This window comes from Arvicola amphibius, chromosome 9, assembly GCF_903992535.2.
Source record: "Arvicola amphibius chromosome 9, mArvAmp1.2, whole genome shotgun sequence".
NCBI classification, from domain to species: Eukaryota; Metazoa; Chordata; class Mammalia; order Rodentia; family Cricetidae; genus Arvicola; species Arvicola amphibius.
The window spans coordinates 117,846,983-117,976,756 of record NC_052055.2 but is presented as its reverse complement, the minus strand read 5'-3'; the positions used below and the strand labels follow the sequence as shown (position 1 = coordinate 117,976,756).

General features: G+C 50.0%; 2 protein-coding genes across 5 annotated transcripts; both read left to right on the top strand.

The window, feature by feature from the left end:
- Nucleotides 1-18,527: 18,527 nt before the first annotated feature.
- On the top strand, nt 18,528-19,595 carry LOC119823438 (glyceraldehyde-3-phosphate dehydrogenase). Its single transcript, XM_038343452.1, has one exon. The coding sequence runs from the start codon at nt 18,594-18,596 to the stop codon at nt 19,593-19,595; it is 1,002 nt and encodes a 333-aa protein (XP_038199380.1). The 5' UTR covers nt 18,528-18,593.
- Nucleotides 19,596-50,603: 31,008 nt separating this feature from the next.
- Agpat3 (1-acylglycerol-3-phosphate O-acyltransferase 3) lies at nt 50,604-122,347 on the top strand. 4 transcript variants are annotated; one of them, XM_038341785.2, is made up of 10 exons: nt 50,604-50,931; nt 72,560-72,620; nt 105,910-106,136; nt 108,787-108,956; nt 109,641-109,802; nt 110,623-110,776; nt 111,525-111,627; nt 117,348-117,423; nt 121,772-121,970; nt 122,172-122,347. In XM_038341785.2, exons 3-10 carry the CDS (start codon nt 105,959-105,961, stop codon nt 122,258-122,260), a joined length of 1,131 nt encoding a protein of 376 aa, XP_038197713.1. In that variant the 5' UTR covers nt 50,604-50,931; nt 72,560-72,620; nt 105,910-105,958; the 3' UTR covers nt 122,261-122,347. The 4 variants fall into 4 exon arrangements, with proteins under 4 accessions (XP_038197713.1, XP_038197712.1, XP_038197711.1 ...); XM_038341784.2 differs by lacking the exon at nt 50,604-50,931 and adding an exon at nt 51,193-51,333; XM_038341783.2 differs by lacking the exon at nt 50,604-50,931 and adding an exon at nt 51,799-51,892.
- Nucleotides 122,348-129,774: the final 7,427 nt, after the last annotated feature.

The following is a 129,774-nucleotide window of genomic DNA, read 5'->3' as shown; positions in this document are numbered from 1 at the left end:
GTCCATCTACTTATCTGTGACTTCAGAGGACAGGTGATTATCACAATTTTGCATGCAAAACAACCATCCTTCCAGGGTTATAAAGTCCTTTCAAATGTGATACCCCTCTGTTGGCATCTCCACATGGTGTCATCTCACCCTCGATGACGTTCCCCTCACTGAAATCACCGTTGAACCCCTTGTTGGCAGGGAACCTTGGCCTGCACCCTGAAGGAGGAATGGGGCACTGGGTCAGTGGGCACTGGGCCTCTTCCTGCGTCACCTCCCAAGCTCCCAGGTGGAGTTCCAGCATTTGCCTCGAGGGGCAGCCTTGGTTCTGGTTCTGGCAACAGCTAGCTACCAGCATCTCCAGTTTCTTGAAAGCAGGCTGTGGTTTCCAAGGAAACAGGGTTCCGGGGTGGCAGGGAGGAACTTTCCTCCCAGTGCCTCTCAACAGCCGAAGTGCTGCCTCTGTGACCTGTGTTCCAGCTGTCAGTCTCCTTCCCACCGCTGCTCCTAATTATGAGCTTTCTGGGCAAGTGTTTTCAGCCCTTTCTTTTACTAAGTTCTGACTTGATAAAAATTGAAGGAGTGCCTGAGTATAAAATAGGGGTGCTGTGACTCAGAAAGCTTCAGGGACCAAGCCAGGCTTAAACAGGAAAGGGAATTCCCAGCTGGGCACCCGCACTAAAATGGAGACCACTCTGATTGGCTCCTACAGTCCAGACTCCAGAAGGCCATCCCTATAGCCCCGCCCTGTCACAGCGATGTCGGGAGCCTCTGGGTTGAAGAAGTATTTTTCTGAGGCTCTACCAGGTGCAGTCAAGGCAGGAAACCCAGGTTTCCCCTGTGTGATAGGTCAGCCCCCTGATCCAAGAGGAGACACACAGGGCCCATCCAGAATGGCCTCTGTGGGTTGAAAAGGTAAGGTAGGGCAGGTAGCTGAGGATGAGCTGGTGTGGGACGCTTCCTTCATCAGGCTTGGAGCGTGGTCTCTCTCTGTAGTGAGATTTCATTTGTATTTTAATATCTAAAGCTTGCCTGAAGATCAGAGAGTAAAACAGCCCCACTGGTCAGCCTTACAGACCAGGCAATGGTGACATACACCTTTAATCCCAGTAGCCACATAGTTTACGGTAGTGGCACGCGCCTTTAATCCCAGCCCTAGAGAAGAACATAAGACCGGAGGAGATAGTTCTCACAGTCTGATTCTGAGATTCCTGGAGGCAGGATTGCTATTTTGGACTGAGGTAAAGATGAAAACCAGTGGCTGGCTGTTTTGCTTTTCTGACCTTCAGAATGAACCCCAATATCTGTCTCTGGGTTTTTATTGATCATGCTACAACTGTCCCCGGGTGTCTGGTGTCTGTCTGAAGTGATGAGAAAAAGGTGAAGATCCCTTAGAAACAATTTGGGTGAGGGTCTTACACTTGGGTATGAGTGAAAGGCGGGCTCTCCCTCTCTCTGAAAAGCCCAATGCTGGCGGAGTATCCCTCCAGGCCAGCATAGCCCTGGGTGTTATCGCATCAGCTGCGGAAGCTAGAAAATGGGCTCTGAACATCCCCCCTTCCTCGCCCACTGGCTTCCTAGTTCTTACTCACAGTAAAGGACAGGGAGGAGAGGGAGAGAGTCAGGGACTTGGTCCTTCCTCTTCCTTCCCGTGGGTGTCTCTACATCACTGCCGATAGCTGCAGCTCCACCTCCAGCAGGCAGCCAGGACTTGGAAACCAGGTGGAAGCCATTGTCTGGAGACAACGGCCACAGCGGGAAAGTCCACCTGAGCCCAGAAGGGGGCGCTGTTGATTCAGCTACCGAAGAGCACCATGTGGGCAGAGAGCAGGTACAGAATACACAGGGCACAGACACAGGCCCCGTGCAGCATCCAGGCCGCTTCAGGCACATGAAACCAGGTCCAGACAACCACACAAAGCCTGGATGTGTGTGGAGAGGGTTGTCTGCACTCTAGTTCATTCTAGTCCACTGATTCCACAGGCTTGTCTCTTGAACATGCGTGGAAGATAAATGATACAAAGAAGAAAGGGCTTTTTGGCTCACAGTTTTGAAGGTTGCAGTCCGCAGTCAGCGCCCTTACTCTGTGGTCTCTGACAGACTCATCTGATGATGGTGGGAACTGATCACCTAGGATATGAAAACAAGCCTAGAGAAAGACATTGCTGAGGTCCCACAGTCCCCTTCAACGCTGTCCCTCCTGTGTCCTGAGGACTTCCCATATCAAAGAGCATGCCTCTAATGAGCAGCTCAAGGGGACAGTGCAGGGTCACAACCATCTGCAAACCCTGGTCTGCCCTTAAGTCCCCTGCACTTCTTTCAGGAAAAACATCTTCTGCGCGGTGGGCAAGATGAACTCGGGTGACTGTTGGAAAGGACGAACACTGGTGTTCTTAAATAATTCTGGCAATGCCTTTGCTGGGTTGAATCTGCCTAAGTGACAGACTTGCAATCTCCTGTCCATGTTTAAAGTGTTCAAAGTGCCGGGCGGTGGTGGCCCACGCCTTTAATCCCAGCACTCAGGAGGCAGAGGCAGGCGGATCTCTGAGTTCGAGGCCAGCCTGGTCTACAAGAGCTAGTTCCAGGACAGGCTCTAGAAACTACAGGGAAACCCTGTCTCAAAAAACCAAAAAAAAAAAAAAAAAAAAAAAAAAAAAAAAAAAAAAAAAAAAGAAGGAGAAACTAAAGTGTTCAAAGTGTGACCTGTGGTCATGACCTGAAGAAGATTTAAAGATGACAGCATGGATGACCGCATGTGTGGAATACATAAACCTCAGGTGTATATAAAGTAGCAAAACCTTATTTGAGGCCGACTTCTCTTTGGGCGTTAGCCAGAGTCGGAATGCACTATTTTATAGAAGAGCTTTTTTCTTCCTAAATCTCAAAGTGCATGGGGTGGCTTTTCTCTGGGAGGGGAGACTAAGGACAACAGCGCCCCCCCCCTTACAATGTTTAAACAGTTTCATGTGGTGGCACACAAATGCAAAATTCGCCAGTAGCAGCTGCCCTGCAGGACGGCTGCGACGGGCCGGTGACAAGGGCGGTGGAAGAGCTCCCAAGACAGAGGCGGAAGGAGGACATTAAGTACACACGCCACGATGCGGCTGTGGCAGGCGAGGCAGGAGGTGGAGACCGCCTGGAAGAATGCTCTCTCCGAGAGCTTTCCACACAGACGGTCACAGTGTCCCATAGCTGTGACATTCTTACCAAAGGAAACCACACCCATCGGCAGTGGATGCTCAGCCTGCCTCTTCTCAGCCCGCCAAACCACAGGCTTGCTTTCCATCTCCATGGATGGCCTTCTTTTGGACATTTCATAGAATTGGAATCTCACGGTGGCCTTTGGGTTCTTGACTTGAACACAAGGTCAAGGTTCACTCAGGTTGACGTGTGTCAAACCCCATTCCTTCTTAAAGGTTGTATAATATTCTCCAGGGTGAATCTGCTGTTATGGGGTACCTGAAGGGAAAAACTCTTGAGATGTCTGCATAAGTCATATGGAGTCCTTATTCACCACCGAAGGGGCTGTCCTGTCTGAAGAGCGGGAATAGCGGGGAAACAGCCTCGACTCCCACTTCGGTCCAGTTTTTGAAGGCAATAACAATGTGGTGGTTTGAAAGAAGATAACCCCCAAAGGGAGTGGTGCTATTAGGAGGTGTGGCCTTGTTGGAGGAAGTGTGTCACTGTGGAGGTGAGTTTGAGGTCTCATATATGCTCAAGCCTTGCCCAGTGAGTCGGTTCACTTCCTGTGCCTTCTAATGAAGATATAGCCAGCACCATGTCTGCCTGCATGCCACCATGTCCCACCATGTCCCACTATGATGGTGATGGACTAACCCTCTGAAAATGTAAGCCACCTCAATTAAATGTTTTTCCTTTATAAGAATTGCATGGTTATGGTGTCTCCTCACAACCACAGAAACCATAACTAAGACAAATGGCAGTTGTGAGGGTATACAGAAAGGCACCTCTGGACATCTGCAGCAAGCAAGCCTTGTTTACAGAAGCTGGGAGATAGCAGCTGAGTGGTCTGGCAGTTAACCTATAGGTCAGGGTCACATTGTTGTGGAATTTATAGCTGCTCCAGAGACCAGTTGACTTAGGAATTTATGGCTATTCTGAGGGACCAGAGACCATTCTACCCAAGTTAGTTATTTAGTTTGTTTGTTTACTTATTTATTTATTTATTTATTTATTTATTTGCCTTTGAATGAGTTGGTTTAATTCAAAGTGATACAGAATTCAGAGTACAACAAAGACGAAACAGCAGGCTCTGGCAGGATTCCAGACTGGGTCCACTTTCAATTCACAGCTGAGGTAGGAACTGCTGGACACTAGAGACAATGAGCCATTGTATTATTGTATTATTTATTTTATTATTATTATTTTTTACAAAAGTTTATTACAATGTACAACAGGCTCCAGGATAACACTTCATTCTAACTACAGGTGGAAATGATGTCATAGTGGGGAATCCAGATGTTTAACAGGTTCCAGGATAACACTTTATTCTAGCTGTAGATGGCAAAGATGTTATGGCAGGGAATCCAGATGTTTAAATAGGAATGGAAGAGGGTCACCATCATCTCAGATATGAGGAACAGCTTACTTTTGCCAGATTTCTTAATTCCACCTGTGGCCAGGGGTCCCTTCCCCGCGGCCTTGGCTTTTAGCTCCTCAAGTTTCTTCTGCTCCTCTTTTTGTTTCTGCTTGAAAGCCTCATCTTCCTCAGCCATTTCCTTGGCCTGCTTGTTGGGCTGTTTCAGGGGCTTCTTTTTGCCACCTTCCCAGCCCGACATGGCACCTCAAGACACCCCCTTCTCCAGACCCTCCCCAAGTTAGCTTTAGCACTTAAAATGTTCTTTTTTTTTTTTTTTTGACAGGGTTTCTCTGTGTAATAGTCCAAGCTGTACCAGAACTTGCTCTTGTAGACCAGGCTGGCCTCAAACTCACAGAGATCTGCCTGCCTCTGCCTCTTTCCTGAGTGCTGGGATTAAAGGCGTGAGCCACCACCGCCCAGCCCTTTAAAATACTCTTCAGATTACTTTATGAGATAGTATGACTATAGTTGAGTATACACATTGCATCAGCACTGTGGATGGCCTTCCCGCCATCTTCGCTGTCCTGAGGAGTGCAACTGTGCATGAATGAATGGACATGAACAGGCTGTCACTGAGCCCTTGATGTCCATCGTCCTGGGTCTGTGCCGGAATGGACTCCTGGCTTCTTTGGCTTCTTGCCCGTATCTCTATATGGATTAATTTTAATCTGTTATCTATGGAGTGCACGTGGAAGCCAGGCGACAACTTTCAGCAGTCAGTTCTCTTTTGCCATGGGCTCTGGGCACCAAATGCAGGTGGCCCGCGCGTGATTTTAGGTGGCTGGGAGCCTGTGATGGGCCAGAGTTGGAGTAGGGAGGGGACTCTGGAGACAAGTTCCTACCTCTGGGAGACGCCATCCCCTGTGGTAGGGTACCTGCCGAGGGCTGGTGGAGTTAGCTAATACTGCCGAAGGTCAGAGGTCATTTCAGTGGAACTATTTTTTTTTTTAAATCTAACTATTGGTGCCCCAGGGCCCTGTTTCCTGGTGGGATGTCATAAACACATCTTTTCTCAGGTGTGGGACATGTGTACTCACATGTGTGTGGGAACACACGTGTGCAGGTGCATGTGCATATGTATGGACTCATCAGCAAACACAAAGCCACCCCAGAAGTCCCAGCTCGCTTTCTAAGGCTGGTGGAGACACCGTGGCCTTGCTTTCCTGGGTGACAGGCAGATCAGGGGGAGGAGGAATGTTCCTTCCCTGAGGGAAGTGTAATCGCACAGTTTATTTAAAGGCGGTTATATTTTTGGAGCGGCCTCTTGGAACAGGAAAGTACAGTCATCGCATCGGAAAAGGGAGGCAGGGTAACCGCTGAGTCGCCAGGGAGAAGTTCATTAGCAAACTGGTCAGCTAAGTGTTGTCTTCAGTGTTCTCCTGGAGCCTAAAGGCTGTGCTACAGCAGTAATCTGTGTCTCCCAAAGAGCTATAAATAGCGGGGCAATCAGAGCCGAGAGCTGCAAGGGACATGGAAGGTGCAGAGAATAACAAGTACCTGGAAAGCGGGGTCGTTAGTGCTGAGCCGCTGCACAGAGAGGAGCCGGGGAGGAGTCGCCTTCTCAAGCCCTGTGGTGCCTGCAGTGTCCCAGCCAGCCAGGCAAATGGAGAAGCTGGGCCCTAGAAACCTGCCCACCTACTGGCCACAGTCACCCACTCTTGGGTTAGTGGGGGGGGGATACAAGTCTGCCCTGGGTTATGCCTGTGTTGTCTGGTCCTGAGAAGCCAAATGGTAACCATGTGACTATGTATAGCCTGGCATAGATAGCCCCACCCCAAACAGCCAGGGCAAAAGATGGTGGTACAGAAAAGAACCAGCCTCCCCAAGCTGAGGGCAACTCTCTACTCAGCTTCCAACCTACTCCACACTTTCCTCTCTCCCTCCTTCCTTTAAGATATCCATGTGCAGTGGTGGCACATACCTTTAAATTCCAGCACTCGGGAAGTGAGGCAGGTGGTTCTCAGTGGGCTCAAGGCCAGCCTGGTCTACAAAATGAGTTCCAGTACAGCCAGAGGGGTTACACAGAGAAACACTGTTGAAGAAGAAAAGAAGAAGAAGAAGAAGAAGAAGAAGAAGAAGAAGAAGAAGAAGAAGAAGAAGAAGAAGAAGAAGAAGAGGAGAAAGGAAGAAAGAAAGAAAGAAAGAAAGAAAGAAATACTTAAGAAAGAACTAAATATAATTTAGGGAGGTTATTTCTTAACATAGGTTACGGAATGTAATTTAATTAGATAATTAAGGACTTAAGAAGTAATGAAGAAAAGAAGATGGTAGTTCAGTAGGGGCCTCAGGACTGGAAAGAGACTTCAATGGTCTCTCTGAACTTCATCGTGGACATGAGCTTTCTGAGTCTGGGGAGGCTTGAAGGATCCAGGCGACTTAGGCCAGTATAGAAATGGGTTTTGTAACGTCCTAAAGCTGATGAGGGAATGGGAAAAGAGAGGCAGACAGTGGGGCCTGTCAGGTCAGGTCAAAGCAAATGTGTCCGATTTCTGGAGGAGTCCAAGGGGACATTTATAGTATGCCAGGCGCCGTGTTTGTCGGCTTCTGAACCGTTCACTGAAGAGGTGCCCTGATCCCCAGTGTGCCCACCCCTGTGGGGGTAGAGCTACTAGAGGGTGGGAGCCTCGCCAGCCTCTAACCTCTTCCCCAAAGGGTGCCCAAGGTTGCCTGCAGAACTTTAGGTCTGTTGGTCCTCTGCTAACATGCAGAGTGTTTAGACTCTAGTTGGTGCTGGATCTGGGTGTGCCTTGCCTCCTGGGGGTATCAGGGGTGATGGGCATAGGCTAATGGTCAATGGCCCTGAAACTATATTGGGGGAAAATGATGAAACTGGTCCCAAGGAGGACAAGTATTTCTATATGAACCTGCTGGGCATGGGGGCGGTGGTTTGAACAGCTTGGGGTCCTCTCAGCAGCCAAATGCATCACAGAGAGGGCAAGGCCTGTTAGACTGGGAAGCTGAGACTGGTATCAGGGGAGGGTACAGCCCTGCCTTGGCTCCAGGTTGAGCAGCAGGAACCAGCTTTGTTGAGCCCCTCAGTGGTGGTAGGGGTGGTTGGGGGGGGGGTGGGCAGCAGCCCTGCAGTAAGGCCAAACTGAGGAAGTTTGAAGAAGTATGAAGGATGGCAGGCAGCTTGTACCAAACACTGTCCCTTTGAGGAACTGGTTCAAGAGCTGGGATGTTTCCAAGCCATCCTAGGCCTGCCTGCTTCCTCTCCCTCCTTAACTATCCCAGTAGCTGCTGAGTTCCAAGGACTTTTGATGCAGCCTTAGAATGGTCTGAGCTCACTGTCAGGTGCCCGTGGGGACAAAAGACCCAAAGTCAAAACAAAAATCCTGTACTTGAAGAATGAGGCCAACAGGATGCTGACCTCAGGGACCCACCTGGAGCCTGACCTTTGCTGACCCGTGTCGCATTACAGAAATAGCCAGTCTCTAGAAAGACACACTGTAAAATTTACTACTCAGCAAGATAATGAGAGGCCCACCTGCCCCCTCAGACAGGAACCCACACAGGAGTCCCAGAAAAGATCAAACACCTCCCCCCTCAACGGCTGTAAAAGAACGCCCACCCCCCACGAGAGAGAGCACAGTGCTCTCTGGGAACACTCAGCTCTCTGGTGGTATATTCTCTTTCTCTCTCTTGGTAAAGTAAGGATTTTACCTCCTGCAGCAGCACCCTGCCTGACGCTGTTTCCCAGGGCATTTTGGAGCCGCACAAGAGGACTGCCCTCTGCCTCTCTGGCCTTCTCCCTAGTGCTTGTGGCTGTGGCGGTTGGCTAATCACCCTATAGCAGCTGAAGTTCCTTAGGGCTACTGCACAAAGGGCTCAGGGCCAGGACTGGTCCCTTTTCTTTCTTTCTTCTTCCTTTTTAAAATTTCATTTTTGTTGTTTTTTTCTTCTTTTTTAAAATGTCATTTTTACTGTTTCAAGGATGGGTATTTTGCCTACATGTGTGTCTGTGTACCATGCGTGTGTGTACCAAGGCCAGAGAGGGTGTTGGATCCTATGGAGTTACAGAAGATTGTGAGCCACGTTGTGTGTGCTGGGATTTGAACCTGGGTCCAACAAGACGAGCAGCCAGTGCTCTTAATCACTGAGCCATCTCTCCAGCCCCTGACTGATCCCTTTCCAGAAAGCCTTGTTTCATATTTGAAACTGATAGGCTCTGGCCTGGGCTGCTTTCCAGGGATCAGAAGGCAGTAGAAAGAGGGCAGCCCACTGTACTCTGTAAGGACAAAGAGTCACGTCCTTCCTCCTGGGAACCCCCTTCCTCTCATGTGGCACGGTTGGCAGCGGCAAGCTTGTCCAGGGCTCAGGCACACATTTTGTGAGGACTGTCTGTGAGCCTTCTCCACTTTCTTTCTTGTCTAAGCGCCTGGAGAGGGAGTAGAACATGTGTGACTGTCATTTTCACATACACACACACACACACACACACACACACACTGCGGGAACCATAGCTGAAATGTGCTGTTTTTTTTTGACACAGTGTTTCTCTGCGTAGCCCTGACTGTCCTGGAAGTCACTCTGTAGACCAGGTTGATCTGGAACTCAGAGATCTACCTGCCTCTGCCTCCCAGGTGCTGGGATTAACAGCATACACCACTGTGGCCTGGCTCCCCATTTCCAATCAGATGAGTAGTTTTTGCTTCTGCAGGATGCTGAGACCCTTCCTCCTTGTGACTGAGTCTCCATTTAATACTGGCCTGGCCTGACCAGACTGACCCTTTAGGTTCATGAGCATGGAAAGATCTGAGGAAAATTAGGTTTAACGTTCATGATTGGGGCTCCCCTATTCTCAGGGAACATCCCAGGTTGGAGCATTGCACTGGGTCTTCTGTGGACATGCAAGAGACCAGTCTCCTTCTAGGAGCCTCTTTTGGGCTGACATTAAATCTCAATGGGACCCACACTGGCCCTGGCACTTCTGTTCCCTTGGACAATTCTGGGGATTGGTATGGATTTTCTCCTGGCTACTTTCTCTGCCAGAAAGACCTCTGTGAGACCCCTGATTTCCTCTCTTCTTGCCCAGGCTCTGTTCCCTCTCTAGGCCTCCTCCTCTGCCCCTCAATTCTTATCTACTCTCTGAGGTGCTCAGCAGGCTAGTAGTTGGGAGAACTGACAAACCATTAGGCTATTTTGTCAACACCTCTTGTAAAAGCTTCTGGGATTGTGTGTTGTACATGAGTAGATAAGATACCAGTGTGTTCCTGGAACAAGCCAAGGACATCAAGCCGTCCCACAGACTCAGATACCTAACACATTGTCACGTTCTGCTCTTGCCAGCAATGCGAGTATGACCCTTGCTGCCAAGACTGAGAACCTGAGTTCAGTACTGGGACCCACACGTAAAGAGAGAAGTGACTCCAGCAGGTTGTCCTTACACACACACGCACACACACACAAACACAAACACACACACACGCATGCACATGCTTGCACACACATACACACACACACACATTGTAAGTAAATAAATACATGTAATAATAAGGTTCTCTCTTCTGCCTCCCTAATCTCTGGGGACCGTACTGAACCTGATTGAGGACTGCCCTCTTCTCTCTTATGAGGGCTCCCCCTAACTCCCATAGGCCTGCAAGACTCAGTCCTGCCACGCAGGGTTGTGCAGAGACCAAAGGACACCCAGTCCCTTACTCTCTCTTCCATATGGCTCTGTCGGAGAGTGACCTCCAAGCCCTGGCCTCCCTCTCTGGAGTCTCTCCTTACTTTGGCTAAAGAATATGATTTCTCAGAGGGAAAATAGGACAAAATAGACAAGTCTAGCAGCTGGAGTCCAGGCTTTTAAAATTCTAGGGAAGGCCTGGTCCCCAGGACTGTCAGTGCCAGGAGGAAGGGGAAGCTCTAAGATTCACACACTGCAGCTGTCCCAGGTGTCCTTAGCTAGGCACTGGTGAAAAATAAGAGTATGTGTTTGTATGTGCAGGCACGCGTGCACACACACACATGCTTTAAAAACATATTCTGGACCAACCTAGACCCTCTGCATATGTGTGACAATCATGTAGCTTGATCTCTTAGTAAGGTTTCTAACCGTGAGAGCAGGCCCTCTTCTTGGCACTTAGATGGCATTTGGTACCCTGTTCTCCATGCTGGATTACTTGGTCCCACTTCAACATAAGGGGAAGAGCTCGGTCCAGCCTCAAGTTGATGCTCTATGCTTTGCTGCAAGCCCAACCAACCAATCAATCAATCAAACAAACAAACAAAAAATGTAGCCCGGCGGTGGTGGCGCATGCCTTTAATCCCAGCACTCGGGAGGCAGAGGCAGACGGATCTCTGTGAGTTCGAGGCCAGCCTGGTCTACAAGAGCTAGTTCCAGGACAGGCTCCAAAGCCACAGAGAAACTCTGTCTCGAAAAACCAAAAAAAAAAAAAAAAGTGTTCTGGGGGCCTAGAAAGATGGGTAAGTGGTTAAGAGCAATGGCTGATCTTCCCGAGGTCCTGAGTTCAATTCCCAGCACCTACATCTACAACTCCAATTCCAGATGACCCATTGCCCTTTTCTGGCCTTTTGTGGGCACCAGGTGCACATGTGGTGCACAGACATGCTTGCGGGCAATATACACACATTTAATAAAAATAATTAAAAATAGATGTTCTAGAGCCAGATGTGGTGGTACAGCCAGATGTGGTGATACATGTCTTTCATCCCAGCGCCTGGGAGGCAGAGGCAGGTGGATCTCTATAAGTTTGAGAGCTTTAATCTATATAACAAAGTTTGAGGCCAGCAAGAGATACACAGTCAGACACTGTCTCATAAAAAAACAGACAAACAAAATAGATGTTCTGGGTCTAGCCTGCACCACCAAGCTCATCTGTGAGCTTCCCACTCAGCCTGAGACATTGGATTCTTCCTTTCTCTTGGGCCTTTCAGAAGAAAGCAATCATTGTGAGCTCCCCTAGTTCTTCAAGAGACCAAGTCTCATTGTATCCAAAATGGCAATTACCAGCTTAACAAAGTTGTGAGTTCTTTTTTTTTTCTGTGTATTTTCTGTTCCTTCTTCCTTTTCTTGCTAAGATAAATTAGTATTTCAAGGCCCTGAAAAGCTAGTCAGTCGGTGTTGGAATGTAACATTCTGTAACTTGTGGGAAACTAACAGAAATAGGTGTGAAAGCCTTTCTAATAGACGACAAAAAAGCCTGTCCAAGTCCCACAGCAGATAGAGCTGTAGCCTTTAGCGCTGTGTGGATCGCAGCAGCAGACCGTTACATTGTGTCGTGAATGTAGCTTAGATTCAAGGCTTTTAAGGAGTTAGTAAGTTTGTTATCCTACTGTCTCTTGATTAAATCTTTGTTGTTGTTATTGTTTCTGAGATAGGTTTTACTATGTAGCCCTAGCTGTCCTGGAACTTGCTCTGTAGACCAGGCTGACCTGGAATTCAGAAATCCACCACCACCTGGCTAAATCTTAGTATTTTCAGCTGGGTGGTGGTGGCGCACACCTTTAATCCCAGCACTAGGGAGGCAGAGGCAGGCGGATCTCTGTGAGTTCCAGGCCAGCCTGGTCTACAAGAGCTAGTTCCAGGACAGTCTCCAAACAAACAAACAAGTAAATAAATAATGAGTATTTTCATCCATTCTGGATGTAGTGGCATGCCTTTAATCACATTGCTGGGAGGCATAGGCAGGTGAAATGAGGTCCAGGCTAGCCAGGGCTATAAAGTGTAACTTTGTCTCAAAACAGAAAACTAGAAAGTACTTTCATAGATTAAGGGGCTAGAGAGACGGCTCAAAGGTTCAAAGCAGTTACTGCTCCTGCAGAGGACTCAGGTTCTATTCCCAGCACCTACCATGGTGGTTCACAGCCATCCATAAGTCCAGTTCCAGGATATCTGATACCCTCTCCTGACCTTCATGGGCACCATACATATATGCAAGCAAAAGCATGAAAATATTCCCTGGTAAGAAAGGATTTTGAATGGGGAAGTAAGACTTTGTCTTGAGGGACCATTGAAATTACCTGGCGCGAGTGAGAAGGAAACATGGAACACACAACAGACCCGCTTAGGCATTTATTAGGCAGGGGTGTACAGGCCTGGTGAGGTCGGTGTGCAGAGAGAGAGGGAGGGGGGCGAGGGCTGCCTAGCGCACGTGCACGGGGGGGGGGGGGGTGGGATGATGTGGTTACGTCATACGCAGATGATGGAGGTCACGCATGCGCTCAAGGGTTCACGCAGCTGTGTCATACGTAGGTGATGCAACCATGCTGCTCGTGGGTCAAGCCTGAGGGCTTGTCCACACATGTGTCGCACTGGAACCTGGAAGTGTCAGCTATATTGTGGCTGAATCATAACAACCGTGACTAGCCTTTTTCATGACGGAAAAGGAGACTGTTGGGGAGAGTTCCATGGGCTAACTGCTTACCACAAATGCGAGGGTCTGAGTTTAGATCCCCAGAACCTAAAAAAGGTGGGTGTGGTAGCACATGCTTATAACCCTATGAAATGAAGGCTGGAGACTGGGGGTGGGGGAGTCCCCAGAAAGCTCATAGTAAGCAGCTAGATGCTCTTTCAAAGTTATTGACAAGAAGTCTGACTTTGGAGTGGCTACAAACAAGATATCCTGACCTAGGATATGGTTACTTGGTATTTTGGATATTAAGATGGCCCAAGAAGTGGATCTGCTCTACCTGGACCAAAGGTCATAGAATTCAAGCCTATTCCTGTTCCTTCAAGGATAAGACTGGAGGTTTGACCCAGGGAGTGGCTGTCTACGGGCTGCTTGGCCTAAGGGCTGTTTGGGGGTTTCTGAATGTCCTTCTTAGAGTGGTTTCCAGCTTTCTAGGAGTCTGTTGGGGCCTTTCCCAACTCCTTATGGGCACCCAGTCCCCAGCTTTTCCTTCGAAGGTTTCAGTCTTGAACAGAAACACCGCCTCAGGCGGCTGTGCCATTAAACAGCCGCTGCTGTGGATCCTCAACCGTCCCCAGGGAAAAGCTGTTCCCAGGAACGAGGTCTGAGTTAGGTCAGATAACCACAGGCTCTGCTGTGGGGCTGCTGGACTCTGCCAATGTTGACCGTGTTGACGACCACTTGACCACTGAGAATGAGGCCCCTGGGCAGCAGCAAGTTTGCTCTGCCCCTTCCTCCAGTTGATTTCAGCTGCTGGAGTTTGGACTGCCCAAGAGGCTGGGGTAGGAACAGGAACAGAGCGAGCCAGAATGCCACAACACTAAGAATTCTTTTCTTTAGCTGTCTTCCTTCCTTTCTTCCTTCTCTTCCTTCCTTTCTTTTTCTTTTCTTTTTTTTTAAGACAAGGTGGTGGTTTGAGAAAAAAATGGCCCCCAAGGGAGTGGCACTATTACAAGGTGTGGCTTTGTTCAAGTGGGTATGGCCTTGTTGGAGGAAGTGTGTCACTGTGGAGGTGGGCTTTGAGGTCTTATATATGCTCAGGCTACACCCAGTGAGACAGACCACTTCCTGTTGCTTGTAAGATAAGATATAGTACACTTGGCTACTTCTTCAGCATCATGTCTGCCTGCATGCCACCATGTCAAACCATGATGGTAATGGACTAAACCTCTGAAAACGTAAGCCACCCCAATGAAATATTTTTCCTTTATAGTTGCTGTGGTCATGGTGTCCCTTCACAGCAATAGAAACACAAACTAAGACATAAGGTCTCACTTTGTAGTTCTGGCTGTCCTAGACTAGACTCAGTATACAGACCAGACTGACCTCAGAGATCCTACTGCCTCTACCTCCCAAATGCTGGGATTAAAGATGTGCATCACCACACCCAGAATTATCTATATTTGTTGAATATGCTCATCCCGTGAGTCTTTGCTCAACTTCCAGAGTTGTGAAAATACTGATTTTTCATAATTTTTCCAGTGCTCTTGTAGTTTTATGGGGTCTGATGTATGATTTGACAGAGATGGCCCATGACACCAGAGTGGCTTTGTTTTTTAGTCAGGGTTTCATGTATCCCAGGCTGTCTCTTTATTTATTTATTTATTTATTTATTTATTTATTTATTTATTTATTATGTATACAATATTCTGTCTGTGTGTGTATGCCTGCAGGCCAGAAGAGGGCACCAGACCCCATTACAGATGGTTGTGAGCCACCATGTGGTTGCTGGGAATTGAACTCAGGACCTTTGGAAGAGCAGGCAGCGCTCTTAACCACTGAGCCATCTCTCCAGCCCCCCCCCCCCCAGGCTGTCTCTTAATGGGCTACATAGCCCAGAATGACCCCAAACCTTGGTCTTTCTGCTTCCACCTCTCAAGTGCTAGGATTACAGGCAAGTATCACCAGGCCTGGTGTGTATGAAGGACTGGACCTAGGCTTTATGAACGTTCTCTGATGCACTATCAGCTGAGCCCCAAGCCCCCCTCAGCCCTCATGACTGGCCTTTAAAAATACTTACTTACCCATTCTTTTATTTCAAGTGTATGAGTGTCTTGCCTGCATGTTTGTCTGTACTCTGTATGCATACCTGGTGCCCCGTGAGGCCAGCCAAGGGTTATTGACGTCCCTGGAACTGGAGTTACAGATGGTTGTGAGCTGCCATGTGGGTGCTGGAACTTGAACCTGGGTCTTCTGGAAGGGCAGCAAGTGTTTTTAACTGCTGAGCCATCTCTCCAGCCTCTGATGCTTGGCCTTTGAAACATCCAACACAGCATTAAACTCTGCCTCCTACCCCATGCCTGCGGTCGCCTAGTTCTCTGTGTATGACCTATGACATTTGTCCAGTACAGCTGCCGGTGAGGCGTGGGGTCAGGAGGTGGTAGAGGGACTGTTTGTCTTGGGGGCAGAAAGGAAAGGGTTTATTTGATTTACTCTTCCAGGTCACAGCCCATCACTGAGGATACGAACTGAAGCAAGGAACCACAGAGGAAGGCTGCTTACCTGTGCTTGGGCTCCCATTCAGCCACCTTCCTCATACAGCCCAGGCCCACCTGTCTAGGAATGGGACCACCAGGTTCTTTGATGTCAATTGGCAATTAAGATAATTCACCACAGTCTTGCCCACAGGCCAGCCTGACAGAGGCTTTCCTTCAGCGGATGCTTGCTCTTCCCAGCCTTGTCGGGTTGACAACCAAGAACAGTTGCAGCTTCCTTCCCCCATGAACCTGCATCTTGCTGCAGAAGTTCCCAGAGGTTTCCTTTTATGTGGAACATTTGGAAGGCCCCGGACACTCATCGGCACTGTCAGATTGCCTTTTCAGAGGACGCTGTCACAGCTGTTGCCCCTGCCCGCAGACAAGGGAAGGTTTGGGTTGAGCCTAAGCCAGTCTGCACACCCTCACTCAGGAGGGAGGGGGAGGGATCACAGGTCTCTGGCCTCTGCTTGGGCAGGGGGCTGCTGCTTTGGGCTGCTCCGGACACAGGCTCCTGGTGAGCCCAGAGTCTTCTCCTGAGAGGACAAAAGCTCAGTATCTGAGCCTGAAGTTAGGATCGGGTCTCTGCTAAACAGTGAGTGACTGGCTGGCCTCAGTTTCCCTTAGTGTCCTTCAAAGGGCTCCACCAAACACTCGGGTTCCTTAGTGGCAGGCCATACCCAGAAGCCTACATATGGAGCACGGAGCTCCTCATTTCTTACCTCAGGAAAGACTTACCTTTTCAGGAGGTCTCCCAGCTGCCATTGGTGGACTCTTATGAGTGTCATATGCTGCTCCCCGCCCCCAGCAAGGCCTCTGAGAGCAAATGTCACTGTCTGGGATGGCGGCCTGAACATCAGCACTTGCCTCGTGAATCCAGGCTGGAAGACAGCTTGTCATGGGTCACGGGCCCTCCATTGACATACCTTGTTCCTAGTGCCTTAGCTCCTCAGCTCGTCAGGACCTCTCTTCAGCATTCAGTTCCTTTTCCTGCCCACAAACAAGTCACCAAGGCCAGTGGCCCAGCAAGCCCCTCTCTCTCTCTCTCTCTCTCTCTCTCTCTCTCTCTCTCTCTCTCTCTCTCTCTCTCTCTCTCCTTACTTACTTGTGAGGTAGAAGAAGGTAAAACAAAAGACCAATTATTAGATAGCAATTTATTGGTGTATGTATTGATTTCCTTAAAGCACCGCCGCAAGAGCTCCTTTCCAAACACGGCTTCATTTGATGCCTAGGACAGGCACCTAGAGAAACAGACGGAACGACGGGGAATTGTCCTTAACAACCTGGTTGCAACAGGTTGTCAACTCATTATGACACGTGTCTTTGGGAACAAAAGACTGGCTGCCACACACGCTCCTGTAAAGTCTCACTTGCCAGCCCCACCCCGTGGTTTTATAAAACGAGACCTAGCAAACTAGACCTGGGACCAAAGCATTTCGGGAGCTCTCCTGGCTTGGGTCCAACAGAGAACTCTCTCTTTCCACTCTGCCTGGCGCTTATTCCAGAAAGATTTCATGAAATACTTGCTTTACATAACACAGTTTGCAAAAATGACTAACTGGTCGCTGGGGATGCGGCTCAGTTGGTAGAGTGCTTGTTTAGCATGTGTGAAGCCGTGGGTTCGATTCCCAGCACTGCATAGAATAGGAGCTCAGTAGCACACACCCGTAATGCAGCTGAAATTGTCTGGTGTATATGAGGCCTGGGTTTCTGAGCCAGAGCCAGAGCCAGAGATACTGATCTGGATGGACCCACTGCTACACAGAGGGAACCTGAAGTGCTGGCCATGGGGACAAAGGGGGACAGAGGCTTTAAAGAAGAGCAGATGAGCCCTGTGGTGGTGGAGCACGTCTTTAATCCCAGCACTGGGGAGTCAGGGGCAGGCAGATCTCTGTGAGTTTGAGGCCAGCCTGGTCTACATGGTCAGTTCCAGGTCAGTCAGAGCAACAGTGAGATACTACTGTCTCAAACACAACAAAGCCAGAACAAAAAAAAGAAGAAAGAAAGAAAGAAAGAAAGAAAGAAAGAAAGAAAGAAAGAAAGAAATGCAGACTGTGGCAGAACACCATGGCTGCTGGAAGACAAGCTACTGCCTAGGGGAGCCCTTCTGGTGTGGGACTCAGAGCCTGAATGCAATCTAAGGCGAATGTGCTGATGGGCAATGGCCGGTGAGCAACCAGGAACTGCATCCTCCCGAGGGGCCGTAGAAGTGCCGAGTAACCTGGTATAGGAAACCTTCCGGCTTTGTAGCAAACACAGTAAAACAATAAAAATGGATGTGGGAGGAAGGAAGCAGGAGGGAGAGGGGAGAAACAACGGAAAATAGCTTGAGTGGGACAAAAGGACGGCACAGGAAACAAACTAAGAGGGCTCACTCTAGGTACCATGGAAATCCCAGGAAACAGTCGCCAGCAGAGGGGGTGGGGTTGGGGGCAGGGCTAGGGAGGCAGGGTAGCCTGACCCCTCTTTCCAGGGTTGCTGCCACTGCTGAAGGTCAGTTGTCGCTGGTTCAGGCAGTTGCCCCCGACAACCCCTACCTTGCTATGGGCTTTCACCATGGGTGACTGGAGAAGCCAGGGTGTTCTGAGGGGAGTAGCTTGGGGTAGGGGCCCTGGTGTGGTAGAACCCTGCAGGTACCCATACCGGTGGGGACCAAGTGATGACTGAATTCCCTTCTCTTCCTTTACATCCCCAACTGAGGTATACAGATGTCCTTGAAGACACAGGGGATGAGTTGGGATTACACCCAACAAACCGAGCTGTGTTCTTATGAATGGCTGAGGACGACTGGCAAGGACAGGCTGGGGTTTGGACAGCACCTGCCCTTTCTCCTATAAGAACTGTGGTTTGTTTGTTTGACTTTGTTTTACTTTTGTTTTGTTTTATTGTTTTGAGACAGAGTCTTACTATGTAGACTAGTGTGGCCTCAAGATCTACCAGTCTCTGCCTCCCAAGTGCTGGGGTCAAAGGCATGTGCCACCGTGCTCAACCATAAGCCTTCTTTATCTTTTTATATACAAATATTATATATATATATTCTTACTTAATTTTTAAATGTATATAAGTGTCTTAAAGTATTAGTTTTGGGCTCTCTGCTCCTCCCTGTTCTAGAGACAGCCGCTTCTTTTCGTGCAGTGCCAGCCTCGTTCCAGAGACACGATGGTGAAGGTCGGAGTGAACGGATTTGGCCGTATTGGGCGCCTGGTTACCAGGGCTGCCTTCACTTCTGGCAAAGTGGACGTTGTTGCCATCAATGACCCTTTCATCGACCTCAACTACATGGTCTACATGTTCCAGTATGACTCCACCCACGGCAAGTTCAAAGGCACAGTCAAGGCAGAGAACGGGAAGCTTGTCATCAACGGGAAGGCCATCACCATCTTCCAGGAGCGAGATCCCGCCAACATCAAATGGGGTGATGCCGGCGCCGAGTATGTTGTGGAGTCGACCGGTGTCTTCACCACCATGGAGAAGGCTGGGGCCCACTTGAAGGGTGGGGCCAAAAGGGTCATCATCTCCGCCCCTTCTGCGGATGCCCCCATGTTTGTGATGGGTGTGAACCATGACAAGTATGACAATTCCCTCAAGATTGTCAGCAATGCTTCCTGCACCACCAACTGCTTGGCCCCCTTGGCCAAGGTCATCCATGACAACTTTGGCATCGTGGAAGGGCTCATGACCACAGTCCATGCCATCACGGCCACCCAGAAGACTGTGGATGGCCCCTCTGGGAAGCTGTGGCGAGACGGCCGTGGTGCTGCCCAGAACATCATCCCTGCATCCACTGGCGCTGCCAAGGCTGTGGGCAAAGTCATCCCAGAGCTGAACGGGAAGCTCACGGGCATGGCCTTCCGTGTTCCTACCCCCAATGTGTCTGTCGTGGATCTGACATGCCGCCTGGAGAAAGCCGCCAAGTATGATGACATCAAGAAGGTGGTGAAGCAGGCATCTGAGGGCCCACTAAAGGGCATCCTGGGCTACACTGAGGACCAGGTTGTCTCCTGTGACTTTAACAGTGACTCCCACTCCTCCACCTTCGATGCTGGGGCTGGCATTGCTCTCAATGACAACTTTGTGAAGCTCATTTCCTGGTACGACAATGAATTTGGCTACAGCAACAGAGTGGTGGACCTCATGGCCTACATGGCCTCCAAGGAGTAAGAAGCCTGCCTACCCTGACCACCCATCCCAGCAAGGACACAGCAAGAGAGAGGCCCTCGGCTGCTGAGCAGTCCCTGTCCTAACTCAACCCTTCACACTGAGCATCTCCCTCACAGTTTCCATCCCAGACCCCCAGAATAGCAGGAGGGGCTTAGGGAGCCCTACTCTCTTGAATACCATCAATAAAGTTCATTGCACCCCTCAAAAAAAAAAAAAAAAAAAAAAAAAAAAAGTATTAGTTTTGCTCCGAAAAATACTATGTATATATTATGTGTTTGCTACAATTTTTATATTTGTTCCAAACAACATAAAGAAAACTTTGTGGTTCTGGTTGTTTTGTTGATTTGACATGTGTTAGAGTTGTCTGGAAAGGAGACCTCAATGAGAAAATGTCTCCATCACGTTCATTAGCAGGCACGTCTATGGGAGCGTTTTCTAGATTAACAATGGACAATGTGTGATAGCCCGGATCACTGTGGGAGGTGTCACCATTGGGCAGGGGAGTCACGGGCCTGGATCACTGTGGGAGATGTCACCATTGGGCAGGGGTCACTGGTTGTATAAAAGCATGCTGAGCAAGTCATAGAGAACAAGGCAGCCGGCATCGTTCCTCCGTGGTTCCTGCTTCAGTTTCTGCCTTGACTCTCCTAAAACAGAGTGTGAGCCAAACGGTGGGAGATGAAATAAACCCTTCCCTCCCCAGGTGGGAGATGAAATAAACCCTTCCCTCCCCAGGTGGGAGATGAAATAAACCCTTCCCTCCCCAGGTGGGAGATGAAATAAACCCTTCCCTCCCCAGGTGGGAGATGAAATAAACCCTTCCCTCCCCAGGTTGTTTTGGCCATGGTGTTTGGTCACAGCAGTAGAAACCTAACTAAGATAACTAGGCTGACCTTGAACTTTCAGGCTCAGTTCATCTCTCCTCAGCCTCCCAGGCAAACTAGAGACTGGTGAGTGAGCAGTTCTCTGTGTGTGATATTGGGGGGTGAAATCCAGGGCTTCATATGTGTTAGACAAGTGTTCTACCACTCAGCTATCTCCCCAGCTCTAAAAAAATGAGCGATGTCCCTTCACAGTAGCCACAAATAGCATAAAATATCTCAGAGTAACTCTAGCCAAACAAGTGGAAGACTTGTATGACAAGAACTTTAAATCTTTGAAGAAAGAAAGAAGACACCAGAAAGTAAAAAGATCTCCCATGCTCTTGGGTAGGTAGAATTAACATAGTAAAAATGGCAATCTTACCAAAAGTGATCTACAGATTCAATGCAATGCCCAGCAAAATTCTCCACAGATCTCAAAAGAACAGTACTCAACTTCATATGGAAAAGCAAAAAATCCAGGATAGCCAAAACAATCATGTACAATAAAAGAACTTCTGGAGGCATCAAAATCCGTGACTTCAAACTCTACTACAGGGCTTCAGTACTGAAAATAGCCTGGTATTGGCATAAAAACAGACAGGAGAACCAATGGAACTGAATCAAAGACCCAGATATCAACCCACACATCCTCGAACACTTGATTTTTGACAAAGAAGCAAAAAATAACAATTGGAAAATGGAAAGCATATTTAACAAATGGTGCTGGCATAACTGGATATCAACATGTAGAAGAATGAAAATAAATCCATATCTATCACCATGCACAAAACTCAAGTCAAAATGGATCAAAGACCTCAGCATAAAGCCAGCCACACTGAACTTCATAGAAGAGAAAGTGGGAAGTACACTTGAATGCATTGGCATAGGGGACCACTTTCTAAATAGAACCCCAGCAGCACAGACACTGAGAGAAACAATTAATAAATGGGACCTCCTGAAACTGAAAAGCTTCTGTAAAGCAAAGGACACAGTCAATAAGACAAAATAGCAGCCTATAGAATGGGAAAAGATCTTCACCAATCCCACATCAGACAGAGGTCTGATCTCCAAAATAGACAACGAACTCAAGAAATTGGTTATCAAAAGAACAAATAATCCAAGCCGGGCGGTGGTGGCGCACGCCTTTAATCCCAGCACTCGGGAGGCAGAGGCAGGCGGATCTCTGAGTTCGAGGCCAGCCTGGTCTACAAGAGCTAGTTCCAGGACAGGCTCTAGAAACTACAGGGAAATCCTGTCTCGAAAAACCAAAAAAAAAAAAAAAAAAAAAAAAAAAAAAAAAACCAAACAAACAAACAAACCAGGGGGCTAGAGAGATGGCTCAGAGGTTAAGAGCTTTGCCTGCTCTTCCAAAGGTCCTGAGTTCAATTCCCAGCAACCACATGGCGGCTCACAACCATCTGTAATGGGGTCTGGTGCCCTCTTCTGGCCTGCAGGCAGACACACAAACAGAATATTATATACATAATAAATAAATAAATATTTTTTAAAAACAAACAAACCAACAAAAAAGATTTTATTTTAATAGTTTGTGTGTGTCTGAGTATTTGCACCATATAAGTGCAGTGCCCTCAGAGTCCTGAAGAGGGCATCAGCTCCCATAGAGCTGGAGTTCCAAGAAGTTGTGAGCTGCCTGATGTGGATGCTGGGAACCTAGGTCCTCTGCAAAAGCAGTCAGTGTTCTTAACTGCTGAGCTGTCTTTCCAGCCCCCATTTCATTCTTCAGGGAAAAGCTTTGCCACAGATCCAAACTCCTGTGGACAAGTGTTAAAGTGTGCTCTGGTGTGCAGAGTTTAAAATCCAGCCTCTGAAGCTGGGCTCTTTCCTCTTAAGTCCTGGCTTCTAATCTGGCCTCCACTCCCCATGGGCCTTCTCATCTCCTGCCTGAAACTCAGCTTGACTGCAAGGTGGGTGGGAGCTGAGTGCCGGGGCCAGGATTAGTAACTGCCATTTATTACCTTCCGGGCGCTAATTACCACCCTGTCCCTGGGGAGCAGAGTCATCCTCCACATGTGCCATCGCTGTGCGGGATACAAAGGCTGCATGGCAGGAGCTGACTTTCACAGTTATCCTGGGATTCCAGCTTCGGGAAATTCATCTTTTTAAATTAAATAGAATTAGAAGAATTTGGAAAACTCCACTGTAAGGAAGCCCATACTAGTCTCACTGCGTGAACACAACCGATGGTTTCAACTGGCTGTTCTCTGTCCTTATCACCCAGTGCTCGCGAGAGTTTTTTATTGATGTAACAAATGTTTGCAAAAAGTGTGTGTGTGTGTGAGTGTGTCTGTGTGTGTGAGTGTGCATGTGGAAGCCAGAAGTTTACTTGAGGTGTCTTCCTCAGTTGCTCTTCACCTTATTTTTAAAAATTCTATTATTTATTTATTTGGGGGGGGTGGAGTAAAGTGTCTCAGTGTGCATGCGCCAGTCACAGGACAGCTGGCTGGGGTAGGTTCTGTCTTTCCACCATGTTGCTTCCAGGAAATTGAACTCAGGTTGTCAGGCTTGGTGAAAAACAACATCTTTTTTTTTTTTTTTTAACCTATTGAGCCATCTTGCTGGCCTTCCACATTTTTGAAATTTAATTACTTTTATGTTGTGTGTATGGGTATTTTGATTACCTGTATGTCTGTGTACCACATATGTGTATGGTGCCTGGAGAGATCAGAAGAGGGTGTCAGATCTCCTGAAACGGGAGTTATGGATGTTTGTAAGCCATCATGTGTGTGCTGGGAATTGAACCTGGGTCATCTGGAAGAGCAGCCAGCGCCCTTAACCACTGAGCCATCTCTCCAGCCCTCTACCTTACCTTTTGAGACAGGCTCTCTTCATGGGGTCTGCATGGTTACGCAGTAGATAGGCTGAATTTTAGAAGGCCAATCCACCAGAGATCTACACATCGGATGGAGGCACGGCCTGCGACAAACACTGCCTTTGGATAAGCTGGTTGGCTGTCTCTACCTGCAGATTCTCCTGTGTGAAAGCATGCTCCCCTGCAGTGTGTTCCTCGTATGCTGGGCAGTTTTCCCGTGTTCTGTTAGGAGGGTGACTTTTTCCCCAAACTCTGTATTCTGGCAGATAAAATAAGACAGTCAAACTTTTCATTCCACACTGTAATAATAAAAAAAGAAATCTTAGAAGCCTGTTCTCTATAATTAACTCCCTGACAGGATGAATTGGCCAGACGAAAGTCCTTGTGCAGTGATCACAGGAGGAACTTCCACTGAACGGAATTGCAGGTGTCTGGCCTTGCTAGATCTAAGTCCTCCAAAGATTTATAATGAACTAGAGTGGTATTGCAGGTGTCTCTCCTTATATCATAGACCTTCAAGGGATCAATAGCACCTAGCTGACTAATCATGTCTGGCTATATTAATCACACTTAAGAAATGTAAAATAATACTGGTATTCTTTGCCTCTTCCTTAGATCTCTGTTTGGGTTAGTTTCTCCCTTTGTAATCTGTAGCGGCCCCTTTAAGAGATGGCTGGGCCCTCCCCACAGCTGCAGCCGTGGTTAGTTAAGAACTAGTCAGGTCCTCTCACCACCCCTCCTAAATAAGTGCCGGCTCTCCTCACTCCGGCCCCTCGGCCCCTCGACACTGAGAAAGACTGAGATCAGCTGAGCCGGGCAGGTGGGTCCCAGTCAAACGGAGGGGAGCTGGCGGTGGTGCGGTGCTCCATGCCAGTCTCACTGTCAAGCTCTTCCTTATTTTCACACTGCTGTGATAAAAATATCCCAATAACAGCAATTTAAGGGAGACAGGGCTTATTCTGGCTCACAGTTCCAGAGAGACACCGTCCTTCATGGCCGGGAAGACGTGGTAGGAGCAGGAGGGTGTCTGCTCCTATTTCATGGGCGCTCAGACAGCAGGAAGTGAACAGGAAGTGGGTTGAGGTCTGATGGCCGCCTCCAGTGACCCACTTCCTTCAGTGAGACTCTGTTTCCTAAAGATTCCACAACCTTTCCAGTCAGCACCACTAGCTGTAGGTAGTTAGGACTGGCTCAGCAACACACCCAGAAGAAGAGCACACATAGCTCTCTTGGTGAGGGGACCTCATCTTCTGGGTTCCTGCCAACAGCCCAGCGCCCATGATTTGGCCCACATCCCAGCACAGGCACCACATGGTTCCACAGGGAACTTAAACAATTACACCTCCTAACGAAGCTAGTTTTAAAGCAGGGGCACATTTTAGTGGTTTAAGCTGCCCACAAAGCCAAGGCTCGTCACGCTTGGACAACACCCCATCTCTGCCTCAGCCCGTGGGCCTGGCCAGGGCTCAGAATCCCAGCTGGCCTTTCTCTCTTCACAGCTCTTCTCTCCAGTTAAGGACAACAACTCAACCTTGGTTTTAAATAGACCCAGTTTCCTCTGAGGAACCAGGGAAGCTTGCTAAACTAGTCAGGTTTCCTCAACCACGCAGCAATTTGGGGAACAGCTCAGAAGCATCACCGTGCCCCTGACACCTGATGTCCTAAGCCTACCCTATCATAAGGGGTGGAATAAAATGTGAAGTTCTGGCTTATGACATCCATAGAGGGTTCCTTTCATTTCCAGTCTGACTTGAAGCATAGGAAAAGTCTACAGACAATGGTCCCCTGCAGTATCTCTTGGGACCAGAGCAGCGAGTCCCTGCTGGGAGCCTGACCCCTTGGCTAAGGGTGAAAGCCGAGACAGATACGACATGTTCACATGTCGAGGGCCATGCGAGGGGTCAACAGGCAGCATGGGGACTCATGGAACGTGGCTGAGTGGTTGGCAAAGCCATGCCTGAGATAGCCCTGGAAAGGCAACGTCCTGAGGACCACACCTCCCGTGGACCTCATACTATTATTGAGCATAGCTCTGATGCAGCCTTCATGGTCGTCACAGCCCTCATAATCTAGGGGTTGTACGAACACTCTCGGGATTTCTAGCCCCTCACGGGGCAGTGTTGCTGGTACTTACAGTAATAGTGATTGACTTTTTCCAAGCATTGCTGCCGGGGCAGTTAAATGATTCAGCCACCACCCTTAGAAAGTATTTAGACATGCAGAATTGTTAGTAAGATTAGGTTAAGGTGTTTTTGCTCTTGTAGACCAGGCTGGCCTCGAACTCTCAGAGATCCTCCTGCCTTTGCCTCCTGAGTGCTGGGATTAAAGGTGTGCATCACCCCTGTCCATAAGGTTTTTTTGTTAATGGTTTGAAGTAGAAAATCTTATGGAACAATTTAAAGTTTAGAAAGTCACATAGTTGGGGGCTAGAGAGATGGCTCAGCAGTTAAGAACATTGCCTGCTCTTCCAAAGGTCCTGAGTTCAATTCCCAGCAACCACATGGTGGCTCACAACCATCTGTAATGATGTCTGGTGCCCTCTTCTGGCCTGCAGGCATACATGCAGACAGAATATTGCATACATAATAAATAATTTAAAAAAAAAAGAAAGGAAAGGCACATAGTTGAGTGAGGGACTTGCTGAGGTCAAGAAACAAGATCAATGACAGCCTGACTATTGCTGGCTGATGTACCTTTCTTGATGGGATGGATCAGTGATCTAAAGGGATGATCAATACCTTGTACCCATTTCTGCCCTCAGCTGATAGAAAAAACTGTCGATGGGTGGGTGTGCACCCTGAGGATTTAAAACAGAGCTGACTAGTAGTTGTCATATATAAAAGTTTAGATTTGTAATTTGTTTTTTGCCTCTTTAAGACAGGATTTCTTTGTGTAGCCTCGGCTGTCCTGGAAATAGCTCTGTAGGTTTGGTTGGCCTCAAATTCACAGAGATAGATCTACCTGTTTCTCCCTCCCGAGTGCTGGCATTAAAGGCACATGCCACCACATCCTGAAATTTGTTATTCTTTTAAGATATTTTTATAAGATTACCCTAAAGATAAATAATAAAATGGTTGATCCTTCCTTTGTAACCACAAAATGCAGCCTGCCAGTAAAAGAATTGGCTAATAAAAATATCTTTCTTGCTTGTACTCTGTTCATCTATAACACGTTGCCTGGACATGGATGTATGTAGGTTTGTGGAGATACTTTTTCATCTGTAATATGTAGAATGCTAAATCATGTAAAGGATTTGGGAAACATGCTTTTTATTTGTATTCATTTGTAATCATTCACTTAAAAATAGCTTGTAACCACATTTAATTTTTATATTGCTGGGGTATATATGCTGTAAGGGAAAAAATAAAGTTAGTTAGGAGGAAGGCATCAAGGGAGCCGGAAGGATACATCTGGATAGAGGTAAGAAAAGAAATAAGGAGAAGAAAGAGATGACAGAGAAGATGTGTATGTGGTTTTTTTCCCCTTGATTAACTTAGTCTTGATACTCCCACATTGACACACCCACAAGCCTGTCTCCCAGGTGATTCTGGGTCCTGTCAGATACAGAAATCAGTGTCAGCCATTGCGCTGGGTCATCCATAAAGAAAAGAAGTTTATTCGGCTCATGACTTTGGCTTTTACAAAGTAAGTGCAGCACGACCAGTGCCCAAGATGGGTTCCCTGACTGTATCACAATATGGCCAGTGTCATTAACAGGGGGAAGAATGAGTGGGGTGAGCAGTATGAGCCATGCCCTATGAAGAGGGGGTCTTGGAATCCTGGTTGGAGACAGTAATGGAATGAAGAAGGGACAGACACATAGACACATGTGCAGTGAAGCTGGCATCAGGTGGGGTTCACTAATCCTAACACTACTGCCACAACCCAGAGCCTCAGTGTGTTTCCTAGGTATAACACAGGGGAAGGCATTAGCGAGTCTCCATTGGAGGTCTCTGTAGGCCAGCAGGCTCAGGCTGTGAAGGAGGAAGCCACAGTTGTTAGTCTTTGCACACACTGGTCAATTGTCCAGAAACACACAGACTCAGGCAGACTCCTAGGAATAGCTTTGCCATTTCTCCTGAGCCTGGGCCATTTGGGTAGTAACTTCGCCAATTGTCCCATTGCCACAGACCGGCTCAGGGGAGCCACTCAGACCGTGGGAGAAGCAGGGTCTTGGTACACAGGAAGACACAAGTTTGGCGAATGACAGACAGACACAACACACAAGAGAGTGGTTGGAATCTGCTGTGATTTTACTGAATTCATGTTTTCATTATATAGTATTCAAACAAAGAACAAATCAGAAGGTCATGTATCATTGGTTGGCACAGTATGAAAGCTTCTTTTAGCCACATCAGCAATATTTAAGAAAAGTATATTATCAGGGACAGGTGTTAGACATAAAGCATCCTTAGAAGAGGAAATCTTGTCTTTGGGAACGTAAACCTCAGACAAGTGGTTTCATCTTATGAATAGAGAGTTTCTGTCTCATTATCGATATCATTATCTCATCATGGCCCTTCCTCTTTCTAACCCTTTCTTTATCTCATCTAGTGGCCAAATATGCCTAATCAGCTCTCTGCACCTGTTGAAATATACTTTTTAGTACCTTCTTATGCAGCAGACACCATGGGGATTGGGATCTAGCAAGCCTATCCACAAAGTTCAAAGTATAACATAACAGTTTTTGTCCATCAACATAATCCCATCTATGCCCTTGCTCATCATACTCCCCGTGTATGACAAAGGTTCTGCTGTAGTCTTATACATTCCCGTACTGTGCTTCCCTATCCCAGAGCTGTTCCTGAAGGGAATGATCCTTGTCTTGTATATATAAAGACTATCATTATTATGAAAGAGATTGTGCAAAGCCCATATCCTGCATAGCCAGCTAATCGAGAAATCTGTCTATGCCCCAAGGACAGCCAGTACCGGGCTGTCTGCCATTGACCTCCAGGAAGCCTTGTCCCATGGAACACGTAGCTCCCGTCCACCATAATGACATATGTCATGTCACACAGATGACACTGGAGTTGGTGTGGCATCCCATGACATGACTGTGTCCATGCCAAAATATACATTCACTCAGGATGTCACTCACTTAGGGCCTCTTCCGTTCTTTCTAAACAGAGGGAGGGGAAGTGCCAGACTGTGAGAATACCCTCAGGTGGTGACTGGTCCCCTCCTGAGAGCCTTGAGAAGGGTGCTCATCTGTCTGAGGTTCCTGCCCCAGTCACCTGATGACCATCCCCACACCTCCACACTGCTATTGGTGGGAATGGATGGACCCTAGAGGTGTGGGGCCCTGGCCCAGTACCTGCTGGGTCTGTTGCTCCATGCAGCTTTTGAGGTCAGTTCCTCTGGGGACTACAGTTGTACCCAAGTCTCGTAGGCATCCTTGACTCTGCAAGAAGCTCTTGGCTGCAGCCAGGTCTTGGGTGCCAACATGCACTGCTAGGTGGCTGTCCTCCCAGGGCCTATCTGGGTCCCCAAGGTGTAACCTTCTGACCTAGTCCCAGAGAATGACCCTATCAGGGCCTGGGAATCCTTCATTGTAGGCATGAGTGCTGTGTCTCCTGTCATGGGGTTTTACACTGACAGAGAAAAAGACAGCTGCAAATGCAGGGGGGCAGGGCCCAGAAAGCACCTGCCAGCCTGGAGCCAAAAGGCAGAGGGCAAGAGGCCAGACTCAGGAGGCCACCAGGAGGCAGCAAGGGAACAGGGGAGCAAGATTGGGTGGAGGCAGGAAGCTTCTCATGGGAGTGGTAAGACAGTTTCCTGACAGGGAGGGCAGACAGGGTGGGAGAGGAGCCTGGAAGCCAACGGGGGTCTGTACTGAGTAGTTATTGGTGGCTGGTGGCTGGTGGCTTATGTTGTTGGTGGGACGATGTCCTTGGCCTTCCTGCCTCCATACCCACGAGTGAAGTTCTTCTCCCTCAGGCATTCGCTCCCAGCATTGTGGGACTAACTCAAAGATGCTTGGCAAAGAGCCAGGAGCAGATGACGAGTCAGTTCCCCTTACTCTTCAACCATCCACGGGGTTTTGGGCCCTCATGTGTTTTGCCTTTCCACAGAGCATCGATGTTGCTTGTGCCTGGGGAAGGCAGGCCCAGCCCCAGGAAGGCGTAATCCTGTTTGGCAGCTGCTGTGGTATGTGTGCACATGTGCATGCGCGCGCACAGTACACAGTGGGCCTAACTTCCTAACTTCCAGTTCAGGATCTGGAAACAGGCCTTGGGACTAGGATGGGTACTCAACTTGAAGCAGGGAGGAGGGGTTCCACAGCCTGGAACCACATCCCCACTGAGATGGCACCTTTGAGGGAGGTCTTGGGATGGCTTCTGCCTGTTGGCTAACCCCGGACACAGCTGACCTCCTCAGTGCATTTGGCAAGAATCCAGGCAGGGACATCAGAGCCTTTTTCCTCCAGTGGGCATCAGCAGAGCCACCGTGGCAGGTGAGCAGCATCCCCAGGAAGGGGCCTTGTATACACAGTGACTCCTGTACCTGGTTTGTGACTAAGCCCTCAGTCCTTCCCCCATGCCGTCCTGAACAATCCAGGTTTCCCAGGTCTGGTGGGCAGGCCTGGAATCTCTACTCTGCAGATAAACTGAAGGAGCAAAGACCAAATCGATCATGACTGTCCAACTGAAGCAAGCTGTGCTTTGAGAATGCACCAGGGACTGGCCAGCCTGCAGTCGGGATCTGAGAGAGCAGCAGCTGTTGACCTCTTGAAGGCCCTTTTTTAGGAGAGATAAGATTGTTCTCAGGATGGAGAGGTTGGTCTTTGTACATTGTTAGAAAAATACAATGAAAGGGCAGGGACAAGGACAAAGATGTACATCATGTGAATGGGGTCCCATGCTGTTTACAGCAGATCTAAGAAACAGGATCTTACTCTTATTTTATTTTATTTTATTTTATTTTATTTTGGTTTTTCGAGACAGGGCTTCTCTGTGGCTTTGGAGCCTGTCCTGGAACTAGCTCTTGTAAACCAGGCTGGTCTCGAACTCACAGAGATCCACCTGCCTCTGCCTCCCGAGTGCTGGGATTAAAGGCGTGCGCCACCACCGCCCGGCAGGATCTTACTCTTAACTACAAATAGAAAACTTACTTTGCAAGGATTTAATACAGGACAAATGGACTTATACTTTAACTAGGACTTTAACACAGGGCAAACAAGAACTTCTTAATTACAAATAGAAACCTTAACTTGCACAGCTTACATAGGACAAACAGGAACTTATTCTTTAACCAGGATTTAGCACAGGACAAACAGAAACTTCTTCTTAATTACAAAAGAAACCTTAGCCGGGCGGTGGTGGCGCACGCCTTTAATCCCAGCACTCGGGAGGCAGAGGCAGGCGGATCTCTGAGTTCGAGGTCAGCCTGGTCTACAAGAGCTAGTTCCAGGACAGGCTCTAGAAACTACAGGGAAACCCTGTCTCGAAAAACCAAAAAAAAAAAAAAAAAAAAAAAAAAAAAACCTTAGCTTGCAAGACTTAACATATGACTACAGGGAGCTTATTCTTAATGGTCTTAACTGCAAACAGACCCCTTAACCTGCAAGCTCTATTTTTCCTGATTTGGTCTCCCATTAACTTGCAAGGTAGATTGCAAGCCTCATAGAGGCTCCCTGGGCTACCGATCGTGTTCAAGGCTAGCTTAGGCAGCTTACTGAGACTGTCCCAAAATGAAAAATTAAAAGAGGGCTGGCAATGGTATGTTGATCTATAGTAGAGCATTTGCCCAGCATCTATGAAGTCTCCTCATCAATCTCCAATACTGCAATTTTAAAATTAATTAACCAATTAATTAATTTTTTATTTATGTGTATTTTTTTCCTGTATATATGTCTGTATGAGGGTGTCATGTCCCCTGGAACTGGAGTTACAGACAGTTGTGAGCTGCCATGTGGTTGCTGGGAATTAAACCTGGGTCCTCTGCAAGAGCAAACAGGGCTCTTAACCACTGAACCATCTCTCCAGTTTCCCCATACCACAATTTTTAAAAATATGTTTGTAACACAAGCCCTGGGCAAACTGAACAGTAGGAGAAACGTGCACTTGCCACGTCTGCTGGGGTTCCTCTGCTTCGATAAGAAACTTAATTAACTTTAAATTATCATTCTTTAGGACAGAAAATATTAAACAGATAATAATGTGATCTCATTTAGCTAGAGGTAATTTGCATATTTTTTGCATGCAAAAGTTCTGGAAAAGCCAGGCGGTGGTGGAGCACGCCTTTAATCCCAGCACTCGGGAGGCAGAGGCAGACGGATCTCTGTGAGTTCGAGGCCAGCCTGGTCTACAAGAGCTAGTTCCAGGACAGGCTCCAAAGCCACAGAGAAACTCTGTCTCGAAAAACCAAAAAAAAAAAAAAAAAAAAAAAAAAAAAAAAATTCTGGAAAAGCAAATCCTGTTTTTGTCATGATTTCCATTACCATCTGAGACATTCTCTGAGTACTGAGGTTATGATAGCAGTGTTGACCTTCTTGCAAGAGGCTGTGCTGTTTTTCTGAAGTCTCAGTTTGAAGAGGCAGCAGCAGCAGCAGCAAAGGCTCCCGTGATGTGGCTCAGTTTTAGAGGGGACCTGGATTCCCTAATCGGATAGAGCAGGGATTAAAGCAGGTGTAGTGGTACACACCTGTGATCCCAGCACTTGGGGGGTGAAGGGAAGGGGATGAGAAGCTCAAATCCAGCCTTGGCTACATAGTTGCAGGTCAGCCTAGGCTACATGAGACCCTACCCCAAATGATGGCAACAAGACAAAACAAAAACATGTAGTAGACTGTGAAGAGGCTTTGACTCATTTGGAGGAAAACGGCAGACTCTTCTGTTTGCTTTTCTTCTTACACACCCGTTGTTATAACTGGGCTCTGCTCCCACAAGAGAGACCAGGGTGAGCTCTTTATGAGTTTGAAGTTTTTATTGACCGGCACAGACCTGGCTGGGGGCATGTACTCCTGTGACGACGTGTCCAAAGGCACAGCCCCTGAGCTGAGTGAGCCAGGGGCTTCTAAAGGCAAAACCTATGGGTTGGGCACTTTACGCTGAGGCAGATGCATTGGCTGTCGTCACTGTTCGGTCTGGGACTGGACGGGAACAGAAAACCTTGTCATTGCAGAAACAGGTGGTTATGTATGGTTCCTGTAACTGCGTGTCTGAGGGGCGGGCTGACCCCTGTTTTAGCCTGAGGTCGGGTCAGGATTTAGCAGACATGTTTTTCTCATTTCACTGTGACAGGGGCCCTGAGTTTATTTTCATTTGTTCTTTAAAGCAAATCTGAGTATACAGAGGATTCCAGGCCCACCCCTCCCCCACCCCATGCTGGTCCTTCGCTCCTGGCTTCTCTGTGGTCTTGTTGTTGGACTGGCATGGAGACCACTCTTTCGGACCACGGCTTCGGAGTTGAATGAGTAAATCATTTAAATCACAGAGCAGCCCCTGACCACTCAGGTGGAGCCCAAGGCCAGCCCCACCCAGGCTTGGCTGTCGTCCACGGTTATCCTGGAGCTTCTGGCACACCAGGGGCTACGCATGGGCCTGCCACGTGCTCATTCCCCACCTCAGCACACTGCTAGGACCTAGACACTTGGATTCCATCTGAAGTGAGAAAACTGAAGGCCAGAGAGGTTAAGAAACCTGCCAGTAGATCCACAGTTAGGGGTCAGCTGGGGGATCAGGTTGTAAATTCTAACCTAGGTTGGTGACAGATTACAGATCTAAGGATGGTGTCCAGACAGAGGAAGCAGCAATGGGGGAGAGGGGATGGCGGGGGGGGGGGGGGGAGGAATTTGCTGAGGTATCTAAAAGGATGGAGTTTTTCTCACCTTGGGGACTAGTGGGGAGACTGAGGCTGGCTGGCACCCTTTTAGCAGATGTCTGGTGGTTACAGCTCCTAATTGTGGGCACCCACAGAAATTCAAGCCAGTAGAGCTATGTGTATTCTCTCAGTAGATAATTACTTACAATTACCATTACTGTGCCATGAGATTGTTTTTAAATTGCTTCAGAATAGTCACCAAGTGCTTTGAGCATCCCCTGAATAAGTTTAATTTTCGATTAATCTGTAGCAAGTTGTAACGCCGTCCAAAAATTGTTTTTAAAAGTGTACATAAATTATAGCCTGGCGTTGGTGATAGGAGACATTTAACCTCCCAGCGGCTGCTGGCTGTGACCAAGCAGAGGGGGAAGGGCGCACATGGGTGCAGAGCAGTCCAGAACCCCTCCTCGCCATTTGGTCAGAGTGCCATTTATCAACCCCAGGCCAATAGGAATGTGCAGGCCCTAATCTGTCTCTGCTGTCAGACCGTCTGAGGGGTGGGGTCTCCTAAGGTCGTTGAGCCTTGCTGTGAGGGCTCTGGCTCCAGGGCCAGCTTAGAACTCAGGACAAGCACAGGGTGAGGCACAACCCAGATACTGGGAAGGACTGGTCCTCCACAGGGCACACAAGCCCGCACCTGCCTGAGCTCTGTTGATTGCAGCAGCAGAAGCCAGACAAGTCACCGGTCAAGTCCAGGAATTTGTTGTCTGGAGTAGCAAAGGAATGACAGTGGCTGTGCAGGCCATTGGTCCAGGGGAACCTTTGGAATCCAAACTCGGTCTCCGGCAAGGCAAACATTTAGAGATTTCATTGGGACCGTGACCTCTTGGCTACTTGGGTTCTAAATTAAACACTCACCGGTCACTGTGAGCAAGTGCTGCTCTCTGCAGGTCACCTGCTGTGTTATTAATGAGAGCTCAATTATAGATACCTGGCTTTGTAGGGCTCCCAGCATGCTCAGTTCATCCTGCTGGGCCCCAGGGAGGGCCTTCCTCTGCCGCAGTCCACCACCTTCCTGCCACAGTGTGCTAAGGAAGCCTGGGATGAAGGGGGACACTGTGTGCTCAGGCCTCTTGGCAGGGACAGAGTTGGGGGCCCTCTCTCCCCTTCTCACGTGATCTCCCAATTCTGAAGGGCTGCAGGGTAAGAATTCAGATCTTTGTTTCTATAGAGTCTGAACAACAGGCCCCAGTTGAAGGCCAGGAAGTAGGGAGGGAGGCTGTGTAGGAATCTGGCCATTTAACACACAAAGCCAAGAGAGTACATGCTGACTATGTGAAGGAAGAGATAGGAACGGTCACCATGCCCACGCTGGCATCTTGCTCGTTCACTAAGAGTCATCCTTGGTCTAGTGTTTGGGGTAGTCTAGGCCAACCCTTCCCTGTGGGGGCTTCTGCCCCAGCACTTCCCATTTGACTAATTGCTTCTCTAGCCAAAATAACTGGAGGTAGGGGGGTGGCAGGGGGGTGACTCTTAACTTTCATTTCAATTGTTTTTGTTTGTTTGTTTGTTTGTTTTTGTTTTTGTTTTTCGAGACAGGGTTTCTCTGTAGCTTTGGAGCCTGTCCTGGAGCTAGCTCTTGTAGACCAGGCTAGTCTTGAACTCATCATCCCAACTGTTTAAAAGGGTAGGGGTGTGGAGGGGGACCGGACCGTTGAATAAAGAAGCTCTACAGGACAGTCTCCCACTGTGAAACCCTAGTGCCCTCATCTGGGGCGCCCATAGACCCTCTCCCAGGGCTGCACTGAGAGCCTCCATTAAATGCTAGTTATTATCATACATCACTAGTGTCTGCCCTATCCTGACTCCCTGGATTGGGTGGGTTGGGGTGGTGGGACACTCCTTTGTCTGCTGTTGTTGCTGTTAGTATCCTTGTCTTTTCTTTGCTTCCAGGTCCCCAGCTCCTTTGACTCATTCCCAGGAGGCAGCAGAAGCTGAGTCTCAAGGGCAGCAGTAGCAAGGAGGAAAGGAACCATAAGGGTCTCCAGCTGACTGGGACAGTCAGCGGCTCCCAAGGTTTCTGCTCACAGCTAGCTCCCGCGAGTGCTTTTCTTCCCCCATGCCTTTGTCACTTCAGACACATATTCCATTAAGGCACCTTTTTAAAAAAAATTATTTATTTATTATGTACACAGTGTTCAGCCTCCATGTATGCCTGCAGGCCAGAAGAGGGCGCCGGATCTCATTACAGATGGTTGTGAGCCACCATGTGGTTGCTGGGAATTGAACTCAGGACCTCTGGAAGAGCAGTCAGTGCTCATAACCTCTGAGCCATCTCTCCAGCCCAAGACACCTTTTTAGAATCACAGCAGCAATCTGTGTTTGAGACACGAATGTTGCAAGTTGCTGTTAGGGATGCTATGTCTCTCTGCATTCATGTGGACCCATAAGGCCACAAAGTGGGACAATCTTTGGAGAAAGAGCCCTTTCAGAAGTAATTAAGTTAAAATGAGGTCACCAGGGTGGCCCTGATTCAACTGACCAGTGTCCTTATTATTAATATTATGTCTAAAGAAAACTCTAATTCCCCACACCCCAAAAGGCCATCCAAATATCCAGAAATGAGCTCAACCTGGACTAGGGAGGGTTTCTGGTGGTTAGAGAAAAGCCAGCTTTCCTGAGGAACTTGTGAAAACTGTTCCCATCTGTGGGAGATGGTAGAAGGTACAAATGGCTACCTGTTGTGCCTGTCAGCATACCAAAGCTCATGCTGGTGTCACAGATACCTATTGGAAACCTCAAAATCCAAGCTAGCATCCTAGCCCTCTACAGGCTCCCCTCCCTCCATCTCCTCCTTCTCCTTATGACCCCGCTATTTTTTTTTAATTTTTAATTTTTCGAGACAGGGTTTCTCTGTGGCTTTGGAGCCTGTCCTGGAACTAGCTCTTGTAGACCAGGCTGGTCTCGAACTCACAGAGATCTGCCTGCCTCTGCCTCCCGAGTGCTAGGATTAAAGGTGTGCGCCACCACCGCCCGGCCGACCCTGCTATTTTTGCTATGGTCTCTATGCTCTGTTTCTGCCTCTCTCACTCGGTTTTTTCTATTCTCTATCCTCTGCTCTTCTCCGCTCTCTCACAGACAGCCCTGGCCATATCCCGTCTACTTCTTTCTCTCTGCTCTGGACTCTTACAGCCTCTGGCTGTTCCCCCCCCCCACAATAAAATCCTGGCCCCTTATCATGGAGTGGTCCTGCTGCCAGTTTATACATCTGGTGCTAAACACCCAGGGAGAGGACACTGATGAACCCCTTTCCAGAGGGCTGAGCCTTTCCTAACCTAACCAAGCTTGTGATTTGACTCTCCTAAGGTAGGGAGCATCTGTTTCTACTGGCTTCTGCCACCCACTGAATTCAACTCCCAATTTTAGAGTCTACTCTTCATCCATTCCTTCTCTCCACTTAATCTCTCCTGGTGCTTGCATAAGTGTTACCTCAGAATGGCCTCCTTTGTCTCTGTTGGCTCCCGCTACTGCTGAAAAAGTCACTCCGGTTCATCAGGCAACTTCTCTCTCCCTACTGGGCACCTAGCACAGGGAAAGGGACATCTCTCCTTTGTGATCTAGGACATTTTTCTCTGATGACTTGGGGTTGCCCCAGATTGAGATTCTTGTCACTTCTCTCTCTCCCTTTCTTGCTTTTTTCCCCATGTTCTCAGCTTACACCTGTAACTTGATCTGGCTCTCTTGCCATCCCTTACTCTGCTCTTGGCTGCCTCTTTGCTAACTCTGTCTCTTAGCTCTCTCCTGGAGCTTACTCTGTCTCTAACCATGGCTAACCCCTTGCCTCTCCTCGCCCAGCCCCCCCAACGCAAGAAGCTGCCTGCTCTGATTCTGTCCCTCTTGTTGGCTTGCTGGAACCTTCTGTTTAAGTCCTATAGGTTCATCAGGGACTCTCTGTGCCCTCCTGGGCCTCCAAGACTGGAATCCTCCCTCTGGCAGAGGACTCCCTGTCTGTGACCCTTTCCCTAAGCCTCTCCACTTTCTATAGAGAATGCCTTCTCCCTGCTTGTCCGTCTCTCAGATTGCTCTGGTCTCTAACCATGGACTATTCCCATTCAGAACATCCTTCCCCTGCCTCTCTGGTCTCTAACCATGGACTCTTTCTGTTCAAAACACCCCTCCCTGTCTCTCTGGTCTCTTTTCCTCCTGTCCTCAGAGGTTCCATTAAGCCCGGTTGTCTTACTGCAAACATCTTGGCCTCAGTACAGCTCAGTGGCCAATGATGCTCTCGAGTTCTAATTTATCACAGATTGTAATGACTTCCGCCACTGCACAAGCAAGGGATCCCCAAATCTCTTATCTCTGCACTTTCTTTGCTCTGCTCTCTCTGGTCTTTCCCTTCAGATTTCTAAGTCAGTATCATGGAGATTCAAATGTCTTTTGGGTAAGAATAGTATTTAAATATTGTCACACTTTCATAAAGCTGTCTCACGGGCTGGGTTATGAACTCCTTCTCTAGGCCCAAGCATGCTTGTTTAAAAATTGCTAGGCAGTGGTGATGTATACCTTTAATCCCAGCACTAGGGAGGCAGAGGCAGGCAGATCTCTGTGAGTTTGAGACCAGCTTGGTCTATAAGCGCTAGTTCCAGGACAGGCTCAGAGAAACCCTGTCTCAAAAAACCAAAAAAAAAAAAAAAAAAAAAAATAAATAAATAAATAAATAAATAAATATTCCTCTCAAATCTCTGTGAGCCCCATGAGCCCTGCTTAGCTGATTCGGTGGCCATGTTATCCTCAGCCCCTCTGCCCCCACTGTTCTTCCTCCCCATCTTCCATGGAGTTCCCAGAGCTCCAATATTTAACTCTTTAAATGTTCCCCTCTCTTCTATCTCTAAAACTTTTGCTAAAATAAAAACTTTATCTCAAGATTTATAACTGTGCAAACTTTCAGTATCTCACAATTTGTAAATTCACTGGGTGTAGTTAAAAAAAACTTTGGAAAAATCTGTAACAGAAAAAAGAATTAGCTTAATGCTTGTAACAAAAATGATTAATAGTTAAAAACCTACAGCATGTTTATAGGAAACTTGGATTCAACTCTTGCTTAGGAAATAGATGTGTTTTTTTTAGATTTATTTTATTTATTATGTATACAGTGTTCTGCATGCCTGTGTGCCAGAAGAGGACACCAGATTTCATTATAGGTACCTGGGAGGCACCATGTGGTTGCTGGGAATTGACTCATGACCTCTGGAAGAATAGCTAGTGCTCTTAACCTCTGAGCCATCTTTCCAGCCCAGAAATAGATGTTTTTAAAAAAGTAAAAGGGTATGTGCCTGATGGGATCATTTTAGAGTAAATAGTAACCAGGTAGCTTGCCACCATCTAGGTTGATGACCTCATCAGGATGGAAGTAACCGTGTGGCAGCCATATTTAGTAAGGGTGTAGAGAGAAGATGCTATGTGGCTTCATCATCCTGATTAAAGTGACCATGTGTGAGCACTATAAACCAACTGAGGCAAGGCCCATAAACCTTTGTAGTTCTGCCAAACCCTCTGCTTATTGTTATAGCTCTTTTTTTTTCTGAATAAGGAGAAAACAGCAGGATTTCCAAGATATTTTGGATTAGGTTAGGAATAGATTTTTTTTTTTTTTTTTTTTTTGGTTTTTTCGAGATGGGGTTTCCCTGTAGTTTCTAGAGCCTGTCCTGGAACTAGCTCTTGTAGACCAGGCTGGCCTCAAACTCAGAGATCCGCCTGCCTCTGCCTCCCGAGTGCTGGGATTAAAGGCGTACGCCACCACCGCCCGGCAGGAATAGATTTTTGTACAATGATTTTTTTTTTTTTTTGTCATGAGAGTAAAAAAATAACAGATGAGGACAAAACCACGAACAAGGTTCCTGGAAAACAGGACTTAAAAATAATGTGTCCTTGATGAATAAGGTGTGTTTGCTGATTAAAGTTTATAAACTCCTAAGTTATAAAGGTCTCTCAGGTTAACAGATACTGACTCAGAGGTGTCTGTCACTGTTGTCTTAGCTATCTGTGTTTGACCACTTCCTCCTCCTGAAGCTGACCGCCAAGGTCATTAAAGTCCAGCAATCAAAAGCCTCTTTTGACTGCTTTCATTAACATACCCAATCAAAACTGAACACCTTATCCTAGCATGGGGATCCCCCTTTTACCTTTATAAACCGACATTTGCTCATGGGCCACATCTGTCTCCTCTCTATCCAGAGGTAGTTCTTTGTCCCTCCAGGGCAAATACCCCCCTTCCTTTCCCCTTCTCCCTCATCCTCTCTCCTGTGTTTGTGGCTTATTCCCTGCCCTCTGTCCCTCTGGGGCAAATAAACCTTTTGGCTTAGAACTTGGTCTTGGGGTGTTTTATGCTAACTCTGTTCCTTTTCCAAACAAACACACAAAAGCTATAATCTTAAAAAAAACCCATTAACCTGTAAACTGTTAAAGATAATTAATTAGGACACACAAGTTAGTAGTCACCATAAAAATGATCAGATTCTTTAATGCTCTCAGAACTATGCTTGTCATGCTGAGTACAAATGGAATTCATTTATAGGACAAACTTTAGCCCATCTATATATGTTGTCAGCATTAAGCCTGAAGAAAGTAACTAAAAAATAAGTAAAATTTGTTTAAAGTCAGGTATACCTAGTAGGTTAGATGGTGGCTCTCAAGCCCCTCGGAGAGATCTGCTGAATACAGCATTTAAGGTGTTTAATGAACAAAGTCTTCCCCTGATAGACGAAAATACCAGCTCTTGGTAGCATCAGCTAAGGCTATCCCCAGAGAAGATGGGCAGCTACAGACTCCCTCTGGCGCTTGCTTCAAATGTGGTGATGCTGACCACTGGGCAGAGAACTGCACCATGCCTTGCCCGCTGCCGGGATCCAACCCAAGCTAAGGACACTGTTGGGTTGACCGCCCTACTCAGCCTCACCTAGGCAGGTCAGTTTCCCCAAGTTCCTCCTGCGCAGGAAAGTCTCTCAGACCATTTATGTCTGACAGCTGAAGGCTGATGCTGTCCTGTATGGCAGTCAAAGATTTAATGCTGTCCCGTGTGACACCTGAAGGCTGACGACCCCTGCCCCCAACATGGAGGATCCCAGGGTGGCTGTCCAGGTAGTGGGTAAGTCTGTCATACTTCTGGCTCAGGTTTATCCCTCTGGTATGTCTGTGACAGCGTTGACGGTGAGCTTTGATGATGCGCGCTTCACAGTTTAGCTGCAGCAAGCAAACCTTAGCTAGCTCCTCCCCCAAAGCTGCAGCTGTTCCGTCAGTTTGTTTCATATGTAAATATATATTTTTTTTTAGAGCTACTAGGTTTCCTGGTGAGAAAGGCAGACTCCTGGACAAGTTTACATTTCTGAAGGCTTCACGTTGGAAAAGATAAACTTACAGAACAGGTTTCAATGTAAAAACAAACTCAAGCTATCCTGCGGCAATCACTAACTGAAAATTTAATTGCTACTCTTCCTTTATTTAAAAGAACTTGCTTTTCAATGACTGCTCTCAAAAGTCAACCACCACTGCCTCATGGTAAATGACTGGATAAAAAGAGAAGAAAGGAAAAAAGAAAGAAAAGAAAAAAGAAAGAAAAGAAAAAAGAAAAGAAATCATGGCCTTAAGGAAGTTCACTCTGGCTTCCTTGTCTCTCCTCCTCTAGCTGGTTGCCCTCCATCTCCTGCCCCAGCATGCTATGGAAGTCACTGAGGACATGCTGATGACAGCTCTGGGTATCACCCGCACAGGCTCTGTGCAGAGATTGCTCAAGTCACCATTTCCACAGGACACCGAGTTTCCTCGTACTGAGAGAAGGAGCCTAGCCTCAAACCTTAGGCCTTTGTGGCTGCACAAACAGCTTCCCCACGGCTTGGGCGCTAGCCCAGTGTCTGCTGCCATCAAGATCTGGCTTCTAGCTCTTCTAGTCTTGCCTGATGTGGCGTTTGTTGCCAAGGATACCTGCCATCCTATCATTTCTATAAGTTATGTCTCAGCACATGCTGGGGTCCTAATCTCTACGGAGAAGAGCTTCTGCTACAACTTTGCCTCTGCAGAAGGCTGTGTTTATAATAATTAGTTTCTTGAAAAAGCTGAATTTGTCATCCTGCTTTCTTATTGAGTACTATGAGTTAGCGGAAACTCTCTAAAAGGTCTACCTTTTTGGTTAGCGGCCATGCATTTCCAGCAGTTACTTGCACTCTGAGTAAATGTTATCTGTGCACAGTTCCCAGCTTTTAAAATGCCTCATCCGGGGGTCCGGGAAGATGGTGCAGTGATTAGCAGTGCATATTACTCCTGCAGAAGATTCAAGTTTAGCTCACAGCACTCATGTGGGGTGGTTCACAACTGCTTACGATTCCAGCTGCAGGCAATGCAATACCTCAGGCCTCGGAGGGCCAATGCGTTCACATGTCTGTGCTCTCTCTCTCTCTCTCTCTCTCTCTCTCTCTCTCTCTCTCTCTCTCTCTCTCTCACACACACACACACACACACACACACACACACACACACACACACACAGACACATAATTAAAACATGATAAAAAAAACAACCCTTTGAAGAAGCTGATCTGTCCAAGGCCCAGGACCATCTTGATACTCTTGGAGCACAAAATGTCTTATATTACAGCAAAGGAAACCATGACCCAAGTTGAACTGTCCTTGTCCAAGGGCCAGGCTGGCACTGAGCCTTGGCCTGTAGTCTCTTGGAAGCCAGATAAGCTGATGTTCCTGCCAAACAGCTCCAGGAGTATGACCTACGGTTGGCCAATGCCTGTCCAGGCCCGGAGTTGAGGAGATTGAGACATGTCATTTTTACAGTAGAGTCACCTGGGAACTGAGAGGTCCCTCTGGGTTAGATAGAGGTGGGCAACTCTCTGCTACTTGGTCTTGGGGTCCACTCTCACACTCGGTTTCTGAATCTGTGGAAGAGGTTAGCAGAAAGTCCCTTCTGACAATTAGAGTCACCTGAGAGAAGGGAGCTGCCTTGGTCAGTTCTGTAGGTGCCTCAGCGCCAACTTCCTACTTCCTGGAAGGCTTCACATGGCCACTGAACTCCACTCTAGACAGATTCTTCTTTCTCATTTGGCAGTGGAGGTGGGTACCTTGGTTTCTCTAACAGGAAAACAACAGAAGCATGGTGCTTGTTTTAATTTAGAAAAGGTGGCACAAGAGATAAAGATGCGCGTGACAGAGCTCAGGTGGAGAGGTCTTTATTGGAGGAAAGTGAATGGGAAAAGGGGGGAGGGGAGATGAACTTCTGAGGACAGGAGTGGCAGAAGAGAAGAGAAGAGAGGAGAGAGGAGAGAAAGAGAGGAGACAAAGAGGAGAGAGAAGAGAGGAGAGAGAGAAGAGAGGAAAGGGGGAGGAGAGGGGGAGAGGGGGAGAGAGAGAGAGGGAAGGGAGAGAGGGAGGAAGGGAGGAGGGGGGGGGGAGAGAGATGGGAGGTGGGCAGGGCCTTTTTAAAGGGGAAAGAAGCAAATGTACACAGGAGGTGCTTTTAGTGGCTACAGCTGAGGACGTACACCCCTAGGTCAGGCCAGTACAGATGCCTGGATACTAATGATACTGATTTATACCAAGAAAAGTCACTATGCTATGGCCAAGCTGGGTTCCCAGTCAGGCGGATTGGGAAGTAGCCACGTAGTGGAGCAGGTGAGGAAGTGAACCACGGAGAGCGAGGAAGCCCAAAGTGTTGGGGATTTGCTGGAGAGAGACAGATGAAGGAAAGTTGTGGGTGTTTTGTTTTGTTTTGAGTAACCCAGAAAAGTGGGCAGGCTTAATCCTGCTACCTGGCTGCTCTGTAATTGACTGTTGGGATTTTATTTTAAATTAATCGGCCTTATGTTGTAAGATACGCAGGGCTTCTGGGCACAGAGAGAGAAAAGAGGAGGAGATAATTGAGGAGAAGAGAGACGCCCAGGAGACACGGAGGGAATCGGAGATACATAATGAAAGAAAATTAAAAAGCCATGTGGCAAAATGTAGATTAATATAAATGTGTTCATTTAAGTTATAAGAGCTAGTGAGACAAGCTTATGCTGAGGCCAAACACAGTCATAATTAATAATAAGTCTCCGTGTCATTATTTGTGAACTGACAGCCCAAAGAAAATCCATCTTTAACCTTATTCTGTACTGGAACATGCAGAACTGGCACATTAGAAACTATGAAAAATGTTTTAAATTAGGAATATTTTAAACAAATGTTTTCAGGCTCTAGAAACTACAGAGAAACCCTGTCTCGAAAAACCAAAAAAAAAAAAAATTAAAAAATTAAAAAAAATTAACAAATGTTTTGCAGTTGGACCAGGTAACCTTGGGCCTTCAGAGAGTGTCTGGTTTCTGGACTTCCAGGTGAGGCTCTAAGCCAGCACACCTGCAGGTGCCTGTGGGAGTTTGTCTTTGGGTTTGGATTACTAAGCATGGCCACACCGACAAAAGCTGTAGAAACAGGGAGTTTCCAGTAAGAGAGCAAATCCTCTTGTTCGTAAGGAGTGAGGGGGCCAGGCCTATAGGGCTCAGGAGTGTACTTTTACATAACTGGAGGCTACTGTAGCCCTCTAGGTCTGGGCTACCGCCTGGATCAGCAGCCTTTGTGGCCCCAGGACCTCCATCGTGGCAACAATGTTGTTACTGGTCAGAAGAGTCATCTGGGTTGCCACTTGGTTTTCTTTTAAAAGAAACTAGGAAACAAAAATTGGTAATGACCAGGCCCAGGCCAGGGCAGTGGTGGTACATGTGTTTAATCCCAGCACTCGGAGGCAGAGGCAAGTGGATCTCTGAGTTCAAGGCCAGCCTGGTCTACAAAGGGAGTTGCCAGGATAGCTAAGGCTATACAAAGATAGCCTGTCTCACTTCCCCCTCCCCCAAACTGGTAATGGATAATGGATTTAGTTTGGCCAAATTCCTCCCCAACAAAAGGTAGGTGTGGTGGTTTGAATAGGTACGGCCCCCAATGGACTCATGTGTTTGAATGGTTGGGCTACAGAGAGTGGCACTATCAGAAGATGTGGCTTTGCTGGAGTAGGTGTGTTACTGTGCGGGCAGGTTTTGAGGCCCCAGATGCTCAAGCTCTGCCCAGTGTGGGGCACGGTGTCTTCTGCTGCCTGCAGATCAAGATGGAGCGTTCGTTGCTGCCTCTTCAGCACCATGCCTGCCTGCGTGCAGCCTTGCTTCCCGCCGTGAAGCTAATGAATCAAATCTCTGAAACTGTAAGCCAGCCCCAAATAAATATTTTCCTTTATAAGAGGTGCTGCCGTGGGCTGGAGAGATGGCTCAGAGGTTAAGAGCACCAACTGCTCTTCCAGAGGTCTTGAGCTCAATTCCCAGCAACCACATGGTGGCTCACAACCATTGATAATGAGATCTAGTGCCCTCTTCTAGTGTGTACATGTTAACAGAATATTGTATGCATAATAAATAAATAAATAAATAAATAAATATTTAAAAAAAGGTGCCGTGGTAATGGTGTCTCTTCATAGTAAGTGTCTGCAGCCCTAGAGGCCCTAACTAAGACAATAGGCAACCTGGCTTTTCCTAAAAGGGGGGTGTGGGGAGGGAACTTGGGCCTCAGGTTAGCTCCATATAGCTTTTAGTTTAAGTCCCGGTAGAAAAAAATGGAATCTGAATGAGCCACCCCCCATTCCCCCCATAAAGGATTGGGTTTGTGGAAAGTAGGATTCCCACCCAAACTAGTCCTGGCAGTGTCGTTTGTGACTTTGTTCTTTTGGTAGGTGGAGTGTGCAGGTGTCCCTTGTCATTGGTATGGGCTTCAGGATCTGAACTAAAGTCAGGATCCCTGACTCTCAGCTATCTGACCTGCTGAGGGGATACTGGCCTGCAATCCCAGCATTGTGGAGGTGGAAACGGAAAACAAGAATTCAAGGTTACCCTCAGCTACGTTGTGAGTTCAAGGCCAGCCTGTGTGACAGAGGGCCCTTTCCCAACTGAACAAAGCAAAACCCCTACAAGTTTGAAGGAGAATTAAAGGAAAAGGGCAGGGTTCAAGTGTGGAGTCCATACCTCTCAGCAAATGTAGCTTCTGGGCGTCCATAATCCACGCTGCAGTCCCAGCAGGCAGGAGGCAGAGGAAGCAGGAGGACAAGCAGGCAGGAGGCAGAGGAAGCAGGAGGACCAGGGAGTTCAGATTTCAGGCTAACCTGGGCGACACATACCTGTCTGAAAAACAAAATACGAAAATCAATGAAAATCAACTTAGGTGCTTTTCCATTCCCCTTTGGACTATTTGTGTGTGTGTGTGTGTGTGTATGTGTGTGTGTGTGTGTCCGTCCTCTAGAACTGAATTTATAGGAGACTGTGAGCCACCTGACTCTGGGAACTAAACTCAGGTCCTCTGGAAGAAGTAGTACTTTTTTTAAAATTTATTTATTAATCATGTATACAATATTCTGTCTGTGTGTATGCCTGCAGGCCAGAAGAGGGCACCAGATCTCATTACAGATGGTTGTGATCCACCATGTGGTTGCTAGGAATTGAACTCAGGACCTTTGGAAGAGCAGGCAATGCTCTTAACCTCTGAGCCATCTCTCCAGCCCGAAGTAGTACATTCTTAACTGCTGGACCATCTCTCCAGTCCCCAGAGTTCCTTTTTTATTGATTTTTACTTTATTTGTTTGTTTTGTTTTTTTCAAGACAGGGTTTCTCTGTGTAGACCTGGCTGTCCTAGAACTTACTCTGTAGACCAAGCTGGCCTCGAATTCAGAGATCCACCTGTCTCTGCCTTCCGAGTTCTGGGGTTAAAGGCCTGTGCTACCACTGCCTGGCCTCAATTTTTTGTTTTAAAGGGAGATATTTAAGCTGGGTGGTGGTGATGTACACCTTTAATCCCAGCACTTGGCAGGCAGAGGCAGGTGAATCTCTGTGAGTTTGAGCCAGCCTGGTCTACAGAGCAAGTTCCAGGAAAGCCAAGGCTACACAGAATAACTCTGTCTCAAAAACCCAACTTAAGAGAGGGATGGGGAGGGGGATGAGTGAGAGAGAATTCAAATGAAAATTCTAAAACTAGCCCCTGGTGATCTTTGAGCCTGACCTTGGGTTCCTAGCTATAAACCTGTAACTTCTGAGAGCCTCACAAACACACTTCTAAACTTGGTTACAGTTAAAACATGAGTTGACCACTGGGTTACCCAGCATAGAACTTTTTCTCTAAGTAACCAAGCTGAGAACACATGGCTCTTAGACATGGCTGTCTGATACTCCTGTCTTTCCCTAGATTCTGTCTTGGAGTCCCTACCCAGAGGGCTGTGTGACGGGGTTGGGGGGGGGGACTGGGACGGGGGACCCTGAAGGTTTTACTTAACCTTGTCTTCTGACTTCAGCTTCTGGGCTTCTGTTTTATAGCCTTCTACTTTCCCAGCTGAAAATGTTACAAATTGAGCTCTTCTGGTATACTAGTTTTTCCTCAGGGACCTACAAAGCTGCACCCCCACTCCTTCCAGACAGAGGAATATTCAGACCCAAGGTTGTCATGACTGGTTTATACAGGTTGAAGTTAGGGCATTTTAGCTGCAGCTCCATTCCCAAGATTAAAGTCCTTACGAAATTTGAATCCGGGTAATATTTTCTGAGTTATCTCCACTGTGGTTTGTGGGGTCTCAGGGAAATTCCGCCTGGGTCATGTGGATAATTCATCCCAAAGCAGCTAGCGCTGCTATGCAACTCAAGATGAATCCAGATGGCCTTCTTCTATGCATGTGGAGATGAAGTTATACCAAAACCTAAGGAGGAAGCCAAGCCAGGACACCAGAAAAACACCCTGCCACCACAGCAAGCAAAATCAGAGTTTTGAAGTTCCTTAATTTTCTTAGTTAGGGTTTCTATTGCTGTGATGAAACACCGTGACCAAAAACACAAGCTGGGGAGGAAAATGTTCATTTGGCTTCCACTTCCACATCATTGGAGGAAGCAGAGGCCATGGAGGGTGCTGCTTACTGGCTTGTTCATCAAGGCTTACTCAGCCTGCTTTTTTATAGAACCCAGGACCACCAACCCAGGGATGGCACCACCCACAATGGCTGGACCCTCCCCCATCAATCACTATCAGTCACTAGTTAAGAAAATGCCCTATAACTGGATAACTGGATTTTTTTTTTTTTTTTTTTTTGGTTTTTTGAGGAACTCACTCTGTAGACTAGGCTGGCCTCAAACTCACTGAGAGCCACCTGTCTCTGCCTACCAAGAACTGGGATTAAAGGCACACACCACCGCCGCCTGGCCTATAACTGGATCTTCTGGAGGTGTTTTCTCAGTTGAGGCTCCCTCCTTTCAGATGACTTTAGCTTGTGTCAAGTTGACATAAAACCATCCAGGGCACTGACCAAACAACCATGCAAGGAGTAGCTGAACTGAACTTTCAAAGTGACATGTATTTCAAACACACCCTCTTTACAAATTGCCACCAAGACCACAAACCAAAACAAGGTCCACACGGCAAGGTGACAAGGAACTCTCCAGACCTTAAAACTAAATAATTAGTGAGTGGGCAGTGGTGGCGCACGCCTTCAATCCCAGCACTTGGGAGGTGGAAGTAGGCAGATCTCTGAGTTCGAGGCCATCCTGGTTTACAGAGCGAGTTGCAGGATAGCCGGGGCTATACAGAGAAACCTTGTCTTGAAAAAAACCAACCAAAACCAAACCAAACCAAAACCCCAAACAATTAGAGTTATAGAAATAGAATCAACACCCCCCTTCCATTACCAGTTCATTAACAAGTGTATGGGGCAACTGGTACCTCAGGGTCAGAGACCAAGGAATATCTCAACAGCTCTGGGGATGAATTAACCACAGGCTTGCCTCCTGGCTGGCTCACAAAACTTGTTACTTGGTACTTGGATTTGTTAAATCTACCTACCACATTATTTCCCTATATTTTTTAAATTTATTTTTATTTTATGTGCATTGGTGTTTTGACTGCATGAATGTCGGTGTGAGGGTGTCAGATCTTGGAGTTACGGACAGTCGTGAGCTGTCATGTGGGTGCTGGGAATTGAGCCCGGGTTCCCCGGAAGAGCAGCCAGTACTCCAACCCCTCCCCCTGTGGCCGTTCCTGTGGTAGGTGGAGAGCGTATGCTTTCTGTATCTTTGGAAATTAGTGTCGGGATCCACGATCCTGATAAATGTCCCCATAAAAACAGTAATTTTGAAAGTGATAGTTGATAGTTGATGGGAATGGGGTCAATGGTTCTCGGTGGAAGAAACTTTGCAGTGCCTGGCTCAGAGGTGACCCACGGTCCCTCCATCTCATAAAGTGACAGCGCTGATCTGAGTTCCTCCATTTTGAGTCCAGTCGCCATGACAGAATGTCTCTACATCTTGTTTGCAGAAGTAACCTCCATTTGCTAGCTCACCAGGAGGCACAAACTGAAAAGTAATAGATCTGGACCAAGAAATGACGATGTCTGTGACTATATCAGCTTACCGGAAATGCCAGGCACAGGAGCTGTGACCCTCGCCTGGGCGGTAAAGAAGGAACATTGAGGACAGATGAAAGGGGAACACTGGCTATCACGTCAGGCCGCTCATCATGAGCCTTGGCCATGAGAGCCACCACAATAGAGAATTCCATGTGCCTGTCCCTAGGCTGCGGTCCATTTTCTCCTGCCTGGAACATACACCGATGCTAGACACACACACCAGTGCTAGAAACTGCCTGCCACCTTACAACACAGCTGTGTGTAACCTCGTCTGGTCCCCGTGGAGCCCTTCCCCTGTGCTGTCAGTGACCACAGCCGTGGGAGCTGGAGCCACATTTTTGAAGCTGTGTCCTTGACTTTAGTGCAGAAAAGAATTTCAGGGTGAGTCAACCTGATGCTTCACTGGCTTATTAGGACCAATATTAACACAAATTAGGCATCGGTATTAGGAGGGAGAGGCTTAGGAGACTATATCCCCAGGTGTGGACAGAGGCTTCACAAGAGACTTGTGTCTGTTTCCAGGAGGGGCTCTCCCTATGTAGCTCTGGCTGTCTTGGAACTCACTTTGTAGACCAGGTTGGTCTCAAAATCACAGAGATCCCACCTGCTTCTGCCTCCTGAGCGCTGCTGGGTTTAAAGGTGTGTGCCACTAGTCGGGAGAGAGTTGTGTATTAAAAAGAGTCACAGGTATGATTTTGACGATATTTTCTTTTCTTTTGTTAGATTGGTTCCCACTTTGTAGTTCAGCGATCTCAAACTTGCAGCAATCCTCCTGCTTCATCCTTTTGGGTGTTGGGCTTGAAGGTCTGAGCCACCTTAGTGCCTGACTCATTTAAATGTCAGGGAACTGTGACCCTTCTTAAGAAGATCATGGGGTGGTTCCTGAGGAGAGCCAGACAGAATTGCAGGCCGATAAGATCAAAACATAGGCCAAAGGGATAAAAGAATTCCTTACTGAGCCAGAGCAGAGTGGAGGCATGCCTGTTGACTGTCAACAAAATCTGTAATCTCAGTTGTGAAATTCACTAATTGTAGGGTTAGCATTGGGAAAGCAGTCGATTAGACTCAAAGGTCAAACATGCTTCAGCCTTAAGTGTTAACACCCTTATCTGAAATATTACAAAGACGCCTTGGCCATCTTCTCAGCAAAGTGTGTTGAAATCAGCTCTCAGCTGGGAGGCTTCAACCTCACCATTGGGGAGGGGCTCTCCTCTTTCTCCATCCTTAAACTTTCCCTGGTTCCCTCCTACCTCTGTCAGCTCAGCCTCTGCCTTCCAGACAGGCCGGCTGAGTCATGCAGCCACCTCAACCCGTCTGAGGCCTTCTATAACCCGTTCAGTGGTGTGGTGTGCTGAGTTAATACAGTGAGTAACGAAGATTGGGTTGGGGAGAAAGAACCTGTTTGCCCATGGTCACAGCAGATACTGCAGTTGAAGAGGCTTGTGGGTTTGGTAGTCTGTTCTGATGTTATGGGAATGCACAATCTTGCCCATCTCTGTTACTGGCGATCTTGCCTCAGAGGCTTTTAAACGCAGGCAGAGGTACCTGTAGACTGTGTCCTACCTAGGGCTAAGTCGTTTTCAAATGAACTCAAAAAGTAGGGCTTGGATCCAAGGGCCTGAGCAGGCACGAGGCCACACAGGTTCCAAGTAGTGTGCAGATGGCCCTGTCCTGATGCAGCACCTGAGCCTGCGCAGTCCTTCCTGGCCTGTTTTAGGATCAGCCACCTGCTTGGTTGGGGGGAGGGAGGCTCAAATGGATGTTGATCCTCAGCTCAGATGACTCGCTATGGCCAGGAGGGAATCTGTGGTCATCAACAGGCTGTTTGGGGAAGGGGACCCTGGACTAGGTTGATAGAGTCTTCCTCCGAGATCGGATGTGGATACAGTGTTGCCAGCTAGTTGCCAACTATAAATAAGTCAAAGGGCACAGCAGTGGGAGTGAAAAGCGATCCTGATGCCGCAACAGACACTGAGGACAGTCCCCCAGGATCCCTGGATGGGATCCTGACCCGGGAGTGGGGGTGGGGGAGGGGGAAGGGGGCTGGGAGTGAGGTCCAAGGAATTGGCCGGATACCCAGAAATATCCCTGCATCCCAGGAGAACCCAGAGGGAAGGTGGTCTAGCCTGAGTGATCAAAAACGTCCCGAGGCTCAAGGGGACCATGGGAGCTGGGAAGGGGGTCTAGGCTGGGGCTTAGGAGGATTCTAGGGTTGGGCCCAGGAACACCCTCGGTTACTGGGGGTAGGGCACCCCAGAGGACTCCAGGGAACCAAAGAGGTCCAGGTTTGGCCCAGGAACACCCCGAAGAACTTCAGGGTGATGAGGAGGTCCACGTTGGGCCCAGGAACACCGCATACCCTAGAAGGACTCCAGGGGGCTGAAACGGGGTCCAAGCTGGGCCCAGGAACACTACGGTGGGACCCCGGTAGGACTCTAGGGGGCTGAAGGGGGTTCAGGCTGGGTCTAGGAACACCCCGGTGCCCCGGGAGGGTCGAGGCTGGTTCCGCGGGGCGCCCCTCCCGTCCCCTCCCCCGCCCGCTGTCCGTTGGCCACGGAGCCCGCCGCTGCGCCGCGGGCCCGACTCCTCCCCCGCGCGTCCGTCCGCGCGTGTCCCCGCGTCCCCGCGCCCGCCGTCCCGCGCCGGCGGAACTGTGGGATCGCCGCGCACAGGAAGTGGCGGCGGCGCCGAGGCGGAGGGCGGCGATGGGGGCCCGGGGCGGCGGGCGCCGCACTCGCTGAGGCCCGACGCAGGGCCGGGCCGGGCCCAGGCCGAGAGCAGCGGCCGCACGCGCCGACGCGAGGATCGCGACCAGCAGGTGGAGTGCAGGTGAGCCGCGCCGCGCCCCGCCGAGCCACCCGAGGTGGCCCCCGCCCGCGGTCGCCGGGCCCCGCCGCAGTGGCCGGCTGCGCTCCGCGAGGCGCGGGGCGCGCGGCCTGGGAACGCGGCGCTGGAGGCTCCGGGTCCGCCCCGGCCCCTGTGCGGCCTGCGTGGCTCGCCGGTGCTGTGCGGGATGCGCGGCGGCCTGGGGAGGGGCGATCGGGAGAGATGGGGGTGCGAGGCCGGGCAGAAGGCCTGGGCGGCCTCCTGTCCCTCTCTGGGGTACCTTGCTCTGCATCTGGCTCCTCGGACTGGGGAGCCCCAAGCCTGATTTCGGGGCCCTGTGGGCTAGTTTCACTTTTTTGCTTGCTCAACACAGAGGGAGGGATGCAGGTGGGACGCCCTGCAGGAAGGTGCGAGGGCTCCCTTTGACTTTGGCGTTGAGACCAAAGGCCGACTGTGAATTTCCACGTTTCACTCAGGCGCTGGGGTCATTCAGTAACCAGAGCCTCTGGAGGAAAACACCTGTCCACGGTGGGCCACCAGGAGCTCTGGAGCATAACCCCAGGTACCTATGACAGGAGCATTGTGAGCGCTTATGTGCAATATATGCAGGTTTCCTTTTTAACTTTGAGAGAAGTTTAGTGGCACAGGGAAATGGTTTTAGAAATGGCCTTCCAGACCTAACTTTTAAAGCAGTGTGGAAAGTCTTGTCTAAGAGAATACTTAAGAGACTGGGCTCTTTTCCCTGGGAAACTAGGAGGTTACTTGGATAGGCGACAGACCGGAATGACTCGTCCGAAGCCGAGATCTCTGATTCTGGGATTGGACATAGAGTGCTGGTTGGGGGTGGTGGGTTTGTGTTTCTTGGTACTGAGTGGGAGCAGCCCTTTCTGCTGCGATGGCATTTGTGAAATGGACTGTACCCCTTCCAAGAGGTCTCGGTGGGTTGTACACTTTGGTCTTATTTGATCACTTTCTTACTGTTCCCTCCCCTTACTAGATAAGCAGGACCCCTTCCCACTTTGGAAGTTAGCCTAAAAAGCTGATTTCTAGTATCACGCCCTGGACTCTGTGATTACATTGTTTCAGAAAACAGTTACTTGTGATGGCATTCCTAGCTCCTCTTTGGTCTTGGTGGTGTGTGCTCCTTGGAGTGGCTGTGCTCAGCAGGTGGGATGTCAGCTGAGTGGCTTACCTAACTCAGCATGAACCTGCTACAGGCCTTGCGTGTGGCCCCACATATGCCAGTCTCAGCATCACGGCAGAAGGTCTAAGGAAGTTGCCTTCGGGATGGGTGGAAAGTGGGTTAAACAGTGTCTCCTAGGGAAGGAACAGGGAAGGGATGCTGGAGTCGAAGGGAGGTCTCTGTCCCACCCTAGGCTGCTCTCAGATAAAGGCCCAGTGCTTGGGAAGGACAGTGTCTGTGTGCTACAGAGGGCTGGGCAAACAGTGTGCTTCCCTTCTGGGGCTTGTAGGTTCCACCCTGTGCTGACAGACTCTGAGCCACACTGGGGTTTGAGGAGCAGGACTAGCCGTTTGCTCTGGATTATGTCACAAATTACCACAGCCAGAACTTAAAGTAAGAGTGAAGAGACTCCCATCTTCTCAGACCAGGCGGGGGAGTAAGCTCGTAAATTCGTCTCTGGCCCAGTTGGAGGGGGGTAGGGCATGGTAAGGCGTGGTCATACCATGGTAGGGCATGGTATGATTGGGAGAAAGCAAAGGTGGAAACTTACTGTTGTTTCAGGGGTCAGATGGCATCATTGATCCAATCTCACTTCTGACAAGTTGACACTGGTTAACTGGCCCAGCTCCATTTACCCCTCCCAAGATGGAGCTGGTTCTGCCTGTCTATTTGTCCCCATCTCTGACTTGTGGCTTTGCTTAGGTCCTGCAGTGTGACCCAGTATCATAGCTTTTCAGATCTAGCAGTGGACCCTTGGCATCCCCCAGTCCCTCTCTCGCCAAAGCAACAACTGCTTCCCTACACTCCTCTCCCTGATCCCACACCATTCTGCCTTCTCACATGCTCTTCCCCATTCTGGCCTGTGTACACATCTGTGATTTCCCCCACCACAAGGCCGTGGCTGGTGAGGCTTGAACAGCTTGTCTCTGGGCGTGACCAGCCACCTTCAGCCAGGGGCATCTTGCTGACTTGTCTGATGTGAGCTCTGTAACTGCTTAATCTTCTCATTGAGAAGTTTCTGCTGCTGGGGGGGGGGGGGGGGAAGGGGGTTGTGCTGAGTTTTGTAAACAATTGCTCAGGGACTTCATGGTTTTTTTTTTTTTTTTGGTTTTTTCGAGACAGGGTTTCTCTGCAGCTTTAGAGCCTGTCCTGGAGCTAGCTCTTGTAGACCAGGCTGGTTTCGAACTCACAGAGATCCGCCTGCCTCTGCCTCCTGAGTGCTGGGATTAAAGGCGTGCGCCACCATCGCCCAGCATGTGTTTTTTTCTTCAGCCAACTGAAGGACCTTAGGATCTTAAATTAATTTTCCAAGTTGTAATGCAAGCAGTTGAACAGCGCATCATTCCTAGAACACCCTGATAATAACTGCGGGGTTAATTTGAGCTTATTAACCTCAGAATGCTTTGTTTCAGGCAACTGCCACAGTGTTTCCTCTTTGAAGACTCTTGCTGCTTTGTTTAGAGTCCAATGTGTCCCGATCTTGTTTGTCAGGCAAAGTCCAGGAGTGCACACTTGTCACCGGGGAATAGCTGTGCTTCATTGTAAGGGATGGAGAGGCAGGCTGACAGGGCCCATGGTTCTTGCTGTGTCTGTGACTGGCGACTGGAGTAGGTGGTGGTGTGCCCAGTGGCCACTTCTCTCACATATGGACAGAGGGACATAGGCAGCATGTGTTGTAGATGTCAGTGTGAGGGCAGCACAGGCAGAAGTCCGCTCCTGGCTGGAGCGCATCATGTCACTTAAGGCTAAAAGCTGAAGCTAAATCCTTTTGATGGGAACAAGGTGCCAGCGGCCCAAAGGCCTGTCCCTCTATGACCCAGGAGCCATGCATCATTAATGGGCAGCATCTCCATTCCTTTTGGGAAGGTGGGGGTGAGATCCATAATGAATGACAGTGGCAGGGAATAGAGTAGTGGCAGAATGCTGCCTGCTGCATGGCGGACACAGCCTCTGCCCAACCTGGAGCTCGGGCTTTGGCCCTCTGTCTCCCGTCACTGCTGGCTGGCCAGCGGTGCTCTCCCTCTGCTGATTTGCTGACAGGAACAGTCTAGAAGTGTATGCTGATATTACATTTGTCCCTGCTTTGAAAACAAATTTATGTAGTGTGTATGTGTACCTTTGTGTGGCCATGCGTGTGGGTGGGTGCATGTGGGGTTCAGAGGTCAACACTGGTGATCTTCCTCACGTGCTCGCCACTTTGTTAGTTTTCAGCAGGATTTATTTTTATTTCATGTGGGTGAGTGTTTTGCCTGCGTGTGTGTAATGACACGACATGCTTGTCCTGATGTTGGAGGAGGCCAGAAGAGGGAGTTACAGATGGTTGCGAGCCACCATGTGGGTGCTGGGAATGGAACCAGGACCTCTAGAAGAGCAGCCAGTGCTTGTTCTTAACCACTCAGCCACTTCTCCAGCCCCACCTATTTTTTAATATTTATTTTTATTTTTCTCTCCCTTCCTCCCTCCTTCCCTTTCTCCACCATCTCCCCGTGTTTGTGTGTGTGTGTGTGTGTGTGTGTGTGTGTGTGTGTGTGTGTGTGTGGTGTGTGTGACATGTTCAGGTTCCGTTGGAGCTGGAGTTACAGGTGGTTGTGAGTCACCCGTGGCTGCTGGGACAGAATTTGGATCCTCTGTAAGAGCAGCAAGCACTTTTACTGTTGAGCTCCTCTCTAGCCTCGTCTTCTTATTTTTTCAAACAGGGTCTCTCCCTGCACCTGACACTCACTGGTTTGGCTAGGCTGGCTGGCCGGCCAGCAAGCACCAGGTCCTGTCCACCCCTCCTCCCCAGCCAGGATTCCAGGTCAGAGCTGCTGCACGGGGCTCCTTACATAAGTGCTTGGGATCTGTGATTCTCACGCTGTGTGACCCCCTCCCAGCCTCTGCCTCTACTGTATGTTACCCTTCGCTTATCTCTGTGCAGTTGAGAATGCAGCCACCATGGCTGTTTTAGATACATCTAGTTGAACTCTCAAAGCAACACTGAAGAGAGGAGTCTCTCTAGGACATGTATGAGAAAATGGAGTGGCAGCTCTGGGAAGCAGCTGGGCTCGGCTCTACATTTCAAATGCAAGTGCCATCGAATCTATTGGTGTTGTTCTGTCCACCAGTCCACTTGATGCTCAGAACATCCCATATGTGAAAATTCACATTTCTTTCTTTTTTAAAGATTTATTTATTTATGTATTTATTATGTTTTATGTATCATTATGTTCTGCCTGCATGTATGTCTTCATGCCAGAAGAGGACACCAGATCTCATTATAAATGGTTGTGAGCCTCCATGTGGGTGCTGGGAAATGAACTCAGGACCTCTGGAAAAGCAGCCAGTGCTGTTAATCTCTGAGCCCTCTCTCCAGCCCCAAAATCCACATTTCTAAAACAAATTCAGTGACCAGCTTTACATACACATTTGAGTAAAGACTCGGGCCACGTGTAGAAGCTGTTCCTGCTGTATCGGACTCGTAACCCCCACGTGAAATTCAAGATGCAGCTGCATGCTAGGAGTGGCATTGAGTTGTGCAGAAAATATGCTCATTGGGTTTGTCTTCCGCCTGGGTGTGAAAGACCATGTACTGATCCTTGATCCTTAACACACAGCACGTGCCAACCATCAGTCAGACTTCCTAGTGGTTAATTTCTGTTCTAGGTCCTTGTCCTGGTGTAATTGGCTGAGTGAACCAGTGTGCTCTTTATCAGAGAGACCCAGGAGAAGTCCCGGTACCTTGAAAAATGTGCTGAGGTAGCTTTTTTGCCAGAGTAAGGCAGAAGTCAGGTAATTAAATGAAGACCACATGAGCTAGAGTTTGCACAGGAAACGGGTGCCACAATGAAGTTCAAAGTATAAGAGGTCTCCCTGGAAAAATGCTGCGGGTGGTAGCGCTGGGGTGAGCCCTCAGGCAGGTCTGTGGGAGGAGGCAGGCCTGAGGGGGAGAATCCCAGCCCAGCGGAAGGCTCGGTAGCCCCATGCAGCCTCAAACTAGGACGATGTACAGGGGACCAAGCCCCTACAGGCTCCCAGTGCCTGTCCCTCCTAACTGCCGGCTGAGGGCCACAGGCTCCTACCTCACCTGTCATTGCTGATGACAGAGAAGGCTGAGTGGCAAAGCTCTGGCCCCTTCAGAGATGAGGTGTAAAGCTTAAACAACGTTGTTTTGGGGGCATTTCTTGGGGGAAGTGCTGCGGCGGGAGCATGTCTCATTGTCTTGTGCATGTGTGCTAGGCAAGCCACATCCCCAGCACCAAGTTTAGTAACTTAATGTGTTTTGAGTGTTTGCCTGCATACATGTCTGTGTGCCATATGAGTGCCTCGTGCACAGAGGTCAGAAGAGGGCATAGGATCCACTGGGACTGAGTAAGGACAGTTGTGAGCTGCCATGTGGATACTGGGACCTGAACCCAGGTTCTCTGGAAGAACAGCCAGTGCTGAGGCATCCCTCCAGCCTTAAGTTTAATAATTTTTTTTGAAACAAGGTCTCAACAGAGCCCTAGCTGTCTTGGAATTTACTATGTAGATCAGGCTGGCTTTGTGATCACAGAGATCTGCTTGCCTCTGCCTCCTGAATGTGGGTAGCTTTAGATATTCACTCAGAAAAAGAAGGAAAGAAAACAAATCAGGGCACAGCAGAAGCTGTCCCTGCTGTCAGCGTGTGATGCAGCAGTGCAAACAGCTTTGGGGTTTTAGGAGCAGCTCTGTGGCCCCACAGGCCTTTGTCGCTCTGTGTTGTCTGGGCAGTAGCTGGCAGTAGCTGGCATTAGAGGAGAAAGTGCCCATACAGAGACTCTGCAGTTCTGTACTGACGTGGAGTCAGGAGCAGGCACCCTGGAGAAGCTGGGGCTCAGAGCAAACACACACTCTCCCTGCAGAGTGGTTGGGGGACCACAACCTGGGTTCTAGGCTTGATAGAAAATAGTACTGTAGCCACCATTTTAAGTCGAACCCGGCCTGGCACTTGCTTTCCTGGAGCCCCAGCTGTGTTGTAGTCTATGTGCTAGTGAACGGTTGGCTCTCAAGTGTTCCTTTTTGATGACAACATCACAGATGGAGATTTTAAAGACTGATTCCAATAGGGGCCCGGCAGCAAGGGGAGGAAGTGAGATGTGGGTGTGAGATGGGAGGGGTGGGCTGTGCTGTACATGGCCTGGCTCACCTGACTGCCAGCTGCCAACCTCAGTCAAGCATGGCCGGGGAATCATGGGACTCAAGTTATTAGTCTTTGTTCCTCCAAGAAAAAGCCTGAAACTGGACATTGTGTAAGTTTCTATTTTAGCGTGGGCTGTGCCGTATCAGCACTGCTGCCGGCCACACTCGGCACCCGCCAGTGAGTCTCCAGCTTCCCCTCTTCATCTCTTGAGATAAAGTAACTGAAATGAAATGGACCGAGTGGTCCTCCTAGAATCCATGCACAGTGGAAGCAGCCAGTGACCTGCCTGCATGTCTGTGCAGACACAAGCCTAAGTAGCATCTTTCCCATGAGGGCAGGACGGGGTTCCCTATGAGGTTTTGAGGGTAGCGGAAGAGAACGTGAGTGCCAGGTGAGAAACAGCCACTCCCCTGCCTGTGGTACCAGAGGATGTTTCTCCTGACAGGACCACATGTTTGCACAAGGGCCCTCAGCTAGGTCCTGTCCCCTAAGCCAGCTCTATCCGCATGTCCAGTGCATATGTGTGTGGCCCTCAACATCCAGTGTAAGTGCCTCGGAGGGGTCAGTGAGCTGGACTGACTACATGCTCTTGGTGCCCCTGTTGACCTTCGCAAATAGAATGTTGTGGGATGCTGTTAGTGATATGGATTCTCTACCTAGAGCCCGCCCCCTGCCCCGAGTGTAACCCCTGTATTTTCCCCTATGTCTTTTCCTATATGTCCGTGTGTTTGCCCCGTGTCTCTCCTGTGTGTTTCCACTGTGTTTGTTCTTCCATCTCCCCTTGTGTGCTCCCACATGTTTGCTCATGTGTGTTCACTGTGTGCTCCCAGTGTGTCCCCCACCTCACTCCCTGTGTGCTGCCCCTGTGTGCTTCCTCTGTTTCTCCCCTGGTGTGTTCACTCTGTGCTCACCACTCCTGTGTTCTCCCCCTGTGTGCCCCTTGGCTGGCTGTGCGCTCTCCTCTGCGGCTTCTCTGCTCCTGCTCTGCTGACTGCTGTGGCCTATGCTTACATACTGCTCCTGCCTGGTGTGTGGTAGTGTACTTTCTTGGGTCCAGGATGTCTGTCATTGTCCGCGCTCACTGATCTCGTTGCTGCTAGGGTTTATCTTTTTATTTCATTTTATTTTAAGGAGCAAATTTATTTATTTTTGATTTTTTGAGACACGGTTTCCCTGTGTAGCCCTGACTGCCCTGGAACTCTCTCTGTAGACCAGGCTGGCCTCAAACTGACAAAGATCTGCCTGCCTCTGCCTCCTGAGTGCTGGGATTAAAGGCGTGCACCACTAGGCCCAGCAGATATTTTAAATTTAGTAGAATATTATTTTCTTTTCTAGGCAGTGCCTTCTGAGAGTTGCACAATGCCTAAGCCAAGGCTCAATGCACTCTGCATGTTCTTGTAAAGGTTTTTTGTTTGTTTGTTTGTTTTTTGTTCTGTTTTTTTTTTCTTCAAGACAGGGTTTCTCTGTGTAACAGCCCTGGTAGTCTTGGCACTTGCTCTATAGACCAGGCTGGCCTCAAACTCTCAGAGATCCACCTACCTCTGCCTTCCACGTGCTGGGATTAAAGGCATGCATCACCACTGCCCGGCCTCTTGTAGAGGGTTTAAAGTCCACTTTCCATTCTCCTGTCCATAGTCTCTGCAGAGCATCCTTCTGATGAATGCTGTAATGGCCCCTGCCATGTTCCATTATTCCCAGGTGCCCTTGTTATCTTTGTTGTTTTGGGAAACAGCATTTTAAAAATACACTCTTTGCATTACTAGCCCCTTGCTGGTATTATACGGAGGTGGAGTTGACTGTTGGGTATTATTGTCACGGCTGGTCACCTAGCTAGCTATCCCTCATAGTTTGTTTGTTGAGTTGTAATGTTCTGCACACACATCCATGACATCAGGAATGACAATGGCTTTGTTTCTTCCTTGTGCCATTAGTAGTCCTCTCTCTGCCTTTCTGGGTGGCTCAGGGCATTGGGATGGGGCTGAATGGACAGTGGTGGCCATCCTTGTCTAGTGTCTGAGTTTAGGAAGTGATCCTAATTTCCCTCTTTGCTGTCGATTCAAACACTGCAGCTTAATTTTCAGCTTTCCTGTCGCTTCTCCGCAGAACAGAGGAGGTGACCATGAAAGGTGCAGGGAAATTAAAATGACATTAAGGAGATCAAAACGAAAGGTCCACCTTGTGAAATCCGAAATGAAACCAAGGGTGAGGCTGGCCACCCTACCAGGATGGCTAAACTCTAGCTAGGGCCGCTGGGGTGAGTGTTGGCCCTGCTGTGGGGCAAAGGGAACGATAGTGTGCAGCCACTGTGCCTGGCACAGACCCTTGGGACTCGCAGAAACTGTGGGAGGCTGGTTTGGCCCAGCTGTATACCTACTGTGTTCCCCTTAGGAGACACAGACTGACGTGTTCAAAACCTGTTTATTAAGGTCAGCTGTCTAGTTCTCTCTAAATTCCTGTTTCCAATGAAAATGCAAGAGTAACTTGTGAGAACACACACCCACACCCACATACACTCCCCCCCCCCCACACCATGTAGCATGCTTTTGTGGTTTTAGCTATAGTCAGTTGTTGTGGTCCAAGATATTAAATCGAAACCCCCATAAATAAAGAGTTTATCAGTTTGAAGTTATGTCCTGTTCTGAACTCACACCCTTCTGCTCCACCTCACTGTATCCACGCCGTGTGTTCTACCTCCTTCAGTGTCAAGTCGCTGTCAAGGTATCGTGGTGACAGTTAATTCTGACTGTCAACTTGATTGAATTAATAATCACATCCATTGTTAGAAAAGCCCAGCTCTGTGATTTCCAAAGACAAATTGATCCCGATCAGCCCCTCGGTGGGTTCATAATACAATGGCATTGTTGAGAAGGGGTAACAGGTCGGGAGTAGTGTTTGGAAATAGGTTCCTGAAGGCATATCCTTGGACTTGTATCTTCCCTGGCTCCTCTTGTGCCCATCTTTCTTTGCTTCCTGTCTCTCAGGAAGTGAAGTACAGCATTCCTTCATGGGCGTCCATCACCGTGACACTCTACCCAAGGATGCAGGGCCAAGCCTTAGAGCTCTCTGAAACCCTGAGCCAGTGTCTGTCCTCCTGTAGGTGGTTTCATTGCCACAGTGACAAATGTTGGGTTCTGTGTGTTAAGTCTCTTGTTTTGCTTACCAGTGGCTCTCAGCGGGCACCAGGGTGTGAGACACAGAAGTTGGGGGCAGACTGCTGCTCACTGCCGTGTTTCGGGGCCTGCAGGGAAGCCACTGTACAGGATGCCGTGCTGCCCACAGTTCCAGGCAGCCTGAGGATGGATAGCAGGGAGTACCTTGTTCACACTGTGGGCAAGGCAGTAGCTGTGAAGAAGAGCAAGGGCTCAGTGAGATGGCTCAGCACGGAAGGAAAGTTGCCTGATACTAAGCCCGATGATGACCTGAGTTTGAACCTGCGGACCCACATGTGGAAGGAGAGAACTGATTCTCACAAACTGTCCTCTGACCTCCATGTGTGTGCTGTGGCACATGTGTAACATACACATACAAATAAATGTGGAAAAGGGAGCAAGAGACATGTATGTGCTGCTTGACTCCACTCAGAGCCCAGCAGGATTGTGGCCTCGCCGGCAGGATGCTCAATGAGCCTCGGGTGGACCAGCAGACTTAGCTCATGACCTCAGTGCCGGCTGGACCATGTGTTCAGTTTGTGGGTTGCACACTGAAGATATGTCGCCAGTTTACATATTATTCCTAAGTAAGGAGTGACAGGAGAATTAAACAAGTTAGCAGTGTAGAAGACAGAGCCCATAAAACATAATTAGAAAGCCAGACCTGTCTCACTGTGCTCTCCTGACTCTTGGTCAGTATGCTTTGCTGGAGTGGGAGCTGGCTGCATTGAGGGGCCTCCCTGGGCTTCCTGGGGGTGGAAGTTAAGAGAGAACAATGGAGAGATGCTTGACTGTGAGGGACAGAAAGCAGGCAGTGTGTCATTACTCCTCGGGAGCAGGTGATGTCCAGGCCTGAGTTTGGAAAGATGTGTGTGGGGCTTACACCAGAGCTTAGGGTGCTCTCCCACACCTTCCTCGGGAAAGGGACTTATGGCTGAGGCTGTACATGAGGTCATGGGTGTGTCAGAGTGCTGGAGCTGGCCAGTGTGCACAGCCTACTGTGGGTCTAGGACACAGCCAGACTAGACAGGGGAACTAGCATGTTACCGGGACAGCTATGTGCAGAGGTGGGGCACTGTGCTGACAGGAGGGAAAAGAGCCTGCTCCCTGGGGCACTGCGCTGACGGGGCAGGGTGGTGGTGGTAAGAGCCTGCTCCCTGGGGCACTGCGCTGACTGGGGGAGGGGGAAAAGAGCCTGCTCCCTGGCTGTGTAGCCAGGTGTCACAGTGACAGGCTGGCTCAGGTACACATTCAAATCCCTGTGCTGGGAAAACACTGGTGTGGGGCTGTGTTGGGCTATGTAAATCAAGTCATGGAAGCCCTCTCCAGGTACGGAGGGCACAGGAACTACAACACATCAGATGCAGTGACTGAAGTCACGTGGACCGGAAGCTACCTTCTTAGAACAGATTTCACATCCTGAGGCTGGCACCTTCAACCGAGGAGGCCCTGGGGAGGGATGGGCTTCTTGGGGCCTGTCCATGGGGGGGGGCCACTGTTGGCTGAAGAACAGATGATGTGTGCCAAGTAGGAGTCTCCAGGTACAGCTCCTGGGGTCATCAGGATGAAGGTTCAGATGGAATTGAAGGGAAGAACGTGTTTCCAAAATTCCTATATGGAAATAAATAGTAACTTCACAGAAGGGGCCACCTGGGTGGGAGGTAGGTGGCTCGGTGGACTGTGGTGTCTGCTTGTCATAGCCCCATGAAAAAGCTTCATGCAAAGGACAATTTTCTCGTCAAGAGGGGTTGGTGGTACATGCCTGTAATCCCAGCATTTGAGAGGTTGAGGCAGGAGGATAGTGAGTTCTAAGCTAGCCTGTGTACATAGCATGACCCTATCTCCATTTTCCCCCCTTTTCCGCTTGTTTCCGAGACTGTCTTACTAAATGGGCAGAGGCCTTCTCTGCATTTGTTGTTCTCTGGGTGAACTGTGTGCTGACTTTCTTGCTTTAGTGGGCCCATCCAGCTTCTCTAGCTGACCACGAGGTGTGATCTGTATAATGTGTTGAGCAGTCTCCTGTAGGTTTGTTAAAATTTGTTTGGAAGTCCCTGTGTCTGTTTGGAAGCCAGTCTGGCTTCCCCCTATTCCCTGCATCTTTCTTGTGCTTCAGAATCTAGGTTGTACTAATTTCAGGCTGAAGCAGGGGGCGGTTTGAGGGAGGCATTTCCCATAAGTCTCCCGGTTTGAAACATGGTACCCAGTTGGTGCGTATTTGGGAAGGATTAGGAGGTGTGGCCTTGTTGGAGAAGGTTTGTCACTAGGGGTGGGCTTTAGGCTTCAAAAGCCTTGTGATGTCCCCAGTGTACTCTCTGCTTCCTGTTTGTGCTTCGGGATGTGAGCTCTCAGCTGCTGCCCACTGCCACTCTCTCCGCCATCACTGTAAGCCCCAAATGAATGCTCTGTCTAAGTTGTTATGGTGTTGTATCACAGCAACAGAAAAGTAACCGAGATGGAGAGATTGTGTGAGGTTGGAGGAACGTGTTTTTTAAGGAGACTCTTAGTCTGGGCCTGGTTTTTAAATTTTGTGTGCATGTATGTTTATTTCCATGTGTGTGCACACGGGTGTGCATGTATGTGGAGCCAGAGGCTGATGTCAGCCATCGTCCTCTTTTGCTCCCCACCGTATATTTCTGAGACAAGGTCTCTTACTGAACTTGGAGCTCACTAATTTGCTAGGCTGGTTGTCCATCAAACCTTAGGCCTCCCCCTGTCCTTTGCCTCCCAGTACTGGGGTTACAGCTACAGTCCCTAGGCTTGGCTGTACATGGGCCCTGGGGATCAAATTCAGGCCTTATCTTTGCAAGGCAAACCTTTTACCAGCTGAGCCACCCTCCCAGGCCTGGGACTTGTTGGAAAATACATTCTAAAGACCCAGTTCCATCTCTGTAGTGAGCACCATCCTGTCCACATCCCCTTGCCCTGCTGGATGAGGCTGTCCTTAAGGTTGTGATTTCCTCCCAGGTAAGGCATCAAAGAGCTGGGATCACAGGTGTGCGCCACTTTGACGGGTAGCATTAAAAAAAAAAATGTGTGTGTGTGTCCCCAAGGAGGCCAGAAGAAGGTGTTGAATCCCCTCCCCAGGAGCTGGAGTTACAGGTGGTTGTGAGCCACCGGATGTAGGTGTAATAGTTTAAGTAAAATGCTGCAGGTCCCTGAGTGGTGGCAGTGGGCAGTGGGCCATGAGATCATGCAGCAGGTCCTGAGACCATGGCAGGCCATGAAGGCACCAGGAAGGCAGCTGGGTCCCAGGCAGAAAGCATGGTGGGTGACAGGAAAGGGGGCGGGCGTGGCTTGTCTTTTAAAGGGACAGGATAGACCATTACAGTAGGTACTTTGAACTGAATTTAAGTGCTCTTAACCACTGAGTCAACTAACTGTTCAACCTTGTGAACATGGTCTCTTTCTTTTCTTTTTTTCTTTTTTTCCTTTTTTTCTTTTTTAAGATAGGGTTTCTCTGTGCAGCTCTGACTGTCCTGGAACTCATTCTGTAGACCAGGCTGGCCTCGAACTCAGAGATCCACCTGCCTCTGCCTCCCAAGTGTTGGGATTAAAGGCGTGCGCCATCATGCCAGACTGTGAACATAGCTCTTTAAGGGTGGCAAATAGTGATTCGAATACAGTTCTAAAAAGATGTGTATGTGGGGTGGGGAAGCTGGTGGATGGCTCTGCTGATAATTCTAGAACCCATGTAAAGAAGCCAGGCATAGCCCGGGCGGTGGTGGCGCACGCCTTTAATCCCAGCACTTGGGAGGCAGAGGATCTCTGAGTTCGAGGCCAGCCTGGTCTACAAGAGCTAGTTCCAGGACAGGCTCTAGAAACTACAGGGAAACCCTGTCTCGAACCCCTTCCCCCCCAAAAAAAGAAGCCAGGCATAGTGGCACATGCTTGTAATCCCAGCACTGGGGAGACAGAGACAGCTGGGTCCCTGGGATCACTGGTCAGCTGACCTGCCTACTTAACAAGCTCTGGGCTAGTGGGGGTATTTGGTTGGAAGCGTCATCCCAGCTGCTGACACCCTTATATCCAGAGTCTGGAATGTTTGGTTGGGGCTTCATCCTAGCCCCTGGCATCCATTTTGGAATGTTTGGGTAGAAAGTTCCATTTCAAGCCCCCTCACCTGGGAGTTACTTCAATCCAGACTCTACATCTGATAAAGCCTGCCAAACGGTGACTCCTCCCCAGAGAGGATCAAGACCATTCCCACAGGCTATTTAAACTGCCACCAGAGAACAAACATGTGGTCTTTTGGTCTTTCTTTCCCCTGTCTGTGGTCTTCCCTGTTCTCCTTTCCTCTCTCAGTGTTTTCCTGGAGGGCCGCCCAGGAGCGCTGGCATGCATTAACCTGGGCTTCGTCTAATTCGGTTTGATTTGGATTATTGCATTGGTGGAAAGGTTTGTTGGGCTGCAAAAACTTTAAAGGGGACCCTTCTCAAAAAAGAGGGTGGGACTAGAGGATGCTCAGTGTTGAGAACACTTGGCTGCCCCTGCAGAAGACCAGGGCTCAATTTTTAGCACACACGGCAGCTTAGCCGTCTGCAACTCCAGTTCCAATTCCGGTTCGAACTGTAACCCCTCTTCTGACCTCTGTGGGTTCTTTCCATGCATGTGGTACACAGATGTAACACTCAGGCATGCGTGCGCGCGCGCGCGCGCACACACACACACACACACACACACACACACACACACACACACACACACATGATTGTTCCTAAATAACAACATCTGAGGGTATCCTCTGACCTCCACATGCACACAAGCTAAAAAGGAAGGGTGCTTTCTTCTTAGCACATCAGACTTGGGAAGTAGAATTTATTTAGTTTATTTTTTATCTTTTAATTTTTGGTTTTTCAAGACAGGTTTTCTCTGTAGCTTTGAAACCTGTCCTGGAACTAGCTGTTGTAGACCAGCTAGCCTGCAGTGGCCTCAAACTCACAGAGATCCACCTGCCTCTGCCTCCCCCCACCCCCGAGTGCTGGGATTAAAAGTGTGTGCCATCAGCGCCCCACAGGAAGTTTAAGTGAAAGAAAACTCCTGGGTGCCTCGTATGCCATGCTTCCTGGCCCTGACTGAGGACCGCTCCCACCTGTTCATGACCTACAAACCTATTCCTGCCATCGCTTTTGTTCCTATGAGGGTCCTGGACCCCCTTCTATAGAAGGAGCTGCGGGCTGCTTCCCGCCACCCAGCTAGCTTTACCCAAAATAATTACACGGAAACTGTATTCATTTAAACACTGCCTGGCCCATTAGTTTTAGCCTCTTATTGGCTAATTCTCACATCTTTCTTTAACCCATATTTAGTAATCTGTGTAGCACCACGAGGTGGTTGCTTACCAGGAGAGATCTTAACCTACGTCCGACTCAGAGAGGAAAGGCATGGCGTCTGCCTATGGCGTCTGCCTGAAGCGTCTGCCTTCTTTCTCCCACAATTCTGTTCTGTCTACTCTGCCTACCTATGTTCTGACCTATCAGGCCAAGCAGTTTTCTTTATTAATTAACCAATGAAACAACAGATATACAGATGACCCTCCTCCACCACCCTTCTCATCTCTCTCCTGCTCTGTGAGCCTTGCTGACTTGACCTGCAGTCCCTAGCTTGTCTTAGTCCAGGGCAGTGCTCACCAAGTCCACTCTGGTGAGTTGGAAGTCACAGTAGTGGCAGGTTCTGAGATGCCATCTCCTTTGCCGTGTGTCTTGACCCTTAGTTTCCCTTCAGTATTAGCTAGGCCCTGCTGGCTCCCTTTTCCTCACTTGTGCCATTCTCCTGTCTTCCCCCGGCTGTCCTTCTGTCCCTCCTTTATCTCTCTCCGTGTTAGGGTGCTCTCGTGTGCATGTGTGCACACACCAAGCATGCCATCACAGCTGCACCCAATTTCTGCACCTTCTTCCCACTGTGCACTCTCTCACTGACCTAGGGATCAGTTAGACCACGAGCGCTGCATTAGACCCTGGCACGACCAGTGGGTGGGCACAGAAGCTGTCCCCACTCTTCCTGTTGGTGTGATGGACACTCCTGGTTGGGTCTTCACAAGCACACTGAAAGTGAAGAGTCTCCATGCTTTCTGCACAGACCACACAGGCCGCTCTGGCTTCTGCTCATCCCACCGCTATGCCGCGGAACGACACTGCAGTAGGTGCTGTGGTGGCTTTTCTCTTTCTTTCATTTTCTAGTTCTGAAAGCTGGCATGCTAAGGTTTTGTGTAGCTACATCTCATGGTGAAATACCACAGCAGCGTTGTGTGTGCCAAGCCCTGTTTCTCAACTCTACAGTGAGGATGGGTGGCAGGTGACTGGCTGACTGTGTGGGTGTTCATCCCTGACCTCCACTCTGGACTATGTTGGCATGACCCCAGACTTGAAGCTGGATCGTGGGTAGTGTTCCCCAGGACACTGCCTTTCTTCTGACTGTAACCTCAATGCATGTGCATTTATCCCGTGTATGAAAAGTGATGTGCACATATACATGGGGCACCATGTGCATGTACTACGTACTGTATGAATCCTCGCTTGGTTTCCCAGCAAGGCACCCTTAGGAAGCAGTGATGTTGCAGTGGCTGCCACACTGAGGAGGGAGAGCAGCCGCAGCTCAGGACTAAGTCTGAAGGAGATGTCTAAACCGGCCATGGTTTCCAGGGGATTCTTCCTGCTCCCTCCACAGGCAGCTGAAGAGAATGTGGTCCCCTGTTTCTGTTCTTGTGGCAGCAGCGCATGTGACAGCCATGCCGGGCACTCACCCGGCTGCAGGAACTTGGCTAATGTGTGGACATGAGCTCTGCCACCGTAGCACTGCCCTTTGCCTCCTGGGGTGTTTGTCCCCGCACACCAGTGTTGCTCCAGTCCTCTTCCTTGTTGCTGGGTCACACATGGCTCAGCAATCTGAGAGTATTGCTCTGGCATCTGTGGGCAGCAGCAGTGGTTGGAAGTCTATGGCTTTCTGCTCAGGGGCTCAGGTGGATCCCTGGGTGTCTGTCCTTGTCCCTCTCTGCTCCTCACTTGCTGGCCCAGGATGGTGTGTGAGGGCTCTGCTTCTGTACCCCTGGGAATGTTGTGCTTAAGCTCAGTGTGCAGGCCTTCTCATCAGGGGAGGGGCTAACGGCCTGAGATGAGAATTTCCCAGTTCAGTAGATGTGTGGAGATGGGTCACGAACACATCTGTTGCCTTGTGAAGCAAAACTGAGAAGCACATAATTACACTCACATAGGACAAGTTTATTAGTAGTGATTCTGCCAGTTGCTTCGTCTTCCTCCGCATCTACCAAAAGCAGAAGGTGTAGTTGGGTGGCTTGCTGCCTCTGGTCACTAGCATGGTGTCAACAGACCTTGGTGACTATTGTTACAATAAGTTCTTTGTGCTGTCCCTTATATGTATGGAAATGGATTTCATAGGCTGTACCTAGGACTTAAAAATGGCACCCACCTCTGTGTGAGAATGCTTGGGCATATCTGTGTTGGTCCCCTCCAACTCAAGATGCCCAGGAAGGGCAGAGGAGAGGGTAGTTGCCATCCTTGGTGGGGTGGACAGGGCAAAATTCATCTTCTTAAGATGAATTCTGAATATGGGTTAGCAGGCATTCCTGGAGATCCAGTGCCTGAGAAACCAGGTATTGGGCATCTCTAGCCATTTGGGAGTGAAGTTCTGAGCTCTAAGGATTGGTGCCTGGTAAGGCCTACACAAGAGCCGCCACCCTGCCCCGTTTCTCCAGTCCATGGCTGCCTGCAGCCGAGAAGGTACTGTATCTCCTTACTGTGTGAGGCCCTGAGCTGGGACAGCGCCATCACAGCACAGACACACAAAATACTCTACCATGTGGCTGTGACATTAATGGTGTATTTCCCTGTTCCTTCTTAGCTGTGATGTTCACCTCGGAGCTCTGCTCTGACCTCTCAAGGGTAGTTGTGGTCTAGGCCCTTTGAGGCATGCCCAGAGCCCCAACTTCTTTATCCACAGCCTTGGGATTCCCAGCTGAGCCCTGGGTAGGGGGTCCTAGTGTCTGTGCTGATGAAAAGTGGGTACCCTGTGTAGTGTTAGCAGCTAGACCCCATGACAGGATCTGTGTCAGCAGGCATGGACTTGTTCCTGTTTTTAACTCAGCTGAGTTTGGCAGTCCCAAACAACCACAGATCTGAGGCCAAGTCACATGTCCATCCCAGGCTCCTGGCACTTTCTTTTGGCTCCCCTGGCCTGGCTCCTCAGTGCCCCTTCCCGCCTCCCATGCCCTAGAGAGATGTAGGTGGTGAGGCATTGGGTAATGCTTGTCAGTGAAAAGGCTTCTGGTGACCAACAACCCCGTATCAGGATGCAAGACGTCACTTTCTGCTCAGTGGAGCATGTCCTTCTAATCACAGCAAGCTGTGATCATTAGCTCCCACCGCCAGGACCTAGCTTACCTGGCTCACTGCTTGGGGCCCTTTTCCTGGCACAGCCTTTCCCCCCAGTGGCCCTGGAAGGTCTTGTGCTGGTCTCAGAGGGACAAAGAGCTGTAGTTTGTCCTTGAGTAGGGGAGCTGGCTAATTTGTAACTTGTTTCTTCTCAGCTCTCCTTGCCCTCCATCACCACAGATAGTTCAGAGTTAGCTGTCCTGTGTTAGTTAGCTTTCCTTCCACAGCAAAGCCCTCCTTTCCCCGAAAATGCTCGGCGTGTGTTCTGCTAGCGCAGTCTCCTTGCTTGCTTCTTACTGCCCGTGGCTCTGGAGGACTGACAGCAGACTGTGTGATTCGGGAGCCGGAGGTTCTCCTGTCTTCCCTGTACAGATGCCAGTCTCAGCTCCAGACAGAAGGGGCCTGGCAAAACGGCCAGGTGCCAGGATTGAGCCTAGCTAGAGACACTCAACAATCCGGCCTGAGAGTGTTTCTGTGACATTTGGAGAAGATTACATATGGATCAGGTGCTGGATGGTGTTGGGGGAGCCGTTTCATCCCCCACGTACTCACTGTGCTGTGGTGAACAGTGGCTGTTAGGAGACTGGGGTACGGGTGTCAGGTAGCGCAGGGTCTGGAAGGAGCCCCCAGAGGGCTCAGGAGAGAACACACACATGTGTGCGCGCACCAGACATTTGGCAAATGCTAAATTTGTGGCAGTGCTGGTGCACGTCATTAATCCCAGCACTCGGGAATTAGAGGCAGGTGGATCTCTATGAGTTTGAGGCCAGCCTGGTCTACAGAGCAAGTTCCAGGACTGGCTCCAAGGCTACCGAGAAACCCTGTCTCGAAAAACCCAGAAAAAAAAAAAAGAACAAAGCAGATGCTGACTTTAATCTAGGTACTCGTAGCCAGATGTTTATTGCTATAGCTTCAACTCTTCAGAGTTGTTCATAAGAAAACTGGAGAGCCGGGGTGTTGCCTTACTCCTGTAATCCCAGGATCTGGAAGACTGGGCCAGGAAAATGAGGAGATGGAGGCCAACCTTGGCTCCATAGTCAGTGTGAAGTCAGCCTAGGGTACCTGAGCGAGGCTGTCTCGGAGGATTAGGGAGTGCCAGGATGCATTTCTAACCTTACTGCATGTGGTGCTGAAGTCAGTACTTATTTTGGTTTTGAAACCATGCTTGCTGTTTTCCTTTGATTTATTGATTAATATTAGGCTCTCTGGCTCCCCCGGGGAGACCCAGCTTATCCATGCTCTTTGATGAGTCACTCGCTGGTTCTTCCTGGGGCTCTTGGTTTAGGCGAACATGACTTGTGAGAGATGGCCCAGTAATGACTCACTCACGCACACTCTCTCCCTCTCCTTTTTTTTTTTTAATATTGAGAAGCATAAACTGCCTCAAATGTGTTGGGCAGGGAACAGGCATCTCCTACCTCTGCTTTTCTTTTTCTCTTCAGGTCTTGAGAGAGTCTGAGAGAGCTAGGATCCTGCTCTGGTGTTTGCAGGGTCTCCCTGAGGGCTCTCTGAGCTTGGGTGACTTTTAAGAGTTGGGTTCTGACTTCCCACTTGGTTTTCTAGTTCTTAAGTAGATTCTCATCCACTACTATGATTAATTTTTGAGCCTTAAAATTTTTATTAAACTTTTTTATTTTATTTTATTATGTGTGTGAATGTTTAGCCTGCATGTATGCATATGCACCTTGTGTGTGCCTGTGGATGGTTGTGAGCCACCCAGTGGATTCTGGGAACTGCAAGAACAGAGGTGCTTGGTGCTCTTAACCACCAAGTCATCTCTCCAGCCCCTTCTATTTTTAGTTGTTGTTGTTGTTGTTGTTTTTGGCAGGGGTGGGTGGAACAAGGTGGAGTAGAGTATCTCTGAGTAGCTCAGGCTAGCCTAGAACTCCCTGTATAGCCCAGGCTGGCCTGTGTTCCATCCTATCCAGATAGACCAGTCCTTGGTCCCTGATGCACATGTGAGGCATCAGATGGTTAGGAGTCAGTCATTTTATAGAGTCCAGGTAAGGGAGTGACACCCGTTCCTTAGTTTGGAATGTCCAATAAGTTGTTGGGCCTGCTTTCCTGATAGGATTTTGATGTTTCCCTGTGTGCTTACAGTCCCTATTCACTGCAATAACTTACAGGATGGCTCTCTTTTGGTTCTTTAAATAAGTGATTTTTCAGTCTGCTGAATGGGTGGTACCAGGGCGTAGTTTCTGTGTCCACCAGGGGCTGCAGTGACTATCCTTCCTCAAAGTGGAGTCAAAGCTACTTGTGAAGTGATGTCTCTTAGCCAGGCACAGCCCAGACACCGCTGTTTGTGCAGTCTGGAGTCACACAGCACAAGGGGAGAGAGGGTTTCCGCTTGAAACTTGTCCTTTTTGTTTTTGACAGTCAGTAACCCTGACTATCTGACTGTCCTGGAATTCCTGACGTAGACTAGCCTGGCCTCACAGAGGTCCACCTGCCTCTGCCCCTGTTGGGATTCAAGGTATGTGCCACAATGCCTGGCTTGACAAAATAGTTTAAGCAGAGCTTCAGGTAGACGGTGTATGTGTGTGCATTTTTTTCTCTTTCCTTCCCTCTCCCTTCTTGTGGTACTAGAGACACGATCCCAGGCCTCATGTACCACAGAGCTCTCCCCTGAACTACACACCAGCTCTTTTACCTAGTTTTTGAGTGACAGTTTTTTTCTGTTTGTAGTTTATACTCTGTCCCCTGCAATGATGGCAGTCTTAGTTATCAAAGAGGCAAAAATGATCATTGTTTGGGACCCCCCCCTAGAGTCGGAGAGCCCCTTTCCATAGTCAATTCCCTCTTCTAGCTCACACGTTGCTGTGCAGCTCATTCTTGCTGATATTTATGATTCCGTCTCGTTCATTCGTATTTTGTCAGGAGACCAGCCGGTTGCTCTGGTTGACCCTGCATTCCTGCGCTCAAGTGACCTTCCTGCCTCTGCTTCCTGCGGGCTGAGGTCACAGGGTGTCTGAGAAGCCCGATGCTGTGGAATGGGTGGGAAGGGTCTTTATATACAAGAAGTGGGCAGTGGCTCCGGGTAGGACAGCCTTTGGGCAGAGAGAGGCTGTTGTGTTGTTTGGGGCAGATGCAGCCCACCTTCACTGCTTAGGGGCCTGCAGGTCTCTGCAGCGGTCTCCAGGGTCCTGGGATGTACCTGCTGGCTGTCTCTGGGTTTGCTCAGTTGAGAGTCATCTGCTAGCTTCCTGCTAGCAGTGGGAAATAGTGGCTCAGCTTCTCCCTTTCCAGGGGCCATGATCCTGGAGTCAGCTTGAATTCCTGGGGAAGTTTCTGCATAGCTCTCCCTTTTCCTCCTTGAGGGAAATTGCATCACCTAAGCCCTGTATGCCACATTCACTGCCATGTCTTTGTCTTCTAGGCCCTGCAGGTCGGATACCCTTGAGGACAGCCATCACCTGGCTCTGCTACCTTGTGCCTTGGTAAGTGAAGACAGTGTAGTGGGTTTCATGAGTTTGTTCCTGCAAGTCTGTGTGTCTGTCCTGGGCACAGCCTGGATGTGGGTCCCCTAGGTGACATGGCCAGCTCCAGTTAGTGGAAGACCATCAGCCTTTGACCCCAGAGTGCCCACCAATTAGATAGGGTTAGTGGACCCACCAGAGCCCTGGGCATGGCTAGGCCTTAATATGCCTGCTGATTTTGATCAACGGTACATGCTTTAATGTGCTCTATGGTCAGAAGGCTGTCTACAGCTGCTTATCACTTGTCTGAGAAAAAGCTGTGAAGGGCTGGTGCGTGAGGATGCTGGGCTGAGGTGGCTGCCAGGACGCGGCTCTGCATGGCATCCCTGTGCAGAATGACCCCTTGAGACCAGCTGACAGCCATCTGTTAGCCAGGACCTAAGCATATGACCCGGGGGTCAGAGTTGCTTTCTGGCGGAAACAGGGTGGGTGCACCTCCTTCTGGAGGCCACAGGGACTGGTGTTGGTGGAAAACTGCCCTCAATAGCTGGGTCAGTTGGGCAGTGGGTTCTGTGCCACCAGACCTGAGAGCAAGAGCCCAGCACTCTGTGTGACTGGTCGACATCACTCCCTGCTCCTGCGCCCTCTTCCTTTGGAGCTTCGTGTCATCCCCAGGGCCGGTAATGAAGGAGCTTGAGCCACAGACTCATCCTCAGTGGTCAAACCTGAATCAGGTGGCCGCCTGCTTTTCCTCCATGACCCAGAAGATATCTTCAGGGCGGGTGCTGTTTGTGCAGCAGATTCCTTGGTTCAGACTGCAAGTTCATAGTTTAGGTCAGAGTTCCATTTCTTGGCAGGCAGTGGGCAGGTAGTTTAACTTTCTGGGCCAAATTGTGGCCAAGAGTATGCTGAAACCCACTATTTTATTTCCAACAACAACAAACACATTTGTCTAAGTAGGAGCCGGGTCTTTGTGATAACACACAGCTGTTACCCCAGTACTTAGAGGCTATGGCAGGAGCAGCATGGATCTTGGCCTGTGAGGGCTACATAGTGAGACCCTGGCTTAAGCCCTCCCTCCCCCAAAATATAATTAGAACTACTGCAACCAAATTCTAGTCCCATACCTTTTCTCTTTATAGCTATGATCTCCTGAAAATAATTTCTAACCTCTCCTTTGTGCCCAGATCGAATGCTGGTTAGATAGGTGCCCACAGTAGCTCTGACTGGCTGGAGCTCTGGGCAGCCCCAGGCAGTCCCTCCAGCTTCATATACACACATGCACACATATTCCTGCTGTTTCTGCAAAGTAAACGTTCCGCTTATGCAGAGCCACATTGTTGTGGACCAGAACTTCTCACCAAAGGCATACAGATACTCCAGCCAGGTCCCACCCAGGCCAGTTGTGGGTGGGGCTGCAGGCTGCCTAGATGGGCCCGTGCTGGTGCTGTGACCCCTCTGAGTCTGGGGACAGGGCCAGAGTCTGGCAGAGTTGTGTAGAAAGTAAGTTGTGAGAGGCGCTGGGTATCCCTCACCATGGGACAGGGACTCTGGTTCTGTCACATCTAAGGGCTGGGAAATGAGTTGGGAGAAGAGCCTCAGGCTGAGAACATTGCTGGTTCTCAAGTTGGATCTATAGCACAGTATCCGTGGTCAGCTCAGTGTCCACAATGCACAGACCCCCAACTCTAAGTAGGAGCCAGGACAGGAACAGTCAGATGGCCCGGGGCTTCATCCATCCCCACTACCCATCGCCATACTGAAAAATATGGCAACACATTTGTTTCCTACAACTGGCATCTCGTGAAAGCTGTTCAAGGGCCAGCGACATCTCGTCAATGAGTCAAGGCACTTCCTGTAGAGCCTGACGACCTGAGTTTGATCACAGGAAACTACATGGTGGAAGGAAAGAACTGGCTCCTGGATGTTGTCCTTTGACCTCCACATGCATGCTGTGACAGGCAACACCAAATAAATACGTGTAAAATAATTAAAGAATTAAACAAACAAAGCTGTTCAGATAGCTAGTAAACACCCGAAGGAAGGGTGCATGCTCCAGGGACAGAGCCAGTGTGGGTGCTGGGATACCCGACATTCGGAGAGTCTTGGTGTGGGAGGAAGTTCTTTGAAGATCCGGGCCTCAGCGAGACTCTCCAGGGAGTGCTGGAGCCTTTACCGAACAGCGCAAAGTAATTGGCCAAAGGGGATTTGGTGCCAGCTGAATTAGCAGTTGGGAGGGGGTGAGGGACAGGAGGTGGTATGTGTGTGGTCACCCAGAGACACACACACAGGACTCCAGAAAGTGCAGCCTGTCCCTAGCAGAGTCCATCTGAGTCTATATCAGGGACAGTTACTTCCCAGCAAGGCCTAGCGATCAAACTCAGGCTGTTTGCAGTCAGGTTGGGAAGGGGGCAGAAATCTCCAGAGGAGTGGAGCTTTCCAGAGGGGCTCTTCCTTGTTTTTCTTGGTGCAATAGGGAGCAATTCTCATTCAAGTCATTTAAGCTCTGTAGCTCAGGTGTGTTGCCCTTGTGACAAAGGTTGCAGGAAGTGAGCAGGTGCTGGGTGGATGCTGGAGGCCCAGTGTTCCCTTCAGAAGCAGAAAAGGGGAGTTTGGTAAAGGCTGAGACCCCCACCCCACCCCAGCCACTGGGCCGTGCCTGCATCTTGCTGTGCTGGGCAGGGATTATCTTTGTGTCCCCAAGGGTTGTGTGAGCGGGGCACGAAGGGCACAGATGTCGCTGTCTAGTAATGGTAGACATCCTGCAAAGGGAAGCGCTTTTCCTGAAAGGAGAGATGAGTCTTATCAGTGCTGGCTGGGTGGGCAGACTGACGCCATGCAGACACAAAAGGTAGAAGCCTGATGTGTAAGCCAGTTAACTTTCTTTTCCACACTTAAGTTTTAATTATAGAAGTAGCATATGCTTGTAAAAATTGAACCAGAACCAAATATAATAAATAAAGCTATGTTCCTTACTCCATCTCGAAGCTCACTCTTCCAGGAGGATCCACAAGCCCGGAGTCGTTTATAATTCATCCTCCAGAACTCACAAAAAGCTCCTAAGAACATTCAAAGGGGCCAGGGCTATGCTGGTCGAGCACTAACCCAGCATGAATGAAGCCCTGGGCTTGATCCCCAGCGCTGCATAAAACAGGCATGATGACCATGCCTGTAATCACAGCACTCAGGGTGCAGAGGCAGGGGTCAGGAGTTCAAGGTCATCCTCTGTTACACATCAAGTTTGAGAACAGCCTGGACTTGGCTTAGGTTGTACCTTGTTTCAAACAAGCAAACAAAAATTAAAACAAACAAATAAATGAACAAACCAGGAAACAGTTCTCAACTGAAACTATTTGGGGCAGCTGCCACAGCTGGGTTTAACTCTCAGTTTGCACAGACCTGCCTCCTTTAAAAAAGCCCTTCTTGTTTCACTAATGTTCTAATGTGTGTGCTGTTCATATGCACACACTCTCACCCATGCCTGTGTTTAGAAAGCAGTGTAGAGCTGGGGCACACTTCATCTTCCCATGATGGCCAACTGGGGACAGCATCCACCTGTCCAGATAACTTGACAGCCCTGGGCCTCACTGCCCTGCAGGCTGCCTCCGTGGAAGTGAACTTTGCCTTCCCTGTAAGGCAGAGCTGCCTCTCTGCATCTGTCCGGCCAGCTGGTGCTGGTTGTAAGTTCCTAGGGTGACAAGTGGCTCTAGGAGGAGAGTGATCTGGCCGTGAGTGCCTTCCTACTGAGGACTGCATGTGTGCACCTTTCCGGCGCTAATGACCTGTGTGGATGGTGTCCATTAGCAGCACCTCCTCCTGCAGCAGCCCTCTGTGGGCCACGCCAGATGCACCCTGCCTCCATCTCCTGTTTTTGGTCACATGGTTGCTCTGATTGAGTGTTCTAAGTCTTGTCTCATGGCCACCATCTGCTCGGCTTTGCCCAGTCCCGTGGTGAAGTGAGCCAGTAAGATAACGCTGCATCCGAACCTGGGCTCTACAGCGCTCGCTCGCACACCTCGCTAGGCTGGGCGGGCTTTGTATGGTAAACTATGGAAGAGGATAAACTATGGCTGCGATGTGACCTGGCTGTCCTCATTGCCGTGGGCCGTGCCTTTCCCCTGGTCACTGGAGGGCTGTGTGGGCTGGAGTCAGGAGGTGAGTTTACAGGAACACAGGGACGTGGAGAAGTGTGTGGCCTCCGACATGGACGGTGAGGTTGGGCACGTGGCCACAGAAGGACAGACGCTAGCGTGTGAGTCCTCACGGCGTTTCTGCATCTCGCTGTTTTCCTTGTCTCTCTGGAGGGAAGAAAATTTTCCCTTCTGAGGAATGCTAGCTGTTGTGTAGGCCCTAGGAAAGGCTTGGGGGCTGAATGGAACCCTGAGGAGACGGGTTGTGTTCACGGAGAGCATGGCACTCCATACCGAAGCCTCGTGGGATGCACTGTCTCTTAGACTGGCGTTGAGAACATCTCAGGTTTCCTGAGACAGTCCTGTCACCCACCAACACTGAAAACTCATGCATTTTCTTCCTCTGACCTCTGTTTAAGGTGAGCTCTAGTAATCCCCCTGCCTCAGTGTCCTGGATGCTGAGGCTTCAGGCAAGTGTAACCCGACCAGTTATAACTTCCTGTCCTTCCTCACACAATGGCTGTGTGAGCTTGGGCTCCAGAGCTTGGGCCACAGTGATAGGTGGGCTTCAGCACTCTTGGGGGTTGACTTCGGATCTGCTCTCCTAACATCTCATAACACTATCCTGTTATTTCCCTTTATCTGTTATTGTCAATAGCCACATTGATTGACTTTCTGTGGTTCACCTTCCTGTGTCCTGGACAAAGCAGCTTTGATGGCATTTGGGTTTGTTGCATAAGTCTGGGCTAATCTGTAGGCTGTCTTATCTACTCCTGAGTGAAATGGACCTTTTCAAAGGGCCCCTCTCGTTCCTGAAACTTCCTGCATCTCCTGTTAGTAACTTGCTGACTGGAGCACCGATGCCCCAGGCAGGTGGCAGAGCAGAAGTGTCAGCTCAGGTAACTTATCGTAATGCATACATGGAATATCATAAATTGACTCCTGCATGACTGTCTAATAAGGAAGTACATTTGAGCTTTGTTAGGCAGCAGTCCAGTATTCACACCAAAGAAATGCTGTAAGCCCATTGGATTTCCTCAGAGCTAAATGTTATGGGCTGTGGCTTTGGAATGCTGCCCACTCTGCCGGCCAAACTCCTGGAAGGGACTTCACTCTCGTGTTCTTGTGTGCTCAGGCCTGGGCCTCTTGGTGGAAGATCTTTTGTTGGGGAGTTAGATCTGTCATTCTTCTCAACCAGCCTAAGTCCATTTGGCAGTGTTAGGAATTGGTTTTATTGGCACTCTAGGAGGCACTGGGATCCTGGCATCCTATGGGTGGAGCCAAGGATGCAGCTAACCACCTATATAACACACATGCAGCCAGCCTTGCCATGGGGGTTGACCCCTCCCAAAGGTTGGAGTGCTATACCGGGAATCCTGTTCTTGAGACTGTTTCATGAGAGCTGACAGAAGGGTCTTACAAACATGGATTCAACAATACATTTCAAAGTAGTAGCAACGGGGCTGGGGTTTAGTGTGTGGCACACAGGTGCAGGACAGCTCCACCAGAGCAGGCAGGGGAAGGGGAAAAGGTGCCAAACTATGTGTTTATAAAAGAGAAACTCTTTTCTGAATGAGCAAGGGCGATGACTGGTAAGTGTCCCTTTGATGTCTGAGCTAATGACACTGCTGCTGTCTCTGCTTCTGCCTTCGCCCTGACCTTGCTCTGCTGCTGATGTAAATAAATGAATGAGGAAAGTAGGGCCCCACAGCTGTGGGCTTGAGATAGGCCTCTCAGCTCCGGGCAGGGGCGGGGCTGAACCTGTGGCACCGAGAATAGTGACAGACTGCCATTCAGGTCCCATGTCCCACTGGCCTCACTCTGTGGAGTGTCTTTTTCTGCTTCTAAGAAGTGGCATTCAGATATACCAGTGGACTCAGGAAATCGCCTGTCTCATGACATCTGCTATTGGGACCTCTTGCAGACATTTTTGTTCCAGTAAAAGAAGACTAGGGAGCTGGAGAGAGGGCTCAGTGGTTAGGAGCACTTGTTGCTCTTGCAGAGGACTCGGGTTTAGTTCCCAGCACCTACATGGTGGCTCACAACCACCAGTAACTCCAGTCCCAGGGGATATGACACCCTATTCTGACCTCTGTGGGCATTGCATATACATGGTGTACATATATAGATACAAAGAAACACACATAAAATAAAAATTAATAAATCCTTTAAAATTTTTATTTATTCTTCTATCATACAATACATCCTAACTGCAGCTTTCTCTCCCTCCACTCCTCCTAGTCCCTCCCCACTACCCCTTTCTCTTAGTCCCCCTAGTATCCCCCCAAGAAAAGAGAAGGCCTCCCAGATACATCAACCAAACAGGCATAACAAGATAAAATAAGATCAGGCACAAACCCTCACATCAAGGTTGGGTGAAGCAATCCAGTAAGAAGAAAAGGGTCCCAAGAATAGGCAAAAGAGTCAGAGTCACCCCCATTCCTACTGTCAGGAGTTCCCCCAAAACACCAAGCCAACAACCATAACATATATGCAGAGAACCTAGCATAGACCCATGTAGGCTCCATGATTGCTGTTTCAGTCTCTGTGAGCTTCCACGAGGCCTGCTTAGTTGATTCCATGGACCATGCTTCCCAGTGGGCTCCACCTGGGCTCTCCCCCCACCTGATGTTCCCTGCATCTGTTCCCATCAGCTGCCAGAGGCAGCCTCTCTGATGATGACTGATCTACGAGTACAGCAGAACATCTTTAGCAATCATTTCATTGATTTATTTTTATTATTATTATTTTTTATAGTTGTGTTTGGTTCTACCATAAGTCTCTAGGCTATCCAGTCTCCGATTCCTGGTCATCCAGGCAGTGTTGGGCATGGGCTCCCTCTTGTGGCGTGGGCCTCACATCAGATCAGTCATTGGTTGGCCACTCCCACAGCTTCTGTGCCATCATTGCCTCAGCACATCTTGCAGGCAGGACGGAATATAGGTAGAGGCTTTCCTGGCTGGGTTGATGTCCCAGCCCCACCACTGGAAGTCTTGCCTGTTTACAGAAGGTGGATGGTTCAGGCTCTGTATCCCCCATCACTAGGGGTCCCCTCTAGGGTCACCCTCGTATATTCCAGGGAGTTCCACTGCACTAGGTCTCCACGTCGCTCCCCCTCCCCCAATGCCCTCCAGTTCCAGTCATCTTCTCCGGCACTCTCCCCCTCGAGTCCCCTCCCCACTGCCACCAGTCTGTCCCCTCCCAGGGAGAGCCGCGCATCACCCCCAGAGCCTGTTTTGTTGCTTTGCCTCTCTGGGTCTTACTGAGCTGCTAATATCAATATCCACTTCTAAGTGAGTAGATACTATGTTTGTCTTTGTCTTTCTGGGTCTGGGTTACCTCACTTGGGATGATTTTTTTCTAGTTCCTTCCGTTTGCCTGCAAATTTCATGATGTCATTTTTTAACAGCTGAGTAGTAGTCCATTGTGTAAATGTACCACATTTTCTTCATTTGTGTGTGTGTGTGTGTGTGTGTGTGTGTGTGTTTGAGACAGGGTTTCTTTGTAGCTTTGAAGCCTGTCCTGGAACTAGCTCTTGTAGACCAGGCTGGCCTTGAACTCATAGAGATCTGCCTGCCTCTGCCTCCCGAGTGCTGGGACTAAAGGCATGTGCCACCACTGCTCAGCTTCTTCATCCATTCTTTAGTTGAGGAATATCTAGGTTGTTTCCAGTTTTTGGCTGTAGGAATAAAGCCGCTGTGAACGAAGTTGAGCAAGTGTCCTTGTGGTAGGATGGATATATGCCATCATTTGGGTATATGCCCAAAAGTGATATAGCTAGATCTTGAGGTAGATCGATTCTCAATTTTCTGAGAAATCCTTGTATTGATTTCCTCAATTGTAGCTGTATAAGTTTTTATTCCCACCAGCCATGGAAGAATGTTCCTCTTGCTCCACAGCCTCACCAACATGAGCTGTCACTTGTGTTATTGACCTTAGCCGTTCTGATAAATGTAAGATAGACTCTTGAAGTAGTTTTGATTTATAGTTCCCTAATAGCTACGGATGTTAAACATTTAAGTGTTTCTCAGCCATTCGAGATTCCTCTATTGAAAATTCTCTAATTAGATCTGTACCTCATTTTTAAATTGGACTATTTGGTTTGTAGATGTCTAGTTTCTTAAGTTCTTTCTATATTTTGTATATTAACCCTTTATCAGATGTGGAGTTGGTGAAGATCCTTTCCCATTCTGTAGGCTGCCATATTGTTGCGATGATGGTGTTGTTTGTCTTTCAAAAGCTTTCCAGTTTCATGAGGTCCCATCCAGTAGTTGTTGGTGCCCGTGCCTGTGCTATGGGTGTTCTGCTGAGGCAGCTGTCTCCTGTGCCAGTGCTCAGGGATGGCCCCACTTCTCTCCTCCCAGGCTCAGTGTGTGATGTCAGTCCTCTTATCACATGGTCTTATCACATGCCCAAGGCTGCAGTGGCTGGCTCACCTAAGCCCTCGTTACCATGTCATGGCGTGACTGAAAGAGCTGGTTAGGAACTTCTGAACCATGAGTCCATGTTATACGGAGCCCGACTGTCAGTGTCATGGCGGCTGGGGACCAAGACCGAGAAGCACTTGTTTCTCATCTCACAGCCCAGCGTCTGTGCCTTGAGGATCAGGGCTCTCTTCCGAGAGTGCTCCCTGTGTCAGAGAGGCGTGAGGCTGTGCTGCAGGGACTTGGCCCCTAGCACTGCTTGCTTCCATTTCTGTCGTTACTTGTGGTCCCGGGGCACTTGACGCTGGCCTTTTGCTTTGTTCACTGTAAAACCCTTTTAGTGGCTGTCCTGCCTGAAACGGCCAGGCTGTTCAGTGCTGTTGAGCCACGGCTTTCCTAGACATGGCTCCCAGACTATGGTCAGGAAGCAAGGAAGAAGGGAAGAATGGGCTTGGGAGAGGGAGGCTTATGAGGAGCCTGTCCTTCACTGAGCTGTGGAGAAAGAGACATTTTCTTCTCCCACTACTTCTTTGCCTGCCGTCTGGAGCCCCGTGTTTGGGCCTCTCTAGCTGTTACTATGCTTCTGATTGAGTGGAATGTGTGGTCAAACCAGGTTCCATTATGGGCAGTTAGATAAGTACCCTTTCTGGGGGCCCATTTTGGGCACTGGGACAGGGGCACATATGGGTAATTGGTGGGTGTGGACAGAAGGCTGGCTGGGCCCTTATTCCAGGCCACACCCCTGCTCTGCCTCTGGTTCAAAGACTGGTCTGGTGTGATCAGGGACAGGGCCTGGGTCCTGCTCCTCCCAGTTTGGGAGGGCTGAATGGGGATAAAAGCCGGTCCTGTCTGCCTCCTGACACCTCTGGAGCCACCTGCAGCTCTGCTGGTGATCTGCCTGCCTGTACAAGTAAGGGTGACTGTGCTCCAACCCCACCTTGTTGAGGTTGGTGTACCCACATGGTACTGAAGGGAGGTCATGGGGGTATCTCTTAGACCCTGCTGGTCTTGGATCTGACCCTTGATGGGTGGCCCTCTCCAAATCCCCTGCCTCCACCCTGGCTGCTAGATGAGGGTCTTCCTCCACTCTGGTCTTCAGACTTGTGGTTCCTCCTGGCCCAAGTTCCAAAGCAGGCCCCTTGAAAACTTGGGTGAGTGACACTTTCTGTGACTAGCCTCTTCAGGTGCGTTCTTTGGGATGTCTGCCGCTGCTGCTGCTGCTGCTGCCACTGCCACCGCTGCCGCTGCTGTGCTGCTGCCATGGCAGCAGGACTTCCCTGAGTGCCTCATCTCCTCTTTGCAGACAGATGTCACTGAGTAAAGAAGATAACAGAGCCAGGCTGCCTGCATGGTGGCCTCCAGCCTTACATAGTTGCTGCGCCCTTGGAAGGCAGTGAGGATAAACTGAGGCTTCGAGTTTGATTGTTCCTGGACTGCACAGGGTGGGTGGGACGCAGCATGGCAGCTCCCAGTGTCTTTCTGATACTCACATAGCTGACCTGGCATTCTGAGTGTATAGGGTGGATGAAACACGCCTTTGGGTTAGTGTCTTCCTCCTGGGTTTTTGCCCCGCTTATGGAGAATGTTGTTTCAGCTTAATGTCGCTGCTGTGGTTTGAACTGATGCTGTGTGTTGCTGATATCACTCGTCCTGAGGAGCTAATGCCTGCTTGACCACTCTTTCAGCTCTGTTCCCATGATTGTGAAATGATCTCTTGGGTAACCAGTCTTTGGGCAACTGGTCTCATGCTTGCAGAAGACACTGATAGGGGTGTCACTTGCTGTCTTTTGGTGACCAGTGTTTCTCTTGGACCACCATTAGCTGGAATGGGCATGAGGGAAGGGGTGTCCATTCAGTGTGGCTAAGATGAGGGCTATGATCTTAGGCCTGGCACTCACTTTCTCCTCAGGTGCCCACATAGGGCCCAAAAATTGCAATAAACTCAGACCAGCAGGTCCTTTAGTAAGGTATGTTTTTATACAGCAGAATTACTCAGATCTTTAGGAGACAAGGAACTCTGAGCTGTGCTAGGGGGTGGGAGTGGGGTAGTCTTAAGGAGACAAGCTCCTACTGCACAGAATGGAGAAGCCCTTGGATTCTGTCTGTCCTTGCATGACCAGGTAGGGAGTTGGGAGGGGACTACGGGTACTAAGGGGAGTCAGAACTGCAGGTGAATCATTTTCCACCTGACCGTGGCGCTCTCAGGCACAGACTTATCCTGAGAGTGGAGTGTGAGTACAGGTCCCCTGACTGGTCAGGTGCTCACTCTACCCACAGGGCCACCCACAGGCAGCCAGCCAGCCAGAGGGCTGCAGGTTGGTGTGAGGGGAAAATTAAAAAGATTCTCCTCTGCAAAGGCTCAGCCCCTTTATTGTCATCGGGATGGATCCCTGAGCGCAGCTACTGCCAAGCCCTCTGGACATGGCATTAGCATGCCCACGGTGCACTTGAGTTCAAAGATTATGTGCACACAGAGACAGACGAGCAGTAGCTAACACGGTCACTATGAAACTAGGACAGTGACAACAGCACGCTATAATAAAAATAATTTAAAACATACATTGTTTACACCTGGGGTTTTGCATTGCTCTTTTGAATAGTGGAAGCCAAACCATGGTAATGGGATGCTCGTGTGTGTGTGTGTGTGTGTGTGTGTGTGTGTGTGAGAAATTCCACTAGGCGGTCTTTTCCAGAGTTATCCATGATGTGACCATTTCATAATCAGGTACCAGGTGGTGATGATTATCACGCCTCAAGTAATGGTGGGAATGGGTGTGCACAAACATGTTCTGGCCCCCATGGAGCAGGAGTGGCTTGGGTTGGCTTGGGTTCAGAAGGCAGAGCTGATTCCCAGCCCCTGCAAGCACAGGGTGCTGGGAGGGGTTGGTGAAGCCATGGCAGAAGGGAACAAGAACAGAGTGTTCCTGGGTTCTTAAAGCTCCACAGCCGTCTCAGCAGACGAGCATGGCATCCAGTGACCAGTATGCAAGGTGGCTGGGGCAGCCTCACTGCCATCTCCATTAACCTCGGCAGAGCAGTCAGTCTCCATCTGTCATGCTGGGTTGGGCCCTGGGCTTCTCTGCAGCTCTGAGCTGCCCTTCAGCACCATGATTTTGGTTCGTGTGTGTGTTTGAGACAGAGTTTTTCTACATATCTCTGGCTGTCCTGGAACTCACTATGTAGGCCAAGTTGCCCGCAAACTCACAAAAATCTATGAGCTCTAGGCCACCTCTGTCCTGTGCTGATAGAGGACCTCTGATGCTGAGGTGGGCAGAGGAAGTGGCTGTGGACTTTCACAGGGGCTACACCAAGCTAGGCATGTAGGGTCACTGTTAGGATTCAGACTGGATAAGGTGACTAGAACCCATGACTGGAGTCAAGCTCTGTCCCGTGAGAGCTCTCATGCAGTTCACAGAGCCCTTAGGTACACGGGCTCAGGTGCTAGAGAGCAAGGAGAAGCAGGAGCCTGTGAGGCAGACGCCTGCTTTTCCTCCTGGTTTTGAGTGAGGAGGGGGTAAACACGGTGCCAGGCTAGCAAAGCTTAAGAACATCAGTGTTTGCTCCTGACTTAGGAAGAATATGGCTCATGTGTCCCGCAAGATGGTTTCCTTGCCCAGACCTGTACCGGGAAAATGCCGCCTTACAGGGTGGGCTGACCCATGGGGCACTCAGGTAGGGAGATCAGAGGCTGTGCTCTTCAGGCCAGCCCCTCCCCTGTGTCCCTGGTCTGCCTGCTTGCTGTGTGCTGAGGGGACGGTGAGGGTGGGCAGAAGCTCACAGGGACTGATGTGTGCACCCTGAAATGCGATCTCTTTCCCATCATCAGAAAATCAGGGGTGGGGGTGTGTTGCAGCCCTGCTCTAGATTAGCAAGTGGGGGTGCCTTGAGGGTGCATCTACATGGGTACTGGGAGGGGGTGGGGACTCTGGAGCCTGTGACAACAGCCTTCATGGAGCGCTACAGACTTGATTTTAAGTAGATGGGTCAGGGGTCCCAACAGGGGTTCCTGTTGTCTTCTGTCCTGGGAAAGTAGAAGAGCCGCCAGCACCCGTGGGTCCAGAGACAGCGCTTAATACTGACTGATGATGCATGCTACGTCTGGGATTGGGCACAGGCCTGTGATTGCTCTGAGTGGCATGTGATTCCTACCTGTATTTATATACTCAGGATGTAGTTCATCTCGGGGGACTTGTGGGGAATGGATAGTTTGTGTCCTTCCAAGCATGTGGAATGAACAGGGACAGAGCTGTGGGGCTCTTTGGAGGCCAGGGCTGGAGCAGGTCAGTTGTAGACAGAGCAGGGACACAGGCAAATGGCTCTTCTAGATGCCCAGCAGGGGTCATCAGAACCCCTGTCACTAGGAACTTGGTGCTGTGCCCAGCTGTGCCCAGGCAGTGGCTGCCTCGACCTAAGAGAGCTGTGCCTCTTTTCCTATGCCTACCTCTGCCAAGTGGGTACAGCAGTGCCAACAGCCAACAGCCAGGCTGTGGAACTCCCTTTCTGTGAATGTGGATACAGTTTGGGAACTGTATGCAGGAGAGTAGATGCGAGGCTTTAGCAAGGGGCAGAAGGCCCAGGCTCTAGCCCTGGTTCCACAGTCTACCCAGAAAAATGAGGGCTGCCAGTGGCCTTAGAGTTGGGGGCCTGTGACTGTTGCATGCTCTGTAAATGAATGTGACCAAGCTCAAGGGCCCACAGCCAGGAGCCAGTCTGTTTTGCAGCTTATTTGAGACCAGACTGACTTGGGGACACAGAGAGCTAGTGTCCTCATCTCTGGGTATCTCTTCATCAGAACATAGCAGTCTCAAGCTTTTCCTCCACAGAGCAATTGGCCCTGAATTTGAAAAACCCAAAGCCATCTGTCCACCCTTCCACCCCACCCCCTGGGTGAGTGGCTCTGTGAACAGTGGCCTCTGGCCAGTAGCTGTGCTGGGACAGTGCCTCCTTGCTAGCCCTCCCCTCCCCGTAAGCCCTGTATTTTTAGTAGGTAACTTTGTGGAAGTAGGTGACCCGGCACCTTCAGAGAGGCACCAAGCGCATTAAGACTGTTGGTCTAACTGGACAGGAGGGGGTGGTGACAGAAGGGATGGCCTCTGCCAAGGTCACTCTTCCTGTCCAATCTGCCCCCTTCTGTGGCGGTGCTGCCTGTCCTCAGTCATTGTTGTCCAGAGGGCTGCATGTTTCTTTCAGGATGACGTTGTTTCTACTCTGCCCTCTAGAGTCTTCCCCTCGTCGACTACAAGCTCTATGTTGAGGTCCTATCCCTGCACCACAGAGCACCACAGAGCAGGCACTGTGACTGAAGGCCCCTGGCCTTCCTATCTCCTTCTCTGATTTGAAGATTATATCAATGATCTTACTTTAATAGAATACAGTAGCCTTTCTCTGCATTGGCTCCTGAGCACAGAATGTCACTGCTCTCAGCTTCAGACTTGCTTGCTCATCATCTTTGTGTCTGAATTCTCAGTGTCCTTTCCTGTCCCCTGAGTACTTGTGGGAGGCTCCTCTGCTTCCCAGCTGTGTCACAGGTGACCAGGCACCCCAGGCAGGGCCCTTTCGGCCCTGTTGGCTGGTCCCATGTAAACTATTGCTCTGTTCAGGGTGGAGTGATGCTACAGAAGGCCTAGGTCTGCCCTGAGGCTCTGTGCCATGCTGAGACATGGGGCCCCATCTTCTTGCTTGTTGACTCATAGCTTAGGAGGAAATCGGCCTATGTAAAAGTGTCTCCCTCACCGGGTGGTGGGGCACATGCTGTTAATACCAGCACTTGGGAGGCAGGTGAATCTCTGTGAGTTTGAGGCCAGCCTGGTCCACAAAGCTAGTTCCAGGACAGCTAGGGCTGTTACACAGAGAAACCCTGTCTCAAAAAAGCAAAACAAAACAAAAGTCTCCCTCATCTTGCCTTTGGAACCTTTTATTTTGGAACCTAAGAAATTTCTCCAGAAGCACCAGTTACCACCCAGCTTCCAGAGGTGAGAGCCAGCAGTCTGACAGGCCCGGCCTGGACCCTGTTGGGTCTGTTCACGTAAGGAGCTGGGCCCCTTTAGAAATTACACTTTTGTAAATATATTTAAAAAATAGTCCCTCCGCCCGGCGGCGGTGGCGCACGCCTTTAATCCCAGCACTCAGGAGGCAGAGGCAGGCGGATCTCTGTGAGTTCGAGACCAGCCTGGTCTACAAGAGCTAGTTCCAGGACAGGCTCCAAAGCCACAGAGAAACCCTGTCTCGAAAAACCAAAAAAAAAAAAAAAAAAAATAGTCCCTCCTTGGCCAAGGTGGGCTATCCTGCTCTTGGCTTCCCCCTGCTCTGAAAAGCCAGAGTCAGCAGGTGAATGCAGGTATCGGTGCTGGCTGACTGGGGACCCGTCTTCTGTCAGATCTCTTGTCCTGCAGGTGAGAAGGTGGGTGGCAGCATGGGGACTGTGATGCTTTTGAAGGTGAGCACGGGTGGGTGGGGAGGCAGACAAGGACAGTTCTGGCTTTGGTACAGCTTTCCCTGGCTTGTCTCTGTTTGACTCTGCCAAGGTGGCGCAATGAAGCTTTGATTTTCCAGCCAGGTAGTGTGGTACTTAGGTGTTGTAGTAATCCCAGCATGTAGGAATCTAGGCAAAAGAGCCCAATGTATGCTGATTATATAGACTCAAAAAAAGGAAAGATGGGCAAGGTTTCCTATGTGTTGGGCAAGGTGGACACCTTCTAGATAGCTAAGTGCTCCTTCCTGTACACTCCGCTCTGCCCTGTGGTGTCGTGCTCCTGCCTTGGCCAGCAGCTCTGTCATGATATGTCTCCTTGTGCCATCAGGAAGAGCAGTACCCACTCTGCCAGGACATGTGAGCAGTACAGGCAGTGACTCTCAGAGGTGCCATGAGCCTGTCTCCAGGGACAAGCTGGTGACAGGTAGTGCCATTTGAGTGCTTAGCACAGGAACCTTGATGTGCAGAGGCGGCCCTGTGTAGGGGTGGGGGCGGAAGTTGGTGCCTGTATGGGCATCACTCCTCCCCCAGAGCCACCAGCAGTGCTTAGAGTTGAGACGTACATGGTGCTTGTGTCCAGAAGCCACGCCACACAGCTCTAACCTTGTTTTGAGTTAGGGAGACTCCCTTTGAGATACTCCAGAAACAGGGTGGGCAGTCCCCTGGTGACTGAGGGGGGCGCTTCCTGGCATAGAAGACTCTTCCCTTTTCCAGAGGTTATGCTGCTCCCGTGGCAAGATACACAACTTGGAGGTTACAGAAATTCAGTGGTAATGTAGGCTTGGGTGCATGGAATGAAGCAGGCCACTTCCTTTGGGTTGTTGCAAGGTCAGAACTCTTTTGTCTGAAAGAATCACTTATTTTTGAGTTCCCCTCTAGGGCCAGTTTGGTATCAGATGTCCCAGGAGGGTCAGCCACACATAGCATGATGTCCCCATGCTACAGCCAACACATTACAGGGAAGGGAAGCTGGACTGGGACCAGGCAGGCTGGTTCATCCACCCTTCACAGATACAGTCCAGGGTGTCTCTCATCTCCTTTGTGCCTGCCTTTAAAAATGCCTTGGGGTGATTACAAGCTGCCCAGATGGCACCTGGAGAGAATGTTTCCAAATATGTCCAGCACCCTGGAGACAGGGCCCCAGACTCCTGGGCTCATACCATGGCCTGTTTACTCTTTGTTTGGTCTACATAGTAACTCCATTCCCCACGTGTCCCCATGTTGTTAGAAGGGCGTTTTACCAGCTGCGTCCCTGAGATCCCTAGCTGCTTTGCTCCTAGATTCTCTGCCATCACTGCAGCATGGAGCCTCACCACGGGTGGGATTCTGTCTTTATTCGGCATGCGCTTGCTCAGGTAAAGATGGGCAGGGCAGATTGGACTGAGAAGCGGGACAGCAGTCACTTTCTACAGGCGTCTGTCCAGTGAATGGGTCCCTACAGAGCCTGGCTGAGGGTGGGACACAAGCCCTCCACCCTACGGGCAGATGAGGCCTGGGATGAAGCTCCACCCAGCGCCAGCAGCAACTCTGGCTCCTTCCGGGAACTGCAGGAAACCACTGCCAGTCCAGAGACAGAGCTGGAGGGATGGGCGTGGTGAGAACCAGGGAAGCGTGGGCGGGGCAGGTGAGCACTGTGGTCCTGATGCCTCCCTGGCCTCCTGACTTGTAGCAAACTTGGTAAGCTGGTGAAAGGGTGACCTGGACTCATTAACCGAGTAAGCAGAGCAAGGTGCCGGGTTGCCTGGACATGGTGTTTCCCCAGCTCTCAGAGCCGAGCATGGAGAGGGGCACTGTTGTCCTGGCATCCTGCTGTAGTTAAGCTGCGGTGCTTTCTTCAGACTTAGAGCACCAGGAGGACAGGATGTCTGAGGAGGCCAAAGCATGTCATCTCTTTACAAGTGTCTGAGCTATGGGAGAGGCATCAGGACAGTGCTGTCAGTCACTGTGGTTGTCACACTGCCACACAGCTCCACCACGTCTCCAGTCCACCTGAAGCTTAGAACCACGGTCCTCAGCAGCTCTACCCTGTGCCTATGGGTAAGAGTATGCAGAATGTCTTCTCCACCTGACTTTTCTTGACATAATGCTCTTTATTTCATCCACACTGATGCAGATGTTAAGACTTGTTTTATGTGTTTTATGACTGGATAATATTACATTATGTGCTGCACTAATTTTGCTGCCCATTCATCCACTGATGGATAAGATAGCTCTGGTTTCTTAACTTCCATAGTGTTGTACCATAACGGCTATACCGATATGCAATGGCCCCTCCTTTCCACGCCCTCGCCAACACTTGTCCTGATGACAGCTACTGTAGGTTTTGATTGGCACCATGCCACTGAATACTGCTCACAGCGTCTCTTGGCCATCAGCATGTTGTCTTTAGAAAAAAAAAAAAAACCTGTTCCCTGTGGCTTGGTCGTGAAGTGAGCCCCTTGTTGGACACTGGTCTCTGTACAGACACTTGTCCTGTTGCTGTGACGAAAGCCATGTAAGGACAGAAGCATTTGCTTGGGTTCATAGTTGGGAGGCACAGCCCATCTTGGCAGGGAAGACATGGTGCCGGAGTGTGAGGAGGCAGCTGGCCACAGTGCTCCCAGGTCAGGAGCAGAGGGATCAGTGCTGGTGCTCAGCTCCCTGTTTCCTGCTTCCTTAGTCTGGGGTCCTAGCCCACTTTAGGGTCAGTCTTTCTGCCTTGATTACCCTAATTTATATAATCCCTAAGGGGCATGTCCAGAGGCTAACCTAGTCTTTCTTAATCCTCATCCTTCCTACCCCTGTCTGTCTGTCTGTCTGTGTCTATATCTCTACCCCATTGTGTGTGTGTGTGTGTGTGTGTGTGTGTGTGTGTGTGTGTAAGAGGAAGCAGGTGCTTTTGCGTCTGAGGTTTTCACCTTCCACCTCGTTTGAGGCAGAGTAGCTGTTGTTCATTGCTGTATACTCCAGGCTAACTGACACACTTCTGGGAGACTCCTGTCTTCACCCCCCCTCCCAGAAGAAACACTTGGGTTACAGCCTCCAGCAACCACGTCTAGCCTTATGTGGGTTCTTGGGATTTGAACTCAGGTCCCCATAAAGCAAGTGTTTTACGCATTGTGCCACCTCCTAGCCCTACTCTCCCAGGCAGCCTAGGGGCTTGTCTTTTTGGTGACTGCAGATCCTGTCAAACTGACAGTCAGTATTAAGCATCACAGGATTGTACAACTGTTTGACTGTCAGGCATCCCCAAATCTGTGGCCACCTCCTCACGCTGTTTCTGTGTTCTTTGCTCTGCAGAAACGTTAGTCCTTTCTGTCTGCTTTTGCTTATACCATGTGTTCTTTTGAGTCTTGACCTAGCGCTACACAGAGAAAGGTTTAGCCACAGTGTTGGTGTCCCCGTGAAAGCTAGCTACTTTGGCCTTTGTCATGTCCAGCAAATGCTAGGTGCTATTTTTTTAAACCATTCCTCCCAGTGTCTTTACAGCCTAGCCCTGAGTAGAGAGGAGGGCAAGACCAGGTCCCCAGAGCCCCAGGGTAATAGATAAGCACAGCACCAAGAGTTGAGCTGGAAAGCCCACAGATGGAGCATTTCTCATGGCTGAGGGGCTGGAGAGCATCATAGGCCTGCAGTGGCAAGGGCGCCTGTACCTGCTGGGAGGAGCTGGCACTGGCTGTGGGAAGAGCCGTTACCCTTGGGTGTTCACACTTATCATTTTGTCTGTGCCATGGGGCACAGGTGAGCCAGCCTTGAGTAGACCCAAAGCCTGATAGGAGGCTGAGTGCTTACACTCCACCAGAAGAAATGGACATGCAGGAATACTTTGGCCAAGCTTTGGCCGCACACAGGAGGTCTCCATCCCGAGGGCCATCCCAAGGACAGGTCTGATGCACTGGAAAGGGATTGAGGCAGAGGACTAGGGGGTGAGGTGATGGAGTCATGGAATCTCTGCGGGTTCCCTGAGTGGTATGCATTACCAAGACCAGTTTAGCATGTCACATCTGTGCAGGCAGCAAAGAGGACCCTGTAGACAGGAGACTGGCTTACTTTCTCTATTTATTTCTTTATTTATAGCAGGTATTTATTTACTGTGGCCATGGTACAAATGTGGAAGTCAGAGGATAACTTTCAGGAGTTGCTTCTCTCCGTCATGGGGGTTCTGGGAATTGAACTCAGGTTGTCAGGCTTGGTGTCTTAACCTGCCGAACCATCTTCCTAGTCCTGGTCCAATTTGAAAAGTTCTAGTCTTGTCGGGCATGGTTGTGTGCACATTTTAATTCCAGCAATGAGGAAGGCAGATCTCTGAGTATTTTGAGGCCAGCATGGTCTACATAGTGAGTTGTTTCAGGACATCCATTTCTTCAGGTTCTGGGGATGTGAGGCAGAAACAGCACTGCAAGGAAGCACCTCTAGGAATCAGGGGCTTCATCAAAGCCTTGTCAGTCCTGATGTGAGCTGTGTCTTCCTTAAGGGCGAATCACAGCAGGCCATGGGTTGCCTGCTATCTGTCCCTAAGTGCCTCCTCCAAGGGCAATCTTTGGGTTGTTTAGGAGTAAATGCTCTGTTTACATGCTGTGTTTGCTTTAAGAGAAGGGGGCTCCTCTCCCAAATCCAAGGACAGTGAGTGCTCAGGTGTGGACCCTGTTGACTTGTGCTTCTCCCAGTGGTGTCTGTAGGTGACCCCCATCCTTTGAGCCAAGAGGCCCACTGGACAGGATGGTGGCGCTTCAGCTGGAAAAGCAGCTTCTGCTGTAAAATGGATGTTGAGGGTACGTCTGACCTCGGGCATATGTCTCACCGCAGGCTGGCCCCTTGTTGCTGACATGTCTCCTGCTTTGGCAATCCCACCATGATACAGACATGGGAGTATCTTTCTGTACCCTGCCACTGGAGCAGATGCCCTGTTAGATTCTGGGCATCTATGAACTACCTTGAAGACCACCCCCAGCTCAGAGCAGTCCTGGTTCCTGCAGAGCTGGACCCCTGGCCTCGTGGGTGATACGATGCTCAGCCGGGTCTTGTTGAAAGCAAGTGTGAGGTCAGTGTCACACAATCAGCTGTCACTTCTGCCTTGAATTCGTGCAAAAGTGACCCCGTGAGGCTGTGTAAACATGTCAGTCTGCAGAAGGGATGAGGTCCTCCCAGTGGGAGCTACACAGGTGGTACTCTTGCTACTGCCAGGTGGAAAAGCCTGTCGCCACCTGCCCTCCCCCTGCTAACAGGATTGAGTGAGCCCTTCCTTCATTACACAGTGTCCCTGTCTCACCAGAGAAGGGTTCTGTACCACTGTTCTTGGGAAGTTCCTGAGGCAAGGAGAAGGGATTCCTGCATTTTCAAATGTTCTGTTTTCTCCAGATGTCTACTCCAGTTCTATAAATAGTCATGAGGGATTCGGGTAAGGAGGGCACCTGACATTGATCTTCCAGGTGGCTGATTGTGCTTGTCGTTATAGATCACTCTGCGGTCAAGGTGACAAATGTCTGTTACCTAGCATCCGCTAAGGGCCAGTAAGAGACACAGGGACTTTTAGTGGGGTGGTGCTGGTCCCTGCAGTTGTCAGCCACCTGAGCACTTGTGTTGGGGAGAATGCCACCAGACTCCAGGACAACACATCACTACAGCTCTTTCACCAGGGTGGCCCTGAGAAAGCTGAATGTGATACCCCAGCCTGAGCGGGGGCTCTGACCACAGCCTCTCGGGGCTCAGTGCTCAGAGTGGGTGCCGATGTCTTAGCAGCAGGTGACTTATGTACAAGGCCAAGACAAGCCAAGGCCTGCAGCTAGGCAGTGAGCACCTGAGAGGGGATTGTGGGAGCTCTGAGCAAGCACTGCCCTAAGGAGCAGAGTCCGCTATCCTCATACAGGTGAGCTACTGAGCCATCTGTGAGGGATGGGCCCCGGAGTGATTCTCTGGCCCCCTGGGTCACTTTTTTCTTACTAGTTCAGCATCTTTCGGTTCAGCTTTACACTCTTTTCTTGGATCCAGAAATCTTGGTCTGGAAGCCACAGAGCACAGGACACTGAGTATTGCAATGTCCAAACAGTGTGCCCAGGCTGTGGGCACAGGGCACTGAGATCGCAGCTTCCATACAGTGTGCCCAGGCTGTGGGCTGATGTATTTTACAGTGCGTCAGACACAGGAAGCCAAAGGACTGTGTCTGGTGCACAGAATTGAGGATTCTGGGACTTGACCAGCCTCCTGTTTGGACCTGGAACCTTTGGCCACTGGGTAAGGAACCTATAGTGTTCAGCCTGGGGCCAGTGCTGGTCAGGGCCCAGTGACCTACACCATTCTTACATTGGCTCCTGGTAAAAGCCGCTTATTGGATTAGTGTGTGCCCAACAGTAGAGCCTGCAGCAGTAGCCCAGAAAAGAGGCTGCCCTGTCTCTGGCTGTGAGGGTGCCCCCCCCACAGTTGTCACCGTGCCTTCCTGATGCGAACAGTATAGGCGCAGTCACCAGCTCTTTCCTTGGCTTGCGCCCTAATCTGCCAGAGACCTGCGCTCACAGCCAGGCTTCTCCTCACCACCTCTGAGAAGTTCACGAGACAGAGGGTAGCGATGTTGACCAGCTCCTCAACCTGCCTCTTCTCTGGGGTCTGCGTCGCACTGCTGGCTATGGCCCTGGCCTATTACTTCTACTGGTGAGGGAGATCTGGCGTAGGCCCTGTGAGTGTGGGCATTGTGGTCTGAGTGGCGCAGGTGTGTGATGGACTGTAGACTGGGAGGGTACAGGTGTGGGCACTGTGGTCTGAGTGGCACAGGTGTGTGATGGACTGTAGACTGGGAGGGTACAGGTGTGGGCACTGTGGTCTGAGTGGCACAGGTGTGTGATGGACTGTAGACTGGGAGGGTACAGGTGTGGGCACTGTGGTCTGAGTGGCGCAGGTGTGTGATGGACTGTAGACTGGGAGGGTACAGGTATGGGCACTGTGGTCTGAGTGGCACAGGTGTGTGATGGACTGTAGACTGGGAGGGTACAGGTGTGGGCACTGTGGTCTGAGTGGCGCAGGTGTGTGATGGACTGTAGACTGGGAGGGTACAGGTGTGGGCACTGTGGTCCGAGTGACACAGGTGTGTGATGGACTGTAGACTGGGAGGGTACAGGTGTGGGCACTGTGGTCCGAGTGACGCAGGTGTGTGATGGACTGTAGACTGGGAGGGTACAGGTGTGGGCACTGTGGTCCGAGTGGCGCAGGTGTGTGATGGACTGTAGACTGGGAGGGTACAGGTGTGGGCACTGTGGTCTGAGTGGCGCAGGTGTGTGATCGACTGTAGACTGGGAGGGTACAGGTGTGGGCACTGTGGTCTGAGTGGCGCAGGTGTGTGATGGCTGTAGACTGGGAGGTACAGGTGTGGGTTATGTGGGTGTGGACAATGTCGGGCATGAGTGTTGACACTGCGGTTCCGGATGGTACAGAGTGCACAACGCAGGTGTGAGCATTGTGTGCAGGTGGTGCAGGTGTCGGTGGAACAGTGGGACTCTGGGTGGCTGCTTTTGTCTCTGCTCTCCTAACTCAGGATCTGCTCTACCCCTTGGTATAGAAACTGAGCCTGTGTTGCATGCTGTACCCAGAGTTGAGAAGAGCCTGAGTCTGGCAGTCCCTTAGCTCCAGGGTGGCCTTGGCTGGTTCCCTCATAGAGAAGGCTGTGGGTGCCTGTGTGGACAGACCTGACTCCTGCATGCCAGGGGAGCAGTGGATTGTGGGTTTGAGTGTTAAGACTCTTTCTTCAAGCTTATTCGCCACACTGCCTTTCTGGCAGCTCTCAAGCCATACTGTGTGACAGCAGGAGGTCCCAACTCTAGGTGTTCCTAGCCACTCAGTGTATCAGCCAGAAATATCTCTCCCCTCCCCACAAGATGCTATTGATCATACTTGTATGGCTAGCACCAGGTAAGCTTGGGGTGCATTAGTAAGAAAATATCTCTACCCTCTCAGGGGAAGAACTGGTCCTCAGCTTGGCATGCCCCTGTCCCCAGCCTTGTCGGTGGCAGGCCAGCATGGCAGTCCATTTCATCTTCTGGATTGTAGTCTTGCTTAGCTTTCGACTCTCTCTCTCCCTCATCAGACAGTCCCGGACCATCCTCTCTTTCTGCCTGTTGCTTTGCCTTTCTATACTCAGTGGTCCCCCACTCTCCTCTGCTCTCCATCAGCCGACATTGGGTCATTCAATTATTGCTCAGCAGTCCTAGACTGAGCCTCTCAGCCTGTGGCTCTTACTCCAGGGGAAGGACTGTTGTCCCTACCCAGCATAGAGAGGCAGATGAGGCTATTGAACCTATGGGAAAACCCCTACATTGCCGGCCTGGCATGAGGTGGTACGGCCCAGCTGTAGTTGGTGACGTCAGGCAGAAAGCTCACAGGTCGGAACACTGAGTTGTACTTAGAGTAAGGAGGCCACGAGAGCAGAGCCTTCCTGTGTGAGCCCGTGTGTGGCTGGCACTGTCCCACCCACCAGCTTCCTGTGGTTGGGGAATACAGCCCTGCATGAGGCTGGGCCCTGTAGAGCAATGAGGCGGAAAGGCTGCTGAGAGTGTGGGCAGTCTGGGCTGGGCATCTCTGCTGCTGTGCCTTGCTTTCCGGCACGCTCCTCTCCTGCCCTGCTCCACAAGCCCTGCCTCTCTCATGTGCCAAGTGTGAACATGAGCTGGCCACACAGCCGGCCCTGACGTTTCACCCACTTGGCAGGATGGCTATTTTTGTACTCTGGGACATAGCTGAGTGGTCACTGTGCTATCCCAAACTCGTGCCAGCTGAGTCCTGTTGCCCTGCTGTGGGAAGAGGCTGCTGACTCCCCCAGCCATCTGAAATCCAGAGCCCAGGGAGAGAAGGAAAGGGGAAGTGCCGGTAAGGAGCCAGGGAGGCCCAAGTCCCTGCCTGGGCTGAGAGGGAGAAGGTTCCCCTGCTGGAGGTCCTGCTTCCTGCTGGGAAGGGATGGGCAGGACAGACTCAGAGTGGCTGAGAGGGCACCAACCCTGCTGACCTAGATTTCCTGGCCACTCTCTGAGCAGAAAGAGCCTTGTTGCCCCAAATATAGAAAGCCAGGCTCATCTCTCAACTACAAGAAAGTCATACCAGTTCCCAGGCAGCCAACCAAGCTGGGTGGCCTGATAGGACACCTCGACCTTGGGGACCTTGGCCTTGGCCAATGTAGGGTGGAGTTACAAGGATAAGTTATAGAACAAAACTTGGATTTGGTGCAAAGTTTGAGGGCAGGAGAGAGAAGAGACACATAAGAAGATAAATGTTGGAGGACGTGGAGTTAGGAACATTTAGGTATGAATTTACGTATTTTTCTCATTGATGAGTTCTTCAGATTAGGCCTTCCTCCTGAAGGGTCCACCTGCTTCTACTGAGATCTGAACCAGGCCTCTCCCAGGGTCAGAAGGCCTGTTCCCTTCTACCAGTTAGCCCTTGTAGCCCACTCTTGTAGCAGTATTTGGTACTTTAAAGATAAATGAGGAGGGGTGTTAAGGTGGCAGGTGCTGGGAGTGGCCACCATGGCAGTACTGGGTGAAGGGGACAGCCTAGAGGTGGGAATGTAGCACACAGTCGTGCTGGGGCTCTGTGACAGCCATAGGCCACTGCATGTGCTTATAGTAACTGCAGCCTCACACAGAGAACTGTGTCCCTGCATTGCTTAGGAATGGCCTTTGTTATTCTGTTCGTGTTACTCTTAGATACAACTGGCTGGATGAGCATTTTAGGAACATTCTCACCTAAACGCATCTACTGAGATTTTTCTGAGTTTATATTCAGCCACGGAGCTGAATATTTGACTGATGAGTAGATGACCCCAGTGCATGAGAGAAAGTGGGACTCTTTTCAGACTCCCATGGTCACCGTTGAGGCCAGGCTTCTTGGTAGCTGCAGGTCCCGGGTGCTAACACTCCACTGCTGTGTGCTGTGTGGAGGCCGAGGTGGTTGTTCTGAGACCAGCTTAGTTTGTTGCGTTTGAATCTCTACCTTCCTGAAAATCTAGTTTAAATGTGTGGAGTATGGTGCCAATTTATGCAGATGTGGCAATGCCCTTGTGCTTGACTAATGCCTGTTGGAGGCCTTCAGAGAGCTCAGGAGAGCTGCGTGCAGGACAGTGTTCCTGTGGCATCTGGAGAGTCTGGGGTGGGGCGGGACATTGTGGAGAAAAGCAATAGAGAAGGTGCATGAAGGCACGGACACCGTCGGGTCACCCTCCACCCGGCTGAGCTTCTCCTCCTCTCCTCTTGGCAGACATTACCTCTCATCTGATTCTTTCAGTTGGCAGTCCTGGGACCTCAGACTTCTGACAGGCTGAGGAAAGGCTGCACATTTACGGGGGCTGGGCTTGGCCGAGGGAAGGAACAACGAGCTCTCCCCATGCCTGGGAAAAGCTAGAATTCAGCTCCACCAGTTTTTGTCATTGTGAGTGCAGCTTGTGTAGTAAAGTGTATGACTAAGAATGGTCACTGTGATGGTTACTATACAAGAAGTACACACCCACTTCTCTAATCGCAATCTGTCATTATCCCGTGCAGTGTGTGTGAGATGACCGACGTGTCGTGTGTGAGTGTGGAGTATACTTGTGGCCATTTTGCATTGCATGGCTGTTCACACATGTGCTATATGTGAGTGTACATACGTGCATGTGTAGTGCACCTGTGTGTCATATGCATGTACGATTACTGCTCAGTTGTATGCTGTCAGTTTGTGTGCTTGTGTGTGTAAGTGTCCTACATTATGTACATGCATGCTTTGGAGCGTGGTGTTCTGCCCTGGCCTAGGGTGGTGTCCTGTCCTAGTGTAAGAAATACAGCCACGCCTGTGAGCCCAGAGGCCTGTCACAGGCCCATTGTGTAGTCATCAGACCTGGGAGCTTTGTGCCTCCCTCTGCTTCCCTTCCCACCATCGCCACTGCTCGGGCCATCCGAAACACCCTGGAGGCCTCAAAGATTCTGGAGCTGGGGACTTGGGGTAAGTGAGAGACCTAGGGCTCTTTACTTCCTTTTTTGCTTGGTGGCACTCTGTCATTAGAGTTGTGTCTACTGCCCAACTGTCCACTTCCCTCCCAAGTGCTCATTCACTGCCTTGTCTTCCTGTCTCATTCTATAGAAAACAACCCAGGGGCCATTAGGACTCAGCCTTAATCACCCATCTCGTACTAAAAGCATTCAAGGGGCATTTTCACTTCCCTCTTGTCCCCCTGACTCCTTCAAGGTGTTTGTTCAGAGGGCCTTCAGTCCATGCCGATGTCTTGTGAGTGGCTCCGTAGCCCCTGTGCAGTGGCCAAAGAGTCCACACATAGTCTGCCTGCCCTCTTCTTGCTGGGATGGCATACCTGCAGCTCCAGTAGTGATGCTTTCTTTTTCTCTGGTCCAAAAGTATCTCAGCTGGCTTCCCTGGCAAAGCCATGGCTCAGTAGGCCTGGAGCAGGATGAGCGTGGGATGGACTTTAATTTTCTGAGACTTCAGGCTTCTGCTCTGAGGAGTCCTCTGCAGAGTAGTTCTTTCAGGAAACTGTAGTTGATTTTTTAAAAACTCTTTTGGCTCTTTGGGGGATCTGCCACCCAGCTCCCAAATAAATACACATAGAGTCTTATTCTTTCTTATGATTTCCTGGCCTTCACTTGTCTTGTTTCTAACCAGCTTTTCTCTCTCTCTCTCTCTCTCTCTCTCTCTCTCTCTCTCTCTCTCTCTCTCTCTCTCTCTCTCTCTCTTTCTCTCTCTCTCTCTCTCTCTTAAAGATTTTTTTAATTTAATGTATATGGTGCTCTATGCCAGAAGAGGGCATCAGATCCCATTATAGATGGCTGTGAGCCACCATGTGGTTGCTGGGAATTGAACTCAGGACCTCTGGAAGAGCAGTCAGTGCTCATAACTTCTGAACCATCTCACCAGCTACCTAGCTAGCTTTTCTTAAATTATCTAGTCTACCTCTTACCTCTGGGCTTTTACCTTTCTATATACCTTTCTTTACTTCCTCCTCCATGGCTTGCTGTGTAACTGGGTGGCTGACTCCTGGAGTCCTCCTCTTCTCCTTTTCTTGTTCCTTGATCTTCTCTTCCCAGATTTTTTCCCTCCATCTGCCAGCCATGCCTATCCCTTCTCCTGCCTTGCTATTGGCTGTTCAGTGTTTATTAGACCAATCAGGTATTTTAGACAGGCAAAGCAACACAGCTTCACAGTGTTAAACAAATGCAACAAAAAAGAATGCAACACGTCTTTGCATCATTAAACAAATGTTCCACAGCATAAACAAATGTAACACATCTTAAAATAATATTACCCAACAGGAAACCTAATCAACATGACTTATAAGACAGGGAAGTCTAACTGATGTTTGTCATAGTATGCTTATAGCAGACCGGAGTCACACATTTAGCTGCTATGGGACCATTGTCTGTATGCTGTATGCTTTACTTGTGTGAACGGTAGATTCAGAGTTACGATGGTCCAGGGTGACAGCTAGAGACTTGTGTGTGTCCTTGCCTCCTGAGTGGGCAGCTGCTGGTATGACCTCAGGGTGTGCAACAGTGCTGGCAGATTTTGGCTTGTCGCCCTCAGAAACCTCATCATTGGCCATGTTTCTGCACACACATCATTTCACAACCCCAAACTGCTGCTGTGCCCTCATGTCCCTTCCTAGCTCAGAGGGGAAGAGAAGCTAAGAGTGGTGTCTACCATCTTTCCTGGGACAGCAAAAATTCACCTGGAGACCGACAATCTCCCTCCCTCCCTCCCCCCTCCCTCCCTCCCCCCTCCCTCTCTCTCTCTTCCCCTCCCTCCCTCCCTTTCTCTCTCTCCCCCTCCCTCTCTTCCTCCCTCCCCCCCTTTCCACTAGCTAGAACTGGATCATATGTCCTCCAGGGCCCCTGTTCCAGGAGGAGAGGAATGCAGCCTTGTGGTTTGGTATCGGGCTGGGGCTCTGTTCTCGGGGTCCAGGATATATGCTGCTGTACTGGCTACACTCTGTCCCCAGCTGCCAGGTGCTATCAGGAATTGGAGGGCTGCTGTGTGACACTTAATTGTACCTTTTAATCCATTAGTCAAGAAAATGTAATGCTACAAGATCCCCATGAACTCAGCCATGGTTTAAAGGTGATTTTCGTTACTTTTTAAACTTGTCTAAATCCTGGAGAAACATAAGTTCACTGGAGCCTGGAAGGCCAGTGTGAGATGCTGCGTGAGAGCCCTGACATGGCCTGTGGCTGTGCTGTATGTAGCTCAAGACACTGAGGTACAGGCCATGGCTGTGGGTTGCCCACTCAGTACAAAAGGGATGGGATTGCACCTTGTTCCTGAAGCCGCAACCTGAGAGTCTGTTCTTGGTCTGTGTCTGTGTGTGATGTGGCCAGGCTGAGCTACTGGTGACAGGCTTTGTAGCTGTGGCACCTGTATGTTTAGTCTCTTGGATCTCTTTCCTGGTTGCTTCCTATGAACTGTGGATTCAGTTTGTTCCGAGGCGGCAGGAGCTTTGTCTATTGTAATTAGGCTGCAGTCGTGTTTATAAGCAGCTTATGTGTTGAAATAGCTTATGGTGCGCCTAAGCAATCTAAGACCACACCCATTCCACCGTGGTTATGTGGGTCAGCAGCTTCATCTGGGCTTATCTGGGGGCTCTGGTCACCCTGGAATGGTTCCTCCTCACTGACAGTTACCCCAAGATTGTGGTCTGGTGACCTGGGCTGGGTGGGGCTTATCATCCAGTAGACAGACCCAAGCATCCCCATTTAATGGCCAATGGTCGACAGCAGGCTACCAGGTCTCTGAAGGCTATCCTGGGGTTATAAACGCCATTGCTACTCAGGCGGCCTATCTAGGTCCTGGGCCAGGGGTCAGTCCACATCTGAGGAGCAGCAGTGTGGACTGACTCAGAGCATGCTCAGAGAGGCCCCTGCAGCCTGCTGTGTGCGGCCTCACTCAGTTGGATTTTCTGTTGCTCAATGCATTTTACCTGCACGGTCCTATGTCCCATGTGGGTGCATTGTTCACAGCTATGTCCTGTAGGCTGGTCACATGAGGGGCTGGCTTGTCTTCATCTGCCTGATGAAAGCCTGTACTTACTATAAAGGAAACCTCTGGCTCTGAGGGTTCTAGCTCCCTCCTTCCTGCCTGCCCTAAAGGCAACATGGCCACAAGGTCATGCTTGGGAGACAGCAGAGCTGCTGGAGCTTGGCTTTGGTAGAGTTCCTAGTAACCAATGCATGACACTAACCATGTTGAGCAAAGCTACCAGGACCCAGAGCTTCCAGAAGCATACAATGCCCCTGCCATCTTGGATTCTGTGCTGTACTCCCTCTGCTCAACACCCTGTCCTCTTGCTGAGTGAGCAAGTGGTGCCGATGGCAGTCCTCCTTCACCACAGGTGGGCATGTTTTTCTCCAGAAGCTGGGCAGCCAGGCAAGGACTCACACTCTGTCTCCCATCATGCTGAGAGCCCGGATGGTCTGATGGTGAACTCACCCAAGGATTGAAGTTTGTCCCTTGGGCTGTGTTTATTTCCTATCCATTTTCTGGTCAAACACCCTGAAGAATAGAGATTCCTTGTGGTGAGGTACAGGCCTGCCCCGGCGACACTCCAAAACTTCACAGTGCAGCCCTCTTGGTCAGCTGCCACCAGCACTCAGTCGGTCTGTCCCATGTCCCTTCCAGCTCCACACTAGTGCTTGTACAGTCTGTGGCCATGACGCCACTGCTGCACCTGTTGTTAGGAAGGTGGGCGTGGGAGAGCTCTCAGGGCTGCTGCCCTGTGCATGCTCCGCTTTTCCATACCTATTCGGCCACTCAGAAGGGTGGGGCTTTATATTTTTGTCCTTGGCTGTTATGAGCAGTGAGTGTTACACCTGAATTAAGACAGTTTGAGGTTCTCTCCTGTCTCTGCTGCCACATGTCCCCATTTGTGGGGACATTTATTTATCCCCATTACTCATTTCTCTTAGTAATTCTCTAGCATCTGCGGATTCTGGACCAGCTGAGTTCATCCCATACAAAACAAGATGGGGAGGGTATACAGGGAATGCCCTTGGCCCAGCCATTCACAGAGTCCGCCATCCTGCTGCACATAGGCCTGGCTTGGGGATGGGCAGTGGTGATGGAAAATGGATGTGAATGAATGGGACAAGAGGGAGGGAGGAAGGGTGAGAGCTGTGTCGGTCCTGTTAACTGGAATTTGATCGCTGAACTCACGTGCAAATGTCTTATCTTGTGACTGAGTCTCCTCTCCGGAGCATCACAAGTAGCCCATTTTGCATGTTTTAATGTCTTTCCTCTGCCAACCCTTCTGCTGAGTGCCAGCCTTGCTCTCCGAAAGACTTTTACCCCTCAGCCGGGCAGTGTGTGTCTGGGATCTCTGGAGAGACAGTGCTCTGACAGAGAAGAGGGCATTCTGGGAAGTGGTCCTTAGGGAAGCAGGACTAAGGGACCAAGGATGATGAAGAGGCTCCCAGAGAATGGGAAGATGAGAATTGACTATGACTAGGAAGTTGACTGTGGGAAGGGACCTGCAGGGTTCCCAGATCTCAGGTCAGGGAGCCAAGAAGCGTGTGTATTTGGGAGAGGCATGAATGTACAGATCTTGGGCTGTGCCATGGGATTTAGGGCTCAGAACTCTGGAGATACATCCCGTAGTTTGGTTCAGTTGCTGGCAGAGCTGGTGCCTTCATTCTTCTCCACCGTGCACATGGGCGATCAATTCAGAATCAACAGCCTTTGTCACTTTGTGAGCCCCTGTCTCTCAGTACCATCACATTCTGAGGTCCTAGGAGCTTACCACTGGGAGTGACTCAGTTCATTTCTAGTGAGGAGGCAGTCAGGGCAGATGATCAGAGAAGGCCCTCCTTGTGTGTAGTGGGCTAGTTTCTGTGTTCTGCTGAGCCCTGAGCCCCAGATATCTCAGGCAAAGATCAAGGGCTCCTTCAGGTTGCAGTTAACTAACTAACTTCTTGGTGACTGGAGAGTCTGGTTCAGGGACATCCTTTTAGGGACAGCATCTCTGTGGTTTCTGCTTCCCAGCTGTGATAGATTCAAGGGTTTGAGTAAGATCCCTACAAGGTGCCGGTGCTACTGTTTGGTGCGGTGAACCCTATAATCAGCACAGCCTACTGAGCCACAGGCTCCCTCCTCCACAAATGGCAAGCAGTCCCCCTGTTCCTTGGAAACCAAGGCTGGCTTGCTCTTACCTGCCACCATCCTCTGGCCTAGCAAGGTGCTACATCCGGAGCCTGTTCAAGTGCCTTGATGAAACTCTGGAAGCCACTGTGTTGCCCTCAGGGACAAGGTATTCCAATACCAGGCTGGCTTTGGGAGCATACTAGACCCATCATCTAATGAGGGTCATTGAAAAAGCCCAGGAAACCACCCTGTGAGCTGTAGGGACCACATTGTCCTCCAGCTGTTGGACATTTAGGCTCTGGAAACCATGTCTAAGCCTCTAGTCACATCCAATCTTCAAAGTCACACCAGTGTCCAGAGATCATAACAGGTACCAGATGCCAGGGCAGGAATCATGGAATCAAGAGGGACATGGGAGAAAGGTTGTGTGTCTGATAGTGCCATCCTACTGCAGGATCATGGGGCAGACTCACAGATGACATATCTCATGGTCATAGTCAGCCCACTCACAGGCAGCCCTTGTAGAAGTTATAGGGATTAGCTGACACCATGCTCTTATGCCAAGGATATCTAGTGGCATCGCTTCCCTGGTGGTAGAGCCTTAACTGTCTCCTGTTGTAGGCAGAGGCTGCTCGTTTGTTTCCCGGCTGCCCAGACCCAAATAATCACACAGAAACTATATTAATTGCTCTCTGCTTCTAGACTCCTACAGTAGAGCAGGAAGCCACCACTGTGCAGCACAGGGATGGTTGCTAGAGCAGGTTGCTCCAAGAAAGCCATCCTTACAGCCTGGAGCACAAACAAGTGTGGCTCCTTCACCCTGGTCCCCAGCAGCTCGACAGCCTCGGTTCATCGAGTGAAGGACAGCTGAGAACTTAGAAGTAGACGCTGGAATTGCTGTTGCATGCTGGCAGGGCCAGGCTCAGCAGTGTGGTGCCAAGCCATCTGGGCCCAAATTCTGCCATTCTACACCTTGGAAAAGAACAAAAGTCAAGCTGTCAGAGTAGAGATGGGCACAACCAGGGTCTGGGTGGGACCAGCCTAAATGACTCATTCTGTGTAGTGGTGGTGACTGCCTGGCCATTGAAACTTGCCACCCAAAATTGAGTGCGTTGTGACTGTGTGTAAGACCTCACTGAAGTTCATTATGAAAAAATCATGGTCTGTTTCTGGGGCCCTGACTGTGGGGTTGGAGGTGTGACACGGGCCTGTGCATCTCCTTGGAAAGCCACAAAACCAATGGGCGAGACATGACATGAGCATGGGATGGTGAGGGCTGTCCCTTTCCTGGGACTGTTGGCTCAGAGCTGTCACAGCGAGGCTAGTGCCAGGGGATGACTGTGGAGACTCTGACTCCTCATATCTTGAGGTCTCTACAGATCCATCCTGTACTGTGTGGGAGGGAGCTGTAATGTTGCACATGGCCTGAGGCTCTGCCTGTGAGGAAACTGCCCTTGGGATGTGAGCTTAGATTTAAGCCTCAAAATCCACAATAAAATCTCTTCCTGCTGGTCCCCAAGTGACCCTGAACAGGCCATTCAGTATTCCTGTTGTTGGTCACTCACCTGCTCTACACAGTCCTAACAGCCAGTATTCCTGTTGTTGGTCACTCACCTGCTCTACACAGTCCTAACAGCATCTGCTCTGGGATTTCATGACCGTTGACAAGTTGTGGTGAGAAATGCTTGTTCTGGGCCCCGGAGCACAGTGTGTCTGAGAGTTGTTCTTGTTGTCCCTGTTCTGGTTTTGCCCTTTCAGGCAATGCAATTATCTTCTACTTCTGCTTTAACTCATTTCTCCAGAACCAGGTGCTTAGCCAAGTGGTTTGGGATGTTCTTACAGACACAGTTAAGCTGCTGCAGGCTTTGGTCACCTGGAGATCTGGCTGGAGCTGAGGCTCCTGACACAGCACGAGGTCCAGTTTCTATCACAAGAGAGAGACCTGCTGTGTACATGTCCTTAGGGCCTGGTAGCTGGCCATCCTGCTAACAGTCCAGCCTCAGAAAGCCATCGTATGTGTGTGTGGTGGTAGTGTGTGATGTGTGAGATGCACATAGACATGATGTTAGTTCCTCAGCTTTCCAGAGGGGCCTCTCTCTGAGCCAGGCACAGGGCAGCTCCTCCCCAGGGCCCTGAATGAGGACCGTGCTTTCCAGGCCACAGCCTATGCTGAGTCCCTACATCCACTGACCCTTGGTTGCGCCCTGTGCTTGCAGGACGGCTGTTCTCAGTGAAGGACCGTGCGCCCGCCCCTGAGCAGCGACCATGGGCCTGCTTGCCTACCTGAAGACCCAGTTCGTGGTGCACCTGCTCATTGGCTTCGTCTTTGTGGTGAGTGGGTTGGTTATCAACTTCACCCAGCTGTGCACACTGGCCCTCTGGCCCATCAGCAAGCAGCTATACCGCCGCATCAACTGCCGCCTGGCCTACTCGCTCTGGAGCCGTAAGTGTCTCCGCCCACAGGCATTGTGCAAAGGTTCTTCTCCAGTGGGAAAGGAAAGTGTCTCCTGCCAGGGTTCTCGAGGGACAGTAAGGACAGGGCCACACCTGACTCTCCATCCCAGAATAGAGCTAGGTGAAGTTCAATCCTCCCTGAGGTCACACCCTCCCAGGAGCCCTGTGAACAGGTGTCCAGAGTAGCCTTACTAGTCCCAACCACACGATATTTCCATAGCAGGCCATATGACTTGTCAAGCACATGGTATTTCCATAGCGGGCTGTGTCACTAGACTTTCATAGGGTACATCATAGCCCTCTGGGTGCTTGCAAACCAGCAAAAGCAAGGAGAAAGTAGGTGTGGTGAGCTGAGAACCAGCCTCCTCTCCAGCACAGTGTCGCATGGCCCTCTGCCTGCTCACATCACAGTGCACAGGAAAAAGCAAGAGCGCCCTTAGTCACGGGTGTTTGCGTGTTGCCACACACTGTCTGTCAGAATGCACTAGTGCATGAGAGCGCATTTCTATGAGAAACCTGGAGAGACAGCCACTTACTCACAGCCTGTGCACCGGGAGTGGCACTGACCTGGGTGTGGCTACCTGCAGTTTACAGGATGCCAGGTTGACTCAGTTGCTCTGCAGAGTAAGAATACAGCTTTGAGAGTCCTGTAGATGTGCACTCCCCACGGCATCTTCGCCTTGTCTTGTTCATATGGACCCAAAGCTAACCAGGTAGTCTTGTCGAGGCTAGGGCTGACCATATCTCTCCACAGGGGGCCCACACGGACACTGAGAAAATGAGTGGTCTTTCTGTACCAGAGAACCTTCTTCCAAATGCATTTTTAAGTTAAAAAAAAATCAGATACACAAATAAGTATTCAGTGTGCTACTGCTTATGCCTGGCTGTCACAGCAGGGACATGGACAGCAGGGACAGAGGTAGGAAGGGACTGCAGTGCCCAGAGGGGTATAGGATGGCGCCTATTGTGTGTCACGGCCACTGCAGAGGGCACGTGCCATCTCACAGGGAAGTGTGTCTTCAGGCTCTGCACACTCAATGACAACAGTCTGCCCGAGTCCCCTCCTCAGTTTGACTCAAAAGGTGACAACTGTTTCACAAAGGGTGAACTAGAAATCCCACATCCACAGCATAATGCTATTGTGCTTGTGTGACCGGGTGACAAGGCCACACAAATGTTTACAGAGAAACATTAAATCATAGCCTCCCGCATCTAGTAGCACTCTGAAGCCAGAACAGCATGGGTCCCGCTGAGACTCCCCGACTGCAGCCCCTGGGAAGGGCAGAGAAGCCAGTTCTCAGGGCCCTGACCTGGTGACTGAAAATCACGTCCTATGGGGACTCTCTGGGTGCTGGTGCCTCAGAGCTTCAATCTGTGTTGTGACTGGGTGGTACCCTGTGCTGGGCTGCAGGGTGATGACTGTCACCACTGTCTAGTGGCAGAGCCACCACTGTGTGTGTTCTTGTGTGGACACGTGTGGCTCTCAGGCATATGCATGGATGCCCATCTGGCCATGTGCTGGAAAACATTAAGGACCCTACCTCTGCCGTGTTCTAAAGCACCTATGCCATTTGGCATCCCTCTGGGACTACATGAGAGTTCCCATGCCCCCGAGGCCTCACCCTGCTTGTGGGTTCCATGCTTGAGGCTCCATCCCCAGTGGACAGTTCTTTGCAGAGGACTCTGGGATTCTCTCATAGAGCAGTGGCCAGAGTCAGAAGTGTGGATCTGCCATCCTTCGGGTGGCAGTTTTATCCTGGTCCACGCTCCTCAGATGCCTGGTTCCCGTGGTGTGATTCCCACTGGAGACCATGGGGTGCACGTGGGACGCCTGCCTGCCATCTTGTACTTCCCACCAGAACTCATTTATGTCCAGATTCTTTCCTGAGCAAACACATGCAAAGTTCTTACCATGGAACCGTCTGGCCCTGACCTTCTTATGAAAGTGAACATGTGTTTTCCGTAAACCTTCCAGAGGGGACAGGCAATACCACGATCCCGGTCCATCCTGAATTTGCCACTGGCCTATGAGTTGCAGGCAGGGGAGGCCCAGTTCTGTGTTCTGGTGGCCTTTGTCGTTCTTGTGGAGATGCTGGGACAGCTACTGAGTACACTCCACACTCCTGTCCACGTACCCTTTGGGGGTCCTACAGCCTCCGGGGCAGCAGTAGATCTCATTTGAGCTTTTCCTTAGGCCTGGGGTGGGCAAGACTGAACATGAACCACAACTTACACCAGCGAAAGGTGTAGGCAAAAGATTCAACATGTCCACTTTATCATCACTTTCCAGCCGCTAATTCCACGGCCTGCAGGTGTTCTCCTTGCCTGTCAGCGAGGACACAGCCCCTCTCCTTCCGCATGAGCACGCTAGTGCCACGGTGGCTGTGCACTGAGGCAGTGAGGTCCGTTTAGGTCTGCCAGGCCCTGCTTCCTCTGTCTGCCACCACCCAGCTCCCGTTAGACTACACAGCTGTGATTTGGGGAAGCTTAGAAGCAGGAGCCCTGGGAGCTCAGCTCTAGGAGGAAGCTCCCCTGCAGATGAAAATGGGAGTGGCTCTAAGACTGCACTCCCAGAGCCTGCGGAGACCTAAGGGGGGCGCTGGGCAGGCTCTGGCAGTGCTGACCCCGCCCTCCCGCAGAGCTGGTCATGCTCCTGGAGTGGTGGTCCTGCACGGAGTGCACTCTCTTCACCGACCAGGCCACCGTGGACCGCTTTGGGAAGGAGCACGCAGTTGTCATCCTTAACCACAACTTCGAGATCGACTTCCTTTGTGGGTGGACCATGTGCGAGCGGTTTGGCGTGCTGGGGGTGAGCGATGGGGTCAGGGAAGGGCTGGGTGAACGATGGGGTCTGGGGGTGACTCCCAGGGCGTTCAGGGAGGGTCTTGATGAGTAATGGTGAAGTAGGGCCCTAGGAGGAAACCTCTGGGAGCTGAAGCCCCCAGGACTGTAGAGGCTTGTCCCTTGGAGGTTTCTTGACTTGCCCCCTTAATAGTGAGATAGGGGTGTGTGTCTTCCCCGTGTGGCACCTTCTTCTGTTTCCTGCCTATTCTTGGGACTAGCTGTGACTTCATTTCTTGTCAGCACCTTTCACCTTCCAGAGGATTCCACTCAAGACCAAATGAATAATTGCAGTTAGCTGAGTGGCCTCCGATGAATTTAAACGACATGAAGAGGGCCAGGGATTTCAGTGCAGCCAAAGCCCCTAACTCATGGCAGGAAAATGGAGGTCAGAAAAGGGACCTGGAACTGAGGTGTTATCCTCCATATCCTGGTGCACCTGCCCTCCTCCCAAAATTTGACTCTTGAACAGTTTCTGAGGCCCTTCCCCGAGTGTGCTTGAGCTCTGCTGATCCATAAGCCAGGGTCCCCTTTATGGCAAATGCTTTGAACCAGGAAAAGCAAAGCCTGAGCCCCTGGGGTGGCTGTCAGGGTTTCTGGCCAGGCCCTCCCCACCTCTGACAGATGCCACTGGCCTCCCTGCGCCCTGCAGAGCTCCAAGGTGCTGGCTAAGAGGGAGCTGCTGTGCGTGCCTCTCATCGGCTGGACGTGGTACTTTCTGGAGATCGTATTCTGCAAAAGGAAGTGGGAGGAAGACCGGGACATTGTCAAAGAGGGGCTGAAGCGCTTGGCGGACTACCCAGAATGCATGTGGGTGAGTGTGCTGCATGTACCATGAGATGGCAGTGGCTGAGGGGGGCAATTCAATCCTCCTGTGTGTATGCCACGGCCCAAGTCATACATTGTAGGATCTCTGGTTGGAGAAATGGCTCATTTGGTTAAGTGTTTGCCACACAAGAATAAGAAACTGAGTCTGAGCCTCAGCACCCAAATAGAAAAGCCAGGCTGTGGTGCGCATGCGAATAATCCCAGCGTTGGGGAGGTGGAGACAAGTGACCCCCAAGACTCACTGGCCAGCCAATCTAACACACACATCTGTGCATACATGTGTCCACAAGACCATCTCACCTGACCTTTCAGACTTGGTGCCTTCCCTGGGACATAGTTTCATCGGTTCCCTCTGCTACAAGCCCAGCTTTGGCACACACCCTCCTAGGGTGCAGGGAGGTGGGAGAGCCATAACAAATCTCATCTTCTTTCTTGTCTACTCTTGGAAACCTGGCCTCTTAGTTCACATTTCTGTCTTCTGTTAAAGGCTGCTGCTCAGAGACACCTTCAGGTTTCTCTTCTTCTGGAGAGTTCTTTCAGGAAAAGCATTCTGTATGCATTCATTTGTGTGACGGGAGTGCAGATTGCAGCCCTAGAATAAAATGCCACTTCAATGACACCACATGCTTGTCGCTGGATGATTCTGTGCTTCAGTTTCTCTGTGCACCCAGCAGCCCGTGCTATGCTGCTGTGGCATGTGAGACCCAGAATGTTAGGGGCCTTGCCTGGCAGGGCTCTGGTTCCTTCCCTGCTGGCCTGGAATAACCCTCTTGCCTCTCCCTACCCTGCGTTCATTCTGTACCTAGTTTCTCCTCTACTGCGAAGGAACGCGCTTCACAGAGACCAAGCACCGCATCAGCATGGAGGTGGCTGCCTCCAAGGGGCTGCCGCCACTCAAGTACCATCTGTTGCCCCGGACCAAGGGTTTTACCACTGCAGTCCAGTGCCTCCGGGGGACAGGTAGGAGATGGGGACCCATGGTGAGAAACTGGAGTCTGCCACTACCTTCTAGGCTACTGTTATGCAGCAAGAAGTTAAATGGAGCCGGGGATATTGCTCAGTTGCTCAGAAGGCAGAATACATGAGGTCCTATGTCCTTGAACCCCATAAACCCGGATATTATGGCATAGGCCTGTACTCAGGAGATGAAATCAGGGTTGGAAGATCACTTTCGACTGTATAAATTTGAGGTCATCCTCAGCAACATAGTTTGAGGCCAGCCTGGGCTACGTAAGCCTTTGTCTTAAAAAGAGAAGAAAAGAAAAGCTTTTAAAAGTATATAAACTATAAAGTGTAAGATATCCGCAAAGCCTAGGGAGGATGAGGAAGTGGGATTGACATGTTTTCAGATCTCCCAGCTTTTGCGGATGATAAAATGCTGCTTCGTCGAAAACTGTCAACGTAACACAGTGTAAATACTGCAAGCCATTGAAAGGAGAAGTCAGATCAGAGATGTCTGGTTCACCTGGGAGGAATTAGGGAAGCCACAGAAAGGGCCCAAGAGCACTGGGCACACAGGAACCATCAGCAGAGAGGGTCTGAGCACTCCGCAGCCAGCCAGGAGTGAAGATCATCGCCCCTCCTTCCCCGCTCTGCATGTCGAGGGGCAGACCCAGTGTAAAAGTGGCTTTTCTGCTTGGTGGTGATGTCACTACTGTAGAGTGTCTCCCATCATCCATCTCTTACTGGTTCTGTCTCCTCCCCACAGCTGGAGCTATCTACGATGTGACCCTGAACTTCAGGAGTAGTAAGAACCCGTCCCTGCTGGGAATCCTCTATGGGAAGAAATATGAGGCAGACATGTGTGTGAGGTGAGCGCCCATCACAGGGCTGTCAGGGGCTGACGAGGCTGACCCTCTGCAGTACTCCTGAGAATGTGGGACATAGAAGGCAACATCAGAGCCCGTAGTGTCCCCAGCTGTGTTCCCCTGACCAGTGTGAAGGTCGTTTCTTGTCTGTCTCTCAGTCTCAGTGGACACCCTTGTATGTCTCTCTGAGGAAAGCTATGTCCCACATCCTGCCACTGTCAGTTGCTCTCCTCTGGGCAGCAGTCACACAGTCTGGTGAACTAATGCTGACCTCTGGTCTGTCACTTTCAGTGCAGTGACATGGGACCTCCTGCACAGCCCCCGGTAGAGTGGGACTGCCACCAGGTGGCTCTGATCTGGCTTGGTAACTTCTAGATAGTGGCTTGGGCATCCCCAAGAAGTTCTAATTGGGGAAGGCCCTGCCTGCTCTTCAGAGCCCAGGTGATGGCGCTTTCAGGAACTGCTTGGTCATCTTCTTAGACACATATACTGTCAGGACCCATTGGAACTGCCTGCTCTGAGACCTCACACATGGCAGCCTGCCTTAGACAGGGTAGGTGGAGTCATGTCTCAGTGTTGACGGGGAGGGGGGGGCAAGGTGATGTTCTTCTCTGTGTCTCCTGAGGAAATAATCCACCCAAAATCGCTTCCATTTGACACCTGCGCTTGGTTTTACTAAGTGGACTGGAGCTCATGTTGGTTACAAATTACACTATGTGGGAGCTTCCAGAAATAAGGCTGTGAACATAAGCAGTAAGCTTGTTGCTTTTACCTCCTGGGCTTTGAACTGAGGTTCAGGACCCTGTATCCTGTCCTGGGAACTTGCCCTGGATTGGAGTCAGCAAGTGAGCCTAATTCTCTCCTTCATGTTGTTCATCTTCCAGCAAGGGGCCAGCCCACTATTGACCCCTAGGGACTGTGGTGATTAATCCTGGGCCTTAGGTGGCTTCCAATGCCAGGTGTGTTAGTTAGCTTCCTATCACTGTAACAAACACCTGAGACAATCAACTTAGAGAGAAGAAACTTAGTTTCAGTCTATGGTTGAATCTCTGTTGCTTTGGTCCAGTGTGGGGTCAGCACAAAATGGCAGGAACACAACACACACTGATTATAGCAATCACCTCATCGGCCAGTTGGTAAAAGAGGAAGGACCAAGGTGCTGACCCCTCCAGGGATGGCCATGACCTAGTCCCTCCCACTATGCTGACCCATCCAGAGACAGCCATGATCAAGGGCCTCCCACTATGCTGACCCCTCCAGGTTTGACCATGACCCAGGGCCTCCCACTGGGCCCCACTTTTTTTTAAAGTAGGGCCTCCTTGGAGACCAAACTGCTAATTCATAGTCTTCAAGAGACAGCAGAGACCAAAACCATACCACTAGGGTAGATGACAATGATTGAGAATCTAGTCATGTCCAGAAGTGAGTCCCTCAGAGGTCAGTCACACTTCTGTCCCTGGCTTAACTGCCCCAGGTCCCACTTCCAGCCCCTCTTGCTGCCCAGCCAACCATCAAGCTGAAATGCCCCCACGGGGACACCAAGCTGTGACTAGGAGGCCTCCTCCATCTCTGATATTTCCTCTGTGATATTTCTGTAGCTATGTCCCGCTATATTCCAGTGGGCATCTCAAGAGCTCACAGAGGCCGTGGCTGGTCTGCTCTTGACCATGGACTTTACACAAATATGCCCTTCCCATCATCCAGAATGCCCCTGCAGTCACAGCTAAGGGCCTTCCCTCAGCTTCCCTTAAGGGTGATAGCATTCGAGAAGCTGTGACAGGGCGAGCCTGCATGTGTGTACCCTCAAGGGCCCTCTGTTCTCTGTGCTGGCATGCCGGTGTTAGCCTTGGGATGTGGAGTACTTCCATGGAAATTCAGGGTAACTAGAGCTCACGCTGTAGCTGTCAAGAGAGGGAAGCCAGCGGGACCTCATCTACATGCGTCTTGTCAGCGTTTGCTTTTATTTTTACTTCTTTCATAATGTATATGGTAGTGTGAATGTATATGTGGCATCACACACACACTCACACACACACACACACACCAGGGAGAGCCATGAAGTAGGTCTGAGCCTTACAGTCTTCTTGCTGTAGGAGGTGCCCCCCCCAGCTACACCCACTGACTGTGACAAATCCTCCCCACACGTGGATGGACCCTTGAAAGGCAGAGGCTTAAATATTTTGTCCACTCAGATGCTCTTGCCTCTCCCCCTGATGTGGCTCTGAGCCTGCAGTGGCACTCTGGAGCCATGTGGTGTGTGGCCCTGTGCCCTGCCCACTGCTCGGTGTGTGTGCTGAGGTAAAAAGGTCCCTACACAGCCTATACAGCCACAGCCCCTCAGGGCCTCACTTTAAATGCACAGATCTGTTTCAGGCTGTGAGTGTTTCATGTGGCTTCTCTCTCTGGAAGAAAGAACCATGGGCCACCGTGAGGGCCACCCAAGCCAGAGCCATGCTCATCACAGCCCTTCCCCCTTCTCATAGCTCCCTTTACATCCAGGCAAACGTTAAACAGATGAAACTGTGGCCTTGCTGGAACCCCTGGATGCAAAGCGCCTGTCTCGTGCAGCCACCTTGTGTCTATACCCCCCCACCATTCTTCCAGCAGTCTTCTTGGTGACCGCACAGACTCACAGTGTTTGTTTAAGTGTCCCCATGTGACTTCATAATGACTTCAACGTACAAGAGTAGTGAAACAAAGAGAACTCTAGGGTGTGAAGCATGTGGCACACCAGAACACAGCGTGCAGAGGGTGTGAAGCATGTGGCACACCAGAACACAGCATGCAGAGGGTGTGAAGCATGTGGCACACCAGAACACAGCATGCAGAGGGTGTGAAGCATGTGGAACACCAGAACACAGCATACAGAGGGTGTGAAGCATGTGGCACACCTGAACACAGCATGCAGAGGGTGTGAAGCATGTGGCACACCAGAACACAGCATGCAGAGGGTGTGAAGCATGTGGCACACCAGAACACAGCATGCAGAGGGTGTGAAGCATGTGGCACACCAGAACACACAGCATGCAGAGGGTGTAGAATGCCTAGGAGTTCCCATGTCACCTGGGGACATGGGATGTGTCCCCATGAGGAGGGTACTGATCACTCTAGTCCTGTGTGCTCTCTGCCACCTCCTGGGCATTGTGAAGTACTGCAGTTCCCTGTGGAAAGCAGGACCTTCCTGTGAGGCTGGCCTGGTGCACCTGATTCCCTTGCTCCACGTCCCAAGTTCTGGCATTACAGGAATATGCCAATGGGTCTAGTTTCTTTCCTTCTTTCCTTCTTTTCTTCCTTTCTTTCCTTCCTCCTTCCTTCTTTCTCTTTTCCTCTTCCTTCCTTCCAATAATAGTTATGTTTTGAGATGGGGGTCTCACTATGTAGCCTTGGCTGGCCTAGAATTGACATGTAGACCAGGCTGGCCAGGAACCTGTCTCTGCTTCCCAAGTGCTGGGATTAAAGGTGTGGGCCACCACACCCAGCTCTGGGTCTTGCCTTTTTTTTTTTTTTTTTTTTTTTGAGACAGTTTCTCTGTGTAGCCCTGGCTACCCTGGAACTCGCTGTGCAGACCAGGCTCCTGAGTGCTGGAATTAAAAGCATGAGCCACAATAGCCCAGCTTGGGCCTAACTTTTTAAAGAAGCTTATGACACAAACACTTATTCTTAGGTGACAGAATCCTAGCTGACTGTCCCCACAAGCGGCTCAGCATCACTCTCTTAGCCTGTGATTTCAAGTCAAGCACAGTAGTTGAGATGCTCCTCTGGGAGCAGTGATGCTCATTGCCATCAGATGCTTCTAGAAGGCAAGGATATGTGCTTTCCATATGTGGCAGAATTTCATCTCCCAGACATGCCCTGTGAGCTGCGGGGCGTGGGCACAGCATTTCTGTCTCTTCCGGGTCTCCAGTGGAAAAGTGATGAAAAGGTCTCCAGACACTTCTCTGTGTAGTTCACACTCTGTTTAGTCACAGTCTGATTGCTTTCCACAGCAGGGGCTGAGCCACGTGACTGGGAAAGGCTTCACCTGTAGTTGCTAGGCAGCCACCTGTTTGTTTACCAACAGACTCCCAGGATAGGGGTTCAGACAGTTTAGGGTCCGCATTTATTGTAAGCTGAGATTAAAATTTCCCAATGTTGAATACTTTTCCTACCTGGAATATGTAGTTTTGTCTTGAAGCAGTGATCCACGTGTCTAACAAAATGTTATTTGATGGGGAATCTTTATCAGCCAATTATCTTTAAGAGGTGGGACCAAGTTAGGGCGTGACTTTCTGGGTACCTGGAGAAAATGCGGCCCAGGTGTGCTCTCTGTCTCTATGGTTCCTGCTTTACACAGCTGAGCTTAGACTTCTCATTCCTGTTTCGTGAGTTTGCCCCTTATAATAAAGAAAAATATAATTGTTTTATTATTTTAGCTAGCCTGATTATTTCTTGAGCCGAGATAATTCAACAATTATTGACACAGAAACTGCCCTTATCTCAAAGGGAATAAGAGGCAGTTTGTTTTAGAGTCAGGTATGAGTGACCATGGCCCCAAACCACACATTGAAGTCTCCTACAAATGTGGTTTTCCACTGTGGAAGTAGTTATGTGATATTATTAGTTACAGAACAGAGAAAGTTAGGAAGTATTTATCACATGCATGATAGGAGCCACAGGTAGAGCAAGGGACTAACTACTACAGGTCTCGGAGGCTAGCTCATGGCATCTTAGCCTTTGGGTTTGTAGGAGCTGGTCATCTGCTTAGAATAGATTGTTAGCTTTTGATAGTCTCCAGGATCAGACACAGGGTAGGCAGTGGATGGCTTTGTAAGAGACTGAAAATAATTTAAGATAATTTGGCTGTAGTCTGCAACATTTAAACTCTCCATAGTTTTGAAGTTTAATTTGCCTTGTAGAGTCTTTAATCCAGGAGCAGTATCTGTCCCTGTCTATCTCTCCCTGGCTGACTTCTACTTGTCTCTCTCCCTCCCTCCTCCTCTGTTCCTTCCTCTCTCTCCCCTCCCTCACTCCTTTCTGGACACTTCAACTCACCTTGTGTTGGTCAGTTCTGCATAAACAACCTGAGGGATGTGTTTTTAGTTCCTTGTGCCAGAGTTCACTCCATGGTCATCTGGCTCCATTATTGTGCGGGTTAAGGTGAGATTCAGATATCAGGGGTGAGGAGCATTTGTGCAGAACCAAGCTGCTTACCTCATGGTGGTCAGGAAGCAGAGAGAATGACAGTATATACCCTTTATAGGCATACCCCAGCCAGGCCCCGCCTTGCACAGTTACAGGACCTCCCAAAAGTTTATTCAAAATTAAATCCATCAATGGATTCAACAAATGGTCAGGTCAGAGGCCTCTCTGGAAGCAGCCTCATAGACTTGCCCAGAGTGTGCTTTCTTCGTCTCCCAGTCTCCCTCAGCCCAGTGAGGGTGACAGTCAAGGTCAAAGGCCCCAGATCTTGTCTTGATTATCTCCAACAGTGACTGTTAGGAGAGACCAAAACCACTGCGATCACCCTATGGGGATGTCAAGGTGTGCTCTGCCAGTCAGGTGGCTCACAAGTGTCCCCGGATATAGAGGCATCTTTTAGCCCTCGTGGGAGCCCAGAAGGTTCCAGTGTGTCCGCTGACCGTCGAGACTTATTTTGCTGCCTGCTGGTTTCAGTCGCTCCTTCCCAACCGCGAGCAGATGTTTTCCATTCTCTCACATTGCTCTTGATCTTCTTGACACGACAGGAGGTTCCCCCTGGAAGACATCCCCGTAGATGAGAATGACGCAGCCCAGTGGCTTCACAAGCTGTACCAGGAGAAGGTAAAGTCTCCTGCTTGCCCGTCTCCTACCTCCAAAGCAGACGGGGTGGTAAGGAGGATAGGCAGGTGCTGCATGCTTCTCTGGAGGGGAGGGCTACTTGTTCATTTCCCAGCCATCCAGACGTCCAAAATAATCACACAGAAATCTGTATTAATTGCAATACTGTTTGGCCAATACCTTAAGCGTATTTCTGGCTAACTCTTATATCTTAAATTAACCCATTTCTATTAATCTGTGTATTGCCATGTGACTGTGGCTTTCACAGTGGCTACATAACTTCTCCTGACTCCACCTTCTTTCTCCCAGCATTCAGTTTAGTTTTCCTGCCTAGCTTTATTCTGTTAGGCCATTGGTCGCAAGCAGCTTCTTTATTAACCAATGTCAATAAAGAATATTCACAGCGTGAAGAGATGAATCCCACATCAACAATCACTGGTGGTTCTCACCTGCATTAGATTCTTCTCTTTTTCTTAAAATTTGAGAAGTTAGCCCTCCAATGAAGAGTGACATCTGGCCCGGTGCTTGGTATGCACAGCTGTGCAGAAGCCTTGCACAGTGCCCCACATGTGAGACTGTGTTGATGGCGTTTTATCATATTTGTTCCTTTTTTTTTTTTTGGATTTTCGAGACAGAGTTTCTCTGTGGCTTTGGAGCCTGTCCTGGAACTAGCTCTTGTAGACCAGGCTGGCCTCGAACTCACAGAGATCCGCCTGCCTCTGCCTCCCGAGTGCTGGGATTAAAGGCGTGCGCCACCACCGCCCGGCATTTGTTCCTTTTTTATAAAAAAGAAATTTTATGAGTGTAACAACATCACCCAGATTTACAATAACATGCCTATGTTGTTGGCAGCCCCCAGATTTACAACAACATATTTATGGCATGGGGCCCACAGCAGGCACCTGGAGGTGCTCCTGAAACCACGTGTCCAGTTCTCACTCCAAAGTGCATGCTTAGCCTATGCTCACTTCTTGTGACAATACGTATCCATTTCAGCATTGTTGGAAATCAGATGATCAGAAAAACCTGCAGGAAACAGTCCTTACCAGTGTTTCGAGCAGCTCCCAAGGAAGTAAGGGAGCGCCAGACACCAACAAGGAAAGAAAGCGAGACCTGAGGGGAAGGGACCTATGCTGATGATACACACTCTGCTAGTGTTTGCTGGTCCCCCCTCCCCCGCCAAAGTCCTGATTTGTAGCCTCCATGGGATCAGATGGTGATATGTGACCCATGCTACTACCCTAGAGGCCCGACCTTCAAGAAGTCAGCCTAGGGAAGGTTGAACTTGTTCAACCACCTCCTCCTTCGTGCTGGAGAACGTTGCTCTGGTGACTGTCTTGGCTCACCCTTAGTTCCAGAAGATGGAGACACTGGACCAGAAAGTGGTATACAGAGAGCTCCCTCAGGTTGCCGAGGGAGACCGTGCACAGCTGGAGGAGGTGACCCCAGAGGCAGACTGTTCAGGGTTTGCACAGATGGGAGCCAGGTGAAGGCCAGCTGCAAGCTACCACAAGACAAAATGTCCACAGCAGCAAAGCCTTGCCAATGCCTAGCAGGACAATCAAAGTCCTCGGAGGGACTTGAGAAGTAGCAGATACAGAATGAAATGAGCATGTAACGATGAGAATGGAGACAAGAAGGCCTGCAGAAGAATGAACGAAGCAGCAGAAAGGCCTGGGGCAAGTGGAGAACAGAACCAGGCTGCCGGCAGAGCAGTGCTGTAGCCATGCCCTGTGTGTGTAGCGCTCACCGTGTATCAGGTTCCCACTGCATACCAAACGCTTTTCTCAAGAATATTAACAAAGGGGCTGGAGAGATGGCTCAGAGGTTAGGAGCACTGGCTGCTCTTCCAGAGGACCCAGGTTCAATCTCTAGCCCTTACATGGCAGCTCACAACTGTTTGTAACGCCAAGATCTAACACCTTCACACAGACATACATGCAGGCAGACACCAATGCACATTAAATAAATAATAAAGAAGGACCCTGGTGTAGAGGAGCACACCTTTAATCCCAGCACTCAAGAGACAGAGGTTCCAGGAAAGCCAAGGTTGGACATGATGAGGCCCTATCTTAAAAAAAAATTAATAAAATAGAAAACTCTGTTCAAGACTGATTAAACAAAGCAATGGAATTAGTATTAACAAAAATAAAACAAGACATAACCAACAAACGGAATCAAAATCACATGAGGTTGGTTTTTTTTTTTTTTTGGTCTTTCGAGACAGGGTTTCTCTGCAGCTTTAGAGCCTGTCCTGGAGCTAGCTCTTGTAGACCAGGCTGGTCTCGAACTCACAGAGATCCGCCTGCCTCTGCCTCCCAAGTGCTGGGATTAAAGGCGTGCGCCACCACCGCCCGGCCACATGAGGTTGGTTTGACTTCATGCGCACTTGTTTGGAAACCTGGATAACGTATGTCCTTCTCCTTTACTCATCATCCCGATGAAAGAGTCCTGAGGCTCAGAACGTCTGTCTGTCTGTCTGTCGAAGCATCCTTATCCAGCATAGCACTAGATGTCTTCACAGAGCACTTAGAAAAGAGAAGGAGGTGAAGGAAGTCCAGATTGGAAAGGAGGCTAATCCAACCACCCTGTTCTCAGACAGCACGACTTTTCATTTTACAAAAATCAGAGCTGCCAAAATGTTAGAACTGGAAAATTCCCTAAAGTTTCAGGGTACAGAACCAGTGTCCAAAAGGCATTTCCACATACCCAAAATGAACTCGCTGAAAGAGAAAGCCAAACAAAATCAAAGAAACTCTAGGAGCTAAACCACCATTGGACCCTGAAGTCCTCCTGTGGGAAGTTGTCAGGAGAAAACTTAATTTGAGAGCCAAAGACACCTGCAGCCAGCATTACCTTAGTGCTGCTCATGGTAGAAGTCCCCCCATCCTCTGATGGATGAATAAAGATACTATGATGAAGCTGGATGGTGGTGGCTCACGCCTTTAATCCCAGGGCTCAGAAGGCAGAGACAAGCAGATCTCCGAGTTCAAGGCCAGCCTGGTCTACAGAGCAAGTTCCAAGACAACCAGGGCTACACAGAGAAACCCTGTCTCAAGAAAGAAAAAACAATAACAACAACAAAACAAAGAAAGAAATAAAAAGAAAAGAAAATATGATGTGTAAAACACAGGGTAACACTGTTTAGCCACTACATATCAAATTTGCCATTTGGAACAACGTGGGTGGGAGTGAAGGAATAGTGCAGAAGTAAAGCCAGCCAGGTACAGGAGGACACAGCCCATGCTCCCTTACCAATGGGAGCCAGTCTTGCCACAGTAGAGGGTAGAAGACTGGGAGGGTGGGACGTCCCAGAGCTGAGCGGTGTTAGGATTACTGGCGTGGCTGATGGCGTAGGATGCCCAGAGCTGAGCAGTGTTAGGATTACTGGCGTGGCTGATATCAACTCTGAATTTCAGAATCTTCAGTGGAGAGGACTCTAGTCATTCTCAACACAAATAGATGGCAGATGTGAGGTAGTGTCCAGCCAGCCTCTGCTCCTTACACTGTGTGTGTGTGTGTGTGTGTGTGTGTGTGTGTGTGTGTTAGAGACCATGACCCATAAATATGTACGATCATGTCAGTTAAGTTTTAGATACATGGTAGATAGATAAATAGACACACAGAGAGAGGGTAGTACACCTCTCAAGAAGAAAATGTGGCTGGTGGCAGTTGATGCCTGCTATTCCAACACCCTAGCCTCTTAGGAGGAGCAGAAGTTCAAGGCCAGTTCAGCTATGTGGAGAGTTCCACACCAGCCTGGGTTACCAAGGATCCCATGTCAAAGAAGGAAGAAGACAAAGAAGAGGATGAAGATGAGGAGGAGGAGGAGGAAGAAGAGCAGGAAGAGGAGGAGGAGGAGGAAGAAGAGGAGGAAGAGGAAGAAAACAATATAGGAATGGTGTGGAGCCAGCAAGATGGCTCAGTGGGTAAAAGTGCTTGCCCTGCAAGATAATGTTCTGAGTTTGGTCCCTGGATGCCATGATATGAGAGGTGTGTGTGGATTGTGGCCAGGCCCAGCACCCAAGCAGGTCCATGCTGCTATCCCTTGCCTGGGCTTTGGTAACTGTTAGGGTCTGAACCAGCCAGCCATCTGCCACTTATGATCACATGCAGCTTTGATTGGCCATTTCCTAGTTAACTACTCCTGGGTCCAGATGACACATTGTCTATACTAGTGACTGAAGGTCCTCCAAGGAAGTGGTTTCTGCTCCTCCCCTCCTGTACCAGGGCATTGTCTGCTTTATTCTGTGGCTTGTGTCTTGGCCAAGTGGCTTTTATTGCTGAGTTTTCTCCTGTATCAGGGTCCCATTTGACAATCTCAACTTCCTGTTCTCCCCTTCACTCTCAGGACGCCCTGCAAGAGATGTACAAGCAGAAGGGCACATTCCCAGGAGAGCCAATCAAGCCTGCCCGAAGGCCGTGGACCCTCCTGAACTTCCTGTGCTGGGCCACCATCCTACTGTCCCCCCTCTTCAGCTTTGTCCTGGGTGTCTTTGCCAGTGGATCCCCACTCCTCATCCTGACATTCTTGGGGTTTGTAGGAGCAGGTAAAAAAGCACAGCTATGCCAGCTCCCATGCTGGGGTCACTGTTGGGCTGTGGAGCTTGTGCCCTCCTTTCTCTCTAGTGTGGCTTTCTGTTCTAGAGTGGCTGCACACTGAGAGGAAGGGGTGGGGGTGGGGGATGGCAAGACCAGCAAGGGTGCGCTCGTGAGGCTAGCCTCTAACCTTATCTCTCTTGTCTTTAAAGCTTCCTTCGGAGTCCGAAGACTGATAGGAGTGACCGAGATAGAAAAAGGCTCCAGCTATGGCAACCAAGAGCTTAAGAAAAAGGAATAATTAATGCTGTGATTGAACACCCATAACCTGACGCGGTATCCAATTAACTCAATTAAAAACAGAACACACGAGAACAAGGGAAAGAGACACTTAGAGACTATTTTTCTTATTAACTGGTGACTAATATTAACAAAACTTGAGCCAAGAGCAAAGAACTCAGCTGCCAGGTGAAGATGGTCAGCCAGCACCCAGGGTCCCATCGGCCCTCTGCGGGGACAGAGGCGGGCTTGGGGAAGGTGGTGGGGCCGTGGGGCTCCCCCAGAACTTTGCCTCCAAGAGGCGGCCTTGGCTGCTCTCCCTTCTTAAACTTAGAAAGAGGCTTTTGTTTTTTATTTGTTATTTTGGGAACTTAACCTGGCCCCCACCTTGTGCCCTGCACCCCAGAACACTGGCTCTTCATGGGTGCCGCTGTCCTCAGGGCGGGCAGGTCAGCTGGATCCTTGTCCTACAGAGCTCATTTGTCCTGCCCTGCTTAGCACCTCTGCTTCTAGCCAGGGGGAGGAAGTCTTAGAGATAAGCACACACTGAATGTAGATCTGGCCCCTTTGTCCCTGCTCTGCCCAGGGGCTGAAGACCACCCTCCGTCCTCTGCAGCACCCTTGGCACTGCCTCTCTGGAGGCTGTGTTTAAGCACCTTATGTCTCTTTTTAAAGTGAACGCCCAAGAACTCTGCAGAATGTGGAATCCCTGAGTTCATAGAGCACCTCCATATAGGTCCGTGGCCCCCTTGTCCTCTGTAGCCAGCAGGCTGAAGTCCTGCACTGGGCCCCACACCTCTGAGCTGTGGTGTCTGGGGCTCCAGCCTGTGGGCTCCCCTGGGACACTCTTCAGGAGGTGACGTCACCATCAGGCCTCCTTGTTCTCAGTCAGACACCTTTAGTGCTTGTTAGCATTAGAATTTATTTTTACAAATTGGTCTGTGGCTGGCTCGCAGCTTCTCCCTGCCCTCATCTTCTCCTGCCTCAGCCCAGGAAAGTGTCATGGCTGCTGTCCACACCCACGGTTGCCCATAACCACTTCAGTGACAGAAGCTGTCCTGGCAGACAGCAGGGGTCCTCCGCCTGCACTTGGTGCCTTGCCAGGGTCCTGTGGGCTGGCCCTGAAGGCACATTTTCCTTCTTACTCAGTGCAGGAAGGCCTGCCTGGTTTCTGGGAGACCTGGTCCCCGGGAAACACCGTCATACACGTTTGCCTTCCGTCTGGAACCTTCCACAGTCCCTTTTAAAGTCATTTCACGTTTTCTAACAAGGAGAAACCGGGTATTCTTTCTGGCATACTGCAGCCAGAGTTCAGAGTAAAGGCAGAGAAGATTTATAGGGCACACCGGAAGAAGGAGACCTGGAGAAGCCTGAGAGTAGCCCGGGCCTGACTCCGCATGGCAGCTTGTCCACTTTACAGAAGATGCTCCTGGCCTCTGCGGCCCCTGCACAAAGAGTGGCTGTGGACTGCTCCTCTTGCTCTTGGGCGGCGGCAACAATCACGACTGCTTGTAAGGGTGAAGGGTTAAGTCAAGCAAACCGAGACACTGATTCTCTCCCTCCAGGTGAAGGCTTGCCCACCCTGGCCTCTGCCAGCTCTTGAGCCATCTTGGGCACTCCCGAGGGCCAGCTTCCTCCCTGATGGGGTTTTTCTTCTGCCTTTCTGCCTGCTTGAGGTCTCTGTCCTTCCCCCACCCACCGTCACCTCACAAATGCAAAGGAAACAGGCCGTGGGCCCTGCCATGCATGCACCTGGCCCCGGATAAAGAGAGCTCAGAGCCTTCACCATTTCGCTAATGCCTCTGACTTCCTCAGAAGCCCTGAGCCTTGAGATCAGTCTGTGAATGACCCCGAGGAGTCCAGGCTGCAGGCTTTGCTCTCCTAGGCCTCCCCCTGCTTATCTCCAATGCAGCGCTTCTGAGAGCAATACAAACTACACTAGGAATGTGGGTGTGGGTGTTTTTGTTTTTTGTTTTTTTGGTTTTGGTGGGGTCGTATTTTGCTTTTCATCTGCTTCAGAAGGATACGGGGAGGAGAGCCTCTTTGATTTTTCTATTAAATTAATAAATCCCAGAATAATGCTCTTCTCTTCCTTCACACCCTGCTTTGCATGCCTGCTACAGGCATGGCTGATGTTATGCCCGGATCCAGATTGAAGGTGCTGCTGTAGCAGCTTGCTAGTCTTCAGGGAGCCCATGCTGGCAGCAGTGGGCTCAGGAGCCAGAGGCATTCTGGAACTGGAGTGCTTGGTGGCCTTGGAGGAAGGGCCTGGACTGCTAGACTGGCTCTACTTCAGCTTCCCCAGCTGAGGGGACCCCACGTCAGCTTAGACTGGGATGTGGACTCCTCACCCCTCAGGCTCAAGAGCCAGATACATGACGGTGCCTGCCAGCTCCCTGATCCCTGGTCCCTGGCCTCACCCATGTACCTCATGTAGGTCTCTCTGAAGCTGTCCTGAGCTACGGCCGTGGCTGCCATTCTCCTGACTGCCAGTTGCGTTTCATGGTACCCACCCGGAGAATATCCACACAGAGCATCCAGGGACTTGGCTGCTCTCTCTGAGGGCTTTGTGTTAGCATCCTCATTGGTGGCTGTCCTGCAAGAAGCAGGGACAATAAGCTAGGGAGGCTGAATGGTCAGCATGCGGGCAGTTCCGAGATCAGGGACACTCCTCTTGATGAGACCTTTAACCCAGAGAAAGAAGCCACTTGCTATCTGTGGGTGTTTGGTGACTGCATCCATGAGTCACATTTGTGATGCTGTAAGGCCGAGTCCTCGGAAACCGTCTGAGCTCTGAATGTGAGGCCCACTAGATAACATACCACAACAATGTAACAACTCTTTCTTGTAGAAATAATGCAGGTGTCTCCACGAAGCCTTGACTCCCCTCCCCCCTTTTTTGTGCACCTTGCCCTGAGAATCTTTTCTGTCTCTGCTTGAGTCCTGCCTTTACGCCATCAGGAAAAGTCAGGGTAAGACCCTACTGTGAGTTACATTCATACGCGGTGCAAGAGACGTCAGGAGACCATCCACGCCCACCAGGGCTACTTTGTATCAGGTTCAGGATGGAGTAAGCTGCTCTTCCTGCATGTTGCCCTGTCTCTGCCTGAGACCTTCTAGGACAAGCCAAAAGTAGCCTTTCTAGCCCTGATGACTTGCAGCTCAGCTGTTTGTCCCCCACACAGACCCCACCACTAGCTAGATGCATGTGACGCTTAGTGCTAGCCATTTGGTGTGGCTTCTAGCCCTCTGCAGTGTCATGAGGCTCAGGGTTAGAATGGCGCACCTGAGATGCCTCCTGCCTTCTTTCTATACACAGCCCCACACCAAAGGCACCTGGGCCTGGGTGAGGGCATCCCTGACCTGCCTTAGGCCTCGTCCCAGAGTCTTGCCACGGGGCTGTCCGTTGGGTGCTGACACTCAGGCCCCAGACCCCTGCCTACAGGGGCCAGGATTTGAAAATGCAAGTTCAGGCTTTGGGTGAGCTACTTGGCTGATAGAGTGGACATAAGAATCGGAGTTTATTACAGGCATTTGAAATCAGTTGATTCAGGGGAACGGTGGTATTCTTACAAACCACTCCAGAAGTAAGCCACTGAGAGCAGCCACTGGAGACGGTGGCATCGTCCCTTCACAGACCTGTGAAACTGTGAACTCTGTTCTGACAGGTCACCTGGAGTTTCCTTTTCTCCCTAGCTTCTTGGGTTCCTTCTGTTGCAAAGGTGTTCAGAGAGAGGCGGACTGTGAATGAGGCCCTGAAATGCACTACATTGTATTCTATTAAACTGGAGTTACTTGATTCAATGAAGAGCTGCACTGCTCTGCTTGTATTTATTGTCTCAGAGTAGCAACATTGTGACAATCAAACAGGACTTGCCTCAAGGCCTGCCCCTCCTGGCGGTGTCTGTACCAGCGAGTCCTCTAACTACAGGACCGGCTCTTTCTGGAGCCACGCAAACCACGGACTCTTCTGATTGTGTGCTGTGAGGGTGGGCGGACATCTGAGCTTCTTTTCCTCTTCCCCATTGCCGTCTCTGACTGTGGGCAATCTCAAAGGGATGCTTTGTCTACAGGGTACAACTGTGTTATATGGATGTGTCCTTTTGTACACTTCTTTTTACAAGTTTGCTCTTCACAGCTTTCTGTGGTAAGGACAGTGGTCCATGCTCTAGGAAGATGTCCAGATCTGGGAGCTGACTTAAGCTTCCCAGGCGTGGATCTACTGCCCGGTTGTGTTGACTGCTATGCAAAGCTCTCCCTGTCCACAGCACGTGGAAGGTCACCCAGGCAGTGTGGCACTCCTGCTTGGAACTTTCTAGGCAAAATGCATAGGTATCATACTTGTTTATTACAAACACTGTTGTGAACGAGGGATAAAATGTCCACAATATATGAGAAAGTGACTCTGCCTCTTTCTTTCTGATCTGCATAGATTTCCAGGAGGGGACAACCTTCACATGCTTCCTGTTCCTTAGAGCCACCCTTCTCCAACCCCTCAGGCCCTGCCTTCTCTCTGAAGCCCTTCAGCTAGCAGCACTGTCCCAGGGCCCCATAGCCCAGGGTTCCTACTCTGGGCAGCAGAAAGGGAACTCAGCTGGCCTGTGAAATGCTGAGGGACTCAAGGCTCCACATTGGGTTTTAAAAGCCAGTGAGGCACTGGAGAGATGGCTCAGGGGTTAAGAGCACTGGCTGCTCTTCCAGAGATCTTGAGTTCAATTCCCAGCACCCACATGGTGGCTCACAACCATATATAATGAGATCTGGTGCCCTCTTCTGGTGTGCAGGCATACATGCAGGCAGAACACTGTATACATAAAAGCCATTGAGGAGGCTGCAGAGATGGCTCCGCAGTTAAGAGCTCTTGCGGGTCCTCCAGAGGAGACCCAGGCTTGATGCCCAGAACCATGTGGCACCCCACAATCATCTAAAACTCCCAGAGAATCCAGTGCCCTCTTCTGGCCTCCTTGGGGACCAAGAATACGTGTATTACAGAGACATACATGCAGACAAAACATTCATACACATAAAAATAAGTCTTTTCTCAAAGTTCAGCACAGCTGAGGAATGGTTTTCAAAGTCAGCAGGCCTATATCCTGAACTACTTTGATAAAAGCTACCTTCTTTCTTTGAAGATAACAAAGAGCCACTTCTCCATTAAAAGGGAAATTGGCTGGTCTGTAGCTCAGCTGGTAAAGTGTAGTTTAGCATTCACGAAACACTGGGTTCCATCCCAGCACCACATAAAGCAGGCATAGTGTTCCACACGGATCATCCTAGCACTCGGAAGGCTAAGGTAGAGGGATAAAAAGCCCAGTGCCAGCGCAAGCTATGTGAGACCCCATCTCAGAAAACCAAAGGCAAAGAAGGGGGCAGGGCAAAGGCCTTGTGAGAACAAACCAAAGGCTGCCCCAGTTCTGTATTGTCTGTCTTCCAAAAATAAACTGCACTGCAAGAATTGTGCTGTTCTGCTTTGCGGGAACAGCCTGGGACCCGTGTCCTTTGCTGTGGGCTGTGTCCTTCCAGGGCAGCATCAGTGCAGTGACACTAGCTCAGCCTCCATCCGGAACTCTGGAAAGCCCCACACATGTGCATGCCCCCAAGCACACATGGATCACCCATACAAATACAGCACACGTAGGAACACAGGCACAGGTACATGTGAGTGCACACCTCAGAACGAGAGAATCCCGTCTGCCTTAGAAGAGAACCCTGTTAGGAAGCAGGCTTTGGAAACCATCCTGTACACTCCTCCGAGAGCAGCAACTCGGTGTTAGACAGATGCCCACCGTGACAGCAGGGTCTGTGAGCAGAGCAGCTGGTCCCCAGGCAAAGGACCCCAGAGAGGAAGTCCAGATATCCAGGGACATTTCTGAGGTAACCATGATGTTGCTCAGTCTTGGCTCTGCTGTGAGACAAGAGCTTTCCTTTGCCTAATGTGTCCCCTGGGCCAAGACCATTTGTACACACATGCAAACATGCACATGCACGCACATGCACACCCACCATTCACACCTGTGTCCAGGGCTGCTTTTCAGCTTTTCCTGGGTCACCATTGCTAGTAGGCTTCTTTCCAACAGACGTTTTAAAATGGGTCACTTCCTCCTAGCAGAGTCCCATATGGCTGTAATTCACTGGTCAGATCTCCCTGTCCACTAGGCTAGCTCAAGCCAATAGTTGTCCTCTGCCATATACAAACGGGATTGTGTCCTGCTGGGTTCCCATTGCTAGAATCCAGCTGGAAGACAGGGTCGGGTCCTCTGTGTGTGGCCCAGAGCACACAGCCAGTGCAGCAGAGGTGAGGGGAGAGGGGAGAGGGGAGAAGGGGAGGTACCTGTGGAAGGCACCTGTTGTGAGATATCAGGAGGAGCCCCCAGGGGCCCTGTATTTCCAAATTTGCCACCCACATCAGAATGATATCATTGCCCATCTGGAAAGTAAAGAGATACATGACTAAACCCATAAACCTACTGGTTTTCCATCCCTTGCTTTTCATTGCTATTCAAAATCACTAGCTTTGAGGCTAATGAGATGGCTCAGACAACAAAGGGGCTTGCTGCCAAGCCTGAGGACCTGAGTTCGATCCCCAGCACCCATATGTGAAAGGTGGGGATCGACTGCTCTACATTGTCCTTTGACCTCCAGATATATGCATGTTCATCAGCCAATCAGTCAATGTGGGAAAAAAATGTCAAAGTTGGCAGTCACACAGGTGAGCTATATGCCATTACTTTACCAACTCTGTTGCGGGCAATGCCTTCATGTGGGGGTGGGGGGGCGTTACTTTTCAGTGATTGTTGAAGCCACTGACCCTCCACTTGGACCCAATAGATGGCAGACAATGGATTACATTGTTAGAGTATGGTAATTACCGTGATGCCACCACGTTCTGAGCACATGGCCCATGGAGAGTATGTGTTCAGAGCCTTGCCCTCCATTTTCCTGTTCACATCCTCAGACCACCTGCTTCTCTGCCCCATATATCCTTCAAACCCTACCTCAGGGAGGTGGATCTAAGACATGGGTTCCCTATGTTTTTCAGCTTGGATCCCTCTCAAATAAGCACGCTCTTTTGAAAGATCCAGCATTGCCATGGGTTGGCACACAGATTAGTGGTGAACTCGCCATGGCTCGAGTGCACTGGGATGGAGCAAGGGGTGACAAGTAGCTTTGGCTTACCCATCCCTGGTCACTGTCCAGGCCAGGTCGTGGAGCCTCCCCTGGGGCCCGTTTTCTGAATGGTTCAGAGTGTTCCTTCTCCTCTCCATGCCGTTGGCTATTTCTGGTGGCTCATGCACACTCTGCAACTTGGATGAACTAATTTTGCTCCCACAGATGCATGTTAAAGCCACCCACATAGCTTGGTTTCCTTCTTTACATTGTCTTTGAGATATATATTTCATTTAAATGAAATACATTTTATTTATTCTTCCCTTTGCTTTTCAAGAATTGTTTGATTTTCTTTATTATCATTGGGTGTGGGTCATATGCATGCCATGGCACATGTGTGGAGGTCGGAGGTAAACTTTGGGGAGTTGG

Coding starts and splice junctions, on each gene's coding strand:
- LOC119823438 (XM_038343452.1), top strand. CDS start 18,594: ATGGTGAAGGTCGGAGTGAACGGATTTGGCCGTATTGGGCGCCTGGTT.
- Agpat3 (XM_038341785.2), top strand. CDS start 105,959: ATGGGCCTGCTTGCCTACCTGAAGACCCAGTTCGTGGTGCACCTGCTC. Junction 106,137..108,786: donor GGCCTACTCGCTCTGGAGCC/GTAAGTGTCTCC, acceptor GCCCTCCCGCAG/AGCTGGTCATGCTCCTGGAG. Junction 109,803..110,622: donor ACTACCCAGAATGCATGTGG/GTGAGTGTGCTG, acceptor TTCTGTACCTAG/TTTCTCCTCTACTGCGAAGG.